Source organism: Crinia signifera, chromosome 1, assembly GCF_055691185.1.
Source record: "Crinia signifera chromosome 1, ASM5569118v1, whole genome shotgun sequence".
Taxonomy (NCBI): Eukaryota; Metazoa; Chordata; class Amphibia; order Anura; family Myobatrachidae; genus Crinia; species Crinia signifera.
In genome coordinates, this window is record NC_139217.1 from 338,227,682 (window position 1) to 338,371,860 (window position 144,179).

The 144,179-nt window shown below is 43.9% G+C and overlaps 1 protein-coding gene and 1 long non-coding RNA gene across 3 annotated transcripts; one reads left to right on the forward strand and one right to left on the reverse strand.

The window, feature by feature from the left end:
* Window positions 1-3,705: 3,705 nt before the first annotated feature.
* Window positions 3,706-45,462, reverse strand: LOC146007328 (uncharacterized). Its single transcript, XR_014444329.1, has 2 exons — window positions 44,603-45,462; window positions 3,706-5,046 (listed from the first exon to the last, which is right to left on the reverse strand). It is a non-coding gene; the product is annotated as an uncharacterized LOC146007328 (long non-coding RNA).
* A 7,269-nt stretch (window positions 45,463-52,731) lies between these two features.
* On the forward strand, window positions 52,732-106,014 carry RBM19 (RNA binding motif protein 19). Of its 2 annotated transcripts, none has more exons than XM_083145667.1 (25): window positions 52,732-53,048; window positions 56,070-56,252; window positions 56,331-56,456; window positions 58,514-58,543; window positions 61,850-62,057; window positions 64,559-64,761; window positions 67,550-67,624; window positions 67,812-67,890; window positions 69,199-69,270; window positions 73,901-74,101; window positions 74,862-74,992; window positions 76,138-76,256; window positions 77,662-77,758; window positions 77,851-77,961; window positions 79,723-79,923; window positions 82,772-82,886; window positions 83,813-83,943; window positions 84,975-85,035; window positions 90,786-90,865; window positions 91,042-91,097; window positions 92,462-92,578; window positions 93,395-93,500; window positions 97,743-97,863; window positions 103,630-103,715; window positions 105,472-106,014. In XM_083145667.1, the coding sequence occupies exons 1-24, from the start codon at window positions 53,013-53,015 to the stop codon at window positions 103,710-103,712; spliced, it is 2,742 nt and encodes a 913-aa protein (XP_083001793.1). In that variant the 5' UTR covers window positions 52,732-53,012; the 3' UTR covers window positions 103,713-103,715; window positions 105,472-106,014. The 2 variants fall into 2 exon arrangements, with proteins under 2 accessions (XP_083001793.1, XP_083001785.1); XM_083145659.1 differs by having other exon boundaries at window positions 52,734-53,048; window positions 83,810-83,943.
* Window positions 106,015-144,179: the final 38,165 nt, after the last annotated feature.

Here is a 144,179-nt window from a genome sequence, read left to right on the forward strand (position 1 = left end):
TGTGTATAAATCTTGCAAATGTCATGCATGTCATGAATGTCATGTAGTGTTCAAGATCAGTCAAAATCGCACAGTGTCTATAGTTCATATCAGTGGTTTCTTGGCTCAGGTGAGTTCAAGGGAAATCATATAGGGTCTGATTCAGACATGAAAGCACAGCTGCGAATTTGCACAGCGGCCGATTATCGATACACTGTAAACTGACAGTATGCGGTCTCTGATCGACAGTCACTAGGTCAACCACCAATGGTCGACAGTGACAACATTGACACTGGAAATGGTTGACATACCATACGTCGGCATTGACAGAAGGTTGAAGCAAGCTTAAGGTCAACATGGACATGGTCGACACTCAAAAGGTCCACACGAGTTTTCTGAGTTAGTCCAGGGCTATGCGGTGCCTGCAATGAGTTGTGACCAGTGTATAGCCGTACACATCCATTCGCACAATGATCACCTGAAATCGCTAGGTGGGATTTCACTCAAGCGGGGTGACAGATTTGTGACCGTTCAGGTCTGAATCAGGTCTATAGCCAAAATCTCACCGCGTAACTGCACCTTTATTGTTAGCGACTATGCGGTTTATTTACTAAGCCTTGGCTGGAGGTAAAGTCCCAGCCAATCAAATTGTAACTGCCATGTTACAGGCTGTGTTTGAAAAATGAGAGGAGCTGGTTGGACTCACTTCACTCACCACAGGTTACTATTCCCATTAGATTCCCATTAGATGTCCAAGTGGATAGTGAAACTAATAGCAAATGGTCCCATGTTCTGAATTTGAGCCCTGCATTGTATTCTGCATCACTCTGTGAAACCAGACACCTATAAAATAAAATGATTTTTTTTTATGAATACAGCTATGCAATTAACCTTTACCCCTAATATAGCTTTGAACTAACTGATTATGCAGACTCCTAGCAGCATACAGTTTGGCAATGATACACATATTAATACTTTTATACTGCAGATTTTACAGTAGCTTTTGTGTTTACTACTGTAATAATCATGATCAGTTATGGCTATAGCTAGGACTTATTTTCATCAACCTGCGCTATATTCAGTTAATGTTCCTCCGAGAGTTACCCTACAGCCAAATCTTTTTAAACAATCCTAACTTGCATTTCACCCTATGACCTTTCATTGGGACCTGTTGCTTTTCACTTTCATTTCACTGACCTCGAGGTCATCTGTCCTGAGGAGCGAGAGAGAGGAGTCACTGGCTCATAGATAAAACTTAGAGGGAGTCTCATCTCTGTCTGATAATAAGGAGCAATACTAAGAAGCACTTATGATCTGTCTCTGCTTCTCTTCTATTATTTAAGAAAGCCAGGCTACTCCAAATCCACATTCGCATTTCTAGAGTTGATACTAGATTCATTATCTCCTAAACACACTTAAGGATCCCAACTTAATGGCAATGATATCTCTTCATTATAGAGACAAAAACTCCCTCAAATGGGATTTACAGGCATTTTACGAGATTGACATTTTGCCATGTGGTAAGTTTTATTGCTATATTATCTTTTTTAATGTATTTTGCCTAAAGTGACTAAATTGTTTGCTACAGTAACTTTATTATTTTAGCTGCATGTTCTGTTCTGTTTTATATTATAGCCATCATGGACCTTTACTGCACATGCGCATTTATGTGCACGTGCATGCACCGGGTGAGAGCCAGTGTGTTGTTGTAGAGATTTGTGATTGCTGTTGCCCAAGCCCTGATGAAGGAGCGGGAGGCTCCAAAAGTACTTGGCGTTATGGAGCATTTCAATACAGCCTTTTAAAAATTGCATGAAAACTGCGTGGAGTGCCTTCATTTGGATTGAATATACATACATACATACATATATACATACATACATACCTTCATATGTACGTACGTACATATACATACATATATATATACATACATACATATATATATACATACATACATATACATACATACATACATACATACATATACATACATACAAATATACATACATACATACATACATATACATACATATACATACATACATACGTTTGCTAGGCTGATAACATACACAACCTACCGAACAGTCTGTATCACTGGAACCATGACCACAGCCCACAGTTATCACTTCTGAGCTGTCATTAATCCACGTGGGATCATGCCTATATTATATGCAATTCAGAGTTTAACATCTTCCAAATGTGACACAGAATTAATATCGTTTTTCTTATTTATTTATTTTACTTTCGGTCAGTTATGTAATTATTGTCCGTGATTGGAACCTCTGCAGTGTGAATCCTGTTCAACCCCTTTCACATGGCAAAATGCAGGGTCGCACTGGGACTTTGAAATTGTTCAGTCCCTGGGCAACCCTGCATTTTACTCTGTTCACATCCCCTCAGCGAACTGCCAATATTGCCGGTTCTTCAACATCACCCAGGGGCGTGGCATAGCATCATCGGGGGAGGTGGAGGAGGCAATGCTTTGTGCTGGCGCTGCTCCAAGCACTGCCTCCTCCATGTTGTGAACGGGAAATGGGTCTCTCAACCTTATTAACCCGTTCACACCGCAAAGCAACACGGCAATGAACCGGTAAGAACCCTTCTTTTTTACCGGTTCATATTGCCGTGTTGCTACCGCTTTGCAGGACCCTGTGACCCCTTTCACATCCCACCAATTACTGGGTCGAACCGGCAAGAAACCGGCATGAACCTGGTAATCACAGTAGGTGCGATGTGAAAGGGGTATAGGTTGCTTCTTATTTCATGTCCTATTATCATGTATTGCTAATTGCATATTGTAACCTACGTAGTGCACCCAAGATGGCCGCCTCGCCTCGGACTCTCCTGTGTAGAAAGAGCCGTGACTGGTTCTGATAATTTTGCAATGATCTCTCCTAATCCCAATGTGCGTAGGAGGAATAATCCTTGGCATTGATTACACAAAATGTCTGTCACACCTTAGTATTTTATTTATTATTTCTGTATTCTCTGAAAACCTAAACTTCTGTAATACACGTTCATGTTATCTGTAACGTGTCTTGTGCCGAATTGGAGAAAAATACTGTAGAAATATAATTCTTCTTCTTCTTCTTCTTCCTCCTTTGTTAAATCTTCTTTTTATTTGTATTTATTATTATTATTATTATTATTATTTATCAGGAGTTAACAACCCATATATCATATTACCGACTTGCATTATTCACATACAACACATACAAATATAATGTTTCCCTACCAAACCTTGAGCGCATATTAGTTGGAGGCATTGATTCATTACTACCTACTCTATAAGCCCCGCCCATTTGTATGGTCACCTCAGTGATCGGGGTGTAAGCTTACTCCATAAGCCCCGCCCATTTGTATGGTCACATCAGTTATCAGGGTGTAAGCCTACTCCATAAGCCCCTCCCATTTGTATGGTCACCTCAGTGATCAGGGTGTAAGCCTACTCCATAAGCCTCTCCCATTTGTATGGTCACATCAGTGATCAGGGTGTAAGCCTACTCCATACGCCCCTCCCATTTGTATGGTCACCTCAGTGATCAGGGTGTAAGCCTACTCTATAAGCCCCACCCATTTGTATGGTTACCTCAGTGATCAGGGTGTAAGCCTACTCCATTTACTTTCCATTACTACCTCTGCTCTCATTTACCCACCAGCCCTCGCTGCAACCTCCTGACCTTTTGGAGCATTTATTAATATAAATAAAGACAAATTCACACAAAATATATTTAATAAATAAATTCAAACTTTTATTTTAAGTAAAATGTATATATTATTTTTGCTCTGCATTATAAAATAGGGAATACTGGAACAGGATTGTTCCAGAACTCTTACACACTTGTCCTATAAGAGGAACAAGATGGTGGAGTCATCCATCAGCACTCAGGAGAGGAAAAACCCCCTGTGGGGGAAACCTCTGGGGACCCATGGCTGACGGACTGCCCGTCCCTCTAGGCATTAAGAGACTTTGCAGAGTTTGCCCAAACCACCCACCCACTAACCTTATATAACCCGTCATCCCTTCTGTCACCCCAAATCTGTACTTTAACTTTTTTTTTTCCCAGATGATGAAGAACGCACCCGATGGCACCGGGGGGCACGCGCATGTCCACAGTAATGGGGGGGAAAGACAAGGTAGGGGGGAGAGACAGACAAGGTAGGGGGGCGAGACAGACAAGGTAAAGGGGCGAGACAGACAAGGTAGGGGGCGAGAGAGACAAGGTAGGGGGCGAGAGAGACAAGGTAGGGGGAAAGAGACAAGGTAGCTAGCTACCCATTAGTATTAGGACTCTATGTAAGAATCAGCCAGAACCCCTTTAGGACTCGTCTCTGGTGCTATAAGGGGTTAGGGCTGCAATGATATATATAGGACAGCTCTAACTCTGTTTCCTATGTCCCCACCGGGTCTGATCTCTATGCACATACACAGACGGCCGTCATGTATGTGCATTAGTCAGTAACCCATTGCCAACAGGCTGCTGGCAACACAGCAGAGGATGCAGCGGAGGAGGGGGCACCGCTGGTCCTCGCTGGAAAGATACTGCGTGTGATGGTAAATACCAGCGGCATATCCTGTGTATCACACGGACACTAAACACAATATGCTGCCAGAATTTAGTACCACTCTTACATGGAGCCCAAACTATGATAAAACTATAACAACAGTATCAGATAATAACAAAGTAATGGGTACAGCACCATATACATCTCTCCCACCTCTGCACATTAATAAGTAGGGATCAGTACTGGGACTTGATGCAGCATAGGACACCTTGTGCCTTGCGACACGTCCTAACCGCTCCATACAGGGTTTATCCAGCGCCATTCAGACACCGCCCTTAGGTGTCCCAGGTACAGCCCTAGTGACTGCTTAGTACTGCCCCCCTAGGTGGGAGATTTGTTTGTATCCAATACTGTCCTGTCGGTCAGGAGATCAGTCATATATTACAGTAGTCACGCTCCGAGTCTGCCGCCGCATCGCACTAACCTGCCCTTATCTCTGTCCAGTCACTAACCTTATGTGAGTATGTCCTCCTGCTGGTGAGGTGCGCACTGCCCGGAGTCCTGTGAGGTGAATGAGTGAGACAGCATCAGTACAGCCCTGATCTAGGCAGTCCCCATTATGACATCACTATACCCTCACAGACCCCACCTGATTGGCCAGGGCTGGCTGTTTGTGGTTTGAGACCCATTATGACATCACAGGTCTTTTGCATGACTGACCTAAGGGTAATTCACTTCTTATTTTAAATATTACATTCACATCACATCAGAATCTAATGTATTATTTGATGGCGGCAGGATTTCCCTATAAATCTTTGGGAATGTGAGGTTTTATATGAACACAATTTTAACTGTAGTTACATTGTTTTCTAGCAGGGGTGGCCATATTTTTAACCCATTCCAGGAGGGACAAGATGCTCTCTATCTGGACATCCATGTCAGTGGCAGTTGCAGGGCTGCAGCACAGTCCACAATTCAGATAGGGGAGCCCCACCAACTGCCACCCTAAACACCACAGTCTGGACTCACTGGCAGGTGTGGCTCCCCTTTTTGAATTTGCGACATTGGTGCAGTCCCACCTCTGCAACTACTACTGGCAGCAAGTCCAGGAGCAGATCATTTTGTCCCTCCTGAAATGGGTCATGTTGGGAGGTATGCGGGATCTACTTTTAGTTCACATATTTAGCGGAGATGGGTTGGGATCGTTTGGTCGAATGCATTATGGTCAAATGTCATTACATCGAATCCATTAGGTCGAATTGCTAAAAGGTTGACATGATTCTAGGTCGACATGGGAAAAGGTCGAAATGATTCTAGGTCGAAAGGTCATTAGTTCGACAGGTCATTAGGTCGACAAGGTCATTAGTTCGACATTGTCTAGGTCGACATTCACAAAGTCGACATGGGGTTTTTCACTGTTTTTTTACCTAAATGTCAACACAGTCGACATGGACACAGTTTAAAGTGCACTGCATCCCCTCGCATCGCTCGCTGCGCTCGCGATGCGTCGGGCACGGTGCCTCGCTACGCTCGGCACACTATTTTATTCTCCCACCACGCCCTAGTGGATGGTAGGGCATGAAATACCGCCTGTCAGCACATGTCGGCTCAAAAAACAGTGAAAAACCCCATGTCGACTTTGTGAATATCGACCTAGACAATGTCGAACTAATGACCTTTTCGACCTAATGACCTGTCGAACTAATGACCTTTCGACCTAGAATCATTTCGACCTTTTCCCATGTCGACCTAGAATCATGTCGACCTTTTAGCAATTCGACCTAATGGATTCGATGTAATGACATTCGACCATAATGCATTCGACCAAATGACCGCATCCCGTATTACTAATACTGGCCATAGTGACCTTCAAATGAAATTGGTTTCATATTGATAGATTGTATTTTGTATTTTAATTGCTTTGATACCTTTATGTTTATTTTTGGATTACATTTGATTTCTATTTTAGCGCAGTCTGTCTTTTTCTCTCTTTGTGTTCTTTCTATATGTGGTCCAAGTACACGCATCTGACTGCTGCCTGAACAGAATATTTGTGATAGCTCATAATTTGTTACACTGTGGTCCGACAGCGCACGGCCATTTTCTTCTGTTATAGGATCTATTAGTCAGTCAGCGACTGATAACCAGGACACAAGCACGGAACCACTCGGGTATTGTATCATATTAACGGAGCAGGCGGCGGCTGTACTCCAGCAGCATCAGCCTGCAGCCACTGTACCCCCCATATCAGACAATTACACCCCACACACTACATCCAGGAGTCGCTCAGGGTGTACTTGGTGCTGTGAGGAGCCTCTGTGCTGGTACAGAGCGGTAACCCCAGCATATGTGGGTGTGGAGCCAGACTGATATATAGCAGCTGCAGAGGGCTCTTCACAGCGTTCCGGTAATATCATGACATCAGGGGCACGCAGCACTACCGGGAGCTGGCGTTCTGAAACGTCAGATGTTCAAGTTCACGTGTATTTTGTTAATTTGGCCGTGATCTACCAGCGGATGCCCCAAGATCTACTGGTAGATCAGGATCTACCTTTTGGCCAGGTCTGCTGTATGTGATATTTTTCCTAAACCGTTATACTACAAAGTAACACTACAACCATGTAGAAACCCATTTCTTTGCAATAAAGTCAATAGTCTAGTAGTTATGACATAAAGGGTGAGATTTAATAGGATGAGAGATTCAGAAAGTTTGGGAAGAAATCTCCAGTTTTTTTTAAAGCAGCAATCATTCACACTGCAAAATCAGACTGGTTTTGCAGTGTGGAATGCATTGGTTGCAGGTGTATAGAGAGGTTGGGACAGATTTGCAAAATTTATGAAAAAGAAAGGAAAACAGTTCCTAAAATAATTTAGCAGCTGTCCCAGATTTTGGGGAGTGAGAAACAGGAGAGATATGGACTTTGCTGAAGATCTTAGGGAAGGATGCAACCATTGGGCAGGACAGACAAACCTGCCACAGAAAGAGACACTCGAAAAGATTTGCGTATAGAGAAAGAGAGTCAATGTATAAAAGCTATAGGCAGAAGACAACCAGACATCCCTCATGGTCAGCAAATTGCAGAAGAGAGCCACTCAGCCACACTGAGTGACTTTTCACTCAAAATGTAGGTCCTACACACAAACTGTTTTACTACTTTACGCAGTTTTACGGATCTTAAAATGTACACCCTATTTATACACATGTATCATGAGGTGTTAGCATGCTGGGACTTGTAGTTCTACAAAGAAAGACATACAGTGCTGATGCACACTCCACAAAATTATGCTCTGCTATTTAATATTGAGTAATAATCAAGGTTCTTGGTATTCTTATTGGCCAAGACATACTAGCACCCAACTTCATCTAGGTGACCTAGTATATCTGGTGGGTCCCTAATACTAAGCTTGAATCCGGGGCGTGGTACCCCAAAAAAGCCAGTGAAAGCCAGTCACCCCAAGGTTTATAAGAGAGAAGCAAAAGCTAGGGGTTAAAATGTGTTGCATAAGTGAAAAATTATAGTATAAAAAGTATAAAATTAGTGAAAAAATAAATAGTGCTAAATAACTGTAAGACCACAAAACGCGCATCTTCATTTATCCCCTGCCACATGTCTATATCCAATAGCCTATTTATAGTTTAACAAAAAATAATGCCCCCAATGCATAGAATGCCACACAGCATGGCCCCTAACTCATATCATGCTACTCCTCAGGACTCTGAAGTCATAGCATGTCACACAGTGGGGTCAACATTTCATAGATATCCCACTATAGTGTCACTAATTTATAGTATGGCACATCATGTTGTATCACATTTATAGCGGTAATACCATGCTGCCCCACATTTGAATGCAACACCAAATGGCCAATTCATAATATGCCATACAGACGAAGCTGCACATTAACTACTGAGGACTGTTCATACTTTTGCTGTGCAGCATACTCATACAGCTCCACACACAGTCTTCCAATCAGCAGCCATTATTACAGGCCACAGGACTTTCAGGGGTATGATCTGGAATTATGTGGGAGAAGGGTTATCAGTGCAGATTATGTTTTCTGATACTGCTTCTCCCCCATGTAAGAAGGAGCCGCCACTTGGTTAATGACAAGGGCGCTACACGCCCCTGTCCATATCAGCGCTGCTATGTAAAAATTAGCAGGCCGATATGGAGGGAAAATGTAGGAATGGTCAGCAGTGCTGACTGTTCCACCCCCGCTGCTATCAACTTCAAAAACTGCAGGTGACGATGCCCTATCCCCACAGCAGGGACTGCTGGCTTCGGGCTGCGTGGATGAACTCATGTGAGTAGCGAGATCTCGCGCATGCCCAGTGAGCCCGCTGGGCAGGTAGAGACAGCATGTCAGTCAACCTATTGACATGATCACTGCTGAGGCATCAACCGGATACCGCACGCATTACCCATGAGTTTACAATTTGGGGAAAATGCTAAATAATTGAGTAGATCTAGGCATTAAACACAGAGCTTTCACGTGTGGTAAACATCACAGTAAATTAGATATGCCCCAATGTATAAAAAATAAATACTAAGGTATGAATTTATCCTTACTATACAGTATATTACTGTATATGTACACTGCTCCAAACTCCCGGGTATGGTATGAGTTTCATAGGTGTGGGCACATTGAGTGTTAGGGGTACACAGACACCCATTAAATGCTGTGCACAGCCTTATGAACACCTCCCTGCTGCTAGCAATACCAACAATACCTTTTAACAGACTTTTGCCTTATAGAACTGTATTTCATTAAAAAAAGCAACCAACAATCAGTTATGTGTGTTTTGCATTGTTAATTATACTAGACCATTGTCATATCACTACATACCTGCGTCATCCATACATGTTCATGACTTTATTGACATGTACTGTTACACAGAGTAATTAGAAGATTAATACTGAAAGAGGCAGGAGATTATGGTGTGGCTGAGAGACGTTTTATATTGTAGTGCGTGCCAGTAGATGATGTAGACACACCTGATTGGCGGTATTAGACACACCCAGTGGGTGGTGTTAGACATGCCCAATAGGTGGTGCTAGACATACCCCCTTGACCTTGCACCCCATAATAAAATGTGCTTTGCACACCCATGATGAATTTTCATCAGTCGGGATTCCAACGGTCCTGTCAACAACATCAGAATCCCGACTGTTATGAGGCCAAACAGGGGTCGAGAACATTCAAGCCCCTTGCGTACTCACTGCGCTTGTCACACTGCAGACTCGTTGGTGAGATGTGCTTACCCTAACCCTCACACTACTAGGTGTTACCTTGCGTTCATAAAGATTGATTCTGAGATGTATGCTGAAGTCACAGCAGCTGCGCCTTTGGGCACAGTTTATGTGCGAAAACATGCTAATGCCTCAGGAGGTGGCTGAAGTCAATATACACCCATTATTGGCCCATATATAGATTAAAATAAATCTTCCAAGTATGGTTCTAGCATTCATCGCTGAATCAACCCCATAGACTCTGTAAAGCTCAAGAACAATGTTGCTGTGCTAACACAGGAGAAACATCCAGTATGAATAGAAATATACTGAGGTGGCCAATAGATAAGAATGATGTACATGACCTAAGAAGGTCCTATGAGTTCTGGTCATATCACCTACACTCGAGCTTTAATGGGAATAAATGTTAGGTCCAAACACTATGAGCTGAGCTGCCCTCTCTTCTTGCCACCTGCTGGGATCTATATTGTAATCCAGTCAGGCCGTGTTAGTATAGCAGAGCTGACAGAGCGAGAGCTTTCCTAATGAGGGAAGGCAGCGGCTCCAGGCCTGGGCAGGAGCTTTAGGAATGGAGAATGCATCCTGTCTGTAGTTTTTGGCCTTAACCCCTGTGCTCTCACTATTTACTTCGATGGCAGGAAATAGATATACACAGCATTTTGCCTTGTTCTGTTTGCAGGTGTTATCTGTCCATCACTATAGCAGGTAAAAGAACACGCAAATAAACCACTTTGGCATTTTGTGATGCTTTTTATGGTGAAGATTTGACTGTGTTGTGTTTATGGTAACTGCTTACATTGTCATTTCCAGCTACGAATCTATAACACTAAAACCCCATACACACTAGATGATACAGCATGCTCCACAAGCAATATCGTTAATGATATCATGAGCTCCCTGGCAAATGCTATAGTGCATACACACTGAACAATATAGTAAACAATATCGTTCAGTGACATTACTCAGCCCCTGCTTGAACATGCAGTTGTTGACAATATAGTCGATATTGACCTGCATGTACAGACGTCAGAAATACAACACCGGGATAGTGCATCGTTAACGATATTGAGCGTACACACTGGACAATATGGACATATCATTACCAAAGTCATTATCGTTTACAGTATATTGATATATCATCTAGTGTTTTTTGGGCTTTAGGCTGGGGTTTAATTACCCAATGTAAAATTACTGTTGGTAAAAAAGGAAGGTATCCTCTGGCTTTAACGATCGGGGCTATTCAATTGTGCTCCCGTTTTCATACCTCCCAACATTCCATTCCAGAAGGGACACAATGCTCTGTTTCTGAACTTCCCTCTTAATTTATGATTGCCATCATAAAATGGATAAGAAAGGCGCTTCAACACAGGTGAGGTAAGAGGAAAGTCCAGGAATAGAGTATCCTGGAGAGGATCATGTTGGAAGGGGGTGTGGTATAGGGGTCCGACAGTCGGGATCCCGACAGTCATTATCCCAATGTCGGGATCCCGACTGGCCGGACCCAGACAGCATGGTGAGCGCCACTAAGCCCCTTGTGGGATCGCTGTGCTCGCCACGCTGCGGACACGGTGGCTCGCTACGCGAGCCACCTATTCTATTCTCCCTCTATGGGGGTCATAGACCCCCACGAGGGAAAATAGCAGGTGCCCATTGGGAACCCGGCTGTTGGTGTTTTGACAGTCGGGATCCCGACGTCGGGTGAATGCCTGTCGGGATCCCGACAGCCGGGACCCCGTCTGGCACCCGTTGGGAGGTACGCCTTTTTCACCTTATCACCTTGATAACAGCCATTAACAAACAGAATCTCTGATTACTTGGATTTGTTAACATGGTCGCAGTACCAATTAGAAGGGAAAAAGATTATCTGCGCTTATAATTGAATGCATAATTAACAAGATTGCTGACTGACAGGAAAATAATACAAACCACAATTTAATATACTGTAGCAAATAAATTATTTTTTTCTAGCAAAAATGACCGTCATTCTGGTTCGCAAAGGCAAATTTCTTCTAAAATGGACAAAATCATGTGCACTGCAGGTGGGGCAGATGTAACTTGTGCAGAGAGAATTCGATTTGGGTGGGGTTTTCTGTCAAAGTGAGATCTATATTGCAGTGTAAAAGTAAAGCAGTCAGTATTTTCCCTGCACAGAAACAAAGTAACTCACCCAAATCTAAATCTCTCTGCACATGTTATATCTGCCCCCTGCAGTGCACATGGTTTTGTCCATTTGAGAAAGAATTTGTATTTGTGAGTGAACCAGAATAAGGGCCAATATATAATATCACATTCATCTAAAAATAACAATTAGATCAACATAAAAATAATTAAATAAAACATATCATTTTTTACACTTAAATTGAATTGAAAGGTGAATCTCTTACACGCACAATTAAAAAGGTGAATCCTTGATTTACTTGCATAAAGCAGTGCATGGAATAAAACTCAAGGCAGACCGCAATTGGTTCCGTAAATAAGCACAGTTTTAGTGTAATAAGCATATTACCTTTTGGAAATAAGGTGTCTGCGCACCTTGGCCCTTATTCTGATCGGTGCGGATATTCCCGCATTCTTACGGAGCGGTCCGCACGCCACGGTGTTCTGCCGCGTGCGGCCATCGTCTGTAGAAACGCCCACGGGTCCTCCGCATTCGGACGGACTCACTCTTTAAGAACAGGGCGTGTTTACGGACGACATACAAACCATGCGTGTGCGGGAGAAACACTCCGATTCTGCACGGTATTACAGAGTATTACAGAGTATGCTCGGGAATACCGCATCCGAACGGGAGCCAAGCGGTGCTACCGCACGTAAGCGGAGTATTTACGCCAAACAACCCACTATTATGTATCTTCTGCAATACATCACATGACCCACTTATTCAATTACCTATCCTCATAAAAAACTTCTTATTTGGAATTGGAATCAATTAGATGCCAATATATCCTTACAAGCATGCCTAACACATGCATTGCACACATTAACCCTTACAGCAATTGAAGTGCAATGGTTTCAATTAAAGCACTGACAAGCGTCCTATTAGTGAGTAATGAGTAAAGGAGTCGATTCTATTGGGTTCAGGTGTTAATGCTTGTAGTCATTAGGCATACGTTCGCCTACCGCATGAACGAGTGGTGTCCGCAAAGCAATAGTACACTTGTGGACACCGCACATTTCTTCCCTTTTTGATCGCGTGCATTCGGAGTGGTATCCGAATGTACGCCCCCCAACATAAGTGTACTCCCCCGTGTCCGCCCATGTTTCCGCCCCGTTTTGCCCACTTTGAAACTACGCCCATGTGTCATTCCGCATGACGCCCATAATACGCCCATATTTCCCGACTGATTGCGGGGAACAGTTTTGTACGGGATTTGGCCGAACAGGTACGGAGTCAAGGCGTGGCACATGCGCGTTGCGTTCTCCACGCATGCGCAGACGCCGTAAAGACGCGATCCGAAAGTATGCGGTAAAGTACGCGTCAATCAGAATAAGGGCCCTAGAGCTGGTGTGGGGTCCATCTTTATGATAAAGACACAAGGGGGTGAGTAGTCGCCGGGCAGAAGGAGGGAGACGCTTCTACATGGTGCCAGTATAGCTAGTACCACAGTGACCACAGCAGTCTCGGACTCTCCCACTCAAGGTGGCATGCCAGCAGTAAGTCACGAATGGAGGGCTCCTGTGAAAATTGAACGGTGTGGTTGCAGCAGAGTAATTGGTCATAAGCGATCCCTAGAAGGTTTGTTCCTGACGGCAACTTTATCAAAGAGTCTCTATCAAAAGTGGCAACTAGTGCAGTGGTTACATAGAAACATAGAATTTGACGGCAGATAAGAACCACTTGGCCCATCTAGTCTGCCCCTTTTTTTAAACATGTTACCTCAAACCATATTTGATCCTTATTTTTTTGTAAGGATATCAATATGCTTATCCCAAGCATGTTTAAATTGTACTACTGTATTTGCGTCTACCACCTCTGTTGGGAGGCTATTCCACTTATCTACTACTCTTTCTGTGAAAAAATTCTTCCTCACATTTCCCCTGAATCTTCCTCCCTCTAGTTTCAGTGCATGTCCTCGTGTTCTGTTGCTCCTCTTCCTTTGAAGAATGTCTCCCACCTGTACCTTGTTAAAGCCCTTGATATATTTGAAAGTTTCTATCATGTCCCCCCTTTCCCTTCTCTGCTCTAAAGTATACATATTAAGATCTTTTAGTCTTTCCTGGTACGTATTGTGATGTAGGCCATGCACCATTTTAGTTGCTCTTCTTTGTACAGTCTCCAATGTATTTATATCCTTCTGGAGATATGGCCTCCAGAACTGAACACAATACTCTAGGTGAGGTCGTACCAATGACCTATACAGTGGCATTATTACTTCTTTCTTTCTACTGCTGATACCTCTCCCTATGCAACCAAGCATCTGACTTGCCTTCTTCATTGCTTTGTTACATTGCCTACCTGCTTTTAAGTCCCCTGAAATGGTGACACCTAGATCCCTCTCTTCCTCAGTAGTTTCCATTATAGCGCCATTTATACTATATTGAGTCTTTGGATTTCTGAGACCCAAGTGCATGATTTTGCATTTTTTGGCATTAAACTGTAGTTGCCATTCTCTTGACCATTTCTCTAATCTGCCTAGATCCTCAATCATTTGTTTTACCCCTCCTGGTGTGTCTTCCCTGTTGCATACCTTTGTGTCATCTGCAAAAAGGCACATTTTACCCTCAATTCCATTTGCAATATCACCAATAAAGATATTAAAAAGCACCGGTCCAAGCCCAACCCTGGTCCTCAAGAACCTCCAACAGTTCACGTTTCCATGTCACCTCTGGATTTTTTTTACATTGACAGCTGGTGATACATAGTGCACCAGTTGGGTGACTTGAAAAACCTGAACCCTTAGGGGTCTTTGAGGAACAGGGTTGGGAACCACTAAGCTAGTGGATAAACTCGCTGAAGGCATACGCTCCTGGGGCTAAATTTGGCCCCTTCCAAATGGACCTGAATTGCCCTCTATGTATTTTTGACACTGGGTGCCATACTTGTGGATACGCGTGACATAATCATTGAGGGAAATTTACTAAAGGAAATTTGGAAAAAAATAGGTGTATTTGTATCCAGAAATTCACTTATTTTTGACATTTACTATCCCCGCCAGCTAGTAAAAAATATGTGAGCCATTGATCCTATATTTGCTGCTTGTATATGTGGTAGTAGGTACTAATACATAGGCCTACCTATTAGTCATTACCTGCTGGTTACATGATATCAGGTTCTGCCAGTTGTTAAATGGACTGTCTGAAATCCCTACTTGGATGCTTTCTCTCAAAAGAATCATCATCAACCATTCTTGTGAAAAAAAAAGAACACCAAACAGTACAAAATTAAATATATATTTGTGTATATCACAGGGCTTACAGATGCTTCTGAATTAGATGCCTGTAAAAAAAGCACACTAAACAGTAAAAAAGATTAAATATATATTTGCGAGTATCAAGAAAAAGATTCTTGTGAAATAACATGAAATACATTTTTATTTTTTTATTGTTTACATTTTTTAATTTGCGTTAGCACACAGTCGGGTAGGTCCAGCAGTCACAGTACTGTATACACAGTGGGGTAATGAACATCAGTAACATATACACAGTGGGGTGCAGTAAAAAAATGGCACCTTGGCTTGGGACGCAGGGACAGTCTGCACAAACACTTGAATGGTAAGAATGTCTGTTTAATCACCCGGATCTTTACGGGGTGACCCCAGGACACCTCTTTGGTTTACGTGGAAACTTGGCGTGGAAGGCTGGGACAAGTTTTGGTGCATGGACATCTATAGCATTGGTTCAGTAATGTTCTTCTGGTATGTATTCCTTCCAGTCAATTAGGTACTGCAATGACCATATCGGATGTGAGAGTCCAGAATCTTAGCAACTTCATACTCCGTTCCACGTTGAGTTTGTACTTTAGGTGCCTTGAGAAGCTTGTAATGAAAGTGATAACAATGATAAATGGAATGTATTAGGGACTTTAAATATGAAGGCAAACTTAATTTGGAGGCCACAGGATTGACAACTCGCTCAATAGGAAAAGGAAGATATATCGGGGAGCAAACTTTATAGAAGACCCTCTTAATCTCAAATTATTTGTAGACAGCCACACATGATCTCCTGGTTGGAGAGCTGGCACTGCCCTACGCTTCCGATCAGCAAATTTTTTGTACCTGCTTGATGCCTTCAGGAGCAATGACCGGATGAGTTTCCAGTTTTTGCTGAATTGCTGCATGTTCAAATCCACAGCTGGCACAGAGGAAGCTGGTTTTAGGCTGAATTCAGGAACTCAAGGGTGATACCCATAGTTGGCAAAGAATGGTGTGGTTGTGGAAGAAGAGTGATATTATTATGGCAGAATTCTGCCCATGGAATAAGTTGAGCCCAGTCATACTGAGAAGAAGAGATATAAATTCGAAGAAATTATTCCAGATCCTGATTCACCCTGAGGGTGATATGCTGTTGAAAACTTGAGTTTAACTTGAAGAAAAGAGCATAGGCTTTGCCAGAATTTGGCCACGAATTGGACTCCTCTATCTGAAATAATCTCAAGTGGCAGTCCATGAAGCTTGAATATCTCTTGCACAAATAATTGAACCAGTTTGGAAGCTGACGGAAGACCAGTGAGAATAAAGTGATCTTGGTGATCTGGTCAACTACCACCCAGATGGTATTATATTTGTTAGATTCAGGGAGATCAGTTACAAAGTCCATCGAAAGACGAGTCCAAGGACAATGTGGTACTGATAACAGCATTAATTGTCTGGAAGGAGACTGACGATTGGTCTTGTGCTGGGCACACTTAGCACAAGAAGAAATAAAGGATGACATTTAATAGGATGAGAGATTCAGAAAGTGAGAGATTTGGAAAGAAATCTCCATTTTTTTTAAAGTGGCAATCATTTACGCTGCAAAACCAGTTTGATTTGAAGTGTGAAATGCATTGGCGCTTTAAAAAATTGGAGATTTCTTTCCAAATCTCTCACTTTCTGAATCTCTCATCCTATTAAATTTTCCCCAAAGTCTTGTACATCCCATTTAAGGGTAGGCCACCAGCATGATCTGGTTATAAATATGTAAGTTTTCTGAATGCCTGCATGACTAACAAATCTAGAAGAATGTGCCCATAGTAGAAAAGTCTTTATTAATGCCGGTTTACAGTATCAAAGCTTTTCCCAGGTGGAGGCGTTGAGTCTTTTACTCCTACTGCAGAGAATGCCCCTGGATCAATAATGAAATGCTGATTAGTGGAACTTGACTCATTTTCTTGCTCCCATGAACTGGAAAGGGCATCAGCCTTAAGAAAGAAGAAATATTAAATTAATAATAAAATCGGGCGCCTATAATGTGAGCTGATTTCCAATATGCAGCTGCGAAGAAGTAGGGGTAGTCAATCCCTACAGGAAAAACCAAATACAGAAAAAAACCCAATATACAATAGCAGCAATAATGATCCAATGTCAAGCAAATGTGAAAATATGATATAATTTTTACTTCTTATTGCACATAAAGTATATACACCACCTAAAACAATTAATAAATGAATAATAAAGGAAAATAAAAACAATAACAGCAATAATTAACCCCTTACCGACGCAGCATGTTGTTGCCTTCCTGACAGAGGCCTTTTTTTCAAGTCTGACAGGTATCACTTAAGTGGGGATAACTTTTTTTTGCTTTTACTTATCCCAGTGATTTTGAGATTGTTTTCCCGTGACACATTGTACTTTAAGTTAGTGATAAATTTTGGTCGATACAGTTTTTTTTTTTGTGTGAAAAATACCAAAATGTCGTAAAAAAAATGAACATTTTGCAATTTGCAAAATGTTACATTTTCTGCTTGTGAGACAAATAATCATACCACTCAAAATAGTTAATAACTAACAAAGACCATATCTAAACTTTATTATTACATCATTATTTCAACTTTCTTTTATTTTTTTTTGGACGCTAGGGGGCAGCAGAGTCTAAATTTTACACATAACACAGTAAACGCTGCTTTTGGCTGTTCACGTTTGAACAGCCAATCGCAGCGATCGCCCATGGCGGGGGGCATCGCTGCCCCCCCTGGGCAATGAGGAAAGATGTCTGCTGTCAGGGACAGCAGACATCGTCCCTCTGTCACCGCGTCTCTAGACGCGGTGACAGTTACAAGTCATGACGTACATTTATGCCATGTGTCGGGAAGTACATCCCGACCATGGCGTAAATGTACGTCAAATGTCGGGAAGGGGTTAAATGAATAATATTATTATTCATTTATTAATTGATTTAGTGGTGTATATACTTTATGTGCAATAAGAAGTAAAAAATGATGATATATTTTCACATTTGCTTGTCATTCGATCATTAGCGCTGCTATATTGTGTATTTTCTGTATTACAGTTTTGCAACCCTGGACAGAATGACTGATTGAATTGAAATCTGGAAAAGAAGAGAGCCCATCTGGCTTAATGAGGAATTAAACACTTAGCAGAGTAAGGCCCTTATTCAGATCTGATCGCAGTACAAATTTGAACTCAAAATGGGCAAAAACCATGTGCACTGCAGGTGGTGCAGACGTAACATGTATAGAGAGAGAGTTAGATTTCTGTGAGTTATTTTTTTTTTGTGCAGGGTACATACTGGCTGCATTATTTTTACACTGCAATGTAGATTTCAGTTTCAACACACCCCACCCAATTTTAACTCTCTCTGCACATATTACATCTGCCCCACCTGCAGTGCACATGGTTTTGGCCATTTTGAGAACAAATTTGATCAGATCTGAATAAGGGCCTAAGTACAGAATATTATTGTGGTCAGTTATTATTGTGATCTTATGAGAAGCGCTTTCTATTAGATATCTCTACTCTTCCAATGCCAATTTAATTGCGAGTAGCTCTTGATCGCCTATGGCATAATTACGCTCTGTGGGCAAGAATTTAGTGAGAAAAACCAACAGGGGTGAAGATGTCCTTTCTGTGAAAGTACTGCCCCAACTCCCACTGATGAGACGTCCACCTCGTGGATGAAAGGCTGAGAGGTGTCAGGCTGCTTTAGAACTGGAGCTGAAGTGAAACTCTGTTTTAACAGATGAAAGGCCTCGACTGCTACTGCCAACCACTTAGCTGGATTAGCCCCTTTGCAGGTTAAGGTAGTGATGGGTGCCACAATAGTAGAGAACTGCAAATTAATTTTCTGTAGTAGTTGGCAAACCCAAGACAGCGCTGTATGCCTTTCAGAGTCTTTGGGATTGGCCAATCTCATTTAGCCTGTAGTTTGCCTGGGCCCATTTGAAGACCAGAGCAAGAGATAATGTACCCCAGGAAGGGTATAGACTTTACTTCAAAGACACATTTCTCCAGTTTTCAGAATAAAGTTAGCTCATAAATGGGACAGTACCTCTTTAACCCAGTAGCGATAACCTTCGAGATTTTTTGCAAATATAACAATGTTGTCTAGATAAACAACAACATGTTGGTAAAGGATGTCTCGAAATATCTCATTCACATAATTTTGGAAAATGGCTGGAAAGGCATACTGAGGCCAAAAGGCATGACGAGGTACTCGTAGTGGCCATCTCTGGTGTTAAATGCCGTCTTCCACTCGTCACACTCTTGTATTCAGATGAGATTATATGCACCCCTTAAGTCTAGCTTGGTGCATATCGTAGCTCTCTGACACGATCAAACAACTCGTAATCAAGGGCAAAGGGTACCTATTTTTCACAGTAATGTCATTGAGTCCTCTATAATCGATGCAAGGGCACCAGGGCAGCCAAGAGGAATGCTGGGCCCCGGTAAAATTTTAGGGGTGTGGCTTAAGTGTGGGAGGTGTGGGCACTTCCCGCACTTAGGCCACGCCCCCAAAATTTTAGAGAGAGTAAAAGAAAACTCTAAAAACTATAATCTCAGCAGCAGCACACACCTACAGCATGTGCTGTGCTGACAGGAGGCTCAGCATCACCTCTCACACTGCCAGTGAGACACTCATGCTGAGCCTCCTGTCAGCACAGCACATGCTGTAGAAGTGTTGCTACCTGGGAGGGACGGAGGGGGAAGGGAGGGGTCGGACCAGGGCCCCTACGGGGCCCCTCCAGCAAGCCTGGGCCCGGGTAATTAGTACCCGCTCCCCCCCTCTCGGCTGCCCTGAAGGGCACAGACCCCCATCTTTCTTCTTCACAAAAAAAGAACAGGGAAGGTAGAAGGGCGGATAAACCCCTTGGCAAGGTGTTTCTTGATGTACTCTGCCATGGCTTGAGTCTCTGGACTCTTACCGGGCATAAAATCAATGGGGCAGTCCCAAGGTCTGTGAGGAGGCAAGGCGTCTGCTCCGAACTTGCTGAAGACATCCGAATAATCAGTACATGGAGGAGGAAGATTCGGTGGTAGCTTTACGAGCTGGAAGTACCTATTGCGTCAGAAATCCTACTGTCATCCACGGCAGTAAGACAAACAGCATTAGAAAGAGACTCAGAGGGTAAGGCCCAACGCTGGACCAGTTCAGCTGAAACAAAGCCACTCCAGAATCTAGAAGTGCAGACACCATCTTGAAATTCTGGCCAACTTGTAGGGAAACTGGTAAAATGCAATCAGACGAAGATGGAGAAGCTTTAATCACTCCTAGCTGATCCTCTCCTTGATGGACTAGGAACTGGAGTTCACCATACATTTAGGGCAGACAGAGAAAGGTACAGGAAAGTTCAGAAGCCAGGATTTGGAACTGAACTAGATACTGCCCAACAGAACGGGATCCTTTCCGAAGGTGAAGAATGCACAAGTTACATGCCCAGGCTCATCAAAGATTCAACTTAATGTCAACACAAAGTTCTTGTATGAAGACAAGATATCATCAGATCTTTCCCATAGAGGTGATGCCCTATCCAGTGCTGAGCCAGACAAGAGAGAAATAATATAGGCAACTTTTATTCTCTCAGTGGGAAAGTTGCTGGGCTGTAATTCAGAATGAATTTCGTACTGATTCAGGAACAAGCTTTCATCAAAGTTTGCAGGAGTTGGCAGGTGAAGAGGAGCAGACATCTTTCACCCAGGATGGTTCTGAATTTAGGGGGTGATTCTGGTTGACACGCAAAGCTGAGAAATTCGCAGCTTTGTGTGTCATATATGCGCAGCCCCTGTTCACACGCATGTGATTGGATGTTTAGCATGCAGGGACAAAATCATTTGATGGTCACCGACCAACGAATACTTTTGCAAGTGCTTGCATATCTAAAACACCTCTATGGTGTCTTAGATCTGTGGGCTCCCTGTACAGAAAGAGTGCAAGCAGCTGACATCCACTGATGTCAGCTGCCCTCATCCTCGTCACTGCCGAATTTCCATGGGAACGCCTAGCATTTTCATGGGGTGTTCCCATGTGCACAGCCCTTTGCTGGCACCTCACACTTCTCCACCCGCACTGCTAGGTGCGAACAGTATGGCGAATAATCAATTCCCTGTGCCCACTCACACCAAGCGGCTGCACAAGCATGTGTATGTGCAGTCGCTCCCTGTCTGAACGCAGAGAAGCATACGGATTAGAATAAGATCCTTAAAGAGACATTTTTAAAAGACTGGATTGCTCAGAAAATCTTATGTGTGGGCACCTTTAGTCTCAAACCAGGACCAGGTTCAGAGATGCATGAAAACCCAATGGGTTGTGTACATCTCCTGTTTTTAGATCTGTGCATGTGCGGAATCTGCACTGTGTGGATCACTGTCTACGATAATGGTTGCAGTGCTCCCTAAACAAAGCATGATTGAGAATTGTGGCCATTTGGGGGAAGGGAAGGGGCAAACACTCCAGCATTTCAGAAAAGGGAGCTCCATTTGCTGGACATACCAAGGCCAGTGGCAGCTTTACCGGACCTGGCAGTGTAAAAACACCAGCCATTCTAAGTAGGTTAAGATTACTGAGATGGCTGATATTCATGCAGATGATCCAATGCTGTGTTTTCAGACGCAGCAGTGGACCAGAGAAGCTGTCAGGAAATATCAATTAACCCAAGAAATCTCCAGCACAGTATTTTTTTACATACCAAATTCCTTCTGTCCCCCACACTTATCATTAACCAGTGTAGTTTACTAGGATACTTTTTCCCTTCATTTCCTCTTAGTCTTCTGTCCTACTGCCTGCTCCCAACTCTTCTTCTGCACTGTCTGCCTGTTCCTGGCTTCTCTCTGATGCTGCAGGAAGCCAGTAGGCAGGTGGGACCTTGTATTTGACAAGCCTGCGCACTGCCAGTGAAGCAAGGGGAAGAGCAGGAAAGCCTATTATCCACCCTTAGCTCTGCTGATTGGCCACAGCGCATCCTGTTGGACCTGGCCTTTCTATGACACATAAACTCGCAACTGTCCTCTTTTTGGCAGGACAATCCAGTTTTTTTGGGACTGTCCCTTCTGTGGGCAGCATTGTCCTGCCCTGGGGGGAGGCAGTGGGGAGACCTTCCCTCACTCACTGCTCTGCTTAGCATTCGCACAGCATCAATGAGCCAGGAGAGAGGGATAGGGGGCATGCCTGCAGCTTATAGAGCACTGGTTACGCCTGCAGCTTACATACAGTCCAACTCTCCCAATCACTGCGGGACAGTCACGCTAATTTGAGACTGTCCCTCCTGTGGGTGGCAATGTCCCACGGGCAGGGGGAGCCGGAGACCACTGTTGCTCTGCATCATTTTTGGGGGCTGCCCAGTCATTAGGGGAGCGCTGCACATGCCCACAAAAATGTAAAAAAATGGGAGTCCCTGTGCTACTCTATGCCCACCCGCCCATTAGCGCCACCATTCTTTGGGCAGCCACACCTTCGGCATGACAAGTCTCTATTTGTGAACTGCAAACATTGTTAGGTATGAGCATATAGAGCACTGGGTATGCCATCTCAGCATCCAAAATGAGGGTGTGGCCTTAAGGGAAGTGCAACAATAGTGGCCACAACCAGTCTGTTAGTCTGCCTATGCCCCTTGTCCATCTGTCTGTCTATATATGCCGCTATATCTGTCTTTGCCTCCACCCATCACCCGTCAGTTTGTCCCCACATTGGTATACTGTCCATCCATCTATGCCCCATCCATCTGTCTCTGTCCCTATATGGGGCTCTGTCTGTCTTTACCCCCCTCTGTCAGTCTATGCCCACCAACCCGCCCACCAACCATCTGTCTTTCCATCTATGTCCCTATACAGTATATGGTGTTCTGTCCATCCATATGTCTGTCTTTGCCCATACATCTGTCCTTTTATTCCTCTATGTAGTGCTCTGTCCATCCGTCAGTCTCTCTCCGTCTCTCATTTTTATATTTGACACACTCTCTCTTGCTTTCCTCTCTACCTCCATGAAATTCTTTCTCTCACTCCTGCCAGCATCCCTCCCTCTCTCGTGCTTCTCTATCTTTCTCTCGTGCTCCTCTTTCAAATTCCCTTTATTTCCATGAAGCCTTCTCTCGCCCTGACTACCCTTTTCCCTCTCCCTTTCATTCTTGCTACTCTATCTCTTTCCTCTTTGTCTCTCACTCCCCTCATTCTTTCTTTCTTCTGTCCCCCAGGGGACATTGTAGTGCCAAAAGTGGTGGTGGCAGGGGGGGTGAATTTCATGAATTTGCTATGGGGCCTGGCCTACAAAATTTCAGATACACTTCTTACAGAAACATTACAGTACATCAGTATATCTACCTTACACTGTCACCAGCAGGGGCCCATTTATCATATAATATTTGCTGCTAATTCCCTGCAAACAACCTTTTTCGGGGGTTAGCCGCAAAATTTAAGTATCCCCCGAATGTATGTAGAAGGGACCATAGCAGGAATCTCTGATCCTGGCTGTGATCCCTCCTGCTCTGAGGGTTGCCACATCCCCCATAGGTTTCTATGGGGATGCTATGTTGCCTGATGTATCAACATTGGTTGGCGGTAGCCTATGGGATACAGACGGACCTGCCAGCGGGGCAGTGCGGTCAGCTGGGTGTCAGAGCTAACCGTACATGCGCAGACCCCGGCGAAGCAGAGCACAGGGACAGGGTTCGTTCTGAGTCTCTGTCCCTGCATCTGCAGGATGATACATTCAGTAAGCGTCTCTCAGATCGCATTGCATATTCGATCCAATAATAAATGGAAACCAGGGAAGATTCTGTAGATTATTTTATTATAATGAACTGATTTAAAAAAATATATTTTCAACATGCTCTTCATGAGCTTCCCAACCACAAACCGTAGTAGCATAGGTTTCAATTATCGGGACATGGGGCCTGATTCATGTTTGTAGGCACATGCCTACGCAGCTGTTATTTCTCTGGCTACCGGCATGCTAATCATGCAAGTGATGCTGTCGTCCAGTAGTGACACCGCTGGAGTCATCGCAAAGTCTTCAGCAACTGCATACACATAAGCAGCAAAGTCACAGTTCAGAGGAGTTCCTGGAGTCTATGGCCACACAGCTTGGCCATGGCTGATGTCATGTTTCATGACATACATGGCTGCAGCTTAAGGCAGATACACAACCCGAAAGCAACATGGCATGCTCTTTCAGTCAATCACTCTGCAATGAAATTCCCATTGTTACTGGCACTGCACCTTGATGCATGTACAGTAGGAGCATTGCATACAAACATGAGTTAGCGTGTCTTGATCTGTACAATTTCTGTGTACTGCAGATGGAGCCTCTCTCTTCAGAGCGGCTTCAGGCACGCCATGCGCCATGATGGGGCTTGCATGCCCTATTCTCAGCACTGACAGAGTCTGGCCCCATCTGTCTATGACTATATGATGTGTGTACCCATCGATATCAGCAGCGACCAGCAGTCGCAGCCCCACTTTAGAGGCCAAGAAAGGCCCGGCCTCTCCCAGAAACTGGGGAGATTTCCATGTACACCGACTGTACCCCCCACACACACACACTTGCTTGCGAATGCCTCTACCTGTCAATCAGGCAGACACATTTGCGGTTGTGCGGTGTGTGATTGCAGGACGCATCCTGCAGTCGTGCAGAACAGGTCCTGTGAGAGCACTATTGCTTATGCCACAGCCAGATTAATAGAGGGAACCAGTTAGGGGGACCCCGGCCTGAGCACAGTGACATCACTACCTCTCTTGATTCTTCAGTCAGGGGTCAGGGAACTTTTTTACCTTCACCCCAAATATATATTAGATATATTAGATATGCCCACATTACCCCACTTGATTTGAAAGTATGTTTTTTTCCCCCTAGATGGGTATACTGTACCTTGAAAGGAGCCTATAACCAGGCAAAGAAATTCGGCGCCGCAGCGGTAGTACAGACTGCGCACAGCAACTAGTGGACTCTACTAAAAGCGGGCAAACTTGGATGCGGGGCCCAGATAGTTTTTATTATTCTGTGTGCGTTTTAAGGTTGTTTAAGTTGTCTTTGTCCCACTACAAGAAACTTTATAGGTACTTGTTTCCTAGCACGGCCACATATCTTATGGATCGTGTACCTTTAGTTAAGGTACACGATCCATAAGATGGACCCGATTTCCTTTGAAATCAGGTCCATTTGGCCGGCTAGGATAAAATATCGGGGGCATCGCGTCAGTCGGGACCGTTAACAATGGTCCCGACGCGACCGACGCGATGCCCGCGATTTCCCCATAGGGTTCAATGTTAAAAAATATTTTAACATTGAAATCGTGTCGGGAAAGGTAAAATATCGGGGGCATCGCGTCGGTCGGGACCATTAACATAGGTCCCGACGCGATGCCCCCGATTTTTACATAGGCTTCAATGTTAAAAGATTTTTTAACATTGAAATCCTGAAAAAATGTGAAAAATGTGAAATGGGCCAATATGACCCATTTCACATTTTATATGTCCCCGTCGTCACCCCACGATAGACGCCAACCCGAAGCGTGGCGAGCGCAGCGAGCCCGCGAGGGGCGGCGGTGCGCGTCCTCCGACCTTTTCATTCCCCTACTATCCACGTCGGCGTGGAGATGAGAATAGAATAGTGTGGCGAGCGCAGCGAGCCACCGAGCCCGAAGCGTGGCGAGCGCAGCGAGCCCCGCGAGGAGACGCGGATACCTTCACAGTTATACGCGTCCCCTCGCGGGCTTTACAGGTGTCCGTGGCGACGCGGACACCTGTGAAGTCCGCGAAGGGACGCGTTTACCTGTGAAGGTATCCGCGTGCGCTCGCCACGCTTCGGGCTCGGTGGCTCGCTGCGCTCGCCACACTATTCTATTCTCAACTCCACGCCGACGTGGATAGTAGGGGAATGAAAAGGTCGGAGGACGCGCACCGCCGCCCCTCGCGGGCTCGCTGCGCTCGCCACGCTTCGGGTTGGCGTCTATCGTGGGGTGTACGCCGTGACATTTGGGGGGGGTTGGGAATACTTTACATTGAATCCAATGTAAAATCGGGTCCCAGGGACCCGATTTACATTCAATTAAAAAAAAAAATCGGGTCCAAAATCGGTCGGTCGCGACGATCGCATCGCATGCGACCAAATCGCATGCGATGCGATCGACCCGATTTTTCCGACACGACCACCCTGATGTAAATCGGTGTGGCCGTGCTAGGAAACAAGTACCACTTTATATAATATTTGTCTTTCAATTAGGTGGAGCTATAGACATAATCCATACCTACCAAAATGACACATTCCACAATGGACAAAATTCAGTACTCTTTACCTAGAACGGCGCCCATCGCGGGCATCGCATGTACATCGCATGCCATTATAATGGCATGCGATGCGATGCCCGCGATTTCACATAGAAATGCATGTTAAAATGTAAATCACGTCAGTCGCATCGCATGCGGCCAAAAAACGCATGCAATGCGACCGTCGCGATTACCGCGATTTTACATAGGGAACAATGTTAAATGGCCCAATTGACCCGATTTTACATAGGGAACAATGTTAAATGGCCCACAGACCCCAAATAGCCACCCTGAAGTGTGAAATGGCCCCCCCAATTGTTAACGCCACCCCACGATCAACGTCAACCCGAAGCGTGGCGAGCGGCGGCGGTGCGCGTCCTCCGACCTTTTCATACCCCCACTATCCACGTCCGCGCGGAGTTGAGAATAGAAAGTGTGGCGAGCGCAGCGAGCCACCGCGCCCGAAGCGTGGAGAGCGTAGCGAGCCCCGCGAGGGGACGCGGATACCTGTGAAGGTATCCGCTGCGCTCGCCACGCTTCGGGCTCGGTGGCTCGCCACACTTTCTATTCTCAACTCCACGCCGGCATGGATAGTGGGGGTATCAAAAGGTCGGAGGACGCGTACCGCCGCCGCTCGCCATGCTTCGGGTTGACGTTGATCGTGGGGTGGAGTTAACAATTAGGGGGGCCATTTCACACTTGAGGGTGGCTATTTGGGCTCTGTGGGCCATTTAACATTGTTCCCTATGTAAAATCGGGTCAATTGGGCCATTTAACATTGTTCCCTATGTAAAATCGCGGTAATCGCGTCGGTCGCATCGCATGCGATTTTTTTGGCCGCATGCGATGCGACCAACGTGATTTTTTACCTTGCGATGCCTAAGATCAAAATCGTGGGGGCCGTTCTAGGTAAAGAGTACCCCAAATTCTCCCTCCCTAGACATCCCTCTTAATTTATGATTGTAATCAACTGTGTAAAAATTCCTCTATTGTAGATTAAATAGTTCAACACAGGTGATAGCAAACATATAATAAGATTATTTTTATTAGTCCATTCAGAGAGCATTTTGCCCCTCCTACAATGAGTCATGTTGGGAGGTATGCACAATCTAATATACCCCCCCCCCTTTCCCCCAGGCACTCCTATATTTTACGTGCCTCGGGCCCACACAAGGCTTAATCTGGCCCTGTAGATCCAACATGAATTAGCCCCAATGTTATCTACAGTAGTAAAGCCAAGATTGGGAATGCTCTGCATTCCGGAGATTGGTAAATTTCATAGGATATCAGCTGCAGGCTACTTTTGTGACAAAAAAGGGGGACAACTTTAGGCATCTCCATACCTCCCAAATTTGATAAAATGAAATAGGGACACTCGCGCGGCGAAGCGCATGCGCACAGCGTCTATTCTATTAGATTGGGGGGTCTCGCAACTGCCACCCCCCGCAGCGGGACAATGCCTGCCGCGGGTGAGACAGCGGGACAGGACCCGAAATTGGGACTGTCCCGCTGTAATCGTGACAGTTGGGAGGTATGCATCTCTGACACTGTATCTGCAGCTGTTGACTGTGCTTAATATTTGTGGATAGTCCCTGAAAGAAACTATTTTCATTGAATATCCCACATATTTTATCTGGTTTTTTTTTAGAAATATTCCCTCTTATCAAATATAATAACAGAAAATACCTCAGGAAAACGAAAGTCCAAAGTACATTTGCAATGCTTTCCTGCTGTCAGCCTCTGTGACTTAACTTGTAAGAATTCTGGCGCCACCCACTGGATAACAAAGGTTACCTCTGATTTTCCAGGACTAAAAGAACCGTTCATATAGAAAAGTATAGGTTAACACTGCAATATTTTTAGATTGTCAAACCTGGTAATGAATAATATACTGTGTATAAAACTAACCATACAAACGTTCAATAAAAATGTAATCCATATTTATTGTAGAGCATCAATGTTCATGCTTCTGTTAGGGTGCAAGGAAAAATGTGCGGGGTTGTGGTTGTGATGTGGTACCATTATCCAAGGGAAAATCACTCACATAGCTCAGAAATTGGTCAGCCCCTGAGTGCTTTATAGATAAAAATGTTTTTTTAAATGTATCATGGTCTACAACAAACCAAGTAGCAGTATAAAGTGTAATTTCGAATCTAAGATGAATCATGAGATATGTACCATTATTTTCCATATAATTATAGAAAAAAATGTCTATTACAAAAATAACATTCCCAATAGATTATATTCATTATTAAAAAACAAAACACAAAAACAGCTCTTGAGTATTGAGGTACAGCACCATATGTTCAATACAGTCCCATTAATAATGGGTGGATATATATATAGATATATATATATATAGATATATATATATATATATATATATATCTATATATATATATATATATATAGCAGGCTTCAGCGTGGCACTCCAGACAATAATAAAATAATTTTCAGACGGACACCAACTGTAGTCAACGTTTCATTTCTTTTATCAGAAATTTCATCAGGATCATCCTGATGAAATCTCTGATAGAAGAAATGAAACGTTGACTACAGTTGGTGTCCGTCTGAAAATTCTTTTATTATTGTCTGAAGTGCCACGCTGAAGCCTGCTATATTTTTCCTTTATTGGATGTGGGGGCACCGGACGCAGCAGATTTACCAATTTACACAGTGCCGGGTCAAGACGCTACTATATATATATATATATATATATATATATATATATATACACAGAATAACCCCAACCGCGCTCAACAGGTTTGTAGCAGCACCTCTGAGGGATCCCCTGTTAGGCGGGACCCAAAGGGTTTAGAGATGAAAGAGAAATAGGTTCAGAATGCGCTAACAATGATTGTACAGACTAGGTAAAACAATGATTTTTAATAAAAACTGCTCTATGGGCATAGTAATATAAATACAAATAAAATATTCAATACATTAGAGAATGAATGACTTTCAATTGATTGGTCTTCCAAGTGATGTAACAGGCCCTTCTACATCGTACTGAAATACAGTCGTATTGAAATACGGGCACATATTCGTAAATTTAAAAATGTACTAATGTGGAAGTATGATAATATTTTTTTCAGCTGATAATACGTATTCGCATTCCTGCAGATATACGAATAAGTACACCATCGAAAGAATACGCCTTGTTTTTTACATTTTACTCACGCTGAGCAGGCCACACCACGCACTCTGCTGCCACCCCTTCTTCTGCCTGCCCACATGACCCTTCTCCTGCCTGCCTGCCACCCCTTCGCCTGTCCCCCGCCCCTTCACCTGCGCCCGACATTCTACCTCTTCTCTGGCTGCTGAGGAGGAGGTGCACGCTCCCGGAGGCACCATGCACCTCCGAACCCACTCCTGCCCGCCTGCCAATGTAAGTAAATGTCTGGGTCAGCCGGAGTGGGGGTGGGTACTGGGACACGCCTGCGGGATCCCGGGATTGAGCGTTTTTAACAACACACACTTATAAAACTACTATACCAGTGGCTCTCAACCTCAGTCCTCAAGACTCCCACACAGTTCAAGTTTTCTAGGTCACCCAGCATGTGCACAGGTGCACTCATTACTCACTGACATATTTTAAAAGATCACAGGTGGAGCTCATTATTTCACTTGTGAAAAATATGGTTAGGTATTGCAAATACACACTCGATGCCAGTCATAGACAGGCGTAGCCAGAATACAAATACGAATGGAACCTAGTCGTATTCTTTGTAAATTTCCCACCTTATGTCTGCACAGGGATAGGGAGAGACCAAGAAATGGCATTCCTTTTGTTATAGGAAAGTGCATGCAAAGTATTTTTAAAGAGTACACTACAAAAATATTTAAAATCTGGGAATATATAAACTTGTTAAAAAATACAGAGACCACTGTAAATTATCAGCATCATACTGCTTTACATTTCAGTCACCATTTTGAAATCTTCTGCTGACAGCCAGATATGTCAGTAGAATTTGTAAACAGGATCGCAAGTGAAAGAATCTGACTGGCTGCGCCCTTCATGGTCTACATTCTCCAAGGGTTTCCCTTCATGCACCTGTCCAACAATGAATTATGCTACCTGTGCCCTGTGGGACTTACTCATGCTTTGATCTTTTCCACAACACATTAGGCCCGGCCTTATCGTACTGTATGCAATAGTGGGAAAATAGATGACTAAATACAGAGATACTATGGCTTCTTTTGAGCATATTATAGTGGGTACACATGTACACAATCAGAATAAAGGCCTTTAGGACCTATCCCTGTATGCAAGGCATCATTTACAGCCAAAAGCTACCAAATAATGGGTTAAGGTTATATAAAGAAAAATGACCAGAGTGGTTCATTGCTTCCCCCACGACCCTTTCTCTCTTTTTCCAGCTGAATGCATAGAAAGGTATAAACATATGATATTCGTGTTACAAAATAGAATAGGAAAAATACAAAAGCCAAAAAGCTTTTATTTCCCAAAATAACCATGGACAAAATGTGCAGGTCAGAAGGGGCACAGAGAATGATGCTTTTCTTCTTGAAGCTTTATGACTCATGAAAGATAGGCCAAGGAGAGATGGAGAATTCAGGCAGCAGCGTACTGGGATGTGTATCAAGGTAGCAGACATTTTACACAATCCTTCTTCCCAAGAGAGGGGTGCATGTGCAGTATATATCCAATCACATGTGTAATTGATGTAGACTCCACATCAACTATTAACTGACTTAATGTATAGGAAATGTTTTAATAAAAAAAAAATCCTATAAAACAATAAAAGTTTATTATATAATCTGTTATTATTTGGTGATATGGAGTTTTATCGATATATATCACTGGCTACAATCTATGGAGGTTTGCAGACCTATAATATACAATTACACAAAATTAGAGGTACCACAACATAATATAGTCTCATACTCCATCTCAATAAATCCCAACCCCATGTACAGCAAATATTGGGTCTATGCTACAGTATCTGCATTTACGGCCTAGCTTGAGTGCCTTGTGTTTGCTGTGCACAACCCTTCCACAGCAGCACAAAGGAGTTTTTATAGAGCTCCATGCAAGCCATAATAAAGGTCCCTCAAGATAATCCCAAAGTTATTACGTCTTTCTGAATACATGTATGCCCCAGCTTCTACGTATAATGAAATACAAGTCTATACTCAACTATTCATCAGTCTCTATGCAGTTCCGCTTGGAAAAAGTAATCAAATTAATACATACATATCCAACACAAAGGCCCTCTAACCTCAAATAAATTCTATGATTGGTACTCTTTACCTAGCACGGCGCCCATGATTTTGATCGTGGGCATCGCAGGTAAAAAAAGTGCGACCGATGCGATGCCCGCGATTTCCCATAGGGAACAATGTTAAATGTCTCAATTGACCCGATTTTCATGTTCAATGCCTCAATTGACCCGATTTTTTCATAGGAAACAATGTTAAATGGCCCACAGAGGCCAAATAGCCACCCTGAAGTGTAAAATGGCCCCCACAATTGTTAACGCCACCCCACGATCAACGTCAACCCGAAGCGTGGCGAGCGCAGCGAGCCCGCGAGGGGCGGTGGTACGCGTCCTACGACCTTTTCATACCCCCACTATCCACGTCGGCATGGAGTTGAGAATAGAATAGTGTGGCGAGCGCAGCGAGCCACCGAGCCCGAAGCGTGGCGAGCGCCGCGAGGGGACGCGGATACCTTCACAGGTAAACGCGTCCCTTCGCGGGCTTCACAGGTATCTGCGTCCGCTCGCCACGCTTTGGGCTCGGTGGCTCGCTGCGCTCGCCACACTATTCTATTCTCAACTCCACGCCGACGTGGATAGTGGGGGTATGAAAAGGTCGTAGGACGCGTACCGCCGCCCCTCGCGGGCTCGCTGCACTCGCCACGCTTCAGGTTCACGTTGATCGTGGGGTGGCGTTAACAATTGTGGGGGCCATTTCACACTTCAGGGTGCCTATTTGGCCTCTGTGGGCCATTTAACATTGTTTCCTATGGAAAAATCGGGTCAATTGAGGCATTGAACAGGAAAATCGGATCAATTGAGACATTTAACATTGTTCCCTATGGGAAATCGCGGGCATCGCGTCGCACCCGATTTTTTAGTGCATTCAATGCCCGCCGTGCTAAGAGTACCCTTTGATTAATTGTGCCTGGTATAGGGAATAATATTATACACAGCTCACATTCCAGGGAGGTATTCACTACTGTTCCACAGGTGGAGGAATGTGTCATCACTACTACATTCATAGATGTAGTAGTGATACTGGAAAGTGGCGCAGAAAGTCCAGTAATATAAAATCCAGAGCAAATCCTAAGGTTCAAGTAACAGGCTAATGCTGGAATCTGAGAAGCCAATAGCAAGAACAGAAAAACCAGCAGGAGCATACAAACTGACCAGGCCCTGGACCATGATGGAACCAGCCGTAAGCACTCCAGAAAGACTAAACAGAATGCTCTGGCAAAAGATCTCATCTGCAGCCAAAACCATATAGGGTGGTATTAGATCCTGACAGCTATTCCTGCGTAAATAGCGGCCATCGCCTATTCAATGCTGCCATTGGATTTTGGCTGACAAGTCAGTCGAGCTCAGTAAAAACGACCCATTATTCCGACTGTGATGATGTTTGGTCAGTCGGAATCCTGGATTAAATACCCCCCAATAGTGTACTTCATTAAAAAGCATATTTATCATAATCCCAGATGCAGATTGTATGTGATAAATTTGCCTAAAGTACAATGTAATACTGTAATACATCGCAGGGATGTATCAACTGCTTGCAAGAAAGTTCTGTCCTTACAAATCCAGTTTCTGCAATTCTTTGAGTATTTTTTGTGTAAAATGAAATGCAAATTACTGAAGCAGTATAATAGATTAGTGAGGTTTGAGACACCTATTAAATTAAAACAAATAATTTAAATAAAACAAGATTTTCACTTTTAATTATGTTGCATAGATTATTTTTTGTTGTGTCTGTATGTGCTATAGAGTGTTATAGAGTGCTTCTAAAATAGCGGAAAAGATAAGTGGAAAAATCTTCTAAACATTAACCAGTAATTCATTAACAAAATATAGAAACAAAGGGCCAAATGTAATAGGGTGTGAGAAATAGAAAGTGAGAGATTTTGGGAGAGTTTTCCCTTTTTTTTTTTTTAAAAGCGGCAATCATTTACGTGGCAAAATCTGTCTGCATATTTTGGGTTGGGATCGTTTGGTCTACAGTATCTTGTTCGACAAGCATTAGGTCAACATGGACCTAGGTCAAAAGGACATTAGGTCGGCACAAGCATTAGGTCAACAGTGTCTTGGTCGACATGGGGGTTTCACTGATTTTTGTGCCGACAGATGGCACATCCACTAGGGCATGCCCGAAGCATTCATGTTGACTGTGTCGTCATTCGGGTCAAAATACAGTGAAAAACTCCATGTTGACCTTTTGACTGTCGACCTAGACACTATCGAACTAATGACCTGTTGACCTTTTCCCATGTCGACCTTTTTTCCCATGTCGACCTTTCGTGTCGACCATCATGCTGTGGACCGAATGATCCCAACCCACAGTGTGCACTATAATGCACACTGTGCATTATGGTGCACAGTGTGAACAGGGCCGGCGCCACCACTAGGCAGCTTTAGGCATTTGCCTAGGGCGCCGGCCACTGGAGGGCGGTAGTGAGCTGCTGGAGGAACAGTAGCAAAGCTCCCACCAGGAGAGCAGGAAGAAGGAAGCAGCTGCCCGCCCAAGTACTATTCAGCAGGGAGCAGCAGGTAAGCCGAACCCCTGCCCCCACTGGAGACCGCCAATGGATAAGTGCTGGCACCCGCTGCCCTCTCGCACCCCCCCGCTGATTGTCAGCGGTAATCTGTGGCGGGTAGCGGCCGCCTCAACCCCCCCTGGAGCCCCAGCGCGCACACGGTAATCCCCTGCTCCGCATCACCTCACCCCTGCCGTGGAGCGTGAGTGCTGGGGCGCCCTCCCCCTCTCTCGCCTGGGGCGCTCAGGTTCCTTGAACCGGCCCTGAGTGTGAACTGGGTGCACTATGATGTTGTATAATATGAAGTGGGGGCAAAACAGTGGGACTTATACTCCTTTTCCACAAGCAAAAATAACTGGGGATTTTGCTGGGAATGCGCATCAACCCAGGTTTTGTGTTGGTGGAAACACGTCCCAAGGCAAAATCCTGGGTTGACTGACCCGGGAATCCAATCTGGGTATTTACCTATTTTGAACCCATGATGCTCCCAGGTTCAGGAGCAGTGGAAAGGGGTAACCCAGGTTGATAGAACCACCGTGCCCGAAGCGTGGTGAGCGCAGCGAGCCCCGCGGTCTCATAAGAAAAATGGGAGTCCAGATATTACATAAGTACCATAATATGCAATAGAGGCAGTTGGTTCTGTGTGGTATAACATGAGTTTTGGGTGCTGCACTGACGTTTGATGAAGACTTAAATAAAATCAGATCAATAACAAAATAGAAAGTAGACAAATCTAGGAAACGTTACGGTCCAAACTTATAGTAATAAGAAACAGGGGCAACAAAACAGGGGCAAAAGCAGACATCTTAAGAAAAGCGCACAACAAATAACATGCCTTCCAACTGTCCCAACTTTAGTGGGACAATCCTACTTTTCTGAATCCTTCCTGCTGTCCTACTCGGGGACAGCAGTATCTCGCGATGGGTGTGGGGGAGTTGGGAGGCCTTCTTTCACTCACTGCTCTGTACCCTATGAAGTGCAAAAGGGGGAAGTGGTTTACCGGGACAGCATTTTCTTCAAGGCCACTCCCCTTTTAGGATAGTAAACAATTAAGACAAGGTTTCCTAAATACAGCCACTACAGTCCAGGTTTTAAGGCTATACATGCTTAATCACAGGTAACTTAATTAGTACCTCAGTCAGTTTGGATTCAGTACGATTCACCGACGGACATTTGACCGATGGTCATTATACCGACACCCACTGACCAACAGTAAAGATATTGACACTGATATTCATTATACTGACATGTTCAATTGACCGACGTGGTCTAAATGTAACATGCCGTCAGGTCGACATGTGTGTCTATGGTTTTTTGTGAGCATGTCAACTTAGGTCTAAGTGTATCGCGCCCCCTTGCATGGTTTGCTGTGCTCACCACACCATTAGATTCCACCTCCAGGTCCACTGGGGTGGTAAAGTACAAAGTCTGCGTTAGGGCAAAAAATTCTTGAAAAATTCCTGGTATATGCGAGTATACATGGCCAATATGATGTTGACCGGTCAGCATGTTAAATGTGGGTAATTTGCCCATGTCAGTCAATTGAACATGTCAGTACAATGAATGTCTTTATATTGATGCTATCGGTATTTTGACTGTCGGTCAATGGGTGCTGGTACAATGACCGTCGGTTAAACGCCCGTCTGTAAATTTACTGCATCCTGTCAGTTTGATTATAAAATATGTGCACAACCATTGATATCCGTAAAACCTGGACTGTAATGGCAGAGTTTGGGGAACTGCATTATGACATTAGTTAGTGAGGGAAATTAATTAAGAATAGAAGCAACGTGCATAATAGAGACAGAAGGAAAAAAGTTGCAAAATATACATTAATCTAGCAAAGCTAAACAAAGACAAGTTTTCCAGATTTCCAGGAATAGGCAGTCAAAGTAACATCAATGGGAGACATATTTCCCAACTTGAGAGATTCAGAAATCAAGGTAGCATATTAATTGTCTTTTTAATAGAAAAAGTGTTTCTGCTGCAGAGGTCAAGCAGTATATTAGGTTAAAGTTTTTACAAGGTACCAGTAACAATAATGTGCCAGAAGCACTGTAATCTTTAAAAGGTGGTGGCACTTTAGAAGTAAACACATAGCGTGACATTAGTCACCTTAGGGGACACTGGGACCAAAAGAGCAGGTCTCTCTGTAACTGTCCCTAGTCACCTTCATGGTACATAGGACCCTGGAGGCTCCTTATGTACTTCTACGGCAGCTTGGACAGCAACTGTGACAGATTTTGCAAAGGGGAAGTTACACTGTCAACAGGCATGCCAGTTATTCTCACCGTGCCTGTCCTTCTGAAAATTACATGAGATTTTGAGGCCTTTGTCGCCCTCAAGTAAGAGGTCACCTTGTCCAGTATATGGTGAACTGCAGTATTCCTAAATGTACCTTATAACAATTATTTCAGTTTTAACAGTGTATAACAAGCACATAATTGTTTATAAGTTTTTAAACAGTAACAATCTTATCAGTGGACTGAAAAGAAAGATCATTCAGCCTATGTATTAGTGTGTACACACGGGCAGATATGGATTCCGATGTTGCCGATATAGTGAACATCGGAAGCCATATCGCATGCAGATCGCATGTTTTTTTTAGGGCTTGCGAGTCCGATGCGCTGCCAATGCGCGCTCCCGTGTGAGCGCAAATTGGCAGCCAAATAGAGAGGGTAGGCAAGACTATATAGTGCAGATCTGCACTATATAGCACGCATGCATGCCGTGCGATTCGAGTCCCGATGCGTACATACCTTATGTCACATTCAGGCAGTAATGTTGCAAAGTTCAGTCCATGCAACACACGAGGGGTCTGATTCTTATTGACTCGAGTCCCAGAGTGCCTGTCCTACCGAAATACCCCCCCCCCTCTTTCCTGTATACCCTTGCATTGTGCCTGCAGCAGAGAAATCATTGGATAGTCAGCGACCATCGAATGATTGCTTCTAGGCTCGCAAATATAAGTCAGTGGAGACTGACTTATATTTGCGGCTCCAGGACACAGACACCCCTGGCACATTGCGTCACATCCGCATTTGCATGGGAACACCCATGAAAAGTTTGGAGTTCCCATGACCCAGCACAGTACTTCACCATCGTTCCCTCATGCGAACACGCGGGGGACCGATCAGACCAGAATCAGGGCCTAGGTTTTATCATTAGAAAATGTGGATTGTACAGCATGAAAAAAAAAATAATCATGTACACATGTCAACCTTTTTATGTGTAGTCCATTGCCATGCCATCCATTTTCTTGTGTCGACAGAGAGCATGTCAACCTTTTGGTGTCAACCTATTGACCTAGACACCATCAACCTATCAACTGGAACAAGCTGCTTGCATGATACCCACAAAATAACATAGATAGACATTAGTAGTAGTAGTAGTAGCAGTAGTACGTTTATTTATAAGGCACCACAAAGTGTCCGCAGCGCCGTACATAGCAAACAAAAAAAAAAAATGACAAGGTAACGTACAGGGTGTGTTGATAAAATACAGCATAAATAGGGGTATAGTTGGTAGAACTAGAATCAGCATCAGTTTTGAAGTAGGTGTTGAAATTGTCGAGGGTAGGGTTAGTATGTGAGGAAGGAGGGCCCTACTCATAAGAGTTAACAGACTAAAAGGAGGGGGGTGGACGAATGAAAAACAATAGGAGCCAGTGAAGAGATTGACAGAGGGGGGAGGCGGAGGTAGAGTGGCGGGAGAGGAAGATGAGCTTAGCAGCAGCGTTAAGAATGGATTGGAGAGGGGCGAGGCGGGCGAGAGGTAGCCCAGAGAGAAGGATGTTGCAGTAGTTAAGGCGGGATATGACAAGAGAGTGGATGAGAATTTTGGTTGCGTCAGTGGAGAGGAATGCGCGAGATGTTGCGGAGGTGAAAGCGGCAAGACTAAGAGAGCACGAATGTGGGGGGTGAAAGAGAGGGAGGAGTCAATGATGACACCGAGGCAGCGCGTTTGGTCGGTGGAGGTGATCTCGGTTTCACCAATGCTGATGGAGATAGTGGGAGATGAGGGGATGTTCGGGGGATGGAAGATTAGAAGTTTAGTTTTAGCCATGTTTAGTTTCAGGAAGCGTTGGGTCATCCAGGCTGAGATGGCCCTGTGGCATTCGGAGACCTTGGACAGGAGTGATGGGGATAGGTCGGGGGAGGAGAGATAGATTAGGGTATCATCAGCATAAAGGTGGTAATGGAAGCCATGGGAGCTGATGAGGGTGCCCAGAGAGGTGGTGTAGAGGGAGAAGAGGAGAGGGCCAAGGACTGACCCTTGGGGAACACCAAATGGCTGCGGGGTAGTAGGAGAGGAGGAGCTCGGATTGGAGACGGAGAAGGAGCGATTGGAGAGGTATGAGGTGAACCAGGAGAAGACAGTGCCAGTGATGCCAAAGGAGCAGAGGGTGTTGAGCAGGAGAGGGTGGTCAACAGTGTCAAAGGCAGCCGACAGATGCTCTGTTCATACAGCCATCATATTTAAGGTGTAAAAAGCGATATATAAAATGTCTGAAATGTCTGCGTTTTCAATGCAAGTGATAAGCTGTAGTAGTGGTTTTTTTTGGTTGCTAAGTTATACAATACAGTACAATTAAGACATTTAAGCCAATCTTCACGAAAATGTGTGGGCCCCCACATGCACACTAGCTGCCCCATCCCACCTCTCCTCCTCAGTTTATAATGCTACTGTCATGACTCAAATTATACCATTTGCACTGTTCCCCTCATACCTTAGAGTTCAATTGGAAGTCCCCCTGACACCTGCTACCCTGATAAGACGAGCAGCGGTGAATAAACACTGAGTGCGTGACTGTCCCGCAATGTATGTATCTGATGACACTGCCCGCTTCAGTTATTGCCCTTGGTTTCTATCCAATCCTTACACAGGATAATTTTTGAGCCAGAATAGCTGTGGTTATAAAAACATTGCATTTCTCCTGCTATGGAATTTATTCAAAGATCATTTCAATCAGGGGATCCCAACTTTTGTAGGTGCCACCCAGGACCTTTGCGTCAGAGGCACGTCCTCGGTTGAAAAGGTGATGGAGTGTCAGGTGAAGGGGACGAGGCATCGGGTGGAGTGGCGTGGTCTTGCACCACAAACCCCATCATTAGCATTTTAGGGGGTTGCCCATTGACCCTCCCTGCACTGCTAGATCATCTATTCAGTGATCACTGGTACATCGGTACTTTAGAGGGCAATAACAACTGGACTTGAATGAGGTCACATGTGTATAGATCGGCAAAAAGATCCCTGTTTTTAGGTCTTTTTTAAATCCCAATTATGCTATGTTCACTGCATGAAAGATGAGGCCCTCCCTTGCAGCTATGGATATAGTAATTATGCTTTTAAAGCCATTAAAGTTTATATATAAGGCATTACAGAATTCACAATGTCATAGGGTTAAAAAAACACATAGATGAAGAATTTTAGCAGAATTGTTTAGATGCAATTAATGATTAAGTAGCAAAACATACAGACAAGAGCTGCAATATAAAATGGTAGCTGTCATAAGAGCCAGCCCTAACCCATTTGATGCCCTATGCAAAATTTTGGCTGTTGCCCAATAGCACCGCTGCTAAATCATCTGATCCAGCATCCCTCTTCCAGCACAGCAGTCATCACCCAGCAGTACAGATCACATCAACAGCCAGCAATGCCTAAACTTGTCTCCAATAGCAATTCTCATTTTGCAATGGTGCACCCACCCCCATATTTAAATAGGGAGAGTGCTCTCCAAAGGCTCTTGTTCCAAAAAGGGACATGGCCACAAATTAATACTACCAATTGGCCTCTTATACACATTACACCACACCATATCTCCCTTATTCACGTAACTACACCTTAGTGCCCTTTATACACATTATGCCACACAGTAGTAGTTCCCCTTAAATACATACAGTAATGGCACACAGTAATGCTCATTATACACATAATGCCACACAGTGACAAACTGCAGAAATAAACAATAAGAATTGATCACCAATGCATATCAATATAATCACAGAATTATACACAAAAAGTAATGTCAATGTTTGAAGCACCTACAGTATATGCAGTATTTCACTAAGCCCAATTTGAACTGGTCCCATGTATGCCAAATGGACCTCTGGTATAGGGTTATTAGTAGTGAGCATTACACTGTGAACAATAATATTAAATAAATGTAGTGACTGAACAGTAGAGGAGTTTACCTATTTTACCCCCCCATTCTGACACCCAGAGTGTGAGTGAAGCCAGATGCCGTCCGTGATTGCACTGGCTTCACTGTGACTGGCAGTGACTTCCTATTGGAAGCCCCACCTGTCAGTCACATACAGTACACACAAGAGAGTTCCATTGTAAGGTATTTCCTCCCTCCAGAACTACCAATTTATGCAATCTTCCTATAGGAAGCCAATCCCTGCCTTACTGCAAGCCCAATACAGCTTCTATGGGACAGCAAGACTTCCAGGTTCAGGCTTTGTGATACTCCACAGTGTTGAGGTCTCAGACTGTAGTCTGTTTTACCTCACTCTGGAGGTAAAGTTTACTGCATCTTAGTGCAACTCCAATGTGTCAGTCTCCGTCACGTAGTCAAAGCAGAGTCACAAACAGGTGCTTCGCAAACCGCTGCTGCCAGCTGTCAAGCTGATCCACCCGTGAGCATAGCATGCAGCGGCGTAACTACATTTTGGGCGCCCCGCCCGCCGTTAAAGGGAGGGCGCCCAGCCACTCACCCGCCCCTCCGCCCGCCGCTCCAACCCCTGCAGTCTTACCTAGGTTCAGTACTGGTCCCGGCTCCCTTCTTCTGCTATGAGGACCACCACAAAATGTCCGCCCCCATACAGCAGACAGTTTCAGAGAACTGTGTGCTATATGGGGGCGGCCATTTTGTGGTGGTCCTCAGCAGAAGAAGGGAGCAGGGACAAGCGCATACTGAACACAGGTAAAGACTGGGGATGGGGGGGTTTGCGGGGGTTGGTGCGGCGGGCGGCGGGCTGTAACTATAGCACTGCAGCCCCCGGCGCCCGCACATGCATAGCGCCCCCCCGCGGTCGCGGGGGCTGCGGTGCTATAGTTACGCCACTGATAGCATGCATGCTTAGGCATTCCAAATTTGCCTTGTTTGTCTATGCCTAGGACCGGCTCTAAATTTAGCAATACTTCTCAGGTACATAATGTGCAGTATTCAATGCACATTTACGAAATGTGCAGCGAATCCTGTTTAGGATTCGCTGCACATTCGCAGGGTTCCGGAGGGCTGGAGCATTCGCTGCCAGCCCTCCTTGTCACCCTATTCGAATCCGAAGGGAGCTCGGGGACGGCGGCAGGCAGGGAGATGGAAGTTTCCCTGCCTGCGCCTGACACTGAGGAGGGCTGCCAGGACACTGGCAGAGCCCCCCAGAGCTGGCAGGGGGCTGGGATCATCAGCGCTGCACTCCCTGGTCCCGATCGTGCATATGTAATGATCGGGACCAGAGTGCAGTGAATAAATGAATATTAATGAGCTGCTCTCGGCTCCCGGCCCCCTGCTGGCCAAAGTGTATAAAAAAATGTTAAAAAAAATTAAAATTAAAATTAAATATATATTAATGAGCTTTAAGCACATGATTACAAATAGCATGCCCCTTCTTAGAAAAAAAAATCTTATTTTTTGACACCAAACTTCCCCCGCAAAACCCTTTATTTCAAAAGATCACTTTCCTGTTCACCTAAAAAAGATGGCGAATGCAAAACAGCGAATCATGGCAAAAATCAGGGAGAAAGCAATTCGCCATCCTAGCATTGAACACACTCTGGGCGAATTCCCCTAAAAACCAAATTGAAAACCACCGGCGAATCGCAATCAGCGAATCGCCAGACATTCGCTCTTCGAATTGTGTCCATTGAATAGGACGAATTGATTTTTCTGTGAGAAAATTCGCCGCAACCCTGGCGAATTTCCTGATTTGCTGTAAAATGTGGCGAATCAGAGGCATTGAATCCTGGCCAATGTTGTTAGAATACATAAGCACAGTACTGGCATTAGAACTTGAACAGTCTATCCATTCACAATATATAGTTACTGCTCCAATGCAATTGTTTCTGCAGCTACATAGGCATACACAGCCTAAATAAAGAACCACCTGTATAAGACCTCTATGTGACACCTCCCGACTTGTAAGCACTCCACCGCACCTTGTCTGGAAAATGTCCTAAAAGTTGTAACAACATGTTATACAGTAGAAGGACCTTGTACCGTACTGACGCGTTTCTCCTCCTTCTTACGTCGGTAGCTTCCTCATAGATCTTGATGCGGTGAAATGCTAACCACTCGGGAGACATCACATAGAGGTGCTTCTTTAGGCTGCGTTTGCCTTTGAAGCTGCAGAAACAATTGCATTGGAGCGGTAACTATAAATTGTAAATGGATTGACTGTTCAAATTCTAATGCCAGTACTGTGCTTATGTGTTATGCCAGTACTGTGCTTATGTGTTATTCTAACACCTATTACCGTAGTACCAGGATAACATTGCTTCATTGCCATATGAACTAAAATTCATTGATTCTAATATTTGCATAATCTGGATCACACCCTATCACTTGAGCATCTACTAACCTTTCTAACGAATTGGATCTAATAATAAACTGTACATTCTCAATGGAGTCAATATCAACAGTTGTTCCCACTTAAGTGCAGCTACCAATGTTTTATGTATGTTGTATTTTTAATTGTATAATTATTCTAACGTGAAACCCTATACTGGCCGGTAATAATTGCTGAGTCTATTCACACTGTTTTATTGTTTTCTTTTAAAATAACAAAAAGGTCAATTATTCCAGTGCAGTCTATCGGTTTTTTTTCTATTGTCTTCAATTGTGTTGTTTGATTATATCCACATTTGGAGGGAAACATTGTTGGTAACTTTCAGGTGACTGCTGCCCCCTGCTGTTCCATATAAAGAATATAATTGGAAAACAGGATTTGCATCTCTACAACAGGATTGAATTTATATTAAATGTAGGTGCTATTAAATTAATCTATAGGTTTATTGGAGAAATTGCTTATGAAACAAAAATTATATTTATATGATATTTGGGCTGGTTGGTAGGAATGAGGCTGTTTTTTTATACATGACAACTTTCAATTTAATGTTGGGGATTATTGGATGAAAGATCCCTAATTATTAAATGTAGCTTCTATCATTGGCGTTAGTTTATACCAGGTGCCTGGAGGCGACACAGATAGTAGTGCCCCCAAATACACATACATGGCATTGGTGACCCCCAGATACCACAGATAGCATTGGTTACCCCCCATATAATACAGACATTATCAGTGGCTCCCAGATACTAAAGACAGCACTCTCTGTGACCCCCAGATCCTGCAGACCGCACCTGTGACACCCAAATCCTACAGACAAAACCTGTGATTTCCACAGGACACGTGACCGGCTCCCAGGGCTCTTCTTTCTATTGCTATTGATATATTCTATTGATATATTCTATTGATAACTGCAGCAGGTGCAAAAACACTTGAGGGGGTTTCTAGATACTCTATACATATATATATATATATATTATAATAAGAAGCACAATGAGGATGTAAAATAATCTCAGAAAGGAGGTGCAAAAAGAGGGATGGAAGGGAGAGAGAATAAAAGAAAAGGAGAGTGAAGAGAGATAAAAGAGAGAACATGCTAGATAGAAATAAAGGGGAGAGAATGGGGGGGAGAGAGAGGGAGAAATGGGGGGCAAAGAGAAGGATGAAGGGGAGAGAGTATGAAAGTAAAAGAGAGAGAAGTGAGACACAAAAAAGGAGAGCAGATATGACTGTGTTCCTCCCCTGCCCCTTTCACCTAGATCAGTCGCGGGTTCCCTGTAAGCCGAGCACTGTTTCCTCTCAGGTTCTGGAAGAAGGCCTCATCGTCAGCTTCTGGAGCAGCGGCTAAAAGCGCTAGGCAGCTATTGGAGGCAGCGCTGGCTGTAAAGTCCTCTTCTTCGCGTTGGGGCAGTCACTAGTTTATGACATTAAGCCCGGCATCAGTGGCAATAGAGGAGGATGAGCCGAGGAGAGGGGATGGGAGGAGGGGCAGTGAGGAAGTGGCTGATGCAGGGCTTTTATGTGGCGTGGTTTTTCAGAGGAGCTGCACGCAGGGGCGTAACTAGTCCTTTCTGGGCCCCATAGCAAAATCTGGAAAGGGCCCCCCACCAGTGCCAGGACAGACACACACTATGTTACATAACCTGAACGCACCCACTGTCACACACACACAGCACGCACACACTGTCACACACACAGCACGCACACATTGTCACACACACAGCACGCACACACTGTCACACACACACACAGCACGCACACACTATCACACACACAGCATGCACACACTGTCACACACACTGTTACACACACACACAGTCACACACACAGCATGCACACACTGTTACAGATAGACGTTAATTACTGTGTCACTCACTGAATGCACCCACTGCCACATACACACAATGCACTCACTGCGTTGTATCCGGACATCTCCTGCTAAAGCTCTGCAGCTGACAACCACTGGGCGGACGGGGCCTCCGAGTGCGGCTCCACTGTGCAGCTTCCGTTGTGCAGAGCCATCACTGATGGTGAAAATCGCGGCCGAGTCCCAGTGCTGCTGGCCGTTTAAGTTCGGAGCGACACGGGTGGGAGGTGTCAGTATGCCCCGCCCCACTTCCAGCACTGCTTCCGGCTCCCTCTCTGAGTGTTCAGTCTGCAGTGCACAATCGCACAGGACTGATGACTTAAAGCCGGCATGGAACATTTAAGAGGGTGCAGGGGATGACCTGCGGGACCCGGGCCCCCCCTAAGATGCTGGGCCGGCGGGCCGCATAGCAGTTGCATCCCCTGCACCCTCTGTAGTTACGCCACTGGCTGCACGCTATAGCTCCCTCTGGATTGAGCCAGTGCAGGCTCCCGGAGGCTGTTTCTTCCGCTTTATACTAAGCCTGCCTTGCAGCCTGAGCTCCTCCATCTCCCCTTAAGCTGAACCGATGGATCGATGCGCAAGGGGTTTCAACATATTTGGAAAACCCCCTGTGTGCACATTTGGATGTATTTATATAACATCAGTGCTCTCAGGCTAACACCTGGCGGCCAATGTCTCCATTGCCTCTGGGAGTTACGCCACTGGTTTCTATTTATTCTTATTGAGCTGGTTTGGGGTAGTGATGTCTAATGGTTTATTTGCTTAAGGTCAAGTTTCGACAATTGTTGTCAGTTTCAAATCTATGAATATCAGCGATTGAGGCTGATTATTAAATGAACAAAATTATCATAAGTAATGGTAGTAAGGCTACAGAAAAAATGTTGTGCAACACACATTGCTCCCATAAATCTATCCTCTACACACATAGGGGTTTATTCTAGTTCATTCTTTCTGACAAAATCCTTCTTAGATGGACAAAACCATGTGCACTGCAGGGGGGCAGATGTAACATGTGCAGATAGAATTAGATTTGGGTGAGTTATTTTGTTTCTGTGCAGGGAAAATATTGACTGCTTTATTTTACACTGCAATATAGATCTCACTTTGAAGAAAAACCCCACCCAAATCTAATTCTCTCTGCACAAGTTACATCTGCCCCACCCGCAGTGCACATGGGGCCTTATTTTGGTTCATAATTTCTGACAAAATCCTTCTTAGATGGACAAAACCATGTGCACTGCAGGGGGGGGCAGATGTTACTTGTGCAGAGAGAATTAGATTTGGGTGAGTAATTTTGTTTCTGTGCAGGGAAAATACTGACTGCTTTATTTTTACACTGCAATATAGATCTCACTTTGAAGTAAAACCCCACCCAAATCTAATTCTCTCTGCACATGTTACATCTGCCCCACCTGCAGTGCACATGGTTTTGCCCATCTAAGAAGGATTTTGTCAGAAAGAATGAACCAAAATAAGGCCCTAGGTTTTGTCCATCTAAGAAGGATTTTGTCAGAAAGAATGAACTAGAATAACCCCCATAATTAGGTGTGCATGTGATAGATTTATGGGAGCGCTGTGTGTTGCACAACAATTTTTGGTATCTATGTATTCTTTTGGTTACTGACAAAACACCAATGTTGTTGTAACTATAGCTGCATAATTTACTCATACCCCTTTCCCACTGCAGCTCTTAAACGGTAAATTGCCGTTTTTCCCCCACAATTTACCGTTTAAGGCTGCAGTGGGAAAGTGCCAGAGTTGAAATACCGGTTAAAGTTAACCGGTATTTCAACCCGTTTAAAAAGCAGAGTCCTACAAGTTTAAATACCGTTTTTAAGGCAGTGGGAATGCCTCTTAAACGGTATTTAAAATACCACACTACTTCCCCCCTCCCCTGGTACCTGCCCTGTGCCCACCCTCCCCTGATACTTACCTGCGTGGGGGATCCGTGCAGCGGGGTTCACGCACTTCTGGGGAGGCATCGGGTCTGGCATGGGCACAGTACTTGGGGTCCCTCTGGATGCTGGGCAGTGGACTGCCCCGACGCCGTATGGACCCCGAATGGACCCTGCTGCACCACCAGCATCCACAGCACAGTGCCCATGTGGGATGGACCCCGGAGCGTCCCCACTGCCTAGCATCCAGAGGGACCCCAAGTACTGTGCCCATGCCAGACCCGATGCCTCCCCAGAAGTGCGTGAACCCCGCTGCACGGATCCCCCACGCAGGTAAGTATCAGGGGGAGGGTGGGCACAGGGCAGGTACCAGGGGAGGGGGGTATATTACTGGTTAATTACCGTTTTGTAGCTTTCACAAGGGGTTCAATGTGAAAGGTACAAAAACGGTAATTAACCAGTAATATACCGTTTACTACATGCAGTGGGAAAGGGGTTAAACCTGCTTTGACCCGTTTAAAGAACCGTTTAAAAAAAACGGGTCAAAGCAGGTTTGGCAGTGGGAAAGCAGCATCATATTGCGCTATAATTTAGTAAATATTTTTTAATTGTAATGGTGGTAAGACCACCTTATGCTCCCTGTAAATCCCAATTAATAAAATTCATACATAACAATGCCAAGAGTTCTTTCATAATCTGTAAACCACATATCGAGTTAATAAAGGTCATTATTTTATCCCAAAATGTTCTGATTTTACTATTGTGGAAGAACGTGGCAGAGGTAATATTACACTTGGGACATCATGATGTACAAATGCTATAGCAAGCGGATCCATGTCTAGTGCAAATAGTAGCGGTGAAAGGGGACAGTCCTGCAAAAAGGGCTGGATAGATATCCATTAGTGGCAATCTGAGTGAGTGGAGCAGAATATAAAGTTTGAAGTACTGTACTGCTACAAACTCCTCAGGAAACCCAAAGCCTGTGCAGGACACACTGCAAAGAAGGCACGCTGACGGACACTTGGTTGAGCGCACTGTCAATCACAGAGCGCAGGGACCACCCACTGCAGGGGATGGGGTGTGCAAAGGGACACACAGCTGTTGCCACCAATTAGACAGGTGCAAAGAGCAACTTACCAACAAAAAAGGGATTTTTGTAAGAACTTACCGTTCGAATCCCTTTCTCTGATATGGTCCTGGTGACACAGCTCAACACTGGGATGTAGGAGGGTCCGAAGGAGCCAGGCACCTATCCTAAAGCTTTTAGAGGGTAGGCTCCTCCCCTACTGCATCCCGGACTCTTCAGTTCAATCTTTCAAAGCCACTGGAATACATTAACTCAGTACAAATGCCTGCACATATTATATGCACATTTTTTAACAATAACTTTTAACCAAATAACATGAAACATCATGAACCTGGCATACTTACTGAGCGTAAGGGAGGGATCGCTGTGTCACCAGGACCATATCAGAGAAAGGGATTCGAATGGTAAGTTCTTACAAAAATCCCTTTTTCTCTTTCAATGGTCCTGGTGACACAGCTCAACACTGGGACGTTCCAGAGACGGTCCTTTGGGTGGGTACGCTCAGGTCTGCAGTTCTCATCACTGCACGCCCGAATGATGCGTCCTCCGACGCGAACTCATGGAACCTATAAAATTTGGCAAATGTATGAACAGATGACCAAGTGGCAGCCCTGCAAACCTGCTCAGCTGTTGCCCCATGTCGAACCGCCCAAGAGGTGGCAACCGACCTGGTGGTATGCGCATTAATCCTGGCCGGAACAGGCCTACCAACTTTAGTATATGCAAACACTATAACAGAGCGCAACCACCTAGCAATGGTCTGCTTAGAAGCAGGCCATCCAATTTTGTGTATGTCAGACAACACTAACAAGGTATCAGTCTTTCTGACACTCTTAACTCTGTCCACATAAATGCGTAAGGCACGCACAACATCCAAACTCCTCAATTTGTCCCTTTTTCTTGAACCCTCTGGGGGTTGAAACACAGGCAGAACTATCTCCTGATTTAAATGGAAAGCAGAGACTACTTTAGGTAAAAACTGGGGTACCGTACGAAGCATCGCCCTATCATCGTGAAATATCAGGAAGGGAGACCTGCATGACAATGCTCCCAACTCTGACACCCTCTTTGCTGACGCCACTGCCAACAAAAATACCAGTTTCCATGTATGAACCTTAAAATCAGCCGACCTTAATGGTCCAAAAGGTGCCTTCTGAAGGCATTCCAAGACCAGCGATAAGTCCCATGGTGCTACTGGTTGTTTGTAGGGAGGTTTCAACCGAGACACCCCCTGTAGGAAGGTCTCTACTTCCGGCAATAATGCAATCCTTTTCTGAAAGTAAATGGACAAGGCCGAGATCTGCACTTTTAGTGACTGAAGGCTTAACCCAGAGGAAAAACCATCCTGCAAAAATTCCAACATTTTTGTCAATTTAAAGCGTGATGTATGAGACTTCTGTCTCTCACACCAACGAATATAGGTCTTCCAGACCCTATAATAATTTGCAGAAGACACTGACTTTCTGGCTATTATCATGGTGTTAACCACTGCCTCTGAGAATCCCTTATTCCTTAAAATGGCGGTTTCAACAGCCAGGCCGTCAAAATTAATCGAGCTGAATCCAGATGATTGAACGGTCCTTGTCTTAGAAGATCTGACCTCAGAGGTAGACGCCACGAGTCCACAGACAATCTCTGAAGCCTCGAGTACCAGGACCTCCTTGGCCAATCCGGGGCCACTAAAATCACTGGGATTTCTTGGGCCTGTATCCTCTTCAACACTCTCGCCAGCATTGGGACTGGCGGAAAAACATAAAGAAGATTCCCCTCCCAGGGGATAGTCATGGCATCCACTGCTTCTGCCAGTGGGTTCCTTTGTCCTGGCATAAAACCTGGGCACCTGATGGTTGAACCTGGATGCCATCAGGTCCACGTCCGGGGTTCCCCACTTCATGGTAATTTGACTAAATATTTGAGGATTCAGGCTCCATTCCCCTTCCTTCAGCTCCTCCCTGCTCAGGAAGTCGGCCTCTATATTCTCCACTCCTGGTATGAATATAGCTGATAAAGACCCGTCTGGTTTGGGTACCAGAAACAGAGTGGAATAAAAGCCTTTCTTCCACTCTGCCCTGGGAACCGGGATTACCACCGCCTTCTCTAACAGAGAGTGAGCTGCTCTTAAGAGAGCTGTGCGGAGCCGAGCTTCCTTTGGTAAAACTGTGGGCATGAATCTTCTCGGAGGAAGACCTTTGAAGGGAATTCTGTATCCCTGGGCTATAATGTCTAACACCCAGGAATCCTGGTCTAGTGACGCCCAGGCATCCTTGAACTGTGATAGACGACCCCCCACCTTTACCACTGCCGGGCAAATCCCCTGACAGTCATGCAGAGGGTTTGTCCTCTCTTTTGGTGACAGGTTTCTTGTGAAAAGAACCAAATTTTGAATTTGGGGCCTTACCTCTGGAGGATTGAAACTTTCCCCTAAATGACTGTCCTCGAAAGGACGCACCACCTCTAGGGGAGGGCCGAAAGGACGGCCTAAAAACAGAAAATCTTGATGTCTGCTTGGCTGCGGGGGGCAGGCAGGAAGGTACTCTTGCCACCCGTGGCCTGCTTAATAATCTCTTCTAATTCAGATCCAAACAATAACTTTCCTTTGAAAGCCAATGTTTCTAAGGCCTTCTTAGACTCATTATCTGCCTCCCAGGCCTTAAGCCAGAGTACTCTCCTGGCATTGATAGACACTGTGGAAACTCTGGTCGCCATTTTGAGAGCTTCCTCTTCAGCTTCCAACACATATTCTGCAGCTGCCTTAAGCTTCTCTGCTAGCAACAACACACAAGGATCAGCATGTAAAATGGTGCATAAATCATTGGCCCACTCAATCATGGCCTTAGAGACCCAGGCTGAAGCAATAAGGGGACGTAGGGTGAATCCCACCCCTTCAAATATAGCTTTGAGATTACCCTCCAGCTTTTTGTCCACCGGGTCCTTAAAAGCTGCACCCCCTTGCACTGGTAATACAGTAGCTTTAGACAGACGTGCCACAGAAGCATCAACTACTGGCACTTTTTCCCAGAGCTCCGCATGAGACTCCGGCATGGGGTACAAACTTAAGAATCTCTTTGGCATCTGCAGCCTTTTATCAGGAGTTTTCCAAGCTCCTTCCAACAATTCTTGTAAACTTTCATCTGAAGGAAATGTAACAGCTTCCTTACGCTGCCGTTTAAATACACCTTTAGCAGGAGTTTTATCCTCCACTGAAAGTTTTAAAGCCTGTTTAACAGCTATAATCAAATCCTCCACCCCTGCGGCTGAGGAATCTTCAGAATCATCACCCTGCTCCCAGGGAATGTCTGCATATGCTCCCTCCTCTTCATCTACCAATAAAGGCACCGAGTAAGACCTTTTAGAGGTCCCTACAGCATCAACATCAATTTTGTCTAGCAAGTCACTAAACCTGTTGATCCCCTTTGCAGTATCCTGCATCACCTGTATGAAGGCAGGATCTGCCTGGGTAAGAGGCAAGGAGCCAGAGGACTGCTGAGATGATGACATAGGTCTCTGAGATTCTACTAAGGCATCACTCTGTCTGTCCAGCAATTGCACTAAAGCGTTAACAGACCTGCCCAGGGCACTAGCCCACGCGGGTTCAATTTGCTCTGCCCTCTGGGGTTCACTCCCCATGGGTCTCACAGCAGCGCAAGTAATACACAAACCCCCCTTGGCCATCTGCTCAGGTACAAATTTTTGTGTACAAACATTACAAGCGCTCAAAGTATTAAGGGCTCCCTCCCCCAAAACCACAGCTTGTTACTCAGACATGATGTAAAGTAACCACACAGTGCATACAATGTACAACAGCGCTTATACAGAATCAATGCACTCAGCCACTTATCTGTCTGTCGGTTTCTGTGGGGAAACGATGCCCAGGAAATCCAAACACTCTGTCAGGATCTGTAAGCCAGCTCAGCTCCACTGCAAGCGTTCTGAATGGCGCCAAAACAGAGTGAGGGAAGAGACCAAGTCCCTGCTGCTGCTGGGTTTGTGACTTTTGGCGCCAACCACCCCCAGACAGCCACTCCCTTAGTAGGATCTCCTAGTTCCAGTATCTCCCCCTCGACTGGGGACCACTTGGAACATGCCTGTAACACACTGCTGTCCTCTCATAACAGGAGCTCAGTGTGTAAGCTCCGCAGAAAATGGCCGCCGCCATCACGGAGCGCCTGTCCCCCATGATCCCCACCTAGCGTGAAGCCGGTTTCAGAGCGCTCCGGAGCCCAGGCAGCTTCTTAAAAGAAGCTGTAAGCGCTGCACAGGGAGGCCAGACAGCGTCTCCTCTGTGCACAGTGAGCTGACAGGACGCGCTTCTGTCAGCTCCTGCTGCGCTAGCAGAGTGAGGATTCACTGATGAGAATCCTCACTCTGTGCCTACCTAGCTAGAGTGAAAGTTAATAAAATAATAAAAATACCCTAACTACTCTATTTCTTCGGCTGCTCCCGCAGCCCTTTAGAATAGCACCCACTCCAGTGGGCACCTAATACGAACTGAAGAGTCCGGGATGCAGTAGGGGAGGAGCCTACCCTCTAAAAGCTTTAGGATAGGTGCCTGGCTCCTTCCGACCCTCCTACATCCCAGTGTTGAGCTGTGTCACCAGGACCATTGAAAGAGAAAAACATTTGTAAAAACTCACCATCAAATTGGATTTCTCCCATGGTCGTAGCCCCAAGTCTAGACTTACTCGGCACTGCGATGGCCTTGGGGAGGAGGCCACTGCTGATGTCAACGGCACTCCCTCCAAATGGCCGAGCAATGCCTGCGTGTTTTGGGGCACTTCCAGAAAACACCGGCATGCCGCCCACAAATGGCCACCTGCTGTTAATCGCCTAGCGAATTGCCAGCATTGTGCAGCATGGCCCTCCTTATGATATAGTAGATATAAGACTGCTGTACAGTCTATTTTTTCTTGCAATACCAACTGCATGGGACTGCACATCGGTATTGCATGCGGCCACAATTTTGACAAACTTTCAATGTGATTTTGACTATATAGCCAAAATCGCACAGTGCGTAGTATACACACCATTTGTCAAAATTGATAAGTACACTCAGTAGCCTGCCAGTGTACACACCCCTTGAGTGTGACTATGTGCTACTCCCGGCTCCGGCTAAAAGAATAACCCAGCCGGGATGGATACATTGCTCTACCTGTATGTGCGAATGACTTAATCTACCATCGATGCCTCATACCGGCACCGATGGCCATCCCGTCATGTAACCTGAGCCGCGGCCGTCGCACAGACACGCCCAACGGACACGCTGTGCTGTGGCAGTGACACAGTAGCATTGACAATGACACCTCCCCGTCCGCTGCCCCGGGCCCGGCCATAGCTTAGCTAAGCTTCACTAGGTGATGCGCACGCACAGCAGAGCTTTCGACATGTGATGTACACCAAGATGGCGGCGCCCACGAGTAAAACGTGAAGCAAGTTTTGGATTCTGCAGTCGTGTGTATAAAGACACCGAGCAAGATGTCGCGACTGATCGTGAAAAATCTTCCTAACGGGGTATTTAATATGGGGTTCAGTTGTTATCAGCGTTAACTTTTTTTACCCTGGACTTGAGCATGTAGAGCTCATTAGGCATATATGATAATGCATCTTATTGCATATGTGATCAATCGTATTTACAAATGTTCCCAGTACTCGTAGAATGCTCCATACTTGTTGCTTTCACAATAAAACCATTTGTGCTGCATATACATAAATGAATACATACATACCTACACATTATAAAGTATTTCTTGTCATTTTCTAGGGAATATCAACTCTAAGTGCACAAACTGTATTAATTGACATCACAAGGCATGTTTCTTGTTCTCTACAAGATGAATTCAGACCTATTAGCTGCACAGATTCACATTCTCGCTACACATACACCCTGGGTGGCCTCAGGACTCTTTCAGGGATGCCTTGGATTGGTGGTCCAGGACCAAAGCAAATTATTTATGGTCAATATAATAGACAAACCCAATCATAAAATATCTGTACAAACATAATTGTGCCCCTCACCACATAACTGAACCTAAGGAAGACATATCAATACAATGTAATTTAACATTTTATAACATTTCTAATTTAGAAACTTTTGGCCTAGGGGTGCTGTTTATTATTATAAGTATAAATTATTATACTTTTAAGGTGTTGTGATATGAAATAATTTTGGGCACACTAAAGGACGTGTCTCCCTGGTGTCCTCGTTAGCGACAGAACACTTGCCGATGCCATCCACAATGAACAGCGGGGGCGGGAGGTAGTGGGGGCCTGCAGTATGGCTCTCACTAACCGCCTCCCCCCCCCCCCCCCCCCCCCCCCGGTAAAATCTGCAATTGTAGTGAAGTCAGATGCAGTCTGTGAGACTGCACTGGCTTCACTGTGACTGGCAGGGACTTCAGTCACCAAGGCAGTCCCATTGGGAGGTGTTCCCTCCCTCCGGGACACCTTTCTGCGGGCTGCTGCGCAAAATCGGTTATTGCGCATGTGCAGTACCTATATCAGTAATGCGCACAAGCTGGTCCCGGTGCCTGTCATTTATATTGTTCAGGCGCCGGGACCATGATTCCTTCTATAGCACTTTCTCTTCATTTGAGCCCACAAATGAAAAGGAAGTATCCGAACTGTTCTTATCCTCTTACTCTACTACCTCTTGATCCTATACCTGCACAAGTCATTAAAAATCTAACTCCTGTGCTTATTCCAACCTTAACTAAAATCTGCAATCTCTCTCTTACTACTGGTACTTTTCCTTCTCTGCTCAAACATGCAGTGATATCTCCTATTCTAAAAAAAACCCCAGAATTCTGACCCTAACTCTCTCTCTAACTATCGTCCTATATCTCAGCTCCCATGCCTCTCCAAGCTACTGGAGAGACTTGTCTACTCTCACCCCACAAACTTTCTTAACTCTAACACCCTATTAGACCCGCTTCAGTCAGGCTTTTGCTCTCAACACTCCACTGAGACAGCACTGACTAAAGTGGTGAATGATCAGGGTAACGGCTAAGTCTAAAGGCCATTACTCACTACTTATTCTTCTTGATCTTTCTGCTGCATTTGACACCGTCGATCACTCTCTTCTCTTACAAACACTACACTCCCTAGGTCTTAATGATACAGCCCTTTCATGGTTCACATCTTACCTATCTGATCGCTCTTTCAGTGTTTGCTTCTCTAACTCTACTTCCTCTTCATTACCTCTGTCAGTCGGAGTTCCGCAAGGTTCAGTCTTAGGTCCTCTGCTTTTCTCAATCTATACCTCCTCTCTTGGCAAACTAATCAGCTCTTTTGGATTTCAGTATCACTTGTATGCTGATGATATTCAAATCTATTTATCAACCCCAGAGTTGTCACCAGTGGTTTTGGGTCGAGTCTCTGATTGTCTCTCTGCCATCTCATCTTGGAGGTCTTGTCGCCAACTCAAACTCAATATTTCCAAAACGGAATTACCGCCAACTAAGAACAGTTACCATCCTGATATCTCCATCGCTGTTGACAACTCGTCAATCTACCCTACCCCACAAGCTCGTTGCTTAGGGGTCATCCTCAACTCTGAACTGTCCTTTCTTTCACACATTCAATCTGTCTCCAAATCATGTTACATGCATCTAAAAAACATATCCAAAATACGACCCTGTCTCACACAAGATACTACTAAATCTCTTATCCATGCATTCATTATATCCCGCATTGATTATTGCAATAGTCTCCTAACTGGTCTTCCCAAGAACAGTCTCTCACCACTGCAATCCATTTTAAATGCTGCTGCTAGGCTGATCTTCCTTGCAAGACGCTCATCGTCTGCTGATCCGCTCTGCCAGTCCCTCCATTGGTTGCCTGTATATTACCGTATTCAATATAAAACACTTCTACTTGCATATAAAGCTATTAACCATACTGCACCAGCATATATCTCTACACGGTACTGCTTTCCTAGCACGGCGCCCACGATCTAGATTGTATGTGTGGGGCTGATATCTGAAGCATCTCATGCATCTTATGTGTTTGTGCGGCATAAGATGCATGAGATGATGCAATTGACGCGATCGACGAGATTAGCATCTCATGCATCTTATGTGTTTGTGCGGCATAAGATGCATGAGATGATGCAATTGACGCGATCGACAAGATTTTTACATTGGAATCAATGTAAAAAGCCCACAAAACCCCAATTTTAATTGCTAACCCCCCCTCATGGGTGAAATGCCCCCCATTTGTTAACGCCACCCCACTATTGACGCCAACCCGAAGTGTGGCGAGCGCAGCGGTACGCGTCCTCCGACCTTTTCATACCCCCACTATCCACGTTGGTGTAGAGTTGATTTTATATAGTGTGGCGAGCGCACGCGGAATACATGTAAAGTAGTCCGCGTCCTCTCGCCACGCTTCGGGCACGTGGCAGGTTTGTGCAAATGTGTATGTAAATATATAATTACATATTAACTAAATAATGGATTTTAATAGAAACATCGATAACCTATATTAGTTGTTTAACTTTTGTATGTTATCATGCATTGACACTTTCTCACTTAGATGAAAGAAGATAGGTTCCGAGACTTGTTTGCTGCTTTTGGTACATTAACGGACTGCTCCCTGAAATATACAAAGGATGGCAAATTCCGCAAGTTTGGTTTTATCGGTTTCGGGTCAGAAGATGAGGCCAAAGCAGCCCTGAGCCACTTCAACAAGAGTTACATTGACACATCCCGTATATCTGTGAGTGAAGATATATTAATGGTGTTTTTAAGTAGGAAGACCGTTTTCTTCTATAACCATTGTGTTATTTTCTGAAAGGTGGAACTATGTAAATCATTTGGAGATCCTGCCAAGGACAAAGCTTGGAGCAAATACTCCCTGAAAAATGCCAAGGAGGTGGCAAATAAAAAGACTGAAAAGGAAATATCCATTGACAGTAAAGTGGTAAGTTGATGGAATACATTCAACTAATAAATATAAAATAATTGGTGTCGGCAAAATAGTAATAAAAAAAATTGTAATAACAGACAGAGTGAAGGTGCATACACCCTGTATGATTTGCTCCTCTAGCAATGTTGTTAATGATATTGGAAGGGCTCCCATGTAAACGATTTAGCGCATACACACTGAATGATATCGGTACCCCACTCCGTATAGGCAGTCATTGCCGTTATAGTCAAATTGAGATGCATGTATAGGGGGGATGTAGGAGAGGTGTCGTTAACGACCCACAAGAGCAAGCATCGTTCATTGTTTATATTGTACACACTGGGCACTATTTTAAATGGTACCACTCATAAGAGCCAAAATGAGCAATATAGTTTAAAATATTGCATAGTTTGTATGCACCTTAACAGTTTAAATGATCCTGCTTACAATAAGACCTTTAATACATGATATGCAAATGATGGACTGCATCAAATGTGTGTACACAACCATATTGCGGCCGACGGGCATCAAATGTTATTACTAGGATTTTGGTTATGTTTCAGGAGAGGTTAATGTAGAAACTAGAGAAAAGCACTGCAGAGAGGTGTCAATTTTCTTAAAATGAATAGAATTGCTATATGTTTCAGGGAACACATAAACAAGTAACATCCAGCACCTGATAGCACAAAGGGTTAAGGGCACAGCTGCAACAGCAGGAAGGGGCAATTACCCACCCAAAAGAATTACTAAGAACTAAAAAAGCGGAGTTGTCTTTCCTATTCAGAAACAAATTTCATGTCTTCAACCCTTAAATATAAATGTAATCGGAAAAATCACAATAATTAAACATACAATATTATCATTGCTAACTAGTAACTGCTAATAGTAAAAAATTATCATTTGAATATTCTGTTCATTTAATAATGTGTTTTTTGCAGGGTTCTACTTAAATTAAACATGCTGAGCCCGGTGTATTAAGCCTTAACAAGTGATAAAGGACCAGCCAATCTGCTCCTAACTGCCATGTTACAGGCTGTGTTTGAAAATAGACACTTAGAAGCTGATTGGCTGGTCCTTTATCACCCTCTACTTCCTCACTTGTAAGACCTAATACATTTAGTAAATAAAAAACAGTCTCCTATGCACTGGCATATCTATATTCGGTGCAAGGTGTGCTGTGTGTACACGGGTTCCTGGACTGCACCGCCGGAGAAAAGGGGTCCCAATCGGATCCTGCAAATGGGCCACCTCTTCTCTAAAAGCAAATGGGCACTACTTATGAACCCAATAAGTATGATAAGTAGGACCCACGAGTTTAACAGCGTTTTTCCAGGTGCGCGGAATTATATGGATAATCAGACAATTAGTTTGCAGGCTGCTGCAGTGTAATGAAGAAATGAGCTGGTGATGCATTGGTTAGATCGTAAGTAATTGGGCCTCAAGGAAGTGCGCAATTAAACCTTTATGGCACAAATCTCTCAGGACATGTAAAATACCACAAACTGAAACAAGAGAAATAGTGTAGAGTGAAAAAGATTGCACTTAAAGGTAATCATGTGACAAAGGTGTTACACCTTGTTTATAATAAAAAATGTGTATCACCAAAACAGCATATCCTGTGGCTTTTTATAATGCATTGATAAAAAATAAAAAAAAGTATCATAGTTAAATTCTTGTAATCACTGGATAAAACTCATGCTTATGAAAGCTTTTCTTTTCTTTTTTAAGAAAGTAGAAATAAGTGTAAACATGCCTGGTGTATATTCTGTAAAGGAAAACACTGCCACTGTTCTACCTAGAGTCACTAGCTCATAATAACGGTTTGGTTTGCCATGGCCAGTTCTTGACCAATCATTCTTGCATCGTGTTATAAGTACACAAGGATATCCTTTTGCTAAGTTATGATACAATGCTTTAGCCTGTATGCACACCCAATCAGCAGTTTCATATTTAACATTTGTCATTACTGAATCTCAGTTGTTTGCAAATCACTTTGAAATCTGTGTTTAAAGTGTTTGTTTGGCCTCACCTTGATGTTGCCTTCGTAATAAGGTCTCTGCGTTCTTTTTCAGTCAAAGAAGAAGAATCAAGCTTTGCAGCAAGTAAGTATTTGAAAATCTTTCTGATGACTGTGATAAAAGAAAATTACATTTTGATTACATGTACGAATAAAGACAAGCAATCTTATATTTTGTACCTGGATTCTTTTTGTATGCTTTACATGGGGTGTAATGGAGATATTTACCTTTTGGATCACATAGTTGGTGTCGCTGTCTGAGCAGTCCTCAGTGTTCTTGGAGCCTTACCTAATTCTGTGTTTTGGCAGTTGTTACTTTGGGGGTTCTATGGGGGTATTGGAAGGTTGTGGGTAGTTCTGAACTGAATTTATCTAGCATTTTTTTTTTTTTAGACTAATTCCATGTGCATCTTGCGTGGGTTTCCTCCAGGTACTCTGGTTTCCTCCCACATTCCAAAAATATACTGGTAGGGTAATTGGCTTTCAAAAAATGAACCCTAGAATGTCTGTGTCTGAGTGTATATGTGGTAGGGAATATAGATTGTAAGCTCCACTGGGGCAGGGACTGACTGATGTGAATGTTCAAATATTCTCTGCAAAGCACTGCAAAATATCTCTTTTTCTCTCTCTCTCTCTCTCTCTCTCTCTCTCTCTCTCTCTCTCTCTCTCTCTCTCTCTCTCTCTCTCTCTCTCTCTCTCTCTCTCTCTCTCTCTCTCTCTCTCTCTCTCTCTGCCTGCCTTGGAGAAAGAGCAACTACCAACCACTCAGCTCCTAACTGTCACATTGCAGACTGTGTTTGACAAATGACAGTTAGCAGCTGGTTGGTAAAGGCCCCCATACACTTATGTGATCTGGGCCAATTTCACCTAATTCCAAAAATCAGAAATTGGGCTGAAATTGGTCCAAATCTCATTTGTTTGACATCTGATCAGATGTGCTGTCCCTCCTGACTTGGGCCTCCCTCCGGGTAGCAGGGAATAGGGTCATATGCAATACATCATATGCAGAAGTGATTGTGCTGCCCAGGAAGGTCCAGGGCAGCTCAAGGGGGATCGGATGGCCATACACTGCTGTGAGAAATCGCAGTACTGTATGGCCACCTTTACTCTATTGTTCTCCACTTTATCAGTATTCAATGCCTAGTACATCTCTCTCATTAAGTACTGGTACCCAACTAAAATATAATATCACAGTTTAGATATCTTTTTCATATGTATGTAAATAAATCGGGAGGTTGATGTTTTGAGTTTGGGGAAAGAATTATGCATACGTTTATTAGCTTGTGTCCGTTCTATGTAGCTCATGCACCTAGCAAGTGCCTGCCAATTTGCTGCATCCAGAGCCAGTAAAACACTATTAGAAAAAGGGGCATAGAATAGTGTAATTTCTCTCATTTTTGTAATGAACAGATAAGTCTTTATTTCTTTTCTGTCCACTAGGGGTAACAGGGAACACTGGGTATTGGCTGGAGAGGAGAGAGTATAGGCACCAAATGGTTACTAATTTTTTTGATCAGCCCCAGACTTGCTTTCCACTATACCCCAGCCACTGGCCAGCCAGTTTTAGTATTGTGCCGGCAGAGGTCAGGGGGAGCCTCTATTAAGTGGACCCCTGGTTATTTTCTTTTAGTTTCGCTTTTAATTTTGATGATTTCTTCTATACCGGTGGAGCGTGAGAGTGTCGGCCCAGTGCGTCACTGCTCTGTTTTATTTTTGCCATTGCACTGGCCAAGAGGCTATCCGATTTGCATTCCCTACCTAGATGCTCACCCTTTCTGATTTTACATACAGATCAGATGCCTGCGTTACCTACCCAAGGTGGTGTCTTGTGCCATATAGGGGAATATTAAATGCCGCCGGCAAGCTATACGGCAAGCAGTGCCGATAGTTTGCTGTCCGAGTATTGAACAGTGTCCCCTTCACTCGCTGGTTCTTCTCAGCGAGGTGGAAACGGCGAGTGTGGCCATCAAATGGCGGGGCTTGCTGCATTTGTGGCAAACCTTGCTGTTCCAGGGAATCCTCGCTGTCTTCTGATGGCTAGGATTTCTCCAGAACATTGAATACAGCGAACAGCCAGTGAGAGGGTTAGACAGTGAGGATGGCTTGTTTTCACCAATCCTCGCTGAAAACAAGCCATCCTCGCCGCACAAACCCCCTTGCTACAATTGAATACAGCCCATAGTTTTACCGTCTTTCAATGCTCTGAAAACTTGACTAGAGGACCCTTTCTAGATGTTGTGAGGCCTCTCCAAACTCGCAGGCTGGACTAGCTTGCTTCAAATCTGGCTTTGGCTAAATGGCTCCGCTTGACTATGCACCACACTTCAGGTGCATACAGACGGTGCGATATGAGCTACCAATTTCAACTATATGGTCAAAATCCATGGAAAACTTGCACCTATCGCACTGTGTGTATACAGCATGCGATGCCAATAGTGTCTATTATAGTCAAAATCTTAACATAGTTTAAATTGCACAGTGTGTAGAATCAATGGGGTATATTCAATGCTGCTGCCTGCCTGCTGTCACAGCTCGCAGGGTCAGTATTCAACTGACCCCCCTGCATACACGATCTAGTCCAAAAGTACGGGATGCACATACTTTTTTTTTTCCTTGCGATATGATGTACACGGGAGTGCGCATCACAAGGTAAAATAGCACTGTGTGTGGGCACCTATAGGCTTTATTGGGAACTGGTCACTTGATTGATGTTTTTTTTTTTTTTATGTCACTTTCAAAACTAAACATCTGTGTTATTGTAGTGTATGTGGTCTTTCCTTTCCGTTTTGTGTTTTTACTCGATTTTTGGGAAATCAGAGCTCTCAGCTGTTTAAGAAAGGGTGAAGATGTTGAATATTTTGTGATTTCTGATATTATTTATATTACCAGTTACTATAGTGCCAGCATCTTCCATTACACTTTACAATTATTACTGTCACTTTGTTTACCAATTATAGTAAGGATAATTGCAATCTAATCAGACTCCGTAGAACACTTACTACCATGGGCTAGCAACTTATGAACCATGCAAAAAAAAAAATGCAATTGACTGAGCGATAATTACTCCTTTTGAGAGGCCTCTTCTACCTGTTAACTATCTAAATGCAATTATTATACATAACTGCACAGGGCAGCAAAGCCATTTGTATTGCTAGGGCCACACTGGGAGATAGAATTCATGTGAAGGCGTTGATTCACATTAACAATAATAACATTATCCGAGTCCCTCAAGTTGTGCTGTTGTGAGCTATAGAGAGAGGGACCAGGCCAGAGCAATGTAATGCAAAAGCTCCAATATTAGTTAACATAAATAACCCTTTCATTCTAGAGACCCTCCTGTCTTTTCTCCTCTGCTTGTCAGCTGACCTGTTGTGTATTGTATTATCTGCAGCTGGAAACGGACAGTGGCTTCAAAGAGTTTCTTACTGTGCATCAAAACCGGACTAAGACTGCCACATGGGCAAATGACACACAGGCAGAGCCAGGGGGGAAGATAAAGAGCCGCTCCCAGGAGGATTACCTGAATTTTGACTCTGAATCAGAACAAGATACTGGTGATGAGGATGAGGATGAATCTGGAAAAGACGAAGAAACCCCTGGTATGAAGCATGTATTATTGATATGTTAATAAATTGGTCCTAAAAATTATTGTTATTTTTAGGATTAGTCCACCTTTTGTGAACTGTTTTTTAGCACAGCGGGAGCAATTAATAGAACCCCTCACCTCATCATTGAAGCATGGTAGTGGTATGGCCTATAAGCTTTTTTATATTAACAGTGGTTTATAACCGGTACTGTATGAAAAGTTGTGTAGAAACTTGTTAGTAATGAGACCAGCACTTAGCAGGTGTATGGAGATTAGCAGGTATATGAATGAACATGTGCGGGCTTGTGTGGGGGCCCTTGCTGTCTACAGACCCCAGAAAGGGCCCAGACTTGTCTAAGGGACCCAAGCTGACTGCGATACAATGCAACACTGAGAATAGATGTTTTCTATCATCATGCATCTGATCTGGGGGACACTGCCCTGCTGACTGTAGGTAGGAGGGACTGGCACAGGATTAGGTGTAAAAAGGTAAGTTAAGTAGCTCCCTCCTCTAATTCCTGCAGCTTCCACCAGACCATCCTCCGTTTTCTTTAGTGCCTTAGGAGTATTGCCCATTTTAGTTTATTGTATTCCTATAAGAAATCAGAGCTAGACCCGTTATTTTATATGGTCCCAATCTGCACCCGCAGATGATCTAATGATATGGGAGAGGCTTCCAATAAGTCAGATCTGTTTTCAACAATATATAATGAGTCGTAATAATACTGATGATCAGTGGATAGGATGCCAGTGGTCAGAATACCACTAACCACATCCCCATAGGTAGATGTGGGTGGTGTAATGGTTAGCATTACTGCATCACAGCGCTGAGGTCATGGGTTCAATTCCCACCATGGCCCTAACTGTGCGGAGTTTGTATATTCTCCCTACTTGCATGGGTTTCCTCCGGGTACTCCGGTTTCCTCCCACAATCCAAAAATATATTGGTAGGCTAATTGGCTACCAACAAATTAACCCTAGAATGTGTGTGTGTGTATATGTGGTAGTGAATATAGATTGTAAGCTCCTCTGGGGCAGGGACTAATGTGAATGTTCAAATATTCTCTGTAAAGCACTGCATAATATGTGTGCACTATAGAAGAAACTGTTAATAAATAAATAAATATTAGGTTATAGCTAGTTTACATTTTAATGGTCTTTTTAGATCTAAAGGCCATAGATACTTCATACGTAATAGTTTCAAGATGAAATTGTAAGTGAAAGTGTTGGCTGTGAGCCATGGAGGAAACCTGTTTCAAGCACCCGGGATTCTTTTCTAGAATTGAGTAGAAACGTATGGAAGATGTGTAGTTGGTGATTAGTGTACAACAGTTTTGAGTTCTAATAGATAATAAGTTGTAAACCGAAATGTCCATTATTGTTGTTGATAATTATAATAACAAAGAATCGTTATACTATGCAAGCAACTCTCATTATTATTATTATTAATTTGCCCATTTTGCTGCTTTTGTACAAATTGGGTGCTTCTGAATTAAGTACTATTTGAGTCTTATAGGTTTTTAGTTTTGCTTAAATTGTGTAAATGGATAGGATTTTCTAATAAAAATACAAAGTACATTGGGCTTAAATAGAATAGCCTCCACGTCCCAGGTGTGCGAGTCTGCATTTTTTTCAATCATGATTGCTGCTTTAAAATAATGGTCAGTCATACAAATGTCCCGCACATCTAGCAACTCGGAGACTATTACGTTTAGTCCATTGTGTCATAATGTTCTATGTGAAAATGGTCAAAGTTTAGTGGTCCAAATGTGTGCACTTGAGGCTAGATTTCATGCCGATTTAGTTTTACCTGTGCATCACTATAGAAACAACTGCAGAGGCACCTACAATAACATGCATGGGATTAGTTGAGATTCTAAGCATGCATATGTCTCCTTGTCTGATAGGAAGGTGTGTAGTGTGACATGTTGCACTATGGGGGATTAAATATAATCACCACTACTGACAAAATGTTAGAAAGAGGAGATTGGTCCAAGAGGATAAATCACTGTTAAAAGAAGAGAGAACTCTTGTTTATTACACATGTTTTGGATCCTGGTGCTTGACTTAGTGGCTGCAGGTTTACCCCTCTATCACAGTGACAATACATAGAAAACACTAGATTGGCACCCCTTGTGCTTTGTAACATCTGACCATAAATTACAAATCCCTCAGTGAGGCGATGCCATCATATATTGAGGTAATAATTTGGAGACTGGCTCTCTCTTTCATCAACCACATTTTTTTGAAACTCCAAGTAAAGGATTCAGAAGTTACAAGCGTGTCTGTCTGATGCCCATTTATGGAGCAATATTCTTGTGCTTACACCTGAATATCCTATAGGATCTTTTGATGTTTACTTGCTGCTATGGCCTGTGTTCATGGCCCGTTACCCCTGTGAAACCCTATGATACCTAGACCAGCGGTGCTATGTTGGAGGGCTTGATGAGCAATATATCTGATTAGTTGTACAGCAATACATGATTTTGCTTGTCTTTCTGTGCTTATTAATAGGTGGGAAACTTGCTCTGCAGCCAGAGATTTCAGACATGGAATACCTTAAGTCCAAGGTAGTGAGAGAGAACTCTAGCACGTCATCTGGAGATGAGGGAGAGGCGGAGCATAAGGAAAGTGAGATAGAAGTAGATCAGCAGAAAGCCGCTGGCATCACCAAAGATCCTGTGCCGTCTGAGAAGAAAAAAATAGGGAAGAAAGAGGTGAGTGAAAAGTAGTGCTGGATAAATCTAAATTGACATCAATTCTAGGGCTGAAACCGGAAGACATTAAGGGAGTATAGTGAGATTGAACAAATACACTGGCCTAATACATGCAGCCTAACATTAATTTCATTGACTAGTAAGGCAAAGCTAGGTATCACCTATGGCATGTCTCCTTGCCTTGTACAGTATTCATGCACACAACCAACATCTGCACTCATGCAGCGACTTAAATGGAGCAAAACGCTTATTTGATACCTGAGGAATAAACTGCTAGGACATCATTCAGAGATGATCATAAGTGCAAGTTGTGTGTTTTTTTTTTTTTTTTTTGTAATTGCTGGAATGCTCCTCTCTCCACAATGTTTGTCTGTATTACTCTTGCAACTTGGCCACATTTTGTACTTATTGGTACCTGCATACAGACTACTGGATTGGGCGTGGCAACGTTGTCAAAATACAATAGGGGTGTGCTGATACAATATGCATCCAGAAAGCGAACCTAACCTGCACAAATGCCACTGTTTGGAGGGAATTGACTTGGAACCATGATGACTACCATTTCTTGTGTCCAATTCACTGACCTCCTCTACAGACACATGCAGTGCGATTGAATCGCAGGATGTTCTGGGCACTCATTGAAAATATAATAAATAATAATGCAAGATTCCTACTATGCGGAATATGCAAGCATTCATCTTGATTATTCCCTAATTAATTATTGGGTTATCCAAATAAAGCAATTAAACAGTTTTTTTTACCCCTGTTTGTGTAAAAAACACAGCTTCCACAAACACTGGCACAGGCCTATGTTATTGCTGCAGCTATTGCAGAGAGAATGGATACTTATCAGGGATTTTGTTTCAACTGTTAAATGGGATAGCCTTGAGCGAGTCAATTAGTTTCTGTAATTTACAGCAACCATCAGTATCCAGTAAGCTTAGGTAATTTACCCAAACTAACTGGATACTGCCCTATGTTTGGGAAGATATAGGGGTATATTCAATTGATCCTGGATCCATTCCGAAATTCTTTTGCCGGAATGGATCCAGCATCAATTATTCAATGCAGCGGCTAAATCCGGATGTCGGATTTGGCCGCTGATTGATGCTCACCCGGCCAGCGTGTGGAGCAAGGGAGCTGGGACGGGGATGGGTGGGCTGCTCTCACCCGGCCAGCGGGACAGGTGAGTGCAGATGGAGGCAGACAGGAGGACGGCACTGTGTAAGTTGCTGCTGCTCACCCGGCACCGTCCTCCCTGCCTCAATCCGACATCTTTTCATCTTGGATTGAGATTGCCGGAAACATGGCAAAAACCTTTTGGGTTTGGCTGTGTTTCCGTCAAAAGTAGGCGGATTATTGGCTATTTCGTCAATTCACGTTTTCGGCATGTCGGAACATTTCGACCTGCTGAAATAAAACAGCTAGCATTGAATAGATCAGAACCCCTTCCGATCTATTCATGTTGAAAACTGTCATCTTTTCGTCCAGATGGCAGTTTCAACATCAATTTAATATACCCCAAAGACTGTTTTTTAGTGTGCATTTAGAAAAAATAATGCCACACATCTTGTCATATTCCTGCCACATCATCTCCTGAATTGGGGTTATGCATACAGAATGGCTGCTTCCGCATAGGAAAAAAAACTACTTTCAAAATTCTAATGCAAATATTAATACGCAAATAATGTTGACATACCCAAAAATATGTGATTTGGTAAGAAATCTCCAGTTTTTTTAAAAGCGGCAATCATTTACACTTCAAAATCAAACTGGTTTTGCTGTGTAAATGATTGATGCTTTAAAAAAAATGGAGAGATTTCTTACCAAATCTCTCACTTTCTGAATCTCTCATCCTATTGAATTTCACCCTACGTTTCATCTGACAAGTTCCTGGACACCTGTAATGCTTTTGCTTCCTCAAAGAATAGAGTGTAATACGTTATACCCCAACATTAGCTTTGATGTGACAGAATGCATACAGTGTTCCAATTAAACGCATCCTTGTCAAAATAATTATACTATATTATTACTCATTAATTGAGTCAATTGGTCCCATAGGGAACTATTTTTAGGAGTAGCCCAACAAACTGATTAATAAATTAACTAATAAATGGCCTGTACATGAAAATATAAAAAAATGTATTGTATATCCAAGAATCTTCAGTAATACCCCTTTCACACTTATCCCAGGTTTTTGCATATGAACGCACATCAACCCGGGATTTAGCTCAGTCTGAAAGGGTCTTGAAAGTATATCCCGGGATGAACATCCCGGGATCGCTACCCAGGTCCTGACCTGGGTAGATTCCGGAATCGATCCGGGATGCGGTCAGTGTGAGTGGTCCCGTACCTGGGATTTGGTACACAGGACTTTAAAAAAGCTGCTGATTGGGGCTTTTTTGGGTTCACAAATGCTGATGTCATCTTTCAGAGCCCTGGACTCCATTTCTAATGACATGCATATGTATTTGCAGTGATTTCTCGGGATCAGTGTGAATGGGGCTGTCCTGGGTCAATCCCAGGTCTGAGTGCAGTGTGAAAAGGGTACATTCCCGGGTAGAGTCCCAGGAAGCATCCGGGAACACATTCCCGGGTATGACCCGGCTCTGCGAGTGTGAAAGGGGTATTAACGGTATGATGTATTCAGACTTCTATAGGTGCTTATGTAATAAACTAATTAATCATTAGCAAGCAAAAAGTATCACTTTTTGTAATAATCTTGAATATTAACATTTCTTCTTAAAAACGCCCATGTTAAGTGTATATTTATGTAACGTCTTTCCAGAAGCCACCTGTACTGACTGAGCCTACAACTCCATATACTGTCAAACTGAGGGGAGCACCGTTCAATGTGACAGAAGTGAGTTATATAATCAGAACCTTAGTAGGGCATGGATAGCCCATTTTTTTTTTTGTCACTTATTAAATATACTGAAAACATGTTTTTTTTTTTGTTTACACTATTTCTAAATGACATGTCTTTGTCTATGAATAATGTTGCATTTAGAACGGCACTTCCTCTACAAAAATATTTCCTCTGTTTTCAGCAAATCGTGCGCGAGTTCCTCCTGCCGTTAAAGCCAGCTGCCATAAGAATAGTGCGGAACACTTATGGCAACAAGACCGGTAACTTTCTATTTACTGCTACTGTCGTAGGACATATTTCTTGGAAACTTCAGTCCAGCATGGCATATACATTATCAATTCATAAATTGATCCAATGTGTTTTAAAGATGCACCATAATTTATGAACTGTGGCAGCTCTTACCTTTGTGGTCATGCTGCCTGATGCGGAGAAGGAGATCTCCTGCAGCCGCCTGGGTACCAGCACCTACACAGTGGAGCTGACAGGCTCCTTGGACCATTGCATGCACACAATCAGCATCTTGACTGCACATATGCAACCCCCTGCTCTCTATGGACCAAAGCCCGTAGAAGCCAGCTAGGGCTGGCAATCAAGCAGGGAGTGTCCTTCTACAGGAAGCCAACTCTATGCTAATCGCAGCCTGGTCTGGCAGTCCACCGCTCCCAATGGGAGTGCCTCTCCTGCAGGTGATTGGCAGTGAGGACTTTCAATAGGAACTGACAGTGTAACCAGTGTAGTGATAAAAAAATAAAAGAAAAGTAGCGCTAGTACACCAATGAACATTCACAGTATTTAATAACACATAAAAACATGTAAATCACTTAAAGTAAAACAGCAGGATCCATTCCTATGTATGCCAGCAATATTCACATATAACTCCAATAGTGTCCAGAAGAGAATCAGACCAACATGGTAGGTACCAGTTGGCGGTATGATGAAAGTGGGTAGAGTATGATAGTTTACCACAATTGAATCACCAGGAGGAATTGTTCCGTTCGGAATGCATAACAGTAATGTCTCTCCAAGATGGGTGAAGGTACCAAAGTCCGGTGGTATTGGATAAATGGAGTGCGTGGTGAATAACGCTGGGGGTGGCTGGTCTGGATCCAAAGGGAAATAAAAGTGCTGGGGGCAATGTCCAGGGCTTCCTGATGCTTTTCCCTGCAACTAGGTGCAGCTTTGTCAAAAGAAACTGGTTGTATACATAGGAACGGATCCTGCTGTCTTACTGTAAGTGATTTACATGTTTTTATGTGTTATTAAATACTGTGAATGTTCATTGGTGTACTAGCGCTACTTTTTTAAAATATTTTCTTCTTAAGGGATTACTCACCCCTCTTAGTAGCTGCTTTGCACACGCACCCCAAAACAGCGCCAGGTTCTGTTGCTTGGCAACATTCTGCTTTCAGTGTAACCAGTGTAGTCACAGACTGCAACTTGCTCACTGCTGTGGTTGGTTTTACTGAGGGGCTGCTGTACATAGGTAAAATCCATCATTGCTTATGAAAAGTATGTATGTTACAGAAAAAATTTCTGGCAAAACTATTTTACATCTGTTATCTTTCCAGGTTATATATTTGTGGACTTCAACAGTGAAGAGGAGTTACATAAAGCTCTTAAAAAGAACAAGGATTATATGGGTAAGTAGACTGTTTAAGTAAGTAAGTTAAGGAATCTGCACTGTTATGTAAAGTTGATTTTAGGGTAATTTCTTCGTAAATAGTAGTTTGTGCTCGACAGTTCACCTGTAACATAATCATGTGACTCACTTTGGGGATTATCTACTTGCTTTCTTAGAATTGGCCATGTTGTAGCCTGACTGCATGGTGTCACATGTGCAGTGCTGGTTACCAGGCTTATGAGGAGACCATACAGTCATTCCTTTTCAGAATCTCTGGCAGCAAATCATTGTAGATGGATGATATTTCTAATTTTCAGAGGATTATCCTTGCATGCCCTACCATGGCCGACCGACGGACATTTCCTTCAAATAGGAGAGAACAGGGAAATGTCTTCTTTCCTGAGGGGCACAGTGCCAGTATAATGGCCAATACACTGTGAGAGATCCCACAGTGTATACCGGTGATAGCCACTGGGGGGGGGGGGGGTTAACATTCTGAATATTTTACTATGGAAATATACTATGGAGTACAGGAGATTTTGGAATCTGGATGTGCTTAGGTTAGTGAGCAGAGCAGGCTCAGATTACCGTACTTTGGCTTTGTGATAGAATAGTCTTTGGAAACGCTTTGGTATTTTCAATAGCATTGATGTTGGCAGTTAATCTTTATTGGCATTATACATAATTAATAGTTGATAGACACATGCTCATCTTGAATTGTAGTAGTGAAAAGGAAGATGCCATCTGCCACTGTTATAAAGAGTGGAACTGAAAGTGTATAGCTGTTTATTTCTTCATTGTCAGGAACAGTACATGCCGTTATTACACTTCATATTACTCCTTCCTTCTCTAACACCTCACGTTTTGGCAGTATTTGTTTGAGCTGAGTCTACCACAACCACCTTATTTGCTTATTAGCATAAAGAAGATTTCAAGTTTCGGTACTTATATAGTATCTGGACGCCCGATTAAAAAATCGGGTCCATCGCATCACATCGCATGCGACGCGATGCTATGGACCCGATTTTTCAGTAGGATTCAATGTTAAAATGGACTGAGTCCATTTTAACATAGGATTCTATGGGAAAAAGGGTCCTTTTCATTTCCCCACTATCCAACTACGCATGGAGTTGGATATAAACCTCTGGCGAGCGTAGCGAGCCCCGCGAGGGGATGCGGAATACTTTTTAACGAATCCGCGTCCCCTCGCTGCGCTCGCCACGGGCTTTTGGTCGGATGCGATAATCGGGCGTCCAGATACTACATAAGTACCCAAGTTTCTTTCAGATTGCATACACTTTATTGGTTTTTAGAAGGTGATAACTAAAAATAAGAAGCTTCACTTAAAGTGGATGCTCCCATTAGTCAGTTGTCTAAGGCCACCTTCATTCCTTTCCTAAATTCTGCAGACATCAAGGGTATTGGAGACCGAAACATTTGTATTTGAAGTCGATTTGTGTAGCATTTTCACTCTAGCTTGGGTCAATATGGCTTGGAAGGCTTACAGTTTGCAGGCCTATGTGTACTATAGTGACCACGAATGACCACATCATGAAAATACGGGGATTATGCTACTGGATGATAATCTAATTGACATAATTTAAGATTCGGTGGTCTGCATTGTTTATTTGGATCAATGTTTTGGTTTAAGTTCTGGCTCTGGCATTATGAATTTTGAATAGTTTTTATCAATCTCCGATTTGCACAGGTTTTTTCCTAGCTTTCCTGTGAACCACAAAAAAAGGCCATGCCCTAGAAAAGTAGGTAAGCACCTAGATCAGGGATGGGAACCTTCGGCCCTCAGCTGTTTTTGAACTACACATCCCAGCATGCTTTGCAACAGTTTTAGCATGGCCACATAGCAAAACTTTAGCAGGGCATGCTGGGATGTGAGTTTAACCACACCTGGAGGGCCAAAGGTTCCCCACCCCTGACCTAGATGATTTCATAATTCCAGTTCCAGAAGAAACTGGGGTTGAGTTTTTATACAGGTAGTTGTTTTGAACCTCTGTCACGGAACACCTTAGTATGGTGAGCAAGTTGGAGATCTAATCATTGAGATCAGTCATTAGTGGGGCAAGTACCAGGCATCCATCTACATCAAGGTACCTACATATTCCAATCTGAATGATGACTTACTGATTCAAGCTCTGCCTTTTAGTCTGGGAACAGCAACATAACTGTTCACAAAGATTATGATGGTAGAGACTGTTCTCTTGATTACGGGGATCAATCATCCCTATTGATCAGAACAGTCTCCCGCCATGTCTCTGAAACATAACGGTGAGGTGGTACAGAGTCTGGGGAACAATATTGGATTGTCAATTTCCAGAAATCCAATCCAGTTCCGTCTTAGTGGCATGTTTTCTAGGCTTGCTGTCCAGCATTATAATAGCAGAGCGTGTTTGTTTCTTCCAGGTGACATTGAGATTGTGACATTGCAAAAATAATGTTTATTAATCATTGTACAAAGTAAGAAGTGTCTCTTGAGTATGATTATGCTCTTGTTTGCTTTGTGTCTTTTAAGAAAAAGATTTTCATTTTATACATATGCTCAGTGAACATTTAAATATCTGCCAAAAAAAATAATAATGCTTTGTAGGCCAAGTTAAAAAAAAAAAAAAAAAAAAAAAATTCCCATAGGCCTCACTATAACCGTGTCCCCAGAGGCACTTGGAACATAAAGGAATGAATTTGAATTACATTTTGGTAATATTGGATTACCTTTACCCTTTATGGAAATGGGGTGCAAAACATAAAACCTATATTTATACTAATATTCGGTACTCTTTACTTAGAAGGGCGCCCACGATTTTGATCGTGGGCATCGTTAGTAAAAAATCTCGGGCATTGAATGCACTAAAAAATCGGGTGCGATCAACCGACGAGATGCCCGAGATTTCCCATAGGGAACAATGTTAAATGTCTCAATTGACCCAATTTTCCTGTTCAATGCCTCAATTGACCCGATTTTTCCATAGGAAACAATGTTAAATGGGCCACAGAGGCCAAATAGGCACCCTGAAGTGTATAATGGCCACCCGAATTGTTAACGCCACCCCACGATCAACGTCAACCCGATGCGTGGCGAGCACAGCGAGCCCGCGAGGGGCGGCGGTACGCGTCCTACGACCTTTTCATACCCCCACTATCCACGTCGGCGTGGAGTTGAGAATAGAAAGTGTGGCGAGCGCAGCGAGCCACCGAGCCCGAAGCGTGGCGCGCGCACGCGGACAGCTGTGAAGCCCGCGAGGGGACGCGGATACCTGTAAAGGTATCCGCGTCCCCTCGCGGGGCTCGCTGCGCTCGCCACGCTTCGGGCTCGGTGGCTCGCTGCGCTCGCCACACTTTCTATTCTCAACTCCACGCCGACGTGGATAGTGGGGGTATGAAAAGGTCGTAGGACGCGTACCGCCGCCCCTCGCGGGCTCGCCACGCTTCGGGTTGACGTTGATCGTGGGGTGGCCATTATTCACTTCAGGGTGCCTATTTGGCCTCTGTGGCCCATTTAACATTGTTTCCTATGAAAAAATTGGGTCAATTGAGGCATTGAACAGGAAAATCGGGTCAATTGAGACATTTAACATTGTTCCCTATGGGAAATCTCGGGCATCTCGTCTGTCGCATCGCACCTGATTTTTTAGTGCATTCAATGCCCGAGATGGCCGAGATGGGCGCCCTTCTAAGTAAAGAGTACCTAATATTCATGTACAACAAATATACTCTTGGCAACTGAGTAATATGCACAACACTTTTATTGGCAAGCTGCTCAATCAGAGGTAATGTCATTCAGGTGCCAACAGGGAGGGGTAAATCTGGTTAGGAAAAAAAACAGTTTGTATCCCAATTGCACACTGAATGAGAAATATACATATAATAGTCAGATAATACAGAGATCCTGGTTGCATATATCTGCAGATATAGGGCTAAGCCCCCAGGCCGTACGTCAAGGCATCTCTGTCACTGGGGGTCCCTAACACTGGGTATGGGTCTGGGGTGTGGGCCCCCAATATGCCGGCACAGGCTGACTACTCCAGGGCAGCACACAAATGAAAATTAGTAGGTGTTAATAAGAAGCACATAAGTGCTATGTAAGGAGGTGAAGGTGTGGTTAAAATAATACATACAATGTGATAGGGAAAAACATAAATGTTAATAAAGTGTTAGGGTGTGCTAACCTGGAGCAGACCAGCCATGCCAACAAAGAGGGAATCACACTCCCAAACCCATCCCATGCACAATAACAAATTTTTGGGCCTAATAGCCCAGTGTAAGGCCACATGATAATGGCTTACAACATCTGAGAGCCAGCTTACCTGGAGATACCCCTGGCTTCTCCAATGGCACTCAGGTGTCAGCAATCCCTCCTAATGCTGACCCATCTATGCCTCTCTCAACTGCACAACACTTTTATTGGCAAGCTGCTCAATCAGAGGTAATGTCATTCAGGTGCCAACAGGGAGGGGTAAATCTGGTTAGGAAAAAAAAACAGTTTGTATCCCAATTGCACACTGAATGAGAAATATACATATAATAGTCATGTATATAATATGTTTGGGTGTCCTATATATAAGTAACTGATTCCACCTTACAATCACACTGAGAATGTTAGACCGTGGACAATATGACTATGATGTATACCCTTACAGGTAAGAGATACATTGAGGTGTTCCAAGTTGAGCAAGCCAAGGAACCATATCTCTCATCAAAGGCTCAAAATAGACCATGGGAACAGCGGCCAAAGGATTCCGAAGTACTAGAAGACTTATCAGATTCAGGAAGACTTTTTGTCAGAAACCTGCCATATAGCTGCACGGAGGCTGAATTAGAGACACTGTTCTCCAAATACGGTAAAAATAATAGAAACTTATTTGTGGAATACTTAGGAATGTAGTTTAGGATTAAATGAAGTACTGTTTTATCTGTTCATTTTCATAAAAAGTTAATATGTATCTAATTTTGACATGACTCATAATAAGGTAACCCTTTTTATATACGTTTTCCAGAAATCCAGACCATTAAAGTATTGTCATTATGTATTGCTAGTAAGTGTATAGGTATGCCATATGTTCAGAATCTTCCTGCAACTGCTGCTATCAGAGGGACCTTTTGGCCCCACTGCTTCCTGGTTCCCTCCCCCCAATGCCTGTCGTGGTGCCGATCATTTGCTGATTGGTCAGCCCGGCAGTGTGGCTGCAGAAATTAGTAGATTCTGGGCAAATGTTAAAAGAAGCCCTCACCTTTCTTCTAGACCCTGGAAGGCAGCATCGAGGACCAGGTTCCAGGAAAATGTTAAGTCCTGTTGGTCGTGATGTTCCTACCAGCGAGCACACACTAGGGCTTTTCTTCAAACTGCCTGTAGCAGAATTTGAATTTTATTGCTTACAGCATTAGTACAGATAGTTCAACTTTTCGGCCACATAAATGTGGCCTTCCTCAGGACCCCCCACCATTGCAAATCAAGAACAAGTGTGTCATATCTGATTTTTTAGTGACATAGTTTGTAAGTAGCGGCAGTAACTGCCTCTCTCCCCAGGCTGTGTACATCATATTATTAATCACTTGCTGATACAGAATGTTCACTTTACTTTATTCCTTAATCACGTTTAGGCCCGATCTCTGAGATACATTTTCCCATTGACAAACTGACAAAGAAGCCAAAGGGTTTTGCCTTTGTCACATTCCTCATCGCAGAGCATGCCGTTAAAGCCTACGCAGATGTTGATGGACAGATTTTCCAGGTGGGTAGTTTAGTTGGTGTTGAAGACTTCACAATTTAGTAATTAAAATGTTGTTTCTGTTGTACATAAATGGGTCATCATAGCGAACCCCTAACTGCTCACACCTAAATGTAAAGTCTCCTGGCTGTGCTACCTTTTTAAATGCTCCTTCAGTGTCTACCCTCCTGTTCCACCTCCTTAAATTGTTACTACCTATTTTTCTAGTCGCCTTCACAGTTGGCAACATTTAGTTACTATTACCATAATTATCTGTGTCTAGCATGGTCCTATACTGGGTACACCCTGACCTATATAACATCCGTTCAAGTGACCATGCTGCTGTGTGGTCCATAATTGAGGTGGATGCCAGGGTGTCAGTGGCCCATTTAGAGAAGGTTATAGGCAGCTTATCAGGATCCATCCACTTGACACTTCATGAAAAGTATTGCGCACTGAGATATAAATACTGAGGTTGTAGATAAATGGGCAGTCTCCGCTATTGCTTGTCCGTCTCACAATGCTAATTAGTGCACATGCAATTAATCGTGAACCTCTGCCACTTCATATGCTCAAGTTATTTTATCAGATTATCTATGTTCTCATGCATTCAATGCCCTCTTTATTACATACGCTAGGTTCTGCCTATATGTAACCTGCTAACTTATGGCACTGACTCGTGCATAAACGCATGCAGTCATGGTTTAAGAGGCTCAGTAGTCGAGAGGCCAAACACCACAGTAGGGAAGAAATAAAATCTGTGGTTAGAATTCAGTTAAATGTGATATTGTATAGCTGTGGGAATGAATGCCTGGAGCTTATCCAAGTAGTTGCATCACACCCGACACTTAAGTCAGGGTTGCCGGGTCTAAAAAATGCCATTAAGTCATAATAAATGGCATTCACTTACTTCAATGGTGGGTCCGATCTAGAGGAGGGAGACCATATTCAAAGTATGTTTTCTTTTTCACACAACATGAAAAGTGCCATTTGGGCTCCCAGTTCACCACCTCCATGAGGTGCAAGCTACAATGGTGGCGCTTGCAGTCGTTCACATCCAAATAGAATAACCTTTGAGTTGCTCTGTCTGGCTCCGGGCACGCACAGCTGCCAGCAGAAGAATTGAATTGCTATATGTCAATAACAAGTGTTACTATGACTCTTTCTAGGGCCGCATGCTGCATATTCTTCCCTCCACTGTGAAGAAGGAAGAGGAAGGTGATGTGGGAGCAGATTCTGCTGGATATAAGAAGCAAAAAGCTTTAAAGAACAAAGCTAACAGTTCCAGGTACTACATAGAAATCAGAAAATTATGGGATTAGAAGCTTGTAAGATCTCATAATATGAAATTTAAATATTGCCCCTGTTCCTCAATGGCAGCTGCTGTTGGCTATAGAGGAACAGTGATGGCTAATGCAACATACGTTGAACTGTTGAGGTGTAGCAGCTGATCCCTTACTGTCCTACTCGATTACTACGATCCACTGAAGAAGGACTACTAACAGTACCCAGAATCTCCCTGAATTCATCTTGGGGTCGAGCTTTCAACTTTGCTGCTCCAACTCTGTGGAACTCTCTTCCTCGCACAGTGTGAGAAGCGCCCACTGTAGAATCCTTTAAAAATAGACTAAAGACGTACCCATTTACTCAAGCATTTCACTGACATCTACTGTTAAGCTTGTTTTGTATTTCGAGCTGTAAAGACAATGGTGAAGCACTTTGAGTCCTATTGGGAGAAAAGCGCTATATAAATATCATTATTATTATTATTATTGTTATTATTAAAAAGTCAACAACATCAATGTTAACACCTGGGAAAAATGATCCTTATCAGAATGTCAACAAACAAAACATCAACATTTCCATTCGGGTTAGCTTTGGAATAGAATTACATTAAAAACATTCTAGATGGGAGACCATGGTGAATTTTAACCTAATATACTGCACCCAGTACGTGGTGGTGGTAGTAGCTTAGGGGCTTTTTCGATTGTTTGCACTTATTGATGGCTGACCACTGAGCAATTAATGCTCACTATTGCTACTCTATAGCATCTTCTCCGTAATATCATATTGGCAAATTTGATGGTGTTTATGTTGTGCAGATGTGAGTCTGAGTATGGTAATGGCAAAGCCAATAATAGGCATGAGAAGCAAAAGCTCTCTGTAGCCATTGCATTTTGGTTTTGGCCTGCCCTAAAGAGGACCACGATTGAAAGGGTTCTCTCTCCCAAGGGCAAATATATTAAGCCCGGTAGTGTGATATAGTGGAAAGTGACTGTTAGGCACTGATTGGCTGGTGCGTTATCACCTTCCATTTTATCACTTTACCAGACATAATACACCTGCCCCACAGTTTCCTTCATGTAATAGTTTTCAAATTTGCAAGAATAGGGAATCCGATATACAGGAACCCCCATTTACATTATTGTCTACAGCCAACTCACATATTAGGCAATATGGGCAAATCATATCATAACAAAACCAACATTACACTAAAAAGTTTCATATAAGGGGTTATATGTAATATATTGCAATATGTAGGGTGTTTGGGAACTGTCTGCTGGTAATTGTAAAGCAGCAATCATGTAACATGCAAAACTAGAGCAGACTATTACATATCCCATACAATTATCCCCAGCTCCCAATAGCACCACGTCAATGCTGAAATGTTCTATTTCCCTATCTCACTTCAGTTCTCACAACTGGAACACACTGTTCATGGGAACAAGCGCAGTGGCTGATGTGATTGCTCAGAAGTTTAACACTAGCAAGAACCAAGTACTAGATCATGTGAGTATCCGTACAGACTGCCTGCATGATGTGTATAATAATAGTGTGTATATTGTCACAGTAACTTATGTTTGTTCTACTTTCTCCCGCAGGAAGGAAAAGGCAGCGTAGCTGTGAGGGTTGCTTTAGGAGAAACGCAGGTAGTACAAGATGTGCGTCAGTTCCTGCTCGAAAATGGAGTCAGCCTGGATTCTTTCAGCCAGGTAATAGAAAGAGGAGGAATATGATAAATACATGAATACATCTGTACAAAAAATAATTTACTTATCAAATCATAAGAAATTAAAGGCAAAATAAAGACCACTTCTTAAGTTGTCATATTGGTTTTCTGTTAAGTGAAACGTAAAATAACTGGTGCAAGTAATATTTAAATGACAACTTTCCAAATTAAAATTAACTGACATTAACCCAGCATTCACCATTCTTTTTACCCTCTCCTCCTTTGGTCTTTCTCAACTGACCACCTTACCCACCAGCTGTATCAACTGCTCCCTTCCCCCTCTCTCTTTCTGACCACCATCTAGTGCTCCTTCCACCCCACCATGGACAATAAAGTCTACTCCCTCATGTTATACCCTGCACCCACACCCTGGACCCCGTCCCCTCTTGCTTTGTGTGCTGCTTCTCCACTGCCTGCACCCACCTTGCTGACCTCTTCAACTTATCACTTTCAATCGGCATATTTTCACCTGTCAAACATGCTCTTGTCTTATTTATGCTTAAAAAAAAATCTTACATATCTGCATCCTCATCCGCTAGCTACCACCCCATTTCTCTTCCTCCATTTGCCACTGAATAACTTGTCTACAGCCGACTCACAGTCTACCTCTGCCAACTATCATTGATTGATCCTTTCCAATATGACTTTTACCCCAACTATTTCTGCCAACTATCCCTGAATGATCCTTTCCAATATGACTTTTACCCCCAATTCGCTTTACTCAAACCAATGACCTGCTTTCAGCCAAAGTGCCACTTCTCTCTGCTCATTCTTTTGGACCTCTGCAGTCTTCAACACCATGGATCACCTTCACCTTCCTCACACCCTTCAAACCAATGGTCTCTTTAGCACTATCCACTTCTTACCTCATCATTTGCTCCTTCTCTGTATATGGCTCCACCTTTTTCCTGGGAGAACTGTGCATGCAATCTAGCTGCCTCTTTTCCATGTCCTCCTCAAGCAATGGGTGTTTCTTCCTGAAAGCAAGGTTCTTTCCTTATACAATAAAATGTGAAACCCATTATTATTTATTTATTTATTAACAGTTTCTAATATAGCACATACATATTCCGCAGCGCTTTGCACAGAATATTTGAACATGTCCCAGTGGAGTTTACACTCTATATTCCCTAGCACATGTACACACATTCACTCTAGGGTTAATTTTGTCGCCAATTAACCTATCAGTATATTTTTGGATTGTGGGAGGAAACCAGAGTACCCGGAGAAAACCCACGCAAGCACAGGGAGAATATACAAACTCCGCACAGTTAGGGCCATGGTGGGAATGAAACCCATGAGGCAGTAATGCTAACCATTACACCGTCCGTGTTGCCCATTATGCTAAAAAGACTTTGCCAGGATACTGAAAATAAATACCACCATATACATGATTTACAATAGTAAATGAGAAAAGATGCTTTAAACCCTTTGGCACTTTTTTGGGTGTATGCTTAAATAATAAAATAGTAAAATACATATGTAGAGGTGTCGTCACAGCAACAGGAACTCCACCAATGGAAATCTACATAGTTCTAATTATGCCAATTCCCATACTTTTGGCTATAGTCCAGATCTGTTACTGATTTATAACCATTTTATTTCGATTTCTAAATAAATCTGGGAGTTCCTATGAATGTATATGTAATGTGATTCTCTGTGATTAGCACATTTTTAATGCATCATTTGTTAAGTGTGGCTATTAGGAATTGTGTTAGTTACTGCTCTATTCTATCCCCATCAGGCTGCTGGGCCTCGCAGTAAGACAGTGATCCTGGTAAAGAATCTCCCGGCTGGCTGTCAGTCGGCAGAACTACAAGAGGTGTTTGGACGTTTTGGGGACCTAGGGAGGGTGCTGCTGCCAGAAGGTGGCATAAGTGCCATTGTGGAGTTTCTTGAACCTACTGAAGCAAAGCAAGCTTTCCGTAATTTGGCATACACCAAGGTAGGTCCTCCAGCATTTTCTTATGAGCATTGAAGAACAACTGCATGGGAATATCCTGAATTTGGATCTTACAACTTGTGTGTGTTTATAGAAGAAATGACCATCAAAAGGAAGCCAGATGGTCAGTGATTTGGGATTACAATTACTACATTTCGCCATTTGTCAGAATGAATGCTAAATTTCAACAACTCCATATACCGTACTATATATTTTATCTTGTTTAAGAACTTCCTCAGCTAAGCAAATTCGTTAGTTTGTAAGCAACATAAAAGCATCAAAGTCTATAATTTTTTAAGAAATATATCTGCTGATGATCTGACACTAGATATATAAAGTATTACGGATGTGCCCTCATTCTTCTAGCCTCAATATGCTCTGCAGCGCCAGATGTCAGGCACAAGTGAGCTTGACAGGTCCTGTGCAAGTCGGTGGACTTTTTGGATGAAAATTCTTGAGACTAGGATACATCAGGAGACAGTGCTGATTAATTTCATATGTATGTCTGTTCGTGACTGAATCTGTAGATGAAGCTCAGTAGAACTTTGTGCAAAAAATCCATGGCTGCTACTACTACATTGTAGCACTTCACATGCAGATTCAGAGACACAGTCGCACACAAATATGTAAGTGCCGCATAGAAAATGAATCCGCTCTCGAGGAGCCCTAATTTCATCACATCGCAAGGTGAATTTTCTGTAAAAAAATGCAAAAAGATGGCCGCCTATAGCAGAGTCTCATAGGACCTGGGTGGCAAGGGGGGCTATTTGGTGCAACTGTATGAGGATATATCTTTATAGTATATACTGCTTGTTAAGTTGACTGTTCTTATTAAGAAAGGAGTAAATACTGGATGTCTGTTCCATAAATATATAGCTATTTTTATGCAATTCTATTGCTACTATTTAATTGGTTTCACTAAACGATAATTGCTTATTAAAAACAGATACATGTTTACACAATTTTCAGAATTGTGCCTGTTTTCCTGGTGCTGTGTACATTAGATATTATAAATTTGGTCATCTTCATTTCTGTTGACTGGTCATCGTGTGTGTGTGTGTGAATGACAATCTGCCGTGGCTGCAGCATTGAGTGTTTATTAGACCATTTCTATATCATTTGATGTATACAGCTGTTGCACAGTAGACGTGGTTTTGATTTTAAATGTTTTTTCAATTGAGGTGATCTTAATCAGACCTTTGTAGGGCTGACAAGTTTATTTACATGATGCATACTACACAGGGGTGCAATAGCAATGAAGCAACACAGCTTCATAAGGAAAGACCACAGGAGTTCAGGATAATAGGTCCAAGGACCAGGGACGGATTTAGGGGTCAGGCCGCCCCTAGGCACAAATTTTTGGGCCGCCCCCTGGACCCGGAGGGAGGACCCTTTTTTAATTTTTAAATTAGGTCAGAGTGGAGGGAGCTCAAGAAGGCTGCTCCCCGGGGTTACCTCTTTCACTTGTCCAGGACACCGGGCTCCTCCGCAGCAGCAGTCACCAGCGGGAAGGGAGATGACTGAGACACCCAGGCGGCAGCAGCGGCGGCAATAGCAGTGGTGGCAGGCACTGGTAGCCCGGACACCGCACTCCTCCTCCTCCTCCTCCACAGCAGTCACCAGCAGGCAGGGAGAAGGCAGAAATATGCGGGCAGCAGCGGCGACAATAGCAGTGGTGTCGGGCACCAGCAGCCCGGACACCGCGCTCCTCCGCAGCAGCAGTCATGCGGGCAGGGAGAGGGCTGAGACATCCTGGCGGTGGCAGCAGCGGCAGCACTATCGGGAGCTAAGAGCCGCTTAACATACCCTAACAGGGGTGAGGGAAGATGCTGCAGCCCAGGCCGACACTTGGGGAGCACCGCAACCCGCTGACGCCGAGGTGACTTAGACTGACGGGATGATGCTGCTGTGGGATGATGAGCCGTGCGGCTCGTCCCCTGTCAAAACTTCCCTGCTGGCTGCCGCCCTTAATATGTGCCGCCCCTAGGCCCGTGCCTCACGGGCCTAGTGGGAAATCCGGCCCTGCCAAGGACTCCAAACCAGCGAGACTTAGCAATGTATGTAAGCCTGTCTAATGTTTACCCTCTTTCTGTATAGCATCACTTATTCACCCCATAACCACAGCTGCTTATTTCATGCTGTGTGTGTGTAGCCCCAGCTCCTGATTGCCTACCATTGCTGCTCTCCATGATGTCTTACATTGAGCACTAGGCCAGCTGTAGAAGCCAGGGAGATGACTCCTGCTGGCAGGAGATTCCTGGCTATTGATATGACCATGGTTTATTAGGTATATTATGACCATTGCATTGGTGCATTCCAAATATTGAGGACGTTTGTCCCTTATGTTGCTAGACATATTATTGGAGTGATTACTGGTATGTATTCCTTACTGTTCCTACAAATGTGACTTACTGCAAGGTATGTTACTGACCATTCCTGCATTACGGCTTGTAGCCTGATACTGCTACAAGTGTGCATTACAGATATGCCTATTAATTGGCCCCACTACAGCTGAACAACGTAACTAAGCGTACTGCTTAGCATATTATTATAAGGCTTATGTTGTAGAACCAGGCAAACTAATGGTCCTTACTACAGCTTTCCTTTACATATGGTCATGTTACTGTACATTTCTCTATCTTCCAAGGAATTAGCATTGCAGAATTAATATTACCAAGTATAACTGGGCCCATTACTACTCTTCTGAAAGTCCTGCAGATTTGAACATGTTGTATACATACAAATGACATGTATAGCTGTGTTTGCATTGTATAGATTTTAGTGCTCGGCCAGTCAAGTTATTCCCTTGCTACTACACACCATTGCATTATAATCTTCCTTTTATGCTTAGTTTCAGCATGTCCCCCTTTACTTGGAGTGGGCTCCTATGAATGTCTTCAACAGCCCACCCGCTGTGATGAAAGCAGAGCCAGTAAAAGATACCAAGCCCGCTGAGCAAGAGAAAGGTGAGAGATGAGAATAGATTATTATTCAGGACGACTTATTCTTTCAACACTGGACTGGAAAATAAAACGTTTTTGTAATGTTTTTTGTGCTGCCAATGTTAGCATGAAATCGCCTCATGTTAAGTACACGTGCTTGTTAATGCAAATCAAGCCACCTTGCGTTGGTTTAGTCCATATTGGTACAGTAGTGTCCGAATGCATATAGAACAAACAAATAGACAAATAACATGCGGAAATATGTATGTATATTATTTATTAAAAGTTATTTATAGCGCACACATATTCCGCAGCCCTTTACAGAGTAGAGTTGAACATTCACATCAGTCCCTGGCCCAGTGGACCTTACAATCTATATTCCCTACCACATGTACACGCGCACACAGACATTCTATGGTTAATTTTTGTTGGGAGCCAATTAACCTACCAGTATATATTTGGATTGTGTGAGGAAACTGGAGTACCCGTAGGAAACCCACGCAAGTACGGGGAGTATATACAAACTCCTCACAGTTAAATTGCCCATACACGGTACAATTGCTGGGTGGGATGAGATGCACGCTCCCATCACACATCTCATCGCACAGCTCAAAAAGTATGTGCTGCACATACTTTTTGTACTAGATCTCATCTCATTGCTTTGCAAAACCTATGCGATGCGATCTAGTACAAGTTGTATACAATAATAGGCAGTAATGCTAACCATTACACCATCCATGCTGCCTATATATATATGACACACAGAGCACTCAAAGTCATATATTGGCATAAAAACCATAAGCACCGTTTCGGGGCTACATACGCCCCATCGTCAGGCAAAACTAAATGTTGTTTTGTGATCACTTGGAAGATTAAACATTACTTGCATACTGAACTTTGGTGAGTGCCTATTACTTACTTATATAATATTGCATTGTTTTTCCCAGAAGAGTCTGCAGAAACACAGACCGAGCAGAAGAAGGATTCAGAAGAGGAAGATGATGACGAAGAAACTCTTCAAGGCTGCACTTTGTTTATTAAGAACCTGAACTTCAGTACCAGCGAAGAAACGCTTAGGGAGGTAAGTGGTATCTGCCTATCTGATCTCTATGTATGAATGTATGTGTGTATATGTGTGTGTGTCAAGAAAATGGATTTATACCACACATGCATGCCCTTAAGTTCAGAGCTCTTTATTATTTAGTTACAGTTAAACATCATACAAAGGGGCAGATTTATTAAGCTTGGAGAAGAGATAAACTTGAGATAAAGCGGAGAAAAGGTAAAAGGAGATAAAGCACAGCCAATCAGCTGTGTTTGAAAAAGACAGTTGGGAGTTGATTGGCTGGTGCTTTATCTCCTTTTACCTTTTCTCCGCTTTATCTTCAGTTTATCTCTTCTCCAAGCTTAATAAATCTGCCCCTCAGTGTGCTATATGATTATGCATAAATATAATAAGATTTCTAACTATATAAATCTACATGTACTTTGTATAAAGTAATCAGCATTACAGTTGAGCAGATCTACGTAGTGTGCAGCCACACATCCAACCTCATGCAGCCACACACTACATAGATGTGCTTAGCTACATTGCTGATGAATTTTTCCATGAAGTACAATGTGAGCTTGAAATATTTAGAATTCTTTAGCTTTCTATGCAGGGTCAGATATCTCACAAATAGAGTGTCTGACTGCAATGCAACATGTAATGGGTTTGAATCCCTGGTATGTCACCATCTTGAAATTTAATAAAGGACAGTATGTCTGAATAACAATGGGCTCTTTAGTTAGCGAAGGAAGGGGTGTGGAAGGGAGGCAGGTGCAGTCAGGAGAATCCCAGGCTTCAAAGAGGAGGGAAGCTACAATTAAAAGTAATAACAATGGTTAATTAAGAAGTGCCAACAACAGTGCCCCCTACTCTGCAGTGCACACTCAGTACCACCCAAGTTACAGCCCTTCGGCCTATATCTGTCATACTGTTCTTGCAGCTTCTTTAGTCACAGCACGTTATCTGCTTCGAGGAAGATGGGTAGATCGGAAATGATTCTGTTCAATGGTTATGAAGCAGGTCTTTAATAGTACTTTGCGTAATATTTTCTATTGTTTGTATAGGCGTTTTCCAAAGTTGGAGCTGTGAAAACCTGTACCATTTCCAAAAAGAAGGATAAGCAAGGTGCGTATGAACAGTTACACCGCTTTATAAGGACTTAAAACTGTGATCATAAAATGTTCGTAATTTCTGAAGCTGTGAAAATATATATATATATTTTATGTGAATTAAAGTACCTCAAATGGTAATACAGTAGAGAATCATACAAAGCTTTGCTGCATTTACAGTTGGGACAGCAATCAAGTAAGATTTAAAAAAACCTACCCCCTTCACACCTGAAAATGCAGGGACTTACCTGGGAATATGGTCCCTGGATCATGCAGGGACATTCCCAGGTTGGCCCCTTTCACACCAGCATTTTCTGGTGTGAGGTATCACATTGAAGAACTTTCAAGTGGGCTTCGAATTATACTGGTCCCCTGAAACTGGGCTGTTTGGTTCCAGAGAAATCTGCCTGTTGTGGCTTTCCCCGGTGGTATCTCCGGTTCCCAGGGGCTAGCGACGCGAAGCCGGACTTGTTGGAAAGCTATGGCCAGAGGGGGTGGGTGCACAGTAGCTCCGTCAGCAGGCAGTAGAGACACGGTGAGACAACTATTGCCGGGTCAAGGCTCAGTGTGAATGATTCCCAGTGTGGAGTAAACATTTCTTTCACAGGTTATCCAACCAGGGACTCCTTAAACGCCACTGATGCCGTGTTCATACTGCCCGTGTGAAATACCTGGCTTTTACCTGGCATTTTAATGCCAGGGACTGCAGCGATGGACCTCCGTTCTCACTGCTAAGGCAAATTTCCTGGTGAAGCTATTCTACCCATCAATTTGCCTTTTAACACAGTTTTTTTCCTTTGTGAAGGGGTCAACCCGTGTCTGCATACCCTGGTAAAAAGCAGTTTTGGAGACCCAGGAATTTTGACACGAGTTGACCTGTTCACACTGAAAAAAACCCGCGTTAAAAGACAAATTACCGGGTCGACATGCTAGACCCAAAAATTTGCCTAGCAATGAGAACGGGGTATGATTGGAGATTCCTGGGGTGCTCTGATATTTGATAAAGGCCGTTTTTGATGACGTCAAATGGTTTTTCAGGGCTGACTCGAGTCCATTGTAAACAGGGCCGACCCATGAATATCCCTGGTCACAATGCAGTGTTAGTGGGGGTTGTTTTAGGTTGGATCAGTGTTTAAAATCCCAGGTCGGTCCCTAAATGCAATGTAAAAGGGATATCATTGGCTTCCCCTTATATCGAAGTCATATGATCGTGGTGGATCACCTGGTTTAAACTTTTAATTTCAGCAGAAAAATGTTAAAGCTCATAGGTACACACAATCAATAGCCCCACCATATGAAGTAATGGTAACAAAGCAATGGGTTATAGTCCACCAATTAGAGACGAGCAATGGCAAAAGACAGACCCCTTCTCTACCCTATAGCCCCTGCTGTCCAGCCACTGAAGCATGGCAGGTTGATATAACTGCCATGGCAAATAAGATTAAAGTGAGAGTGCAGACCATGCAACATTATAAAGTGCAACGGAAGTGAGTAATTCAACCCCTCCCCCCCCCCCCCCCTGTGGTTGAAGTCAGTGGCAGCACCGCAATTCAGCTAAACAAGCATATATATCTGGAAGTGAGGTAATTGTGATGGACACCAGGCGCTTAGATAAAAAAGGGTGTTTTATTTAACAATATCAAAAACATGTGACATACTGAATGAGGCCTGGCATCTTACCCTGAGAGGGAAATTTGAGCCTGCAGTATCTTAATGGAGGCAGGGCAGCAATCCGGAAGTGCTACCTGCCAGGCTCCAATTGCATGCACTGTCCCAAGGGGTGTCACAGGTATCAGCCAATTGCCCTCTCTGCGTATTGTTTTTTATATTGTTTTTTACATTGTTAAATAAAACACCCTTTTTTATCTAAGCGCCTGTGTCCATCACAATTACTTCACTTCCAAATCTCACTTCCTGTGGTCTAAGGGAAACCACACTGTGGTTGGACTCAAAGGCAGCTAGATAGTGGGCAGGTTACCAATACCCTAATTTACCAAATGTAAGCATATATATCTGTCCAGCAACCACTCAAGGGAAGGGAAAGTAAACATGGTGCGATTTAAACTAGACGAAAAAGATCAAATCGCACATCATAATTGTACTGTGTGTGTGGGCACCATAAGATCTGGTATTTACTTATTGGTGAGCAGTGTCCATCATATATGACCAAATGAGCACAGCACACAGGCATCCATTCACTTTTTCGCCCACACCGCTGCTGTCTGCATAGTACAGAAGACAGCAGCATGGGCCCACCTCGCCCAATCTCCGTAATGACCACAGGATGCTAGGGTCAGTAGGTATGGGCTCCATTGATGTAAACGGGTGACCTGGGATACCCGTTTACACTGCCCCTGATCATGGGTCTCATCCAGCAAATTTCTTGTGTAGGATTGCCGGTACTTCGACCCAGGATATTTTTCAAGGGTGCATTTACAATGAGGCCTAACCCAGGTTGATCCAGCAATATCCTGGAAATTTGTTTGGAGCAAAAGGGTTATGACCTTGCAGACCTATTTGCTTTTTGAAGTTTGAATATATATTTAGAACTAAATCTCTCAGTATTTAAATTTATTTACAGACAACACATTTATCATTTCTGTACATGTGACACATCACAAATCTTAATTTTCACAAAGTCTGCTGCCTCAGTGTTTATGGTGGCTATTTGCATATACTCCAGAATGTCATGAAGAGTGATTAGATGAATTGCATTTAATAGCAAAGTCCCTTTTTGCTATTAAAATTAACGTAATAACAAAACAAAACAACATTTCCACTTCATTTCAGGCCTTCCACAAAAGGACCAGCTGACATCATGTCAGTGATTCTCTCCTTAACACAGGTGGGAGGTTATGCGCATGCACAGTGAGGCAAAGACTTTTGGAGAATGATTTAGAGAACAAGGTTATCTATTGGAGGTGCAGAGGTTAAAGCCCCCATACACTATGCGATTTGGTCCCGATTTTACCCGATTCAGATGGATCGGGCAGTGAAATCGGTCCAAATCACAGGTTTAGACACCCGGTCCGACCCGATGCGTGGTCCCGTGCGCATCGGGTCAGAGTCGGGAGGTCGGACCGGCTGCGCATAAATCGGGGGGGAAAATTTGGTCTGACTTGTCCTTAGGACAAGTCAGACTAATGTATTGGGGGCCTTAAGAGTTGCTCTGTCAAGCTGCAGTACAGTAACGGGTTGTCACTCCCCAAAATATACAGAAAAAATAAGGAATATCTGCACTAATATACTATAAAAGAAATAAACATTGTCAGTACCTGTTAAGGATAATTTTATGTTAATAGTTAATACAGTATATATTAAAAAGAAACACATGTAAACTCCATATTAATGAAGGCCAATATTATGGCCACTAAAAATACCTTTAAAAAAAAGGGAAAAGAGGGAAGGTAAAAATTTGTGTTGGTGGCTGAGAAAGTAAGTCCATACGGTACTGTATTGAGCGAACCAGCTTTTTTTAAAGTTTTGTAGTGAAAAAAGGGTTGTCTCTTATTGACCTCACTGATAATGGTGCTGTAGTAACAAAGGCAGAGTTCCCCAATGGCAGCTTTTTGTGGAGGATGCAGAACCCCCTGCAGTGTTGTAGCCAAATGGATATTAAGGGGTACCTCTGGGTGGAAGAAAGTCCCAGGAACAGAGTCCAGCACATATGATCTTCAGAAGTTCAAATAGTTGTCCTGTAGTATGAAGGGTAACCGGATGGAGTTTGTACAGTCAGCCGCGGATAATCCACCAACGCGTTTCATTCCACTAGGGAGCTTTTTCAAGGTGTGTCAGATCTTAGACCACAGTGGGTTTTTATACCTCAATATCCAGTGGCTCCTTGCTCTTCGTGCAAGCCATGTTACTACCTACAATCTTCTGCTTGTCTTTGGAAATGAAAGTAATAGATTTCAATTTTTGAATGCACTTATTTTTACAAACAAATCTCTCTAAAAAAGGTAACAGATTAAGCTCCGGGCTAACAGACATATAGTTAATGAGGTATTAAAAGCCTTTGACATTTATGAAATGCTTGCAATTGTTCTTCAGTATACCATAGTAACATCTGACAAAAAAGTCTAAAAACAATGAAACAGCAACATTTGTGAAAACCAATACTTGTGTCCATTGTCAAAACTTTTGACCATGGCTGTATATTCTAGATCAGGCATTCCCAACCACGGTCCTCAAGGCACACCAACAGTGCAGGTTTTAGTGATATCCAGGCTTCAGCACAGATGGTTTAATCAGAAACACTCAAATACTAATAGTCACCTGTGCTCAAGCCTGGATATCTACAAAACCTGCACTGTTGGTGTGCCTTGAGGACCGTGGTTGGGAATGCCTGTTCTAGATGTATTTTCTGTGCCAGTGCTCATGCAGTCAGCCGACATTGTGGGCCTGTGATAGGTCTGTGTGCGATTCCATAGCTAGCTGCTTATGCAGGGGTAAAGGCTGTGCTCTGATTGTCTCTATGAGAAAGTGACAAAGCCAGTCAAACCTAGCAATGTTCTCTATTGCTAAGCAGCAGCCTGGAGAGGGGGAGGACTGAGCCCAAATTTTGGCAGCCACATCATTAGTCAATGTGACAATTCTACGGTATCCACTCGTTTCTGGCAGCACTGCGTATCCTGCGAATTTCCACTGGAGAGACACCTTTTTCACAGCATACCGTACGTGCTGCAACATGCCACAGTGCAAGCAAAGATATAAAAGGACACATCTGTATGATCTCTATATATGCAGCAATAGCACCGCAAGATGGGACAGAAAATGAGTGTATGATGTGAATGGTGCTGCAGCTTGGTATACTGTTGGAAACATGCATAGAAACTTGCATGCTGTAATGCAAGCCAACATAAACATATCTGTATGTCCAAGTAACAAGGCCATTTGCTGTCAACCTATACAACAAGATTATAGGAGGAGCAGATATATACCATAGGATTGTATAGTACTGATTTATTTAGTGTACACATGAATCCCCCTAAGCAAACACCACCAAAATTAACAAATTGTTGGCTGAATGTTGTACCTGAAATAAGATTGGATGGAGGTGGACTGTATATGCCCCCAACAACAAAAAATGTGATGACACGACAAAAACTGTACCAGACGCACTCAGTATATACGTGGAAAAGGCAAAGATTCAGTGTGTCTAGAGTGTGTGGCATCATTTCAACCACCAAAGACCAATGTACACATATGTGGCCAGTTCATTTTTCTGGCTTTTTACCACTTAAATCAAAAAGTGTTTTCTTAACTTGTTCTTTATTCAATGAAATTAAACTTTTATTCCAATAAGTTTTATTGAAACACCGTTCAATCAATCTTGTACATTTCTTGTTGACAAACATTTGAAAGAAAATGGTCAATGTGTAGTTTCAAATACAATCCATTACAGACAGAGTACTTTCATATTTAAACATTTTTAGGTACTTATATGTGAGTTGGGCGCCCACTATAGTTAGTACGTTCATACCCCCACTATCCATGTCGGCATGGAGTTGATTTTATATAGTGTGGCGAGCCACCGAGCCCAAAGCGTGGCGAGCGGACGCGGAAAACAAAGCAAATAGCTTAGTGGGCGCCCAACTTACATATAAGTACCCATTTTTATTATCTCTAAAATTATAGATTTGCCCCTAAAGAGATTAAAATGTAAGATCCTACCATATTAAAAGGGATTTAACTAGAACAAGATATGTTTGCATACAACCGCAGTAAGATAAAAAGGCTGCAATATGAACAGCTCTTTCTTTGCAGGTTCCCTTCTGTCTATGGGGTTTGGATTTGTGGAGTATAGGAAGCCAGAACAGGCACAGAAAGCGATCCGACAGTTGCAGGTATGCTTTCCTAAGGATTTGCCATGGGAAGACCAACTTTCTTATTCTGCTCTACTCCGTGTTTATCTGTTGTGCTTCCATTTCCGGTTTGGTGTCATTTTCTGTAGTGGCAGACAAGTCTGAGAGGATCAACCTTTAACATGCAATATATAACATTTGTCTTTTTTCCCCTTTAGCATTGCACTGTAGATGGCCATCAGCTTGAAGTGAAATTGTCTGAACGGGCAACCAAGTGAGTTCCTTCCATGATGCCAATTTTATGTGTAATGACTGCTGTTAACAATGTATCAGTAGTGGTAGCCGATTAATAGGTTGACCCAATATCATCACCATAATCAATCAATCGGCCGATGCAAGTTTTTGTTATGTTATTCTTCAACTTCTTCATCCTTTTCCATCAGAATAGTAACCTTTGCTAAGCGCAGCAGTAGCAGCAGAGCGAGATACTTTGTCAGAAATGTGGCAAAAAAGTGCTACACTAATTGGGGTTACATGTGGTTTCACATTACAAATGACCGCCACAAAAAAAAATTGGCCTTTTTCGTGGGGACTTTTTTTTATCTGTTGACCTTTTCAAGTGTCTACCATTTACATGTCGACTTATTGACACTTGACCTAATGCTGGCAGAACCGGTGATCCACACCCACCAGTAGCAGTCTACAGGTACCACACATGAGATTAATGTAGTCTTTTATACTAGAGGACTGGACATGGTCTAACAATCTTGAGCTTTCTAGATTAGATTGTTGTATACCAAGAAGATGCCACCAAACAAAGATCTACACACTAGATCTATGTAGAAGTAAATATTTAGGGGTTAATCAGACCAGATCACTGTTGTGTGAATTTGCAAGCCGAACGATTATCAAAGGAAGTGCGCCTGGGTCGCAGTGCGAGTGTGCAACAGCGCGCAGCAACAAAAAATCAGCGACTTTTTTTCTATATGCAAGCCGGCCACAGTCTATTAAGTCGGCGCTTGTGGGTGGTAACACGCCATTTTTGTGAAGTGTCAGGAAAAAAAGCAGGCGTGCACAGGCCTTTTTTAGGGTGTGTGTGTGTGTGTGTCCACTCTGGCCTCAATCAGCCTGTATCTGTCGCAGAGTTGTGTAGGGGTCAGAGTTATGCACACTTGCACAGACTGGGAAAATCTTTTGATGGTGAAAGAGTTGCAAAAGTATTTGCAGCTGGATGATAATTGCAATATTTTCAAAAGGCATTCACAGACTTGGGGGCGGGATTTCACTCTGGTGGGGCGACAACTATCTGATCGCAGGCCACTGCAATTTCTCACAGCAGCGATCAGGTCTAAATAACCCCTATAGTATGATAATTGTGTTGTGTGCAGTTTTGAATACAAGATTATGCACAGAGAAGCAAGTTTGTTAGACAATGCTAATGAATCAGATGTATGGAATCTGCATATATTAAGTAAAAGAAGATAATTGCTCAGCAGCTGCTTTTAGCTAAATAAATAAATACAGGTATAACAGGATATTAGAAGATGCTTCAAGCATAAAAAATCTAATTATAGAAACAATCTTACATTCTACTATATATACTGCCATCCTTACACTATTGTTTTTTCTATATTGCAGGCTAGCCGTGTCCTCTGATCTTAAGAAGCAGATAAACAAAAAACAGAAAAGCTCTAAGATTCTTGTTCGAAATGTCCCCTTCCAGGCTACTGTTCATGAAATCAGAGAGCTGTTCAGGTTAGTGAGCACTTTGTCTTGTAGTACCTAAACATGTGCACCAGGGGGAGCTCTGGCACTGTGAAGAATTTCATTTGGAATTCTGCGGTGAACTTGTGTGTGTGTGAAGTGATTTAAGCATTAGTATGCTCTGTGTAACGCTGTTCACATTTTGTGTACTTTTTTACTGAATTTTGAATATGTCACTGTGTAACCATTGTAGCCATTGGGATGGAGTAACCTTGTCTATTTTTTCTTCCTTTTATTGTCACTATTTGGCACCGCTGCATTGTTCATGCTTGACTATCTTTGTTGTTCTCTGTGTCCTTGGTATGCACTGCAGGCACATTGTGTGGACTAAATACGACTGAAAATGTAAAGGTCGGATAGTATCTTTTGAGGTGTACTAGGGTTTTGTGAGGAGGAGGCTAGGACAGTTGGATGTCTGGGGACTGATGGCTTTTCTAGTATAAAAACATTCCTATGAAGATTTACTACATCGTTCGTTTGTTCTGTTATTTTCCATAACAGGATAACTGTATCAACTATAGATGAATTAAGGTACTGAGACTTGGTGGTGGGGGAAGCATAAATCCTACGTAGCACATTCTACAAATTACTGGCCCTTGGTGAAGTTTTGTGGTCGTTAAAAGTCAAACAGAAGTAAAATATTAACATTTAAATTCCACAAATAATGGAAGGTAGTGGTGGAAGTAAAGAGACCGGTATGGTAATATTTCTCTTGGGCATTGCCCTGTTATACACTGGACAGGGGGTATGGAATCAGAGAGGGACATGGAAATATTAATTATCAGCCTCTCTCCACGTTCCTCACAGCACATTTGGAGAACTGAAGACTGTACGTCTACCCAAGAAAATGGCTGGCGCTGGAACGCACCGGGGTTTTGGCTTTGTGGACTTTGTAACAAAACAGGATGCTAAGGTGAGAACAGGGCCATTTCAGCTCATCATCCTATTTACATTATTATACTGCCTCAAGCATTATGCTCCTAACTACTTTGCCTCCATTAAATAACAATGAGGATAATGAGGCACTTGGCAGTCTGACAGTACACTCATTTAGGTTTTGCGCTTATTCATTTTATGTCACCCTCTATCCCCCCTTAGGTCTTACCCACTCCTTGTCTGCACCTTTCCCATCTTTTATACAGAGATGTCTCGGCAAGTCTTTTGTGCAGCTCTCTCCCCTTCTTACGTGCCGGTTTTTCTTCCAGACATTGGCATCCTGCTTTCAACCCCCACCCCCCCTTTAAATAGCTGTTTTCACACTGCCTATTTCCCAATTAACAAGTGTTGCATCTGTGTAAATAAACAGGCATGTTTAGATGCTGTTTCTGTTGAACATGATCTACCAATTACTTCCTCATTTGTACTTTTACATTCTCAGTTCTGGTAATATTTGGCTCACACTGTTTCTCGACCTGGATGCTGTGTCTTTGCTGGCTGTTATACCACAGATTCTGTCTTCCTTTATGCTAAGGCTAGGAAGGCCATTTTTGTTTATTTTTTCACATCAATGAAGGTCAAGAGGCATAATTCTCGGCTTTTTCAGAGGCATAAAATATTATGATTTTATGTCCTTGACTGGTTTTGTTATTTTTTATTGAAGTGCTCTTTGCTCTGAAAACTGTAAATAAAGCTTATTTTATTTGAATGTGACATCAGTCTATCTAGAACAGTGGTTCCCTAAACTCAGAGGTAGATGTATTATAGTGGCACTTATTGTGTTGCTATAGCACTTCCTGCTTCACCTCATTGCCTTGGCGAAGCAGGGAGGTACATAGACAAGATATTTTGACATTTTTGTCCACCGGAGCATAAGAATGAAAATTCCCTCCTATGGTGATATCCACCCCTCTCCCCTTGAGCACACAGCGCTGTGTCTCCTTGCTATACTGGTCATGCACAAGATCTTGCTACGCACCCAAGCTCTCCTGCGCACCCCAGAGCCGGCACCTGCCACAGCCTGCTGTGGAGGATAGAGCAACGACACCTGCAGCTGTTCAAATAAATTAGCCCCGCATATTGGTATGGTAACTTTAAGATAGCCCTGCCGATAATGTCAGGGGTGCATAGCGTCACCGTGCACGCTCCATCAGTATAATACATAGGGGGGGAGCAATAACAGTGCGTAATGAACCCCACACAGTTCACATTCACAGTGCTCCTGTCAGGTGACCTGTTAAGGGTCCTTGAAGACCAAGTTTAGGAGCCACTGATCTAGCAGAACAGTTCTTGCCCTTTCATGGTCTAAAATGTGATTACTAAATGCAAGGGTCTATTTTATGCACTTTTTCTACTCTGTTTCACTTATTATTTTAAGCTCTGCAGTTGAACATTTCACCATGTATAGGATGTACAGGAATTCACCTAACTGCCGAATCCCATGGTTCAGCCGACCAATCTAGCAATGGGCAAGGTTTATGCACAACCGATCTTGTACATGCACACTTACCAATCATTAGCCCATCCCATTATGTCTGGAAGCAGACCCTATTGAATATGCCCTAGAATCTGACACCGTATTCAATGGCTTCTGCAGCCGACCTTTCATACACACAGGCAGATGCACAGTTATATCTGAATGATATTACCACTTCGGCTTTGCTGCAGGGTTGATCCATAGGGGCAAATGTATCAAAGATTGCAGAGATATAAAGGGCAGAGGTAAGGTGCTAACCAATCAGTTCCAAGGCTGAGTTTGAAAAATTACAGGATTTGATTGGTTAGTGCTTTATCTTACTCCAAGCTTTGATACATATGACCCATAGTGTATAACCATCCATAGAAACTTAAGGGATAGTTTGATAAAAAATATATATATTTTAGGACTACAAAAGGGTTTATTTAGTAATCCTTTATATACCTTATACTTAAAATAAAAATGTGGTTTAAACCATGCAATATAATTAGAAGCATAGAGAATGAAAAACCTAGATCTTGCACATTTCTTTGCCTGAGGCCATCAATGATTAAACAATAGCACACTTCCTGAAAATACGTAGACTGAACTTGGTAAATGTAAATGCCATGTTTGGTAGTAATTCGCCTATTAGAATCATGATAAGATTGAGGCCTTACAGGCTGACAATGTTGGAGAGTGACTGGTCAGCAATTGCTGATCATGATCTGAGAGACCTGAAATGATTGCTCCTTTAAAGGTTCTTATGGGCTGATCATGGTCAATACATCAATCTGTATCTGTATGTATTTGCTTATACTGCATACCTTGGTTGAGATTTAAATTCTAATTAATGATATCCCATCTTAGCAGTGCTTTGGAAATTGTGGTTCTCTTTCTCCCAAATCATTCTAAATATTGTACATATAGTTATTACTGTTTTTCAGTGGTGGTTTTTACCTATAGGCAGCATGGCTGCAGCACCCCCCCGGTAAAATCCGCCACATGTGTGAAGCCAGATGTAGTCTATGAGACTGCACTGGCTTTACTGTGACTGGCAGTGACTTCTTATTGGAAGTCTGACCTGCCAATCACACAAGGCAGTCCCATTGGTAGGCGTTCCCTCCCTCTGGGATGCCTCTATGGGCTGCTGAGGCGGCAACCCATAAAAACGGGTTCTGCGATTGCGCAGTACCGAGGACGATACTGCACATGGTATGGGACCGCAAATATGCTTCTATTGACTGCTGCCGTAGCAGCCGATAGAGGCTGGGGGGCCAGCGCATGTGCAGTACCAAAGAAGACTGTGCATGTGCTGGTCACATATTACCACACAAAACATTACAATCGCCCTAATCAATTGCTGTGATTTTTTTTATTACCTTGGCGAAAAATCCAGCATTGGTGAAAAACCGCATGGATCGGGGAATTTGCCACATATCCACGTGTATTTGGTGCATTTGCGGCCATTTTCATCCATGCCGATTAAGCCACAAAAGTGAAACAGCATGGGCAAAAATGGGTGATAACACCCATGATTGAATACTGATTGGCAAATCCTTGCCGTTTTATTCACATGGCAAAACATTGGCAAGGATTGAATACCCCCTATAGCTGGTAAATTGGGATACTGAAACATTCAGCAAATATATGGATCTGCACCTTCCTACTGTGAAAATACCATTTACAAGGCTGCAGTTTAAAAATAAAAAGTTAATTTAGCCATTACACGTTGAGCCCGGGGTTCACTTCTTACCTCCCAATGCTGAAAAAGACATTACATAGTGGCTACTCAGACTGGTCAGAACATTGAGAAGCTACTTTGTATTGGCTAGTGGTGTTTACAAATCCCTTTTATATAACCTCAAGGAAGTACACTGCTATGGTATAATTCATTAATATATATTCCTAATAAGCCCGCTCGAAGCAAATACTAGCGAAAGCTACTCTGCTACCTTGTGATGGTCTCTGTGTTTGTGCAGGTGTAAGAGAGAAAGAGCTGTAGTTTCACTTACTGCCTGCAAATAGACACTAGACATATAAATAGATGATAGTATATAAGTACATTTCAAATACTTTTAAACTGCCAGGTTGCTGGCATTCACTGCTCCGACTGCAGTATACTTATCTGACCCCTATTGGGATTCCCTCCAACCGGATGCCGGCATTTGTGTTCTGACCACCGGTGTCCCAAACACCAGTTATCCGTATATCCCATACCAGCAATGACTCACAGTGCACAGCAAAAAGCTAAATTACAGCAAGCTATATACAAAAATCATTGTTCTTCGCCAGGGAATCTGTGGTATTGTTTGGAATTGACTGGTCACTAACAGATGCATAATGGTCCAGTTTCAGATGAAGAAATACAGGAGAAATTTGCCCAAATACACAGTTGAAAGAACAAGTAAAAATGCTTCTGGTTTTTGTAGTTTCTGTAATTTGACTTTGCAGCTTGTAATGTCCATCAGTGGTAGGATTTCTCAATTGAGATTGAAATGATTGATGGAAGAAAAGACCATAACAAAGGCGGTGGCTACATTCTATGGCCAGTGTGGATGGAATATGCATGGGTTTATCTTTAAAACACTTGTATCAATCTGAATGTGATAGTTACTCAGTTGCTGCAGATTTCCATCCTCCAGAAGAAGTTTCTTTAACCAGGTCAAATTCCATCTGACACTGTGAAATTTTTTGTCTGTGCAGTTTTCAAGTCAATGACTTAAGTGTTAATACTTATCAAATGGCTCGTTTTCTTAACAGAGAGCATTTAATGCATTGTGTCACAGTACACATCTGTACGGACGCAGGCTGGTGCTGGAATGGGCAGAAACGGAGGAAAGCGTGGAGACTTTGAGGAGAAAAACTGCTGAACAATACCATGGTAAGCAGCTGAAATTACATGTGTCCAGTGGCTACTGGCTTTACTTTATTACAAGGTAATGCAGTAATTAAGCAATACAGTCTTACGCGCCCTGTTGGAGATAGTTTGCTATATAAATTAAACTCCCTTACTTAACTATTGCATACAAAAATTGAGCATAATACTATGTGTTGCTGTGCTGTCTATAGTGAGGTTTCTGTATTCCGTGGCATTATAGAAGTGGCACAGTGGCTGCTTGATGCATTTCTGTCAGCTTGCTGTGCAGACTGGCAAAAAATAAACACTACTACCAATACATACAGGTGTGTCCTCCTACATCTAGCCTCAATACGCCATGCAGAGTGAGATGCCTGCAGTGAGTGAGCAGCCATGTCCCAGGCAGCACTGCCAACATCGGGTGCCTTTTTTTCTTTTTTTTTTACCATTCGATTTTCTATTCGATTGTGCTTCTATAAGCAAAATCAAATAGAAAAATAGTGCATATCTCACCGTGTGTACCCTCTATAATAGAGCATACACATGGTGAGATATGCACTATTTTTCTATTCAAATTTGCTTATAGAAGCAAAATCGAATAAAAAATTGAATGGGCATCGAATGGTTTTTCTACATTCAATGCAGATTTGATCCAGTGTGTGCTCCCGTGTAGTGTAAATCGAGTAGATAAATAGTCTTGGCAGGCAAGACTATATAGTGGAAATCTAATGTAGATAGTGCAAATCTATTTGTTTCACTACCGCATTCAATTCGATGTCCATCTCCTGCCTGAAGCCAGTGTTGATCTAATAGCAAATCTAATGCACATCGAAAGTACATTGAATGGAAAATTGAATAGAAAATAGTGGTAATCGAAAAGGAGTAGAAAAAACTTCAGAGCGGGTTGAATAGTCCATATCTAATAGAAATCGAATCAAAATCGAATTGTGTGTACGCACCTTAAGAGACTCCAGGCCTGATCGTAAATATGCATTTTTTAGAAAATTGTTTAAACCATGTGCACTGCGGGTGGGGTAGATATAACATGTGCAGAGAGAGTAAGATTTTGTTTGTGTGTTTAAATCTACATTACAGTGTAAAATAAAGCAGCCAGTATTTACTCTGCACAGAAACAAAATAACTCGCCAAAATCTAGCTCTCTCTACAAGTGCACCTGCAGTGCACATGGTCTTTGCGATCAAGTCTAACTAATGTGCTTTGAGTCACACACATACGCAAGTGTCGTATATCAAATTAATCAGCACAGTCTCCTCTTGAGTCATTGTAGCATTGTGTTGCAACATTTGTAGCAAAAAACTACCGCCACTAGAAGTCTCACACACAGCATGGCGTGCCAAGAGAGGCTGCAGCAAAGATGCATGGGCACATATCTGTATAATGTAATTAAATAGATATCTGGCAGCTGATCTGTCTCAAATGTTTATTAAAACATTTATAAATGAATGGTTTTACCTATGTATTTTATAAATGAGCAGAGCATTTGTGGGGTAATATTTTGACATCTCTGTTTGGGCAAGATGAGTTTTTCAATCACTTTAACTCTTCAGGATGATGCAAAACACTAGCTGTAAGCAACAGCCATAGCTAAAAATCTAAAGGGGCCTACACAAGGGGAGATGCTGAAACGCTCTGAGCGATGATAGATCGCTCAGAACGCTTTAGCAAGCTCGCTTATCACACAGCGCTGTGTGCTGAGCGATCTGTCATGGTTCGTGTTCTCCGGTGAGAACACTGGCTCTGACACCGGCGATTTATCCAACATGCTGGATATTAAACGCCGTAGTTTTCAGATGTTTGACCTTGGTCAGCATATGCACCAAACCCAGAATGCGTTACATTCCAGGGCTTGGATGCCGTGGGCAATGCCATCTTTGCCTAATAGAAGCCTTCTATTGCGGTTTCCTGATTTGGGGGATTTAACCGTCTCTTACTGCAAGAGCCGTGCTTTGCCAAGTTCTCCATATGGCATTACTAGATGCCGGTATGCATGCGGAGACTGTCAACAAGTATCGCAAGTTGCTTGCAATGCTTGCTGCATTCCGCCAAATGAATTGTTGGAGGGGTGTGTGTGGTATTCATGGACCATAAGCCCGAACAGGGTCCCGATGGTCTGTTAAAATACCGATGCACTGGTTCCCGACGGCCACCAGCTATTCTCCCTCGTGGGGGTCCACGACCCCCATAGAGTGAGAATAGAATAGGTGGTGAGTCACCGTGCACGTAAGGGGCTTTGTTGCGCTCGCCACTGAGTCCGGCCAGTTGGGATCCCGACGTCAGACTAATTACTGTCAGGATCCCGACTGTTCGGAACCCTGTACCACACCCAAGCAAAGGGGGACCAAACTTAAATTTTACTACAATTACTCCTGCACAGTGTATCTCTTTAATTAAATCTGAAGTAGATGTTGAGGATTCCATTTTAAAAATAGTTAACAGGCATATAATGTAAAAAGTGTAAATAAAGATGGAGTTTGGTAATAAGCTATATCAGTGGTCGCCAACCCGTCGCTCGCGAGCTACCGGTAGCTCGCCTGAGCAAAACGGGTGGCTCGACCACTATTGCCCGCCTGCACCACCCGTTTGGCTTCCTCTGTGTCCAGCACCCACTGGTCTGTGGCTTGACCTGGTGGGTGGCATGCAGAGGAGTATTGCAGCGCAGGGTCGGGTAGCGCTGGTGGGCAGGGGGTCCCTGAAGTGTATGTGAAATCAGCGACGGGGTCCCTGCAGCAGATGGGAACTACTAGTTCCCATCCTCTGCAGGGACCCCGCCGCTGATCTCACATACACTTCAGGGACCTTCTGCCGCAGGCTCGGCGGGAGCTCCGATGTCCAATGTGTGACGACGTTGAGGCCCCTCTGAACCCGGCCTCCTCCGCAGCAGCAGTATTGCAGAGTGTATCCCTGACTGTGTTTACGGGAATGCGCCGGTTCTGGCAGCCGGAAAGATGATGATGATGGCGGCGAAAGCTTTCCCAAGCCGCCTGGCGCACTCCACTGTCATGGTCAAGCAGGAGCCAGATGATGACTGACACGGATGAGGTACCTGCGGCAGTAGGAGACGGGTGCCAGCACTGGGGATGCGGTGTGCTTTGGGGCACACACACTCACACTCTACAGCTGCTCACAGGCACCATGCTGCTATGTGCAGCATGTGTGTCACATAGCCAGCTCTCACCATAGGTTCTTACACAGTGGGGGCAATATGAGCATGCCATGCTAGTGGGAGCAGTAGGGGCCTGTCCTACTACACGACAAGGTACACTTCTACTGTGCTGTACATAGACCTCTCCCCATTACTATGGATCCCTGTTATATCTAGCCTTGGACATGTTATGTGTAGGGCTCTGCTGTATGTAGTAGTAGCCAAGCAGGACATTACTCCCCAGTGACTTTCTTCTGTTCCACGCATAGCTATTCCCCATTACCATCCACTGACTGAGATTGTAGCAGGTTATTTTTAGCAGTTGTATTTGCCACAGCCCCATAACACACCAGACCAGTGTATTTACATGACGCACAACCACCTAGTCTGGTATTTTGTCATTTAAATTCTAAAATGTGTGTGTGTGTGTTTTATGCCATTTGCTGCTGGCCCCTGGTTATGTGTGTGCGCATCTGATTATGAACATACCACAGCTGTGGTAGTGTCTCCGATGTTCTTGGTCTGTCACCCAGCTTCCGATATTTTCAAAGCCTATTGCAAAGCGCAACGGAATCTGCTGCGCTTTATAAGAAACTGTAAATAAATAAATAAATAAAGCATGTTTTGTTCAGACTTCTGTTTAAAATTAAACACTCATGTTTGTCTGAAATACTATTGCCAGCGGAGGGCCGGGTCCCTGCAGCGGATGGGAACCATTAGTTCCCATCCGCCGGCAGAAGGTCCCTGCAGTGAGTCAGCCATTGCAGTGTGGCATAATGCATTCCTGCCAACTGCGTGACATCCCATTTTTTGGGGGACAGTCGTGCGGGGATAAGACACTGTGTATGCGTCTAATCAGGCAGGCGGAACTGGCCAGGCCCTCACAGCGACAAAATGGTGCCCAAAAAATGTTGGCGGCACGCGCATATATTCCTTTGTCCCCTGCCAAACTTGGGAGGTATGCATTAGGTGTGAGGGGCATTGCAATGAGTGTCATAATGTGGCAGGCATTACAGTGTACAGCATATTGCGCAGGGGCAGTACGGTGTGCGGCATAGTATCAGGGGCATTGGTCAAATTTTAGTAGCTCTCCGGGAGTTTTTTTTTGTCGCAAGTAGCTCTCGCTTAATTAAGGTTGGAGACCACTGAGCTATATGGTTAATGACATCACTTGCACACAACTAATGACCTCACTAGCACACAACTACATTTATTTAAACTTGCAATTGTTAGGATGATTGTCTTGGCTTGCTAGAGCTACAGTACAGGTGTCGCAACAGTGGCTTCTTTACCTTTTAGCCTCAATAGCCTTTTACCTCTCACTATGCTGCAAAATGTGCTTTGTTGTCACTAATTAGCTGATAGACTTGTCTGAAGCTTAGCTTGAGACTGGCTAATTAAGTGATTAGAACAAGGGATATCACCAAGTGATATCAAGGTTCTTGTGCAGAGACACACAGTGGTGCTTACACAGACACTGAACCTAAATTAATAAAAAAAGATAGTATAGGCAATTTTCAGGTTATCTCTTTTTATGTGTATTATGTGTTGGACAGAGTTTATGAAGAGGGCATTTTGTCGCTGGCAAAGGAGCGGATATTGCCATGGCACTGCCAATCCTTGGCATACAAGACATTAACGTCCTGCACCCTCTGTTAGCAGAGAGGCCAATACTATTGCTAGTTAGAATTCTCATTTATCTCCAAAATATTGTTCAAATTTTAACGTATATGATAACTAATATCTTGAAATGTAAACGTGACTAGTACAGCCTAAATTGTAGTTAAAGAAATTTTTGGTTAAACCCAAATTCTCCCACTTGATTGTTAAGATACAGTTTCTGTGCTCTCCACCTCTTTAGCTTATCCAAGCTTATTTCGGTTTTCCTTTCCAAATTTTTCCGTTGTACAATTCTACCTTCTACTGCTATTAGAAAAGAATGAATTGAAGTAGACCTCCTTCCCTTTCCTATGTATTATCTCTGCATATCTTCATCAGCTCTATGTACTTCTACTTTCATTTTCCTTTTATACTATATTTGTCTTCACATTCAATTTTTGTATGACAAACTCTATTTACTTGTTCTTTCTTCCTTTTTTATTACATTTGTACACCTTCCCTCTATTACCCTCACTTTTCTCCATTTCCTAATTCTACCACTTTCCACCCTCTGTCTCCTTCTCTATCTTAGTCTCTCCCCCTCCTTCCTTTTCTCTGTCAGCAACTGTGTCTCCTAGCAGGTTAATTAGTATTGACTAGTTTTCTGCATTCTGTAAACATGTCAGTCAGCGGGGCCTCCTACTCCATCCTCAAAGGAAGGAACTTCCTTGGAGAATACGGCAGGGTACAGTGAGAAACAATGTAGGGAAATTGGAGAATATTGGTGTGCCACTCATTTAGGATGGCACCAATATACAGAAACATTTTTTTGGCCAGGTTATCAACTGCAGTGCGCTTTGAAGATGAGTGCAAGTGTGAGCGTTCTCTGCCATGTCTTTAGCCACTCATAATACATGCAAAAACAATCTCAGAATAATAAAGTGAATGTAATAAGTGTAAATAAGCACCTTCTCTATGTGACTACACTATTCACCGTGCCTGGTTTACTGTTCTTTTCGCATATGTAGGTTCTCCAAAAAAGAAGAGGAAAGCCTCTGCCTTGATGGATGACTTCATGGGGAGCCTAGAGCCAGAAGACCAGGATGAGTAAGACGTAGGTTTCGTGGTCATTACAGCTACCTAGGCTGTAGCATAATACGTAAAGTAATGGTGGCACTACTTTAATGCAAAAAAAAAAAAGTAATGGTGGCACTGTTGGTACTTTCTATAATATAAAAGTATGTCAATTATGGAGGGGGATTGGTGCTGATAGAAATTTTCCAAAACTAGTGGAAAGAGAAGCCTGTGGCTAGCATCTAGGAAGTGGTTGTGGTTATTAGGTAGACAGTAGGTCGACCACTATTGGTCAAAAGGTTGATATGCATTCGGTTGACATTGACAAAAAGTAAACACAATCAATAGGTCAACATGGCAGTGGTCAACTCAGATAACTTTGTTCATACTTTACCGTTCCCAATTGTTCCCCACGTATGATCGTAAAGTGTGCCAAGCGGAGCGAGGCACCATGCCTAATGCATAGCAAGCGTACGTGTTACACTTACTGAGGTCCATGTCAACAGATGTTGACATAGACCATAAAAAAACACGAAAGACTCATGTCGACCATTCCCTGTCGATCTGTTGCCTGTGTCAACCTTTTCACTGTCGACCTAATTACTGTCTATCTAATAATCAGCACCGTGGAACATTTGCCTCAGTGCTGTGCAAGAAGGTGTGTAAGCTGTAGTAACTGTACATTGAATATGTAGTAGGCATTTAATATTGTACATATGGCAGAATTGTAGAGTTCCATCTTCAGATGGTTTCATCCCCTGTGTTGCTTGCTTGTATTTTTATATCACACAATAAATTCACAGCACTAATCTCCTGTATGTTGCATATGTTTTTATTAGGATGTATTTCTCTATTCTTATGCATGCCTGTGCTGACAGGTGGTGTATGCACATCCTGCAGGTAGCTACAAAAACCTGGTTCAGTCTCTGCTTTATGCTTGGACAAATGATTTGGGATGATGCCCCCCTTTTCCTCCCCCTGGGCACTATGTGATTGACACTTACAAATGACCCAGCTGAGCGTGCAGCGCTGTGACCGAACCGCTCCTCCCAGACTGCCAGCGTTTTGTCATCTCATTACCAGCCGTCCCCTGATTCCACTCAGCCGAGAGAACCTTTAATACCAGCAATCTCTGTGTAACACTGTGGCCAGATGGGCTCCTCTCCCTCCTCTCCAAGTGCAGCCTCCCTCCTGGATACCCAGTCTGTCCATCGTTTGTGTATGTTCTCTCCTCTCTTCTTAGGATCATCTCCCTCCCTCCCATCTTCCTATATTCACAATCCTTTGCTAGCAGGCTCCCAGCACTGCATTCCTCATCCACACGGTTTTCATTCCCAGACTCTGAACCTTTGTGCAAAATTCTCTAATTTTTAAGAGGTTGCAAACCCCTTCCACCACCACATTTTCTTCACCCTTATTGCTTTACAGTCATTTTCTATTTTACCTGGAACCCAGCCTTTAATTGTCCCCCCCACAACACACACACACACACACACACACACACACACATTTTAAAATGTCGAAATTACCTTCCATAGTCTTATTCTGCTTATTGCTATAAAGCTAATATACCAGGGTTTTTTCTATTACTATTCTGTGTGAGTATATATTACAAAGTGCCCTTTGCTTGGAAGGTATTGCTGCATGCTGCCACATGCCCGAATACTGTACAGTATGTTTTGCAGGCATGCCTCTGCACAGATAACTACTTAATTTGTCTGCCTCAGAGTTCCATGCTATTGACCTGATTTTCTTGACTGTCCAGGCTAACTCTGTTCCCCTTTACCCCTGCATAGGTTCCATAAGTTGTGACGTATTTTCTACCATCTTTCCAAATACACCTGTTTGTGAGGTGAATGAGACCCAATACAAAGCTTTTATTGGACACTGATGGACCTGTCTAGGACTGCCGGACCCTCTACCTTGCAACTGACAGGATTAGATTAAGTTTCCCCCTTGACTTTTAATTCAAGGAAACGATCTATAATTGCACAGGATAGCAAAGGTGAACTGAAGCAGAACAAAGTGGTTGCTGGCACCTAGCCTATCCACGGACTTATTGTACAAAGTTGTAATGTTAAAAATGAAATCATTGCGCGTTAATGTGACATCACTGATTTTATTCTATGCCTCCCGAGAAGTATGCTCCCAAGATGGTTAACAAGGATAAGCCATTGCACCCCCATGAATTGTGTTACCCTGCAGTAGCTAGTAGCTCTCCCTGGCACACACAGAGAGAATGGAGCTATGTCCTATTAATCATATTTAAACCAAGGAGTGTGGGCCCAAGGGAGCAGTTAGAAGGGCTACTTGTTTAATTAAAAGTCCCATTTTCCATATTTATGGTCTTGATTCTCTTAAATATTAAGAGCTTGGGTTTGGGATCTGACGGGAAAGTGACGTTCTCAATCTGCAACGGAAGGAAAATGATATGTGAGATGTTGCGGAGAGGGCATGGTGTTGCGGCTAGTTGGTAAATTGTGTAGGAAGGATTCCTCTGAGTTTTGGAGTGGGCAAGTGATCGTGGCGAGGAGTGCAATAGAAGACTTCTATCAAATATAATGGCAATGCATGCAGAAATAAGACCCAAGATAATCCTTATGTATAACGTATGAGCAATTGTTTTTCTTGTGTTTTCTTCCAAGAAAAACAAATCCTAATTACTGCTGCTTGTGATCAGTGCTAAAAATCATTCTGTTAGATATAAATGAGTGAGAATGCTCAGCCTGCATCTCTTTACAGACTGTCAAGGGTTAATCCCTGGGTTCGGGGGCAGTGTGAAGATGTTAACGCAATGTGACATTTGTGAAATTGAGCCCCGCCGTTACCACGGTGACAGCCGGACCGCCATGCTGCCTGATGAGATGTTAAATGGTTTTGGCCTCCTGTCAGTGCGCAGCCCTTCTCCAGGGTGGGTGCAGCAGCTCAAGGGAACCTTCCCTCCATTCCTATTCATCCACAGTCAGGCAAAGGTGATGTCCATCCAGAGGGATAGGGGGACTCTACTGTTTATCTCTAAACTTGCTGCTGTAAAACCTGTGCATAACATGTTCTGGCCCGAAGCACAGCATTGAAAGCATACCATCATCATGCTGTGCTATTTTTGTACAAACACATATGGCCAAATGTAATAGGGAGCAGGATACTGAAACTGCAAACATTTAAGGGCCAGATGTAGCAAGCTTCAGTAAGTGATAAACAACTAGCCAATCAGCTCCTACCTTCCACATTACAGGCTGGGTTTGAAAAATAACAGATGGGAGCTGATTGGCTGGTTGTTTATCACTCTCCGCTTTATCGCTTTTTGAAGCTTGATACATCTGGCCCTTAATAAGTTAGTAGTGAAATTTAAAGCAGCAATGTGTTTAGTAAGGCAATACCTACCTGGTTTTGCTTAAATAATCATTGCTCCCTTAAATTTGTCTGATCATAGTCACACCCTATTACATTTCATACTTCAGAGGAGATACAGCAAAACTTGGAGTGCGATTTAGTGGATACTGTATAGCAAAAATACCAACTATTCAGCTTCTGTGATTTTTGCAGGCTGTGCTCTGTATTTGGCACTATACTCTCCCAAATACAGAGCACCGTAACTACTACTAAGAACTGGTGATTCCTTGTGGGGATCTTCCTCATCGGTTCTCCCGTTCCCAATTAATTGGTTATGTAAAAAAAGGGATTTGATGTGTATAAGTTTGAAAAAATCAAAAACACTTCACAAGATATGTTGTCAAGCTCTGAAAATAGTGATGTAGCTTTTCTGTAGCGCACCTATCTCACATCGAGTTAGGTGTTTCCAGACACATCTAGGTTTCTTTTTAGAGGGATTCAAATATTGGCGTACCAGTACTCACTGTTATTCATGTTATGCTCCTCCCATCTGGTATCTTTGGTGTGGATAATGGAATCCAGTACTTTTAAAAGGTTTTTATTACTTAAAAACACAAGTTTACATAAAAATGCAAGAGAGGATCACCGTTATCCGGGAGGGGTTGGTAACCACAAACCTGGTCAATCCGGATGTGAAATGTACCAAGGTTTTTTAATGGTGTGTTACCCTTTCTTCCAGGATGCTGTGATAACAAAAAAGAGCCTCTCTATTCCAATGTGGTCCCCTCTAGCCTGATCGCTAATGTCTGAGGTCAGCACTGGTAGCTCACAATGGATTGCTGGTTGGGCAAAAGCATGAGGAGACGCTGATGATGCTGCAGATGGAACAGGAAGTGAAGCAACGTGGTTCATCTACACGGCAATGGGAGACTTCCTCCTCTTGACCTATCTCCACAGCAGGGACAGCCTAGTTTTTGGCTGTGATAGATGCCGGCTCCAAGCTGCACAGGAGATCTTGCATTAGTAGTGAGATGTGCCACGTGCGCAACGGAGGAGGCAAGGCAGGGAGATACAGCAGTCTAATTGGTGTAGATTCCTGCCTTGCCTCTTTAATAAGGCAAAATAGGTAGTGCTATTGCAGCACGATATGTAGGGCAAAAATACATCTCCCCATCTGTTTATTAAATTAGGATTACAGTTATCATTTGACAAATGCACAGGTTCTCTGGCTCGGACATCAGGACCCCAAACTGTTTAAGAACCCTTGGACTTATGTTTGGTCTAGAGTTATAGCTTGGGGTATATTTAGGGATTAAATGATTACAAAATTGTGGATAGAATCGAAATTGGGGTTTTTTTTTTTCTTTTTTTTTTCTTTTTTTCTGTCCATATTTTCCACTTAAATAAGGAAGTCGTGTTGACTAAGGGCCCTATTTATCAAGCTTTTTGCCCCATAAAATTATATTATGTATAACAGCCATTTCTGCATAATGTTATGTATAGATGCTAAGTACTAAAACAATGCATTGTATTGTAATGTATTACAATAATGTATTGCTTTGTATTGTTATTTTTCTGTAGCTTTGATATACAGAAGTAAAAGTAATATGGCCATAGCATATGGTGCGTAGCACAGAGATAATGGAAAGGTATTTTCTCACATGTAAAGGAACAGAAGAACCATGTTGTGATAACACATCAAAATCGGACTCGCTTAAATTGGGTGGAAACCACGTATCAGAAGGCTTTTTCCTTTCCAAACCAATATTATAAAGAAGTAGCACTGTCCTTAGTGTTGTAATATAATGCTCCTCTATATTGTGTATGTAGCTTACTATTATTGACATTGAAGTCTGATGCCCAGTCCTTCTTTTTGTGGATTTATGAAATCTAAAAATAGCAATCGTGTAATAATGTCACCTCCATTTGTATATAGAAATAGTTATAATTGCAGTTACCTAAGGCAGGTATGGGAAACATTTGGCCCTCCAGCTGTTGAACTACACGTGCACCAGCATATCCTGCAACAGTTTTAGCATGGCAGATTGGTAGAAGGGCATGTTTTGCAGGTCTCCTCACAGAATCACAAGTTAAATAATTAGCTCCACCTGTGGATCTTTTAAACTGTCAATGAGTAATGAATACACCTGTGCACCAGCCAGGTGACCTGAGAAACATGAACTCTGTGGGGCGCTGAGGGCTGAGTTTGAGAATGCCTGGTCTAAGATCCAGCAAACCAGCCATCCGAACTGGGTTAAAAGAAGGGTATTACCCGGGTTGCTGGGCAGTGTGAACAGGTAACCTGGATCGAGCGACGTAGGTCATGTTCACACTAAAGGGAGGAGGAAGCATCCACTCCAAGTGCTGCCCCCTACCACGCCACCCCGATGATGTGCCTCCACCCGCCCCCAGAAGACGTCCGTGCCTGGTTTACGCTGCAACACCACTTTGATTTTGCCATGTAAATGATTGCAGCTTTAAAAAAATGGGGAAACTCCGAAAATCTCTCCCCTTCTGATTCTCACACTCCATTACATTTGACCCAAAATAACACAATGTAATATCACTCTTAACCCTAATTGCCAAACTTCCATATAGTGAACGCCCCCCCCCCCCCCCCCCCCCCATCCCAAGTAGCCCAACCCTCACCTTCCCCCAGTGTCTAAACCAATGTGGCATTTCGACTGTCGGAACGTTCCAACAGACGTAATCCCGGACTGTTTTCAGTCAGCTCGTCTGCAACTCGACAGGCGGAATTCAATGTGTCACCTGTTGAGTGTCGAAAAGGGGGCGTGTCGATGAAAATTGACGTGGATTGTCGAGAAATGGCCATGAATTCCACAATCCACTGCTGTTTCCAACAAAACAGATCCAACTTGTTTTAAAATTGGATCTGTTTTGTCGAACTCCTCCTTCAATGCTGTCGGAAACGGCAGCATTGAATAGTCGGCAGACACTATTTCCCCTGTAGGAAATAGCGGCCGACATTGAATACCCCTCTAAGTCTACTGTTCCACGGCCTAAACTTAATATCGGCATTTCACTTATCTGTCGACATTTTAGCAATGTCATCATTGTGGTGCTGACATTACTACTGACCTAAAGACTATAGGCCAGATTCTCTAAGCTTCAAAAGTGATAAGATGCAGAGCGATAAACAGCCAGCCAATCAGCTCCTGCCTGACATTTTTCAAATGCAGTCTGTGACATGGCAGGTAGGAGCTGATTGGCTGGCTGTTTATCACTCTCCATTTTATAACTTTTGAAGCTTAGAGAATCTGGCCCAGTATCCCTGGGCACACTAATAAGTGTCAGTGGGTTGGGCACAAGATACCCAGCTTTTCAGAAGCAGTTGCCAATCTATCTTAAAGTCACTTTTTCTATTTTGCAACCGGGTTAAAAAATGTACATGTTTTACCCCCTGGCAGGCGCATGTGTGTGATTTGCGTACATGGGATGCATTAGCATGCGCACACCCTTACTGCACTCTGATAGTATTAGTATGGCTACTCTATTTCCGTCCCACCTCTAAGAAAAGGAAGCATAACCGCTAAATGTGCCCGCATGGCATTCATGTGTAGGAGTTTCTTTTGAACATGCACAGTATATAAAAAAAAAAAGTTAATTTTATCACAATTTAATGTCAGTTTGTGTTTCCTCGTACTTGTTTATTAGCTATGTGTGTGTCTGATGGACACAAATGGCTGTAGGTTTACCGTTTCCGGAGTGCCATAGAATTTGGGAAGGATGCATGATGGGAGCAGGAAATTCAGCATCCTCTACCCTATACATTAAAAAGATGCTCAGCATAACCAGGCAGATATGATTTGTGTGTGTGTGTGTGTGTGTGTGTGTGTGTGTGTGTGTGTGTGTGTGTGTGTGTGTGTGTGTGTGTGAATCCTTTAACCCATTTACTGATGGAGGTTCCAATGAGCCCCTTGTTCCTTGGCAGAACAGTCCATTTAATAATTTGCTCCTTTTAATATACAGTAGTTGTTGAAAGACTTTACAAATGACTTAACCATTTTGCTGCCACTGAAATCATAATTTTTTTTTTATGTGGTTGTACCTTTAAAATAGAAATTCTGGTGTAGAATAAAATCGCAATAACCATATGCAAATGTGGTGAGCGGAACGCAGCGTGTAAATCAGAGGAGAGAAGAGCCAGAAGCAATAGGGAGCGGGAGAGAGAGGGAGGGGGGTGACCTGGGGTTAATCAGTTTTACTGCTCAGTGAGAGAAAGCTGAGCGAGGAGAAGGGGGGGTGAGGGATAGAAGGCAGAGAGAAGAAAGAGAAGGAATAAGAGCAGAAAGAAAGGCAGAGCGAACGGAGATATGGAGAAATAACAAGGAGTTGTGGTTTGTGGAGTTGGGAGATTTATGCACTGCAATAAGGATTAATTAATGAAGATAAAAATGAAGCACATGTGAATTTGAGACTTTGGTGAAAGGTATAATAAGGAGACAGAAATTAGGAATACTATGGAAAAGGTGGGAGAGGAAAGAGAAGCTATGGAAAAATGAAGGCATAAATATACCTGGAGGGAGACTTTAGAAAGGACCATGGTAAAGGTGGTTAGCAATAGCCTGGGAGGGGTAGGGAAAGCAAATGTCTGGGCATTGCATGAGCACAGGTTTATTTTAGTAAATGCAGAAACGGATCTTTACATGGGTAATGTACACTCTGACGATGAGCTTCCTGCAAGTTTTGGCTGCAGAAATGTGAGGCATCTTTCCTGGACAGAGGCTACATTTGCCCTGAATGGAAATCTATTGCAAGATTATCTAGAGCAGGGCTTGTCCTGTTGCTGCCATTGTCTTGGCTTCAGCAAGAAATGACATTTGTGCATCAGCATCATGTGCTTCCCTCATTCCTTGTCTGATTAAAGCCACAGGGATTAACACTATCTGTAAGTGCCGCTGCTTCAGATCCTTGCCAACAAAAATGCTTTGTTTATTAAGAAATGGCAGGATGGGACAGATCCCCTTTCCCCGGGGGTCTGTGTACTACAACTGTGTCCTCTTCTTCTATCAAAGACCAAACCAATATGTACACACATTCATCCATTCAAGCTCTCTAACTACATGGTGATTCTAGTTATAGAAACTTGGGTTAATCTTAGGTTAAAACCATTGTGTGATATCATGTACTACATAAGAGGACCATACTTCTTTATTGCTTTTACCAATGTAGTTGGGATGTGGTCACATATGGAGTGTTGAAGCTCTTATTTATTATTTATTTATTTGCAGTTTTTTATATAGCGCAGCAGATTCCGTTGCGCTTTACAATAGTAGACTTGGGGGTTAGAGGGCCCTGCTGCAAGCTTACAATCTATAGCTCTTGTTACACATTGCAAATCTACATTAATAACACCCAAAAGGCAGCTAGTTTTGATTGGACATGAAGTGCATGAAATACTATTGTAGTATTAAGTAAGTTTCTGATTGGTTGCTTGTTGCTCCTACATATCAACTCTGAAACTTTATTTAATTCTTTTTTTTTTTTATCATTATCTGCTTCTCCGGTAAGAACCCTGGCCGGCGATGTACAGTAACTAGATTTATCCAGCATGCTGTATAATAATCGTCAGGTGATGACAACGTGTGGCATATTACACTGGAAACTAATGGCAGCATGTGAAGTATATACTCTGGACTAGACCAGGTAAGTGGGTGGGAGAGGTGGGCTCGCACCTCTGCAATATATGGCCAGTGATTGATGAAAAGGCTGGCAAAGGGAAGTTCTTTTATGCTATACATTGCAGGAAACTAGTGCAATGTGTGGTTGGTGGTGTAAATTCCTGCACAATATATTAATGACAATGGAGGGATGAAAGCAATACTAAGCATATTAGGGGCCTATTTATGTTATTAGAATCATGTGTGGAATATCATTGCTCTAAAGTAGTAGTAATAGTTAGCAAAGAAACACAAACCCTAAATCATGAGTAAAATAGTAATGGCAGCCATGAATGCCACCTAGACAAGTGCACAGACACCGCAGCACATGTGTGTTCTCAGTGCCCAATCAGTACCTTCCTCCAGGGGGCACTGGCCACTGATGACTGACTCTTTGTGCCTATTTACAGCCTACGATAAGCAATAAGCATTTTTCTTGAGCAGCTCCCCCAAATTTCCCCAACCATAAAAACTTTTGTAACAGCAGAATACAGTGTGGGTCAGTTACATCAATAGTGCATTTACTGTGAGAAGGGGTGTTGCAAGCACGAGCGTGCAGAGTACTGTCCCATTGAAATCTAATGCAAAGAGCTTATTGGATGAGAGATGGCGGTCTCAGCCGATTAGTGGGTAACCCATTGATTTTAATTGGAACCAGACCCAAAACCCACAGGGGAAGGATGATGTTTTGCCTACTTTTGGCAGATGAGACAGTAGCTCCATCTAGGTCTAGGATCACCTTGGAAGCCTGTAGTTTAAATGGACTCTCATGTGTAATAATTTTAGGTACTTATGTATTATCTGGGCTCCCATGTTAAATGCACCCCATTTTTTCATACCCCTACTATCCAACTACGCATGGAGTTGATTTTATATAGTGTGGCGAGCGGACGCGGTCTCATAAGAAAAACGGGAGCCCAGATAAGTACATAAGTACCTAATTTTATGTATCAGTACTGCCCTTCTGCAGACAATTTCACAGATCTGCAAATGGGTGACTACCAATTATTATCAATGCAGACTATGATCTGACCCCTACGTACCCAACTGCCTTAAGATGGTGTAAACCACTTTATACATTTGGTGGCATATACACAGTGCCGGGGGAGGGGGCATCCCAGCACTCACCTACTCCAGGTGCAGGGGGGTAATGCGGCCACCGCTACGCTCCAATGGGGGGGTTTGGTGGAGGGAGATGCGGCCACATCTGCCTCCAGGTGGGGGTGCGGTTAGAGAGTCACCTGCTCCCAGGACGGTGCTTTCCTCCTGCTCTCCTCGGCGCCGGCGGGACCCTTCCTGCTGCTGCTGCTCCTCCAGGCAGCTCATTAACGCCCTCCAGTGAATGGTAATATATACAGAGGAGTGGGATTTTATGATCCCTCTCCTGAAACTTCCATCTGGCTCCAGAATATGACACACTGCATGAGCATTCCACAGAGAGGAGTCTTTTACAGATGTGCTAATGATGTAAGTTGTAGGAACAGTGGTTATCTTTCTCCTTACAAGTTACACGTGGTACATTGTGTAGTCATCGGATGCAATACTGTCCATTAATAATCATGGCAGTGCCGCAATTATTATTACATAGGCCCTTAACGTACTGTTGCAATAAGTATCACTTTTCTCCAAACCAGATGTGTGTAATAGATCTAATTTCAGCATTATTGCAAATATGGCCTTGGCTGTGATGATGGTCTCTTAAGGGAACCATTTTTCTCTGTGCTTTTTAACACAGTCATTTTAAAAGTGGGTTGCTGCCTCAGAGCGCAGTGGTCATTGGTAAGATTCCAATCACTTTAATGTATTTATACCTTTTATTTATTTATAGAATCATGCAAATGGTAAAATTAGCTTGTGAGGGATTAAATTACTAACCAGTTTGCTCTACACTTAATCTGTAGTTACAAAACATGTATAAAGGCTAGGGGTAAGCGTGTTCGGATTTCGGGAATCCAAATACACCCGGACACCCCCAATCAGAGCCCGGATCCAAGCTCAGAATGTGGCAAAATGTCATCATCCTGTGTCGGATCTTGCGAGAGCCAGACTTGATATACGTCTCACGCTGTCGGTGCTATCTTTCACTCCAGCATTAAGAAGTGGGTGGATGGGTCTCTGGTGCTTTGTTGTTGTGGTGATCTGTGGGTGTGGCGACCTGGTGTAATCGAGTCCTGTGCTGCCTAGTGCTGGTGTCCTGTGTTGCCATAAGCCCATTGGTGCTGCTGTTTAGGTCCAATCCAGTGGAACTGCTGTTAAAGTCCAGTCTAGTGATGCTGCTTTAAAATTCCAGGTCAGTGATACTGCTGTTATAGTCCAGTCCAGTGATACTTCTTTTTAATTGAAGTCCAGTGATAATGCTGCATAAGTTCAGTCCATTGTTTCTGCCATTCAAATCCAGGGGTACTGATGTATAATTCCAGTCCAATGATACTCCAGAAAGATATTTGAGAACCAAAATTTGGAGGAGAAAATAGTTAAAGAACAAGAACCACTTCCTCCTAGTGGTGAAGCTGCTGCCATTATTCATGACATAGAACATAAAATGCCATCGACGTCGTCTGCCAAGGCCCAATGTCATCATAGAGGGCATATAAAATCCCAAATGCCAAAGTTCAGGAACACGAAGAAAAAAAATAAATGTAAATAATTTGTGGAGAAATGTAAGCTTGCCGATATGCCATTTATGACACAGAGTGGCAAGGAAGGCCCTGGCCTATGTTTATGACTAGTGGTCCGGCTTCACACGACGATCTAAGCCCTCTTCCTCCCCCCTGCTAGAAAAGTTAAGAGCGTTGTGCCTTCTAAAAACATAGTATCACAAATCCCAAAGGAGAGTCCAAGGGTGTTGGTGGTTGCGATGCCTGACCTTCCCATCACTGTACGGGAAGAGGTGGCTCCTTCCACCATTTGGGAGAGCCTCTCAAATAGAGCCAACAAAGGCATCAACCCAGCCAGGTTTATGGACACCCGTCAATATCCAGCATAACCCTCATATGGACGCCTAAATTGGAGTACAATTATTTACCACCAATGAGGCACCATAGGAACAAGCGGGACTGCCTAAGTATACCATCCTTCTTTTCCAATAATATTATGCAATATATACATACATTTTTAACTATATATATTTTATATTGATTTAATGCAAAATTTTATATTTAATAAAATTATTAATGTAATAGCCAATTGATCTTCATTATATTTAGCGCTCCATAATTTCTTCTTCCTTGCTACATTATTGTTTGGGGATCTGACCTTTCCATCATGTGTGAGTAGCTGTCGCAGCACCCCACTCCATTGGCGCCCCCCTTTTTACCCACTAATAAAAACTAAATTTGGTGGTGCAGCATTTCATAAAAAGTGACAGGGGCGTGCAGGAGATGCTTGCGGTGGCCCGCAAAATTGCAGGATAAATTTTGCCATTCTGCCACTGCCTGCCAAAGACTGGAGCACCATCAAACCCTCTTGAACCTGCCCTGCCATCACCTCAAACAAGAGGTTGTGACATGCTGGAACTCCACCCTCTGTATGCTGCAGAGGATGGAGGAGCAGTGAAAGTCCATTCAAGCCTACACAGCTACCTAAGACATAGGCAAAGGAGGGGAGTTGCACCTGACTCAAGCGCAGTGGAGACTGATTTCCATGTTGTGCAAGGATCTCCAGCCATTTGAACTTGCCACACGTGACGTCCGTTCCGACACTGCCAGCTTTAGTCAGGTCATACCCCTGGTCAGGCTGTTTCAGAAGCAGCTGGAGAAAGTGAAGGTGGAGCTAAAGCATGGCAATTCCCCAAAGCATGTAGGTCTTGTGGATGAAGCCCTATGCTTTGCCCGGATACTAGGATGGTCAGTCTATTAAAGTCATAGGAATACATTTTGGCCACCGTGCTTGATCCTCGGTTTAAGTCGTATGTTGTGTGTCTGTTTCCAGCAGACACAAGTCTACAGCAAAGACCTGCTGGTCAGGAGATTGTCATCTGAAGCAGACCTTCTTCATTTTCTCCCACACCTGTGGCTGGAAGGAAACAACTAAGATTTCCTACCCAACCCACTGGCGGTGATGCAGGGCAGGCAGGGGTGAGTTTGGACATCTGGTCCGGACTGAAGGACCTGCCAATGGTTGCTGACATGTCTACTGTCACTGCACACAATGCTGTCACCATTGAAAAAGTGGTGGAGGATTACATTGGTGACAGCATCCAAACAGGCATGTTAGACTGTCCGTACCTGTACTGGCAGGAAAAAAAAGGCATTTTGGATGCCCCTGTACCAACTGGCTCATTTTACCCTCCAGTGTGTACTCCGAGAGAGTTTTTAGTGCATCCGGGAATCTGATCAGTGGGCGGCGTAGGAGGTTGCTTTCACAAAATGTGGAGAAGATTATGTTCATCATAATGAGTTATCAATCCTACAACGAAGACCAGCCTCCAGAGACTACAGAGGGACCTGTGATTGTGGAGTGCAGCGAGGTCGAATTGATCTGTGAGGATGAGGATGTACACACTGAAGGGGGTGAGGAATCGGAGGATGAAGGTGACAGCTTGCCTCTGTAGAGCCGGTTTGTACAGGGAGCGATGAATTGCTTCTTTTTTGTGGGGCCCCAAACAAACAAATAATTTCAGCCACAGTCGTGTGGCAGACCCTGTCGCTGAAATTATTGGTTTGTTAAAGACAGTGTGTGCATGTCTTATTTATGCAACATAAGGGTCGGTGGACAATTGCATCTTGCACCTCTTTTTTTGGCATATTGTGCTCTTTGGGGCCTAGCTGCCATCCTGTCTGCTGCTACAGTGCCACTCCTAGATGGGCCATGTGATTGTGCCACCCACTTAGCATTGTCCCTCCAGCTACCTTGGTGCAACCTTTTGGCCTAAAAACAACATTGTTAGGTGTACAGGATAGACTGGATATGAGTGGAAATTAATTATTAAAGTAGGAGCAAAAAAAAAAAAATATTCTGCGGTTTTAGCGATTTTTATGGTTAAAATAAAATACAGATCCGAAACACAAAAATGGTGGTGTTTTGGAACAGATCCAGATCCAAAACACGGAATATGGCCTAGGAAAACGTCATCCTCAGGTCTCCTGTGTGTCAGACTTGCTGCCCGTCCGACCTCCAACTAGGCCCCCCTCACGGAGGTGGGGAACGAGGTCACGTGATATATCGCATGTGAAAGTACCACATGCGATGCATTGCGTGCGATCCTGATCAGGGGGTTGGATGGCCATACATCGCAGTAGTGTATGGCCATCTTAAGAACCTTTGAGTTTGTTGTTTATTGTCATATTTTGAACACTTCTGTTTCTTGTTTTTCTTCTTGTTTTTTGCTGACATCTTCGTATACATTTTGTCTAATAAAAAAATGTTATGATAAAAAAAAATACTAACCAGTTGTCTAAATATTAGCAATTGTTAAAAATAGTTTCTTCAAAATCGTTCAGTAAAAACCATACGGTGCTCAGTGTATACAGGATTCAATATGTTCATATGTACATTAACTGCAGACTGAAGATTGTTCAATTTTCTACTGAAGATTACCTGACACATTTCCGGGGACATTTGCAGGGGAATGATGTCACTGGGGACATTCTGCAATAGTTTTCTCTCTTCCTGCAGCCCAGAGCAGGTATACAGCAGAGGGAGCTGCAGGCTGAGGCATGTGACACAGGTCTGACGGGAGTCCACTCCCAGGGACACGCCACATAGGAATATGGCATTTCATAAGTAGATAGGAGGCAGAACTCTTTAGTATCGCAGAGAGCATCCTGAGATAATGTGCATGGTGGATTTTGGAGGAAGGATAATAGCCGTACAGCAAGGGAATGAGCAGTACAGGGGTAGCAGGCAGAGATCACATGTTAAATAAACTGTGATGCAGTGTAGAGAGGGGGCTGCTGCTCTCCTCTAATAGCCTGTTTTTCCAGTGTGGAGCTATAGATTGGAGGAGGCAAAGGGGACATAGGAGCAGCAGCAGGTATTCAGCAGAGCTGTGGTAGTGAGGGGAGCTAATGGCAGTGGAATAGCAGTGAGATGTAAGGTGCAGTATGAAGTGAGTCTACATAGTGATGAATTTGTCATGGGACACAGCTTGAATACTGTGGGATTATAGCAGAGGTGAAATAGGCAGCTGGGATTAGATGGGAGATGGGATTAAAGAGGAATTAGCCTGGAACCCATAAAGCTTTGCACCTCTTAAAGTAATTATAGAAAAATGCCTTCATTTACTGCATAATCTGTCCCCCGTCTCGATATCAGCATCTTGGGGTCTGTAATTCTACTTTCTATCAGTGTTTATTTGCATCCTGCTTTGCCTCTCCCTGTCTTTTCCTCACTTTACAGTAGCCAGCAATCCATTATCAGGTTCAGACAGATGTATCAAGTCTTGGAGAGTGATAAAGTACCAACCAATTCTCTTCCGTCATTTTACAGGCATGGGGGTAGATGTATGAAGCAGTGATAAGGGAGGAGAAGTGATACAGTGTCTGGTACTTTATCACCGGCCAATCAGCTCCTGACTGTTAATTTACAGACTAGGTTTAAAAAGGAACAGTTTATCACTTCTCCCTTATCACTGCATACTATAATCTACCCCTGTGTTTGAAAAATGGCAGTTATATCCCTTTCATACACAAATCCTCGGTCTGACCTGGGATAATGTTTAAACTGTACTTGTGTAGTTTCACGGCGGCAGCTTACGCTATGTTTGAAGCTACGCTAATAGGGTAGCCCAACGGCTGCCTTACTTGTGTAGTTTCACGGCGCCAGCCTAAGCTACGTTATCAGGGTAGGCTGCCGCCGTGAAACTACACAAGTCACTACCATACTGTTGCCGGGAACTGCATCTCTGTCCCTGGCAAGCCTAGTCCGCGCCTCTCTCACACCGCCGGCACCAGAATGATCCCATCTCTTTGGCAGAGAGGGGATCATGCTGGCGCGTCGGAGAGGTGCTCCATCTGTTTGAGAAGCAGGAGCGTTTAATACGCTCCAGCAATGAGACGCTCCTGCGTCTGAGTAGCTATTGCAGCAGGGTACAGCAAACCTGCCGACAGGGTTAGGGGCTCTGTAGCGAGTGGGTCGCCTGTCCAAAGAGGGGGTGCGGACGCAAGTGTGTCTCATTCACAATGAAGGAGGCATTTGCCAGTGCTCCATGTTACATACTGGCAAATGCCTCCTTTTCAAACCCCCACTATCCACGGCAGCAGATCCGGCTTTAGGCATAGGCAAACTAGGCAATTGCCTAGGGCATTTGGAATGCATAGGGGCATCAGCAGCTTCTGCTGATTTAAATGATATACAGCATGCCTATATTCTGTGTGTGAGTGAGGCTGTATCTTCATATGAAACTGTATTAATGGAAATCACTGTAAGGTACAGCCACAGTCGCACACAGAATATATTCATGCCACATCATTGGAAGCTCCTTGTGTGCAAATAAGATGAATTTTCAGCAAAAAAGTCACCCAACGTTAGCAGAACTGGCCAGGAGCTGCATGGCCTATTGAGGCAAGATGTATGAGGAAACATCTGTATCCAAGCAGAGGCAGCGGTCACAGTGTTAGCGGCTGTGCGAGTGCTGTCTGCGGGTGGGTTGGTTGTGCAATAGTGTTCGGCATATGTGTAAGGGGCATTATGTGTGTCATGTATAAATGATTTAATGATTTAATGCATTAATAATGTGCGACATATGTGTAACAGGCATTATGTGTGTCATGTGTATAAGGGCATTAATAATGTGCAACACATGTGTAATGGGCATTATGTGTGTCGTGTATAAGGGCATTAATAATGTGCAACATGTGTAAGGGGCATTATGTGTGTCATTATGTGTATGAAGGGCATTAAAAATGGTTGGCATGTGTAAGGGGCATTATGGTTATAAGGACATTAATAATGTGTGTCATGTGTAAGAGGCATTACTGTGTTGTATTATCAGGGGTGCCGAGAGAAAGGGGTAGGGGGTACAAATTACTCAGGCCAAAGTCTGATGGAAGGGCCCCGGGCCCCCTCCCCTTAAGTGACAGCAGCAGCTGCAGCTCTTCTCCTCTGCCCAGCACACACTGCTTTGTGCTGGGATGCAGTGTGGCCATGGAGGTGCTAAAAATACAATATTTTCTTAGGATTTTTTCTAAGTGTATAATGTGAATAATGTGAGGAGTAATGTACATAAGGTAAAGTGGTACTATTGTGTGATGTAATGTGAATAAGGGACACCATCGCATGATATAATGTGAATAAAGTTGCACTACTGTGTGGCATAATTTGAATTGGGGGTACTATTGGGTGGCCATGCCCCTTCCCAGCAAGAACACACTGCTGTATGGGCTGCGCAACGAATGTGGGCACTGTTTCTATTTAAATACTGCTGGTAGGAGCATCAAAATGTTGACTGCCATAATGAGGGTTCATGGTGCTGGGAAAGGGTAACAGGGTCAGAGGCGGAACTAGTGGCGGTGCTAGGGGGCACCAGCCAAAATCTTGCCTAGGGAGTCATTTAGGCTAGGGCCGGCTCTGCACGGCAGCCCGAAGCATGGGAGGCATTTGCCAGTGTTCCATGTTACATACTGGCAAATGCCTCCTTTTCAAACCCCCACTATTCACGGCAGCCCGAAGCGTGGCGAGCGGACGCATTACGCGTCCTCCTGACCTTTTCATACCCCCACTATCCACGTCGGTGTGGAGTTAATTTTATAAAGTCTGGCGAGCGCAGCAAGCCACCGAGCCGAATCGTGGCGCGCGGACGTGGATTACATGTAAGGTAATCCACGTGGATAGTGGGGGTATGAAAAGGTCGGGAGGACGCGTTACGCGTCCCCTAGCGGAACTCGCTGCGCTCGCCATGCTTCGGGCTGCCGCAGATAGTGGGGGTCTTTCAGGAACACATTCACACCTACCATATCATTCATCTGAGACCGTAATGATGACATGTGTTAACTTGTAACTGGATTTTAGTTAATAATAAGAATTAAAGCAACTTAACACATTACAGTACAATCATCAAGAATAAATAACAAAATGAAACAGTAATTAATCACAATCCGCATTGACAGAAACTGCAGCAGAGGTGCATGCAGTGTCATCGCCTTTGTTAGTCTGTGGGAGCAGAGAAAGGGCATAAAGAATCTGCTCAAAAGGGCTTTCTGCGCCGACAGTCTTTCGCCATATGAATTCCTGTAAGTAGAGTCGTGATTCTGGCGCGCAGTTTCCCTTTGGCATTTGTTGCGCCACTTACAGGATCCCCAAAGGCGTTTGATGTTCTGTGTGTGAACCCCAGTCTCTGGATCAACGAAGTTGTACCTGTGGTTCACCCAAGCATGGTGGTACCCCGCCTGCTCCAGCTGCTCGGTGTTATAGGCACGCCAGCAATCGGAGTAGATAGTCGTCCCCGGTTCAATGTACTGGTTGATGGCGGCCATCACGCCTTTCTACCAGTGTCATAAAGCACTCACCAGTGCCTCCGAAAATCCCACATGGATTTTCCTCTGCCCAAAGAGGCTCTCATCAACTTCCACAATTTTCCCTGGACCGCCAATCCTGCGTTGGGGCTGGGACATTAGGTCCAAGGTGCAGGCCCCCCGCTTCAAGTTATTATACTGCACAGTGATTTTTTTAGACATGGACAGATGCCGCTCACAAAACATGATGCTGGTTAAGTCCTCCGCCCAACAAAACTCAAAGCATAGAAGCGTCATGAATGTGAGATGGCTTCCACTAAACCACTGTGCGGCCCGGGCGCTAACCTTTATGCCGCAGCTTCTGATGTGGCAGTGCCACATCCGCTCCTTCACATTCAGATGCATTGGATGACCATTAGGGAGAAAGTGGTGAAGCTGCAAAAAACTCCTCCTCTGTCTGCTGCAGGTTAAATATAGTTAATTTGTCGGCAGCCATAACTCATATAATGTACTGCTGACTGACTACAATACAGCTGACTGACTATGCTGGATGTGACTGGGGCGCTTAAGCGGCCATCGGAACACTACGCTACTTCTGACTGACTACGCTAATTATGCTGGCCACAGAAACACTACGCTACTTCTGACTGACTACGCTGGCTGCGGGAACATTACGCTGATTCTTACAGGGATGCTACGCTGGCGGCATAACTGCCGCCGAGAAACTACACAAGTACCGTTTAAACTATTTCACACTAGGGCAAGGACCTGGGAAAAACCCAGGTTGTGTGAATGGGTCTAGACACACAAAAAGAATGATTCCCGCACCAGTCTCTGATTTTTGTTAGATTGTCCTATCTCCTCCAATATCATAAATCCTTGGGGAAGTTCCCCTATATTTTTCTAAAAGGAGGTGCCACCTACTACTTAAGCCAAGACACACATTTTTACAAGAAAAGTAAGTATATTGTAAGTGCACTGACAATCACAATGTTTATTATTAAGATTTAACTTTTATTCTTATTCATTAAAAGGTGAAATATTTAAAATATAGAAAGATAAAGAAAGAAATATAGTTTAAAATATCAATGACCCCTGCTATCCAAACACAATTATTCTTGGGTTCTTTTATCCCTATATGCCTCTAATATGCTTTTTCATAGCACTTTTCTCCCTTTGAGAAAAGTGCTATGAAAAAGCATATTAGAGGCATATAGGGATAAAAGAACCCAAGAATAATTGTGTTTGGATAGCAGGGGTCATTGATATTTTAAACTATATTTCTTTCTTTATCTTTCTATATTTTAAATATTTCACCTAGACAGTAGATTGGTGTACTTGGACACACTGGCTTCTGTCTTTGCTGATGGAATTTCTGGATATCTTTCGATTTTAAAAGGAAAGTGAGCATAATGTGTTTTTCATCTGATTCACTAAGTTTCCTTAGCAGACTGATATGTCCCTGGGAGGGTTTAAAGTGGAGGGGGGGGGGGGGGGGGGGGCTAAGATCTGAGTTCCACCCCCTCTAATGGTGAGATGGAACTAGTTCAGCTCTGCCTTGGTCCTGGCACAGTAATTCTAGCAAAAAAGCATTATGTTTGTATGGGGGTACTTAAAACCCTGCCACTGGCCCTGGCTCTGCCTAGTGGGGGAGGTGAGGGGGGTAATTTGATGGCAGATGGAAAGGAGTTCCCCCATCTCTCCAGGACCACTTTTAGCCCTGGTCTACGGTCTTTAGCATTGCCCATTTCTTTGTGGTTCTTCAAAATAGCTTGAACAGCACATCTTGAAACTCCAGTCTGCTTTGAAATACTTGTTTGAGAAAGGCCTTGCTGATGACTACCTAGTGTCTTGTTTACGTGTTTAGTCTTGCCAAGGTATATGGCCTGTGACACGAAACCTTCTTCCACAGCCTCACCTTTGTAGCAAAGGGCCTTATTCTGGTTGGTGCGGCCGGGCCGTACGCGTACGTTCCGGGGTTTTTAATGATCTGCGCATGCGTACCATCTCCAATGCGCAGGCGCGAACACTCCACAACGCTTACGGACGGGTCTCTCCGTGCGAAAAAACCTGTACGCGAGAATACGGGCATTGGGGGCGGCATAGGGGCGTGTTGAGGGGAGCGGCCGAAATAATGAGGGAAAATGGGCGTACACGGGGGTGTACACCAAAAATGAACGGTGCTACTACCGCACGATCGGCTAAAGCACTGTTCATTTCGGATACAAAACAGGCGGCCGCCAACCGCCAACCGCCACCTCAGACCACCCCTACAGATACCGCATGACAGCGTGCGCCTGGGTTTGCAAATTTACGCTGATTACTACTCAAACACATACACCTGAATGTAATAAGCAATGCTGCAGTATATTAAGTCTAAACCATTATTTCACTACCTATAATTTGTCTGTAAAATACCAGAACCTACCAAATCAACAATGGATATCTATACCAGGTTGAACTAGATGGACGCAAGTCTTTTTTCAGCCTTACCTACTATGTAACTATGTAACTACCTGCAAGCCACACACAGCACTGTAACACCTTGGAAGCTTATCTTTCTATACTTCTCTACATTTAAAGGTTTGTTTAATTTAAGGTAAGAATCTTTTTAAGACCTGCTTATATATGCTAAGGTAGGTATTTGTTAAACAGTTATACACATTCACTACGTGCTTTCATAGACTTTACACAGTAGCACACTCAATCTACACAAGTCGACATGTGTCAACGTTTTCACTGTAACATCAACATAAGGTGATCTAAAAGTAACAGCAATGTGGGGACATTAAAATGCAACATTAGAACATAATAAATATACATGTAAGGAGGGTTAAAATGTATTTTTATTAGGGTGTTCATTAAGGTAGACAATTGAGGTAATATAAAACAATAATTGAATAACAATTAGAATAATTCATTTAATTGCCTTAATCATAGTTGAAAGGCTAGATTTGCAGGTCCATATATGTGAAGGGTATGCCAGCGTGCACGGACGTACGCTCACTCTCATGAGCGGTCACATACGCTGAGTTTTCCATTGAAAACAATAGAGACCCATCCGTGCACGGTGGCGTACGCTCAGATAGCCGCAAGAAGTCGGTGGGAAGACGGACGAGAGACGTCCGTAAACGGGGGCGTACGCTCTGTTGTACGCCAGTTGTCGGAGTCTAAGGGCTGATCCGTCCGTGTACGTTGGCGTACGCTCAATTGTACGCCACTCCCCTTCGACGTTGTTTCTGGCCGTACGTATGCAGCAAATTTGTGGGTGGACTTAACCTCAACGGCCGCGTACGGAGAGCGTACGTTAATATGGAACGTACGCACGTTTGGCCGCACCAACCAGAATAACCCCCAAAGTGTGGTTGCCCCCCGTTTTAAGCATCCTAAACAGCTGTTTCAGTTTGACTGTGTTTCAGCCTACATATGAAAATGAGGATCATTGTCATCTGTTTGGTATTATTAGTTACCGTAATCATGCACCTGACTATAATCCTATAAAATCGTTGACTTTGTGCAAGTGTACGTATAAGAATTGATGCTATTTTGAAAGAAAATTTTGATTTGATTTAGATTTAGATTTCTCTTGTGTTCATTAACTTTACGTTTTGTTAATTGATAAAAAAAACTATTAACACTTTTAAATTTGAAAGCATTCCTTATTGCTTAAAAGTTTGGCACAGTATTATATATTTAGTAAATTGTGCCTGGCACCCTTAGGATCAGTTATGTGGTGGTGGTGGTGGTCATACAGTGCATATTGAAAGTATTCACAGTGCTTCACTTTTTTCATATTCTGTTGTGTTACAGCCTTATTACAAAATAAAATAAAATTCCCTCAAAATGTTATACACAATAATCCATAATGACATGAAAAAAATGTTTTTTTGGGGGGGAGATTTTTGCGAAATTTATTAAAAGTAAAAAATCACATGTACATAAGTATTCACAGGCTATGCTATGAAGCTCAACATTGAGATCAGGTGCATCCTGTTTTTACTGATCATCCTTGTGATATTCTGACAGCTTAATGGAGTCTGCCTGGGGTAAATTCAGCTGATTGGACATGATTTGGAAAGGCACACACCTGTCTATATAAGGTTCCACACTTGAGAGTGCATGTCAGAGCACAAACCAATCATGAAGTCAAATGAACCATCTGTAAACCTCCAAGACAAATCTGGGGACGGGTACATAAAAATATACAGTATGCTGCTTTGAAGGTCCCAATGAGCACAGTGGCCTCAATCATACATAAATGGAAGAAGATCGGAAACACTAGGACTCTTAGAGCTTGCTGGCCATCTAACCTGAGCAATCGGGGGAGAATGACCATAGTCAGGGAGGTGACCAAGAACCAGATGCTCAGAGCTACATCATTCCTCTGTGGAAAGAGGAAAACCTTCCAGAAAGACAACCATCTCTGCAGCAATCCACCAATCAGGCTTCTATGGTAGAGTGGCCAGACGGAAGCTTGGTAAAAAGCACATGGCAGCCCATCTGGAGTTTGCCTTAATGCACCTGAAGGAGACTCAAACCATGAGAAACAAAATTCTCTGGTCTGATGGGACAAAGGTTGGACTCTTTGATGGGAATGCCAGGCACTGCTCCTCACAAGGCCAATACCATCCCTACAGAGAAGCATGATGGTGGCATGACCTGGGAGACTAGTCAGGGAAAGATGAATGCAGCCATGAACAGATGCCTCCTGGATGAAAACCTGCTCCAGAGTGCTCTTGACCTTGAACTGGGGGATGGTTCTCCTTTCAACAGGACAACGATCCTAATCACACAGCAACTCTGTGAAGGTCCTTGAGTGGTCCAGCCAGAGCCCAGACTTGAATCTGATATAACATCTCTGGAAAGATCTAAAAATGGTTGTGCACTGATGCTTCCCATCCAACCTAATGGAGCTTTAGAGGTGCTGCAAAGAGGAATGGGAGAAACTGCTCAATGATAGGTGTGCCAAGCTTGTGGCATCATATTCAAAAAGACTTTAGGCTATAATTGCTGCCAAAAGTGCATCAACAAAGTATTGAGCAAAGGCTGTTAATACTTATGTACATGTGATTTCTTAGTTTTTTTATTTTTAATACCATTGCAAAAATCTCCAAAAAACTGTTGTGATATTGTCACTATGGGGTATTATGTGTAGAATTTTGAGGGGAAATTTAATTGATTCCACTTTTAAATAAGGCTGTAACATAACAAAATGTGGAAAAAGTGAAGCGCTGTAAATACTTTCCAGATGCACTGTAGTTCCATTTCTAACTGTCCACATATTGGAAGACACCAGCACTGGTTTTCCTAATACTTTGACTATAAATATTTTTTATTTGGTCTCAGACCATCAACATGAGGTAACCCAATCCACGAGGTTTAGGCACACAGTTTGGGAACCACTGCCTAACAGCCCCCCATAGACAATATTTGGGCTGATTTCACCTAATTCCAATGGACTGTGCCGAGAAATCGGGTGACGTCCTCCCAAATCGCATGTGTTTGACATTGCATCCGGTCCGATGATCTCGCAGCAGTGTTGAGTCCACCTTAAGAAGTAAAACATGCATAGTTTCCAGCAAAGGGTTAATGCAGTATTTTATGTATTTTTTTTATATTCTAATCTGAAATTAGCTACAAATGTTTTCTATACAAAGTAGCAATTATAACAGCAGCAACCAGACATTCATTATTTAGAAAAGATTGCTTTTCATTTGCAATACAGAGTATGTATGTCAATAGCCTTTAAGTAAGACCTTTTTAAGATGTAGGGATAATATATTTTTGCTCAGTAAATAATAATGTGTGCATGGGACTACATATGGGATAATCTACACTGTAAATAATATGGTTTCTAGAAGTCACAGGTTCATTTTGTAGCCTTAAACAGATCATAAAAGCCCATGGTGACATACGTGCACTTGTTTTGTGTAGTAAGATTTGCTTCTTCTTTTTTTTTTTTTTTAATAGACCTGTTCCTAATGTACAGTCACACATCTATGTGCACAGATTATATTATGCAGTTTATGCATTACATCATTTGTATATTAGTTTAGGATTTAGTATGCGTGATCAGGGGTCAGGAGGCCGACAGCGGCAATCCTTTAAACAGAATCTTGACAGGGGCTGGGCAAGTATACTTTCCTTTCTCTATCTGATGCGCCTAGTCCTACACCCCCACCCCCTGTAGAATAACTCTAACCCTATTTGTTAGTGCCTAACTCCTTCTCCCCATCTGCAGTCTAACCTCCCCTCCGCCGCTAACCCTAAATCCTCCCTAATGCCTAAACCTTTCAACCCCAACCCTGATCTAATGCTAAGACACCCTCATATGCTTCCAGGTGAGATTCTGGCATCTGTATTTCCACTGGATTACGACACTGGGATTTTGATCGCGTAAAAAGCTCATTTATTCACATAAAAACATACACATAACCACAAAAAAACAAACAAAGCCTGGTACCGTATCGGGCCTTTTACAAAAGCTTTTTGCGCAATGAGTGTTTCCCCCACATATTTTTATTTTTGAGAAAATTGGGAGGAACGTTGAAAAGGACTTGAAGCTAGAGAGTGACCCCCGATCTATGCTATAATTCTTTGGCCTAAGGGATGGCCTCAATACGGTATGGGCACCTACATATATTTGCTTGATCTTCATTTCCATTTTTTTGAACTCACGGAAAATCTACAACATGAGATCTTTTCTGTTTTATCTTTGCGGTGTGAACTCGAATTACTTCAAAGTAGGAGGACCTTCTATTACAGAAAATATATCATCCAGTTAAAAATCATCTACCCCAATAGGAAGTGCGGGTTTTGTATACTCTGTAGTAGGTGGTAATACTAGGTAATACTAGGTACCCTGCAGCGTCCAAGTGGGAGCGCAGATTTGTATTCTCTTCTATAACATTATACCATTAGTTTATGTCATCCATGTCACAGTTTAAGTCTGGGCAACAATAACCTATACAAATTTTTATTAGACACAATGCAGTGTCTCCTGATTACCACAAATTCATATCTAAAAAAGGCAAATCTAAATATGAAGCAAATTGAAATCGTGACAATTGGCCTGGTTTAGAGATGCAGGGAAGTGGTTGTGATAAATCTTATGTGCAGCCATCAGCGGTACATCGTGTTTGCTAAGCACTTGCGTTGTATCACATCCGATATGGTGCGGCGGGTTAATTGAAAAATCCTATTCAAAAGACTGGATGGCCGCTGATTGGCTGAAGGCGTTTTCTTAGCCAATTAGCGACCACCCAGTCATTTAAATAGGATTTTTCAATTCTGCCGCCCCCTACCTGCAGCTCCCTGGGCTTACATGTGATACATCACATGCGATTTATCACATGTAAAAAAAAAGGGCAAATCAAGTGCCAAATCTTGTGAGCTTTCCCGAGGAGCTGCTGGGGGAGCTCAGGGGAAGTCAGCCCGACTTGTCCTTAGGACAAATCGGCCTAATGTATGGTGCCTTTACATATATGCAATATCTCTGCCTCTCCATATGCAGTCTTTGGGAATCAATGTTTGGCAATGATTAATGAAATTTTAATTCCAAAATCAAAAGGGCACACTGCATTTAGGTAATTAAAATTTAGGCAGATTTTTTGTGTATTACAAAGAGGAAACTAAACTTAAAATTTTATGTTTCTCTTATTTAACACATTGCATTTTACCTTGTAGGTTGCCATATTCTTCAATATCTGCATATTATTAGAAGTAAATGGTTTTCACAGAATTTTTCTTCCCATTCTATAAATGGTATATGAAGTATAATTTTATAGCATTCCACCTATTATACCTACAGACACCTGTGACTAGGTACACTAATTATAGCCATATTATATTTACTAAGTAGCATGTTGGAATTGCCTACCACAGATTTACTAACAGTCAAAAATCCTGCCGACAAAGTACCATCATCCAACTAAGTGCAACACATTATTCATCAATATTTTTTTATGGAATATCCAATTATGAACCTATAAAAAACTGGTTAGTGCAAAAACCCACAGGTTTAGTCAAACCTGTTAGTTTTTGCCGCTACAGCCCTAAAAATTCAGGCCTTATCAGGTTTTTGTCTGCCTAATTACTTAGGGAGAAGCAATTACCCCCTATCAATGATTGCGGGTAATTGGATAACCCCCTTATTCTGTCTCAATTTACCCCCAGTAAAATTATACAATTTGCAAAATGAACCCCAAAAACTGTGGAATCCCTAAGCTGCCCTACATCTTAAAGCATAGGCTGTTAGTGGAAAAAAAGATTGTAGAGTCCCCTGATTTTATTATTCCATCAGCCCTAGGCTTTTCTAGCTAGGGCTGATAGAACCATAGAGTGGAGAACCGCGGTGTAACCACTGCTCTTCCAACTGAGCTCTGCAGCACACCCACTTCTGTTGCATAGTTAATTGACTCAATCCCAGGAACCATGCATTAGGAGACAGAACAGCTCTCATTCTTTGACAGGTATAACTCTGCCTGTGTTGCAGCAAGTGACCGTGCATCCACCACTGCAGCTGGACTGCGAACTAGGACCGCTGGTGATCCCCGATACAGTATATTGCAGATGACTGAATGTCCTACGTGTGAATCTGACACACTGGCCCTTATTCAGATCTGATCGCAGTACAAATTTGTTCTCAAAATGGGCAAAACCATGTGCACTGCAGGTGGGGCAGATGTAACATATATAGAGTTGTTACATGTGTGTGGTGTGTATAATATTCCCCCACCCCCATATCAGAATCACAAGTATTGGTTTGCCTTGGTATCTAGGCCCGCTGCCACATGGAGTGTACCAGGGAGAAATGTAAAAAAATATGCAAACTTATTTCACCAATTTATTACTTCCACATCGATCATGAAACAAGGCTTTACAAACTTATGCGGATCAACAGTGTTTTTTTATTTTTATTTTAGAAGGTCAAAACAAGCTCTAGCAAATGCTTTATTTTGGACCTTTTAGTAATCTGTGGTGAAACCGATGAAAACATGCTTAGTGTACCACAGGAGAGATGAAAGGCCACAGCTTTACAATAAAGCTGGCAGCAAAAGTGGGTTTCTGTTTTTCAAATCAGCAACTGCATGTGAAATAACTGCAGCCAGATGTGCTTCATTTCGCAAGGTTGCATCACCTGTGACCGCACCGCGCTGCTCTGTGGCCCAGCTTCCAAGGAAGAGAACTTTTCTGTGCGGATCTCTCATGACTCGTCAGATCGGTTTGTGACTGCAATATCAGTATCAGAATTGTGTCCCAGAATGCATCACATGGACATTCTTTCTAGTACGCATGTGCTGGGGACCAAAGTGCTGCATTCTGCCTGTGGGGGAGGGGGGTTTTGTCATGCCTAAAATGGGTATTTAAATGCCAGATTTTTTGACCAGTCGTTTTTTTCATTCGACCTATTGTGATGATTTTTAGATTGGCAAAAAAATTCAGCATTACTAATTGATCCATGTGTTTTTCCATGGGATTTTGTCAGAACTGCAGCAGTTTTCAACTGTTGATACCTGCACTGGCGAAACATGACTAAACAAGTTTTTTAAAAAGTGAAACTGCAGTAACAAACCATGACTAAAAACCATCCGAAAATGTCCGCAATTGAAAAGGAAAGTCCATTTTCTCAGATACAGTAGCTAATAAAAAAAAGGACTGAATTGATGTGGGTGGGGATATTATTCTTAGGTTTGATGACCACCAGGGGTCGATTGCTAATGGACGGTAAAAAGTTATTTACATGAAAGCCTATGTGGTCGGGGATGAGGATGAGGGGGGTGAAACACCACGTAAATAATTTAGATATATATTTTAAAAAATGAGCAAAAGTACCTTTTAAACTTTAAATAAAACATGCAGTTAAGTGGTTAATACAAGAATTGATAACATCAACCTAATTAAATAGTGCATACATGGCTAAAATAAAGATATTTTTTCCAGTCAATTTTTTGCTGAGCACTGTATCTTATTAAGACAGAGCTATAATAATAACCAGGCGGATTGGCAATGCAATCTGCCCTGGGAACGATCTCGAAGCAGCCCGGGGGGGGTGGGTTGCGGCGGCGATGGTGAGCGTGACTGCCGGGGGTGAGCGGGGGGATGTGCGCTGCTGCCCTGTCACCCGCCGCACCACCAGGCTGAAGGCGACTCGCGGGTGACATCAGCGACCAGCGGCCGCTGCCTGGTCAGAAGGGCAGGATAGCCCAAAACAAATATGGCCGCGGCACTGCAGGGTTGATAGCACCGGCCCTGGTAGAACGGTTGGCGGCACAGCCAGATGAAAATCTGGACCAGCCCGCCAAGAAATGGCCCGGTATCCCAGCGGGCCAATCTGCCCCTGATAATAACATTGTCCACCACTGATGCCCCCTAAATTACACCTCACACTGCTGCAATTGGCTGATGTCAACTTCACATTTGTGATGGTACATGGCGGAGCTTGTGGGTTGTGGGCCCAAATATATAATTTAGGCCTCCCTCTTCCACCCCAACCCAAGTTCACAATATGCAACACAGCAGTGGGTGACATGGAGGGAAAGAGAGTGACAGTGTAAGGCAGGGGGAGGAAGAGTGTTAGTGCTAGTTTAGGAAGCAGTGGGCCACTTAGGGCCTTATTCTAGTTCACTCTTTCTGACAAAATCCTTCTTAGATGGGCAAAACCATGTGCACTGCAGGGGGGCAGATGTAAAATGTGCAGAGAGAATTAGATTTGGGTGAGTTATTTAGTTTCTGTGCAGGGTAAATACTGGCTGCTTTATTTTTACACTGCAATGTAGATCTCACTTTGAAGTAAAACCCCACCCAAATCTAATTCTCTCTGCACAAGTTACATCTGCCCCACCTGCAGTGCACATGGTTTTGTCCATCTAAGAAGGATTTTGTCAGAAAGAGTGAACTAGAATAAGGCCCTTAGTGCTCAGGGGCACAGGTGCAATGCACCTGCTGCACCAATGGTAGTTCTGCCTCTGGTAGACAAAGTACACGAAGGAGTGGCATTGGCTTTATATACATGTGTTATCCATTGACCTATAAGAAGTATCAAGGACTTGGCCTAACTCCAAAAAAATATATATATATTTTTAATAACATTCAGGTTGGGGATAATGTTTAGTACCTGTACTTCACCAAGCAGATCTTGATTTTTCTCTGATGTCAGCTATTGCCTGCAAGAGCTAACATTTTAAATAAAACATATCATTTAAACCCAATCTACTTAATTTAAAATGCAGATGAGAGATTATATGATATTACCTGTAAATTTTTGTTTTACGATTGGAGGAATTTATTTTCTAAACTCTGTTTTCACCAACTATGTATTCACTTTAAACAAAACCACCACTTTACCGCAGCAAAACCAAGGTATTTACCATGGTATTTAAAACCGCCTTTCAGTAAATAAACTCTGTGCCTTTTACATAAACATCCATTCGCAGGCCAGGGGGAAACTCCCACATCTTTCGATGGTCGCCGACCATCGAAACATCGGGAGTGCATGCAAATCAAAGCAGACTCTCAGGTCACTCAGATATGCGTGCACATTCGGGAGGAAGTGGGTGGGCTGCTGACATCTGTGTCAGCTGCCTGCCCACGTCACCAGCCAATTGCCATGGGAAAGCCCATGAAACGCTGGGCGTTCCCATGGGTGAATCCGCTTGCCCCACACCCGCCTCTGCCCGCCATCTGCAATCTTTGGTTGGGGTCACCTGACGAACAGTCTTTTTGCCGTGGCCGCATGCACCCTGCATCTGCACATGCGCAGAAATGCATCTGTGCACGTGTAGATGCACACCATCGGACCTCTAGAGAATTAAGGGGTCTAAATGAATGCACCAGAATAAGGTCCATTAACAAGAATGCCCACCTGATATACTTGGTGGGTAGATGTCTACAATGAGTGTGATTTTCCAGGATGATTTTTTTCTGCAGCATGTGAAACAGTAGTAGTTAATTGTATTTTTTTTTTTTTTTCTTCTTCTTGTCTCCAGAAGAACATTGGAGGCTGGCTTAGTTTTGGGTCTTGAGAGATGAAGGATGGGGGAAGAGGTGTGTGACTGGTCACCATCTCTTATCTTCAGGACCAGGAAAGGCGTTCTATCCAGGGGAGAAGTAAAGCTAAGATTTGTCTTTTATCTCTTGGGCCTGCAGAAAAAAAGAAGAGATAAAAATGGGTACCACAAGAGAGAGGGAGGGGGAGCCGTTGCAGGGGACTAGGGCTTGAAGGAGGGGAGGGAGCAGCTAGGCTGGAGTAGGGATAAAAGAGAGGCAGTAGAAAGAGGTTAGCGATAAAACAGAAAGGCAGGAAAGATGAATGAAAAAAGCAAAAGCGGCGCAGAATCCGGAAAGAGGAGGGGAGCCGATACAGAATGAATAAAAAATGATCATGTGGAAATACAGACAGTCAGGAGATGAAAGCTAGTTTTCACAATTCATTAGAAATTAGCATATCTTAAAATAGATACAACTACAAAAGAAGCGTGCAACAATATGTTCGCCGAACTGAAATCTGTACCGGGAACTGACCCCAAACCTGCCTCCCCATGCAAGACCGGAATCAGATGATAAGCAAAATATACTTTTGAATGGTGTCAGTGAGACTGAGTATTTTCAGAAGCCCCAACATGCAGTGTGAGCTGCAGGGGGGCTGCAAGAGACGATGGGAAAACCATTTGCAATTAAAGCTAACTGCCCACTCCAGGAGACTCAATTCCCCATAACGAACGCATTTCTAAACACACACTCACCCTGCTGTGTCTGTTATTAGCCTGCCTTGAATCTGCACGCATACATGTTATGGTTGCTTTGGTCTACTGGTTTAAACACACTTTGCTGAGAGTTTGCAAAACAGGCGAAGGCTGCACTCTGCACATCTCCTTACCATATACACTCTTTGCTAGGTAGCAAGTTGTATTCAAGGTTATGTGGTGGTTTTTGCTAGTGGTGATGCTATGCAGCCAGAGGCTAGGGCTGTAGGTGGGGAGAATAAGACTGTATTCTAATGGGTCTGTGTGAATAAAATAAGCCTCTGCAGTGTACCCAGAGATAATTCTCACGCTATAAGCAGATAAAAGGCAGGACAGGGAGCAGAGATAGCAATGTTGTGCATGTGTGTATCACTTGTATGGCGTTATCTTTCCACAGCCAGACCTCTCCGGGGAAAGGGTTAACCCCTTTGCAGATGGAGAAGCTGCCAGCTCTTCTGCCACATTGTATCGCAGCGTCTATCGGTAAAGAAGGGGTTTATATCATGATTGTGACAGAATAACCAGAGGACAATTGAAAAGGCATGTTGTTCTAACACCCATGTTCAGCTCCACACCTGCTCAGTTCCCACACTACCAGCTGGCCTTTCTCTCAGTTATATCCTGTACCTTTAATTCCTGGCTGGGATCCTTCGTCTCCTTCTAAGGTTTTATTCTTTTATTTCCTGCAGCTGCTTACTTGCACCACCTCTCCATTGTATACACTTACACCTAGAAGCGGTACATTCAGCTTTTACACCTCAGCCATGTTCTATTCACCAGCTCAAGCCCTCCTATAACTACAGTCATGTGAAAAGGAGAGGCACCCTCTGCAAATCTGGGTTTTTAAATATCAGGCCATAATTAGCAATTATCTAGTACACAACAAGGGGCCTATTCATCAAGGTGACCAGTTCCGTTATACATCTCCATCTTCTCCAGACCTGATGTGTCCCGATAAACTAGAAATGATACAATTCATCAGCCTAAACAGAAAACGGAAAGGTATTAGCCCATTGAGCTCCGCTGCTTTCTATAGATCCAGATCCAGAAAAAGATCCAAGAAGAAGATCTATTCAGATCCTTCTGCCTCCTTTGGCCCTCACTGTCAGCCTGATTCAAGGTTGATCGGACGCGTGTCCGATGGTGGGGGGGTTTGCGCATGTGCAAACCCCAGGAGCGAGCGGCTTCAGCAAGTTTCACACTCGAGGGCTGTTCCCTCCAGAGGGTACGTGCCGGTGGCAGACAGGGGGCAGGAGCAGGGGAATGATCAGCGGTTTATGGGGGTCCCTATGAAAACACTGGGTATTCCCCTGGGAACAAAGGTGGGATGATGTCTGATCGGAGTGGGCGGCTGACGTCACACAATGTTTAAACTGACTTTTATTATGGAAGGGTAAAGAAATCATTTGATGGTAGTGACCATCGAATGATTTCACTCCCCTTCGGTCGCATGCGAGGGGATGTGTTCTCATACATCCTAGTGAGGGGATGCGCGTGGCACTGACCTGTTTGCAAGGCTTCTAGTATAGGCAGCCTACCAAACAGGTCTGAATCAGGCCCTGTATGCATGCATGCACAGTAATAATACCTGGGCCAGGGGGAAGTACTGCGTATACATATACCTGGCAGTCAGCAGGGCCGGCGCCACCACTAGGCAGCTCTAGGCATTTGCTTAGGGTGCCGGCACCTGGAGGGCGGCAGTTCACCCCTCACCCCCAGCATGGAGGGTTAGCGAACTGTGGTACCTGTGTAAAAAACTTGCGTCCCCGCAGTGCTGGTGCGTGCAGGGGTGTCCGTGCCGCCGGGGGAACCTGCGGCGCTGTTATTGTGTATAAGCTGGCCGCGGCCGGCGGGGTCCCTACAGTGAATAGAAAATAACTAGCGCTATGCGTGCGGCGGCGCGGGAAGCGCTAGTTATTTTCTATTCACTGTAGGGACCCCGCCGGCCGCGGCCAGCTTATACACAATAACAGCGCCGCAGGTTCCCCCGGCGGCACGGACACCCCTGCACGCACCAGCACTCAGCAGGGACGCAAGTTTTTTACACAGGTACCACACCCCCCCCCCCCCCCGGCACCAGGGTGCCCCCACCCCGACTCACCTGGGGCGCTCCGGTGCCTTGCACCGGCCCTGGCAGTCAGGAATATTCTTCCATCTGTCTCCCAGATGTCAGTGTGAGGGTGTGTCAAACTGTGCACTGCTGTGCCCAAAAGCCTTTATGAAAAGGAGCTGGCAGATCTAGACGAGGCTAAGATGGTACAAAACCTACCCCGGAAAACCCCTCCCCACCCAGGATTACATTGCTCCAGGACAGGAAGGATCGCAGCAGGTATTGGAGATTCATGCTGCAGTACCTCCATGATACATTTGGGGATACTAAAACTAGCCACAAATATTCAATAGTAAATGGGCTCCTTTATCATATATAGCTGTAGGGGAGTCCAGATGTGTTCCTGGTGCCTGTGACATATACAGTGTTTCATTGTAAATTGTTCTTGCTGTTGCCATCCCATCTATATTGTGTTCTGGTAAGGATAATCAATGGAAAAAATAATACAAAGCCTTGATATGTATTTCAAGGGGATGCGGTCATTTGGTCTACTGCATTATGGTCGACAGTCATTAGGTCGAATCCATTAGGTCGACATGCTAAAAGGTCGACATGACTCTAGGTCGACATGGGAAAAGGTCGACATGATTCTAGTTCGAAAGGTCATTAGTTCGACAAGGTCATTAGTTCGACATTGTCTATGTCGACATTCACAAGGTCGACATGGAGTTTTTCACTGTTTTTTGAGCCAACATGTGCCGACAGGCGGTATTTCATGCCCTACCATCCACTAGGGCGTGGTGGGAGAATAAAATAGTGTGCCGAGCGTAGCGAGGCACCGTGCCCGACGCATAGCGAGCGCAGCGAGCGATGCGAGGGGATGCAGTGCACTTTAAACTGTGTCCATGTCGACTGTGTTGACATTCAGGTAAAAAAACAGTGAAAAACCCCATGTCGACCTTGTGAATGTCGACATAGACAATGTCGAACTAATGACCTTGTCGAACTAATGACCTGTCGAACTAATGACCTTCCGACCTAGAATCATGTCGACCTTTTCCCATGTCGACCTAGAGTCATGTCGACCTAATGGATTCGACCTAATGCCTTTCGACCATAATGCAATAGACCAAATTATCCCAACCCATATCAAGAATGCTCAGTCACTGTTACATGTCTGAGTCTGAGTGGGCATCAGCACTTACTATTAGACACACCTCTTACTGTTCTAGCTATAGTACCTATAGAAAAGCATCATTACTCACCACATTATCCTCTTCGCCAGTGTTCTCAAATCCAATCCACAGGACCAGAGCCGGTGCTAGGGTGTTCCGCGCCCCCTGCAAACTCTAAATTTGCGCCCTGCCATACTTTACAGAAAGACAGCACAAGCCGAAGATGCATGCTAAAAAAGGGTGTATAATGCCAGTGGAACTAGAAGTACCCCTTGGAAACAAAATGTGGCCAGTAGCAGCAGTGCTATAGCTAGACATTTTGGTGTCCTGTGCGAGAAAAGGAATTGGTGAAAATGCATGGCAAAAATTTAGGGCGGGGCTTCTTGAGGAAGGGTAGTGGCCACATAATAGTACCAATTCACATTATACCACACTTAGGGGCTGCTCACCGAGTTGGCTTACACCACCCTGCTGAAAAACCCGCCCCCCAGCCACATCCCCTTGCATGTGTCCGCTAGCATAAGAAATCATTAGCTGCCTGGGGTAAGTAACTCCTTATGGGCCAATATACCCCTTTTCCATTCTTCCTGGATCAATATTTGTCTCCTGCTTTTCACTTGTAGCCACAGATACACCCCGCTCCCCCCTCAATCTTCCTTCCATCTCATTCTTCTCATGCAGATACATGTCACATTTCCAGTTCTACACTGACCTCTCCTATATCTTTATTGTTGTCTCTCCAGCAGCAGCATGCCTCCTGTCCTACTGCTATATGTCACCTCTCCTGCTTTTCCATAACTATAGGAGGAGAGGGAAAGACAGGAGGCGTGTTGCTGCAGGATAGAGTATGTGCAGCTATCAGTCACCTCTCCTGCAGCAGCATAGCTACTCTCCCTTTAGTCTTTCTCTCTTCTCTGGTATATACTGTACATTCATGTCTGTTCGGTAAATACCTGCCCCACCTCAGGCCTGTACCTTTATGCTACTGTAATGCAGGTACAAAATGCCAATGGGCATAGTCATCCTAGGAATAAGGTAATGTTTATATGTCGTAAAAAGTCATGTTAAAGGACAGGGCTGAAACTAGGATTTTTTCACCTGGCTCTGTTCAGTCTCCTCCCCCCTCTCCGCCTTTTCAGGGTATATGCCCCACCTCATGTCCTCTTTTGTAATCTCTTTGATCTCCTGTAGCCACATGTACCAACTATATGCCACTTTTCTCTCCTATACAGCTACATACCTCTGTTCTCTTTCATGCCCTGCTGTGGCAGGTTGTGGTATAGGGTTCCGAGAGTCGGGATCCGACAGTCATTATCCCGACTTCGGGATCCCGACTGGCCAGACTCAGACAGCATGGCGAGCTCAACAAGGCCACTTGCGGGCACGGTGGCTTGCTACGCTCGCCACCTATTCTATTCTTCCTCGTGGGGGTCATGGACCCCCACGAGGGAGAATATCTGGTGGCCGTCGGGAACCCATATGTCGGTGTTTTAACAGTCGGGATCCCGACGTCGGGTAAGATAGAACGAGGGCTGCATAGGCTCGAGTGAGTTTAAGAGCCTGTGAATTTGATGGTTGTAAATAAAGCTATTGAAGAGAGTACAAAGTGCCCAGGGGAAATATCAGGTAGCATAGGGGCGTCAGCTTAGAGAGGGGTATATTAGGTGATGCTGGTAGGAAGTACTTCCTTTTTGAGGCGTCTGGCACAAGCAGAAGTTGTACTAAGTTCATACTCTCAAACCTATTTACTTGCCAACCTCTTTTCTTTCTTTTTCTTCTCTGTGCTCTGCCTGCTTGCCCCTGTCACCATGTCCAGCCGGCCTAAGAGGTCTGCGCCCCCTTCCCCCACACCCGCTGGCTGATGCCGCCCACCCGCTGGTCACTATGCCAGCACGTGGCGGCGGGAGGCCGTCAGCCGGGACAAGCGCTGCCTCATTACTGTCACACACCCCATCCGGCAGCCCCACAGTTTACTGGGCTGCATCAGGCACCCCATCCCTGTCCCCCGGGCGGCTCAACACAGTCAGCCCCGGTTCTACAGCGCGCGGGCGTCACGTGGCAGTTGCCGCTGCCTTTGATCTCCCTGCCGGGAGCAGTGAGGCCGGGAGCAGCACTAGCACACAAGCTGGTGGGGGGATGCCAAGCACCTCGGCTGAGGTGCTGGCAGCTCCCGCAGATAGTGATACTCCCCTGCATCCGCCTCAGGCGTCTGGGAGTGTAGCCCAGATGACCAGCCAGGCTCACGGTAGGGGGGTCTGCGGGTTCACAGGGAGCCATATCACCGCCACCGGCGGGCTCTCCGATTTCCCTCAGGGCCTCCACCCCGCTGGGCCCTGATGGGGGTAGCCCTCTCCAGCATATAACGGGGGGCTGGCATGGGGCCGACCCCCACGCTGGGTGCACAGGTATGGGACACGCAGGCTGGTGGGGTGATCATTTTGGTGCCCCCCGCTGGCGGTAGGCGGGCAGCCACTTTTAATGCAAGCTCCCTGGCTCCCACCCCAGTCCAGTTCCTTCTGGCTCAGCAGCCCCTTTGGCACACCCTGGTTTCGTTGCGGCCCCAACCGTTCAGCTGGTGGCCCCGAACTTTGGGTCCCCGGCATATGGTGCGGGGCCACAGGCATTCCTTCAGCCCCCTGTGTCCCATCAGCTGCAGACGGCGTGGTCCTTTGCCACGCCTTTCTCCTCAGGTCACCAGGAGTATCATGCCCTGCAGCCACAGTGGAGCCATCCGTCGTTTGGTGGTCATGCCACGGCCTTCCCATACTTCCCTCAGACGGCGGGTTCATCCTTAGGGTCTGCGGGGGGCATCGGGGGTCGGGCTGGCCCGGGTTCATCTCGCAGTATCGGCACTACTGGCCGGCCGGGCAGCAGCAGGCCTATCCGGGGGGCGGGTATCCGCACCCTCACGCGCAGCAGCCTTCGCTCGTCCCTATGGGCCCCCAGGTTCAAGCGACTGGGGGCACTGTGGGCGGGCGGACTCAAGGGGGTGCCTCTAGCTTCTATCTGGGGGTTAACGCCATGCATTTGTCTCCCGAGTTTCCTTCCTGAAGATGGTGGTCCAGGCATGGCAGACAGAAGGTCTTCCCAGGGAGAAGACCAGGAGCGCTCTCGGGAGGCATCTGAGTCAGTGAGGCCTCGTACGCCACCCGCCGCGGCAGTGGTTAGTAGGAGGAACACCCCGGCCCCAGCAGCAGAGGAGCAGCAAGGCTCCACCTCTTGAATATCCGGTCCCGAATCTACCTCAGCTATGGCCGCCGCAGTCCCTCAAGGTGAAACATAGATGGTTGGTGAGCATACTGTTCCTCTGTGTCTGATTCCTTTCCTCTCACTCGTCAGCCAGTAGCGATGAGTCAGGGTCCCCCAAGCGGCCGCGCAAGTTTGCCACGATGGTTGCTCGGTCAGTAGCTAAAAGGGTAGGGGGATCTAAGCACGCTAGGAAAGAGAAGACTCCTGAGGCAGCCCCACCTGCTGGTGATATGGTGCATTGCTCCAATACGGCTGTTTCCCGTGGCCTCCGCAAGGCGATTAAGGATAAGATTAGGAGGGGTAAATTTGTGGACCTGTTCACGCTTACCGTAGACATGAAAAAGGACTTTGAGAAGGCCACAGGCAATGCTGAAAACGCTTTCAGAAGTTTTCACAATTGGCTGAAAGGGTTCTTAATATTTTCTTCATGTTACCTCAGTAGCAGGCCTGAGGAGCACATGGTTAACGAGACGTTCATGGGCTATAAGGGCAGCGTGTGGCGTGACTATGACAAAAAGTTTTGTCTCACGCATGAGGGGTCCAAAACCATGTCTATGGGTTGCAAGCATGTAGAAATTTGGTTGGAGGTCATAGGCAAGAAGCCCTTTCCAGGGGTGAGACCCGGCGCAAAAGCCGGCAGCAAGGGGAAATGTTTCGCCTTTAATGATGGCAAATGTGACAGTGGCGCAAAATGCCGTTTCCGTCATGAATGCTGGGTGTGCGGGGCGGGCCACCCTTCCAAGTCCTGTAGGGCATCCGCACGGAATGCTGATCAGGGCGACGCCAGCACTGGTGGTAAATAAGGCCCCCTCCCTCATTGTGGTGGAAGAATTGGCCCACAGATTAGTCAGTTACCCTAACAGGTCTGACGCCCAGTTTTTGTTAGATGGTTTTAGTTATGGGTTTGGTTTGCCAATACCCGAGTCAGTTAGTGTCATCTCCAACAGGAATCTTAAGTCAGCGAGGGATTTCCCAGAGGTGGTGAGACAAAAGGTGCAGGCAGAAGGCGATTTAGGCAGGATGGGTGGGGTGCTCGTTCTCCTGCTCCTACTTTGAGAAATTCAGCATCTTTCTGCATTGGTGCATACAGGACAGCATGGGCTGCCGTGGTGTGGCCCATTATTTGGATGATTTTCTCTTTGTGGGACCAGGAGACCACAGCACTTTCGCAAACATACTCGCAGCTGCCATAGACGTCATGGGTTCCTTAGGAGTACCCATTGCCTTGGACAAGATGGAGGGCCCTACCCGGTGCTGTCCTACCTTGGCCTCAGTCGTGGGTTGACCGTGGTTTCATGGCCAACCTGCTGCTGCTGGAGCTTTTCCCCATCATAGTTTCAGCTGAGTTGTGGTCCACGCAGTTGGCGGATCAGAACATCGTGTTCTGGTGAGACAACTTAGGGGTGGTTCACGCCATAAATAACCAGAGGGCGGCCTCCTTGAGGCACTCAGGCTTTTGAGGCACCGAGTGTTGCTTTGTTTGCATCGCAACATTCAGTTCAGGGCTAGACATGTCCCCGGGGTGGATAACAGCATTGCGGACGCCCTTTCACGGTTCCAATTTGCGAGGTTTCGCGAGCTGGCTCCCGAGGCTTCGCCCCTGGGGCTTAGTTGTCCCCCTTTTGTGTGGCAGATCAAAGAGCTGGCATGACGAACTTGGCTTTATTGTCTTTTGCCCCTTCCACACGTAGAGCTTACAGGGCTGCTTGGCGGGACTGTTCAGCATTTCAGGGCACCCCCGAGGTCAGCGTTAAGTCAGTTGAGGACCAGTTACTCGCTTTTGTATGGGATCACCATCAGAAGGGCAGGTCAAAGCCGGCTATGGCAGTGGCTTTAGCAGGTATAGCCTTTCATTCATGCTTGCCTTAACGAGCCCGATCCCACTAAGTCCTTCGTACTGTCGATGCTTAGCCAGTGTTGCCGAGAGCACTATTGAGGCATCCCTCTTTAGGGTGGACTTTACGTTTGCGTTCTTTGGCACATTCCGCATCAGTGAGCTGGTAGCTGCCAGCAAGCGATCTCGCACAGGACTTCTTGTGGAAGACGTGGTCTTTCAGGAGGGGCAGGTAATGTGCAGAATTAGGAAGTCTGACCAGCTGGGTTACTTTGAGAACCCAGGGCAACAGTGTTATCTGTCTGGTGGCTCTAGCTCAGGAATATGTATCTCGCAGACCAGGTGCCGCCATTCAGTTTTTGGCGCACACTGATGTGTTGCCTCTAACCCAATTCCAGTATGCGGCTGTGTTTCGGCGCTGCTTGGCGACTTTGGGTTTGCGGGAAAAGGATTTCAGGACACACTCGTTTCGTATTGGGGCAGCTACTTGCGCAGTGGCAGCAGGGCTTCCACTGTCCTCCATTCAAGCGGTAGGCAGGTGGAAGTCGTCCGCTTATAAAAAATATATACGTTTAGATAAGTTGTAGGTTGGCGTCTGTTGCGCTGGCCCAAAAACGTTGTTTACAATCTGTTCTGGAACGGGTAGCGTTCCGGAATCGACTGTGTGAAGGGAATTTTTTACTTTTTCCTCCGATTGTGGACTAATTTCAATTTGGCTGTCCCCTAAAGTTCACCGGAGGTTTCCACCTTTGCTTGGGCTGTAGTCAATGTGTTCATTTCAGTTGTGTTACAGTATATCTTTGATGTTAACCAGTAGGTTTTTCTTTTTTCACCCCCCCCTTCCGCAATGACTCTGAATAGGGTATGATTTGTAGGGCACTCATTTATTTTCTGGGCTGCTAGGCACCCTATGGCTGCTAGGTCTCCGGCTCTGTCGCAGGCCCGAGCTGTTCATTGGTTCGGGGTTAGAGGCTTACAGTGGGGAGGTCTATGGGATTTGCTGTCTGCCAAAGCCCGTAAATGGGGCCACCCGGACGTTCTAGTTAT

What these genes read in the sequence shown, in the direction of transcription:
- RBM19 (XM_083145659.1), top strand. Translation starts at nt 53,013, where the DNA reads ATGTCGCGACTGATCGTGAAAAATCTTCCTAACGGG. An exon ending in AACAAAGCTAACAGTTCCAG is followed by an intron (nt 76,257 to 77,661) that starts GTACTACATAGA and finishes ATCTCACTTCAG; the next exon opens with TTCTCACAACTGGAACACAC. An exon ending in CAAAAAGAAGGATAAGCAAG is followed by an intron (nt 85,036 to 90,785) that starts GTGCGTATGAAC and finishes CTTTCTTTGCAG; the next exon opens with GTTCCCTTCTGTCTATGGGG.